Raw genomic sequence first — 144,179 nt, 5'->3', positions numbered from 1 at the left:
AGACATTAGAATTGCTACACTTGCTTTCTTTATTTCTAGTGGCCTTGTTTCTTCTGTATTGGAACTTTAGCATCTGGAGTTGGTTTGCTGAGTAGGAGGGTGGTCTGGGGGCTGAGGTTCCAGGGACCCCTTTCCTGTCATCACTGCGAGCTAGACAGATGATGCATTTCTATTAGCTTGATGTAATTTTGTCCATCCTTTACCACAAGGCCATATCCATCTTTGGCAGTGAAGTGAATTTCTTTCATGCAATAACTAGATAGGTCCTAATTTCTAGTCCAATCCACTTGTCTGTGTCTTTTGATTTGGAAACTGAGGCCATTAGCATTCGGTTATTATTGAAAGGTGTGTTTCAATAGTTGCCATCTTGCTCTTGGTGTAGCGCTTGGCATTTCCCTAACAGTTTTGTTTACTTACTGCTCTTTTTGGTTTATTCTTTTCTGTGCCCTTATGTGCTCATCTCTTTCTTCCATATGTAGTATTGCTTTGAGTATTTTCAGAAGGGCTTGCTTGGTAGCCATAACATCTTTTAGTTTGTGTTTATCGTGGGAAATCTGTCTTACTCCTTCATTCATGAGGGACAGCTTCACTGGATATAGTAATCTAGGATGAAAGTTATTTTCACAACTTCAAGTACAGCATCTTATGCTTCCTTGGTCCCTAGTTTTTAACCAGAGACCTGCTGTTTTTATGACTTGGTGTCTCTTTCTTGCTGTTTTCCATCTATTTTCTTTATTCTGAATATTTAGTGTTTCAACTATAATATACCTGAGGAAATTCTTTTCTGTTTGCCATTCAAAATGGAAGACCATTTCTTTCACTGGTTTTGGAATTTTTTCTGCTAGTATTTTATCAAATATTTTTTATTATTTAGGATGAAATTCTCACTTTTACATGGCATTTATGGTTTATAGATTTGATCTTTTAGAGATGTCCATCTCATATATTCTGCTTCTCTTCTTACTAATTTATCTTTGTCATTGTCTGAATGGTTCTATTTCATCCACCATCCTTCCAGCCCTTATATTCAGCTCTCCAGTTGATCTACTCTGTTGGTGAGGCTTTCTACTATCTTTCCCCCACGTACTAAATTTTTATTTATAGTATTTCAGGTTGAATAGCTTTCTCTCTAGTGTTTCCATTTCTTTACTGAATTCCATTTTGATATCTTGTATTGACTTCATGTTTCATGGGGCTGTTTGTTATATTATCCTTGAACTAATTTAGGAGTTTACTCATACCCTCTTTGACTTCCTTGAACATATACTAACAATCATTCTTTGAGATTTAATCTAATTCATTCTCACTGGAGGCCATTACTGCGGTATTAATTTCTTTGAGATTTAATCTAATTCATTCTCACTGGAGGCCATTACTGCAGTATTAATTTTTAAAAGAGTTATAGTGTCTTGGTTTTTTATATTTCTTTGTTTCCTATTGAGGTTCATGCGTCTGGGATTGGTTCACTTGTTTTATTTTTTAGTCACTTGTATTAGTTTAGTGTGCCTTCAGCATGCAAGTAGGACAACGTAGTAGGTCTGAGGTGTTGTTTTTGTTTACTGAACTAGATATAGCCCTGAGGGCCGACCCTCAGTGCATGCATTTAGGGCGTCAGGCATGATGCCTAGGTCTACACTGGGAGTCGGAAACTATCTACAGAAGCGACCAAAGCCTGTGGATAGGCCCACTATCAAAATACAGCAACAGTCAATTAAAAAACAATTCCCTTTGACACCATAGTTTTAGGAAGTCAAGAAATGTGAATAGTACAGTGTTTTCATTTTTTTTCTTTTTGTCTTGAGATAAGGTCTCACTATGTAGACCAGGCTAGCCTTGAACTCACAGAGATCTGCCTGCCTCTGCCTCCTGAGTGCTGGGATTAGAGAAGTGTGCTAACATGGCAAGTGACAGTATTGTTTACTAAGAGAGTTACTAAGAGTTTGAATAGAAAGAAAATAAGCAGCTAAGATTAGAGATTCGTACTAGGACGATAGAGAAAAAACAGGAGGCAATGGAGACAGGGAGCAAACTGAGGTAGCACTGGCTGAGTGAAGAGTGAAAAAGAACCCAGTTCCCTGGTGGCTAAAACAAGGAACCCTCAAACTCCAGGCAAGGCTGGGTTCTTTGGGAAAGCCTATGAAAAGGACAAAGAAATAACAAAGAGAGAGAAGGGGAACGGAATGGTCCAAAGCTGACACACTAAACCGACATTAGGTATTAAATAAGAGACATAGAGAAGAGAAGGAAGGGAGCCAGGTGCAGAGCCTAAAGGTGGGTGCTGCTTTCAATCTTGCCTGTAGGGCAGTGGTTCTCAACCTTCCTGATGCTATGACCCTTTAATACAGTTCCTCATGGGGATCATGCTGATCCCCAACCATAAAATTATTTCGCTGCTACTTCATAACTGTAATTTCACTACTACTATGAATTTTAATGTAAATATCTGATATGCAACTCCCAAAGGGGTTGTGACCCTCATATTGAGAACCACTGTTCTAGGCATTCTTTCCAGAGCTCCCAGATGCTTGGTATGTACCAGGCATTTCTTAACAGACTGGTGGCAGGTGGTAGGTATGCATCTAGATGGCCTTTTCTTTTTTCTGGTCAGATTGCAAAGTGGAGGCCTTCCTGAAGTTCGGATGTGTCTGGGGAAGACTGGGTCTGTGTTCCACTCCACACTGTGGCTCAGATTGTTTTCCTTGCTGAATATTTCAGTTCTGACTCAGGTTTTTTTTTTTTTTTTTTTAAATTGTGCCTACTAGAGGTAGAGGTAGGCAGCCCAGGTTCTAGAGTGAAGTCCCATGATGCTTGCTCTCATCTTTTTCCTGTGGTGGCCAAGCAGCTGGTTTGCCTGTTCAGGTATCAAGAAGAAACATTTTCTTGGTGCTTCCTTTTCTGTGCGCCTGCTGTGCATGTCTTTTGTCTCTCACATCTCCCTCTCACACCGCTTTCTAAAATGTTGGTTACTGAAAGTACGGTGCAGATTGTTTTTTGGAAGCTCTCCATCCTCAGTGGCTCCAGCCCTCTGCAGTTGCATGCCCTCTCACTCTTAAAACAGGCTACTCTTTCTGGAAAGGACTGAACTGGGACTTCCTCTCCTTCTGTTCTCCTTTGCAGTTTCCTGTTTTACTTTGTTACTGAAACTAGAGGTTGCTGCCACCCCCCTCTTACAATGGCTCTTCTCCAGCGATCTTCAGTTTATTCTCTGTGGCTTTGTGCCACCCACCGTCTCCTGAAAATACAAATGCCTCCTTAAAGTGTATGAAAATATATCTAATGAATATTCTCAGTGGCCAATAACCTCAACATCATCAGGAATAGAAAACATAAATAGATGCTGGTATATTCAAACACTTCACAATGATGAAAGTCATTGGGCTACAACCATAAACGTTAATGTGAATGAGTTTCATAAAAATAATGTCAAGCCCCCAAAGCAAATTTCACATGGTATAAATGCATGCTGTCGTCTATGAAGAGATGGACTGGTCAAAATGAAACCTTATAGTGTACAGGAATATGACAATACTACTAAAATTATAACTAAAAGCAAGAAAATGATAAACCAAAACATTAAATGGTGAATTACCCAGTGGGGATGGACTGAATGAAGAGGAAGTACAGTAAGGTGTGAGGTCTCTGAAGGGACAGGTGATGGTCATCTTTTAAGTTAAATGCAGGAAGCTTGAGGTTTTTTTCTATTAACGTATGAGTTCATTTAACTCATAAATATGTGTATACATGTGTATATATCACATGTATCTACAAGAGGAATGAAATAACTAACTGACAGTATACTGCAACTGGTTATTCAGGACTTAGATTAAGGTCCCGGAGTCAGAATTAACATAAGCAGTCATTAACAACAATGTAGTTTGCAAGACAGTGTTCAGTGCCCCCAAAGTGACTCTATGCTGGCATAGACACCAATGTCCGTGGTACATGTGGACAATTTAGACTCTCGTTCTTGGGTGCATGGAGACCAGATGCAGAAAGACTTGCTTGCAAAGCCTTTGAGCTACACTTACCAAGAATGCTGAAGGAAGACATTCAAAGAGTAATTTTTTGACTGCTCCATTAATTGTCCCAGTCCCTCTAGTTCCCAGTTTCATGTTCCCAAACCACTGGCTGCCTTCCCACATTGGTAGAGTGCATTTTTAGGAGAAATAGTCTAAAATAGCTTCACATTCTCAGCCCCTTTTTACTTCCTCTTCTAGTTCAACATTTCCACGTTTGGTTCCTCTTCTCCGTCTTCTCTTTACTGGTTGGTATCTTACACTTTACACAGTCAACAGTTTCTTCTTCCTGTTATCATGTGTTATGAGTGTTAAGTTGAATTTTTTTATATCATTGGATATTAGGGTGAAGCTTCTAATCAGCTTTCTGATGCTGTAAAATGTACTGGAGGTAATACACTTGGGATGAGAAAAGTTTCTTTCTGGCTCACAGTCCTGGAGGTCCCAGTCTATGGTTGTTTAACTCATTGTTTTTGGACATGTATGGTGAAGCTGTGGGTCAGGTGGAAACACACGATAGAGGAAAAACAACGTAACTCACGGCCAAGAGCAAAAGAGAGGAGAAGACCATGGCTCTACAATCACCTGAAGGACACTCCACTCCATCCAAACTATTGCAGCTCTAAATCACCTCAGAGCAGTGCTCAGGATGATCAGAAATTTAAAGACAAAAGTACTCATTAGAAAAAGACCCACTGACCCTCAGTGTTGGCAGTTTCCAGGTAGATCTACACAGAGAGCCTAAACTGATCCTGGTAACATCTGCCTGCCCAGGGGCACTGGACCTCTCCAGCTCTGCAGACTGTTTCCTTTTACATATTTACTGTTGGTGATTGTTCTGCCAAGGCTACACCAGCCAAGGCTGCATTCACTTCCACAAAGCTTCTGAACTTATTAATGCACATCCCATGCTTAGTCATGAGGAGAGGAGGTAGCATTCTGAAGTGAAAAGGATTAATAGGTATCAAGGATTCATGGTACATTTTCTAAGTGTGATAGAGTTGCCCTGCAGCAGGGGTACTTTAAGGCACTTAGAGTGTACATGATCATGTCTAGATGTGTAGAAAAATGACTAAGTAGTTTTTACATCAAATTTGGCCAGTCACGGGAAGTGACCTGATAAATCAGGAAGCAATGACCTTCACTTCCACTTAGGTGACAGCAATTGTTGAGAAGGAGTGGGGCTTCATCCTCACAACCACCTGCCCCTCAGTGCATTTAAACCACCACGTTCTGCTTTAATTTTTAGATTAAATACAGTGTACAAAGAATTTAGGTCATTATAGACAAAAGTGATAAAATATTTAGGGCTGGTGTGGTGGCTTAGTGGTAAAGACACCTGCTAACAAGCCTGATGACCTGAGTTCGATAACTGGAACTCACGTGGTACAAGGAGGTTGCAAGTTGCTCTTTGACCTGCACATAGGTCTCCTCCACACCAAACAAACAAACAAACAAACAAACAAATAAATAAATTAAAGCAGCTAGTGGTGGTGGCACACACCTTTAATTCAGTATTTGGGAGGCAGAGGCAGGTGGATCTCTGGTCTACAGCCTGGTCTACAGAGTGAGCTCCTGGTCAGCCAAGGCTGTTACACAGAGAAACCCTGTCTCGAAAAACAAACAAAACAAAACAAAACAAAATAACAACAACAACAAAATCCCAAGCTCTAACCAAACCAAAGAACCCTGAAGATATTTATTATCATTAGTGTATGAGCAGTGATTGGTCAGAATGAGTCATCCAATCAGAACAGGTGCCTTCTTGGTTCACATCTGCAAATACCATCTCTTTGAAAATTATGAGCAATAAATCCAAGAAATTAAGAATATCAACATTTTAGGGTTGGAAGTAGATATAGCTTAATGGTAGAGCGTGTGCTTAGCTGGGGTTCATCTTCAGCACACAAAAGGAAAAAGGAAAAAGAATATCAATATTTTGTGAGCTGTAATTTGAGTGTCTTCTGCATACCTGAAAGAAGAAAAGAGATTGGGTAAGCAAAAGTGGGACTGCCTCATTAAGTGAGTTGTCAATGAAGTTACCAAGAGTTTCTGACTAAGTAGAAGGTGCCTGAGGCAATGCCAAACATAGACTCGGTTTAGGTGGTTAAATGTATTATCTCATACACACACACACACACACACACACACACACACACACACACACAATTTCTTCATTGCTGGCATGAATCAAGGTAAAAACTTTGGTTCTGGGAGACAAGGAATTGAACAGCAAAGAAGAAAACAACTGGAAGGGCCTGAGAAAGGAGGAGACCAAGAGCGGATTCAGAGAAAGAGAGGGCCTAAGACCGGAAAGATGAGGAGTACAGAAGGAAGGGAGAGCAGCTAAAAACATGTTTGTTTCCTTCCTTCCTTCCTTCCTTCCTTCCTTCCTTCCTTCCTTCCTTCCTTCCTTCCTTCCTTCCTTCCTTCCTTCGTCCCTCCCTCCCTCTCTCCCTTCCTCCCTGTCTCTGTCTCTGTCTCTGTCTCTGTCTCTGTCTCTGTCTCTCTCTCTCATTACAAAGGAATACTGGGTTAGAAGGAAAACAAGCAAAGAAATGGGTTGCTGCCAATTGAATTCACCGAAGCGACTGAACAGAGGTGAGGGAAATGGAATGGAGTGGGAACGGACATCATAAGATGCGTTCCTTATACTTCCTCTCTCCACAGGGAGGCAGATTCTGAAGCAGTACAGAGCTGAATCAAGGGAGAGTTGTATCAAAGTTGCCAGAATAGAGACCAGGCAAGAAATGGGTTAATCTCAGAAAAATATTCAGAGGCTACGGTCACATGAGGGGTATGGAATGGGTAAGGTGTTTAGAATACACAGAAACAGAATTCTGCCATGGGCAAGAGGCTCCTTACGTACAATCTCCAGAATCGAGATGAAACGCAAGACACAGCTGCAGAGCCAGGATGGGAAAGCACCCAGTGTGAGAGAAACAGAGGATCTGATGCTGGAGCACATTCTGCTAATGTGTCCTTCCTGGAGAGTCAATCATACTTCAGGCTATAGTGAGTTTATGGGGGACTTTTCAACACTAAAATGGGATTAAAAAATAGTTGTTCAAGTATAAATGAATACCATCATTATGGAAAACATTTTGGAGATGCCTAATGAAAAAAACAAAACAAAACAAAACAGAGCTACTAAGTGATTCAGCATGCAATGTTGGGTGCATGCAATGGAAATAAAGCTGATGAAGATGTAGCTGCAGTTTGCTCTTATTTCCGTCGTATTTACAATACCAATACATGAAATCAGGTGTCCATAGAGAGTTTTTTGGGATACTTTTCAGCCCTAAAAAGAATGAAATCCTGTCGTTTGCAGTTCCATGAGTGGAGCTCGGGAGCATCATGTTAAGTGAGATAAGTCAGGCAAGCTTCTTCCTTCCCCTCCCGACCCGAGTTCAAAACAAAGGCCTTGCAGACTTTTTCTCCCACCGGCAGCCCTGCTGTCAATGGACTGGCCCGACAAGTTCAAGGTCTGATCAGCACATGTTACACAGCAGCTGTGGGACAGTCAGCCATCCCACCTTTTTCAAACTGACCTCAAATTAGGGGAGGAAGAGTCTTTAGACTTTAAATACCCTCAAGAAGAAGCTGGGAGTCAGCAGAGTCCCCAGTCTGCTGTGTTGAGGGTCTTTCTCTCGTGTGTGTGTGTGTGTGTGTGTGTGTGTGTGTGTGTGTGTGTGTTTTCTTATCCCTTATAAAAGCTTTTTCCAATACCAAAATGTCAGCCCTGCAAACATACATACAAATACCCTTACATAGAGGTAGATACCCTTACAGAGCAGGTTATACTTTATGTGTCTGGGAATACATCTATAGCAACAATAACGTATCTATGTAATAACAATTTATGAAAAAAGAGGTTTTGAATTTGGAGGAGAACAAGTAGGGATATAAGAGAGGGCTCGAAGGGAGGAAAGGAAAGGGGGAAATGATGTAATTATATCATAAGCTCAAAAATAAAAGAAAAATTTAAAAGACTGTCTTCATTTACAGAAAAAAATAAGAAGAAAAGGAAGTCAGGTACAGGAAGACAAATAACATGCTTTCTTTCATTTGTGGCAGTTCTAAAGGTTATCTCATGGAAGTAGAGAGTAGAGACATGATCCTAATAGGCTGGAGAGGATAGTAGAAGAACAGAGAGGTTAGATGAAAGGATATCAAACACAGTTAAATGGAAACGGTTTTAGTGAACCATGGAATGGTAGGGTGACTATAGTCTATAACAGTTCGTTACACAGAAATGATGTTTGAATAGATGAAAAAGCTAATGATCATTTTATATTGTATAGGTATGTCAAATGATCCTTCTCTATCCCTTAAATACATACAAACATCATAAAAAGACCTTAGCATGGTGACTCGTGCCTATACTTCCAGCACTTGGGAAACCAAAGATACATGATCACCATGAGCTTGAGGCTAGCCTGGGCTACATAGTGAGTTCCAGGTCACCAAGTGTTCTGTCTAGAGAACTGTCCATATGTTGGTTGTTCCAAATTAATGTTACGTACTAAACAAAAGTAAGAGAACAAACACAAGTATCAGACAGAAAGCATCATCAAATTGGGCACCTACAACATCCAGCAGAAGCTGGCTGGGGAAGGAAACCTTGTTGAATGGTAATGCTGGAATTCCCAAGTGAGAAAGTCCTAGGCAGAGTTCTGTCTGTAGAATAGCTTCCGGCTTCTCATTCCCCCTCTAAAGCACTTGTCTATCACTGGAGAAACAATAGTAACCTCTGTTGGAGATGGTTTATCTTCCGCTGTTCTGAATGTTTTTAGTACCCACCTTAGCTGTTCACTGTATTCACTTCTCCCCATTAAGAGAACCAGAGAGCCAGTATGACCCAGGTCAGTTTTGGAGGACATTTAAAATAAGAATGCTGAGGTTTTTTGTTTGTTTGTTTGTTTGTTTGTTTGTTTGTCTTTTGAGACAGGGTTTCTCTGTGTAGCTTTTGTGCCTGTCCTGGAACTCACTCTGTAGCCCAGGCTGGCCTTGAACTCACAGAGATCCACCTGCCTCTGCCTCCCGAGTGCTGGGATTAAAGGCATGTGCCACCATTTGTAGCAGGAATCTTAAAAGTTCTTATTAATAAAATCAAACCTGAGCCAGGTATTGGGGTGAACTGGAAGATCAGAGAGACAGAACAAGCCACAGCTATCTCACCTTGCCAATTCCTCAGCTGATCCTGTTTCCTCAGACTGGAAGCCTCTGAGTCCTCATCCAGAATGAATCTCAGGTGAACTGTGTTGCTCCAAAGCTTGAAAGCTTAACCAGCCAAATGCCTAACCAGCCTAATGCCTAACCAGCCTAATGCCTAACCAGCCTAATGCTTCTAGTTTCTGGTCTTCAATGACTTATAAACCTTTCTGCTTTCTACCACCACTCCCTGGGATTAAAGGCTGCTTTCTGGGATTAAAGGTGTGAGTCACCATACCTGGCTGTTTCCAATGCGGCCTTGAACTCACAGAGATCCAGAGGGATTTCTGTCTCTGGAATGCTAGGATTAAAGGCGTGTGCTAACATTTTCTAGCCTAAGTATCTTGCGGCTTTTCTGTTCTCTGACCCCAGATAAGTTTATTAAGGTACACAATATTTTGGGGAACACAATACCACCACATTGCCTGGCGAATGTCTTCGACAAGGTAGCTTATCTTCTCAGAGTTAGCTCTCAACAGGCGCCAACAGCACTTGACACTTTACCAATATAATTTATATTACAATGGGTTACAGAGTGGGACCCTGTCTCAAAAAACCTGGCATAGTAATAAAAGTGATTAATATTCTCTGCCTATGCAAATGTAGAATTAAACTATTTATTAATTTGGTTAGGAATTTCAAAAGTTACACTGTAAGAGTCTTATGACCAAAACAGTACATTAAAGAAGAATCTGTGAAATTTGGTAGAGTTCTTTTCAGGACTCACACCCCATTGAACTCACATCTTATAGAAAAATGGGTTGTGTTTATGATTCAGGCTGCCATAAGACTGCAGCATAAGCTGATGGAGCAAGCTTTAAGTCAGACCAATAGGGTGTGTCGGGAGCAGCTGTGTTCCTGTAATTGTGAGATTTACAGGAAGAATTGGTGAGTGTCCTCAGAAGCCTTGGATACGAAAGGAAGTAGCTCAAGCCTTCTGGAAACATTTACAAGTGCTTCTGTGGAGGAGTTTTATGAATTTTTGCCTCATGAATCCTCTGAGAAATAATTCTCATGGACAAGCCTGTCTGTCAGGAGCTCAGCAAAATATAGAATGAGAGGGGTGCTTATGATTTCTCCAATTTTCCATACTGATTGGGGGGACATTAGTTATCATTTCTTTTTGTCTGTCTTTGGAGCATTTCCTGCTCCATGGCACAAATTAGCTCATCATATATTTAAGAAACTTGTCATTAGCAAAAGTCTTCTTAAGCGATAGAATTGATCATTGCTTCCACCTTGTTTTAATTTTTTGTCTTTTATTGAGGCAGGACCTAGCTGTGTAGTACAGGCTGGCCTTGAGCTGATGCTCCTGCCTGGGCTTCTACAGTGCTAGGATTATGGGTGTGCATCACCAGGTTCTTTGGAGAGGGGCTCTTTGAAACAGAAAGTGAATACAAGGAAGACTGGAATAATTCTCATTGTGAGACCCTTTCTCCACAACCACCTTGCTGAAGGACACATGGCACTTACTCTCTTAAAGCTCTTAACTTGATCTTGTTGCCAATTACTTGACAAGTTCTCGTATTCTTTTCCATATCCACCATCCTAAACACAGACCCCAGATATTCTCTCAACCAGGTCTCTACTTCCCGAGAGTTATTTGCACAGAACAGAGCTTTATGAAGAGTTAGGACACTCCCCTCCTCTCCCTAAACCACAACACTATGTCTCAGAGAAAACAATGATAGCTTGCTTTAATTTTCCCCTAAAAAGAAATGCTCCCCCTTTTTAACCAGTTACACATATCTCCATCTGTGGGACTCATCTGTAGGATTCTAACAGTTATTTCTTACCCACAAAACATTCCCTTAGGGACTCTCTGTTTCCGCCCTAAGTATACCCCTTGCTAAAGCTTGGAGAAATCAGAACTGTAGGCTCACTCCACATAGGAAACCACTAAATCAAATTTTCTCAGAAGAGCATAAAATATTTATGCTAAATATGCTTTCATCAAATGAGAAAAATGCAAATTTATGTCTACATAAAATAAACATTACCAAATTACATTTATGTATCCAATTTAGTCTTCAATCAGTTCTGACACATTTTGATTGAGTTACATATCCTGGATCTAGCCATCTGTATTGAACGTGCACAGACTAATTTCCTTATCATTATTACCTAAGCAATAGAATATGATAACTATTTATTCCTCTATTTACATTGTATTAGGTGGCATGAATATCCTAGAAGGGATTTAAATTACACAGAATTTGCATAATCCATATACAAGTACTCCAGCATGTTATGTGAAACTTGACCATCTGTGTTTCAGTCGCTGGGGTTCCTGTAATCAATACTCTGAAGGTACTTAGGAACAACCATACATGAAGAAAACCTGTCCCCACACAGATAGGCAGTTGACAAAAGGCAGGAGGATTGTAGTAGCTCACTCTTTCCTTCCTTTCTCCCTCCCTTCTCTACTTCTTTCTTCTCTTCCTTCTTTTCTCCCTCCCTCCCTCCCTTCTATTTCCTTCCAACCCTTTCTTCTCTCTCTCTCTCTCTCTCTCTCCCTCTCTCTCTGTCTTTTTCAAAGACTTGTTATATAGCTTGGGCTCTCCATTGTTTTTCCACACATCAACATGTTAAGACCTGGAGACAACATCTTAGCGTAACTAACAAAGCTTGCTAGGTTCCTTGCTGTACATCTCAGCTAGAATACAAAGCTCACAGTAAGTGCTCGATGAACGTCTGCTGGATGGATGAAGGATAGATGCTGTAGAACTGCTACCTGGAAACTTGCTGTTTCACATCTCGCTCTTTGTGGTTCAACTTTGTGCTCTGAGCTTCACCAGTGAGGTGGAGTAGAGCCAGTCCATTCATCTTAAACATCATAGTACTGTTCTCCACACATACGTCAAAATGTTCTTAACCATTCTTGACTGTATACATTTTAGTTGTTCTTATTTCTTCCAAGTTAGAAACAATCATGCTGCAAATAACTTTATACCAATTTCTATACATCTACATGGGAGATTTATTGAGAGTGTGTACTTAGAAGTAGACATTCTGAGTTACAACATATGTACATTTCCAACTAGAAGTCATAGTCTAAGATGACCCTATGACCTCAACACCTTGTTTTGTTTCTGAGAAAAAGCCATGAATGTCATCCCTTTCATATTGTTTTTTTTTTAATTTTTTTAAAAAATTTATTTATTTATTATGTACACAGTGTTCTGCCTACATGCATGCTTGCAGGCCAGAAGAGGGCACCAGATCTCATTACGGATGGTTGTGAGCCACCATGTAGTTGCTGGGAATTGAACTCAGGACCTCTGGAAGAACAGCCAGTGCTCTTAACCTCTGAGCCACCTCTCCAGCCCCCCTTTCATATTGTTATATGGTACAAGTGAAGGGGTTCTGAAGATGTAATTATGGTCCATCATACTACTCCTTTGCATATGTTTGGGCTTCATTTGAGAATAATTCTGCAGATCCACAGAATCTCAAGTCCCTTATGTAAAGTGATATAGCTTTTAGCTATAGCCTATATACATTTTCTATTTACTCATTTATCATTCAGCTATTTTTGAGATAGAGTACTCCTATATAGCTGAAACTTACTTCAAACTCATGACCCTCTTGTTTCTTCCTATAAGTGTTGAGATTATGGGTGTACACCCACACACCTGACTCTTATTATTTAAAATAATATCTAGACCACTTATAATGCCTAATCTCATAAAAATGCTGTGTAAATAGTTATTATTGTATCATTTAAGACATAACAACAGGACAACAATCTTCATGTTCAGTAGAGATGCATTTTCCCCCTGTATATTTCCACATTTGGTTGAATCTGTGGATGCAGAGCTCAGGAAAGAAAAGGCTGGCTGCATACTCTAAGAGATTACTGTGGTGGTCCTAATTTACTCAGGTGGATTCTTGGGAAGCTAGTCTAGAATTGAGAGTGGAAGCAGTAAACCCACACTCCTGGCTGTCTCCAAGAAGCAAACACCCCCTCCCCCCACTCCATGTTCTGATCATCTGTGAGAGCAACACCTGTGAGAGAGCCAGAGCTTTGGTTTCTCGTGAGTACAACGATTTAAATTGTGCCAACTATGCCAAGCTTGGAAGAGGACTTGACCCCCCCCACCCAGATTTGACTGACCTAGATAAAACCCCTTGACTTCAGCCTTTTGAGCATCAGCTGAGCCAAGGAAGCAGATAAGAAATGAAGTCTATTACTTAAAAAGTCACTGAGCTTGTGATTTGTTCTCTAAAGTGGTTCTATTGGTTTACACTCCTGAAGGCAGGAAACAGGGGATGCTGTTTTCAGACCTCGTAGATTTTATGAGCAGCTGTGAAGTTGCATGAGCCGATGCATGTAATTTGCATTTCCCCAGTTTTTAGTGTGTGACTCCCATATGTGCTTCTCATGTTTGCTGGTGCTTTTGGTCTCGTTTATTTGTAGGCATTCTTTATTTTTGTCCTGTCAGTGATATGTACATGTACGTATCCTAATTTCAATCTGGAATGTCCTCCTCCACAGAATCACATGTGAGCACTTGGTCCCAGCATGTGGCACTATTTTAAAGGCTGCGGAGCCGGGCGGTGGTGGCGCACGCCTTTAATCCCAGCACTTGGGAGGCAGAGCCAAGCAGATCTCTGTGAGTTCAAGGCCAGCCTGGGCTACCAAGTGAGTTCTAGGAAAGGCACAAAGCTACACAGAGAAACCCTGTCTCGAAAAACCAAAAAAAAAAAAAAAAAAAAAAAAAAAAAAAAGGCTGTGGAGACTTTAGCAGGTGGGACATTTGGGAGGGACTTCAGAGATTATACCTTGCCCCTGGTTCGGCTCTCTCTGTTTTGTAGTTGACACCATGTGAAGATGCTTCCATCACATGCTCTTACCACCACAGACAGAGCCAATCCGCATGCCTTCCCTCTCAGGATGGACTGAAATCCCTCTAAAACCATGGGTCAAAGCAGACACTTCCTCCTCGTCTGTCAGATACTTTGGTATTTTGCTTTAGCAATGTGTTATAAAACTAATTTGTAAGGTAATAGAATCTATTTTGGTATATCGTAATATAGTATTGTATTTGGTTCTTATTACCCTTCAGTGTTCTCTCCTGGCTCTCCTCATAGATGTTGATTTCTTCCATCTCACTCCAAATAGTCCCTCCCCTTCTGCCTTGGTGTGTCATATATCCCATCACTCCCTCTCATCCTCCCATTTAGAGCTTTTCCCACCCTTCAGTTGCCTTGTTTTTACTTTCATGTGACACACACACACACACACACACACACACACACACACACACACACACACAAATCTAGATTCTACATATGAGAGACGATATTTGCCTTTTTGAGTCTGGCTTATTTCACTTACTATAAAGATTTTCAGTTCTACTCACTTTCCTGCAAAAATCATGATGCCATTATTTACAGCTGATTAAAATTCCATTGTGTACATAGCTGCGTTTTCTTTCTTTATTCATCTGTTGAATGACCTCTAGGATGGTTCCACAACTTGCCTATAGTTAACAGTGCCACAATAACATGAATGAGTGGTGACTCTGTAATATGTTGGCTTAGATTCTTTTGGATATATTCCCCCCAATTCTACATATATACAATTTATGTATTATTTATATAATAAACAGGATAGTATTATATTATTAATAATTATATGATTACCATATAATTATTACATAAATTTTATATATAATTCTTACTTCTCTGAGACTTTCATATATGAGTGCTATATTTGAATCATTCCATTCTCCCCACTTGACTGCTTTTACGATTCCCTCACTCTCAATTTCATGACCTTTTTTATAATTATTGTCACACGCACACACATAGGTGTATGTGTGGGTATGTACATGCATATGCATGTATACAATCTACTGAGTCCATTTAGTGTTACTGAAGTTGCCAGTTCCATGCTGTATATGTTTTTAGAAATCCCCATACTTATTTTTATAGTGGCTACCCCAGTTCTAGGTCATTAATTAGATGTATATTTGGCAGAGATTCTCTCCTATTCTGTAGGCTGCCTCTTCATTAAGTTGTTTCCTTTGCTGTGCAGAAGATCCTTAATTTTATGCAATCTTTTTTGTCTACTGTCAGGATTACATTTTGTGCTTTCCAAGTTCCTTTTCCAAAGTCCTTGCCTGTGTCTATATCTTAATGTGTTTTGCTTACATTTTCCTCGGTCAGTAGGTTTCAGGGTTACATTAAAGCCTTTGATTCATTGTGAATGTGTTTTGGTTAGGGTAAAAGATGCAGACATAGATTCATTCTTTACCCATTTTCCTGGTACCATTTGTTGGAAAGGCTGTCTTTTATCCAATATGTATTTTTCACACCTTCTTCAAAGATCAGGCGGCTGCAGCTGTGTGAGTTTATTACTTGGTCTTTTGTTCCTTCCTGCTGATCTGCATGTCTGTTTTGTACCAGTATCATGCTGTTTTGTTTCTGTGGTTCTGCCATATAATTTGGCCTCAGGCATTGTCATGTTTCTAGCATTGTTCTTTCTGCTTAGGATTGCTTTAGCTATCCAGGGTCATTTGTGCTTCCATACAAACTCTAGGATTTTTTTTTTAACTAGTTTTGTAAAGAATGTCATTGGAATTTTGATGGGTATTCAGCTGAATCTATAGATCAGTTTCATCAATGTTGTTATTTCCACAGTATACATTTAAGTTATACATTGATAACTCATTTTTTATCATTGAACACTATTCCATTATTAAATGGACGTATCATAGTTCATCTATTTGCTATGTTGCTTCTGAGTTTTAACAACTATAGTTAAATATTCTACCACTGTCTTTGTGTGGGATTTTCTATAACTAAGTTTCAATTTGTTTGTAATAAATATCCAGGAATATGGTTATTTGAACATGTAGTATGACTACATTTAACTTTGGAAGACTATTGACTGTGTCAATTTGCAACCTGCCCTGGCCCCCCAGCCTAGTATATCTTTTTATACCCTTTTAGTAAGTGTGTGGTCATCTGCTGACCTACAAATCAATTTCTTCTTTTCAAGCATTTATGTGTGGTATATATACATGCGTATATACATGCTTGCTTGTGTGTGCAAGTGTATATACATGCTGCATATGGAGGCCTGAAGCTAATGTCAGGGATCCTTCTCCATAGTTGTTCTACATTATTCTCTTGAGACAGGGTCTCTCAGTCAAACCCAGAGTTTGGTAATATGGCTAGTCTCACTAGCCAGCTTGCTCCAGGGATCCCTTGTCTCTGCTTTCTGAGGCTGGAAATACAGCCCATCTGTCATTTGCATGAGTTCTGGGGATCTGAACTCCAGTCCTCTTGTTTCCATGGCAAATGCAACCACTGAACCATCTCTCCTGGTATCTCTTCACCAAATTTTAATGAGAATTCTTAGTAAATACTTATGTGTGCTAATCTTTCAGAAATGTCATACCAGAAGACATAATGGTGTATGCTTGTACCTGTGTGTATAGTCACTACATAACAGTACCAGCAGCAGTTATAAGCTCATATAGATAAATTATACTGCTGATACAAGTGACATCATCAGTAATGGTAATATTATATGCTTTTCTGAAATGATGAAAAATTTGAACCAGTCTTTAATTCCCAGTAAGTATATCCAAGTGTTTTATTTTAATACATATCCAGAGAGACAGCATAGCGGACGTTTGTGAGGAGGGCAGCATGCAATACAGACTATTTAGAACTCCCACTGTCCTCTTTAAGTACCATAATCTAATCGTAGCTGGATGTGGTATGATGTTAGAATATCTGCCCTTCCTTGAAAACTTGCAAAAGAAGGGTTTTAGCATTTGGCTAGATACTTCTACATCTTCTGGATGTTCCCAGGGACAGCTGGGATATAAAGAGCATCTCTCCTTGAAGTCTCTACCTCATATATGCTGCCAAGGTATTAACTGCTGTATAAGTCTCCTGGCATAAGGCTGGATTGGCTTCAACTCCCTGGGCCTCGTCCCTAAGATTCCTGTTAACCACAAGGAGCCCCCTTGCTCTACGATGAGGAAGGGGTAAGCATCTTTGGAGGAAGAATAGAGTGAACTTCTATACACCTATAATGTGTATAGGAGATCTTGTAATGGAGATTTTGAGGGTGGAATAATTTACATTTTTCTAAGTTTCTAAGGCCATCTTTACTCCCAAATTAATGATAGATAGGGTTCCTCTTCAGATATTAACATATTCAATAAATTCAGTCATGTTATCAATAAATACTTTATATAGGAATCATACAGTGGTGGTTTGAAAGAAAATGGCCCCCAAAGGGAACAGCACTATTAGTAGGTGTGGCTTATTGAAGTAGGTGTGGCTTTGTTGGAGGAAGAGTGTCACTAGGGGGTGGGCTTTGAGGTCTCAAATGCTCAAGCCAGTTCACTTCCTGTTGCCTGTGGATCCTGATGCAGAACTCTCAGCTCCTTCTGCAGCACTATGTCTGCCTGCACTCAACCGTGGTGATATCTCCATGGTAATAATGGACTAAACCTCTGAAACTGTAAGCCAGGCAAAATTAAATGTTTTCCTTTGTAAGAGTGGTCATGGCATCTCTTTGCAGCAATAGAAACCCTAACAAGAAACATACCAACTTTTTAATTTTTTTTTTTTTTTTTTTTTTTTGGGTTTTTCGAGACAGGGTTTCTCTGTGTAGCTTTGCGCCTTTCCTGGGACTCACTTGGTAGCCCAGGCTGGCCTCGAACTCACAGAGATCCACCTGGCTCTGCCTCCCGAGTGCTGGGATTAAAGGCGTGCGCCACCACCGCCCGGCCAACTTTTTAATTTTAATTTATGAATATGTGTATATATGTCCTGTCCTACACACACACACACACACACACACACACACAAAACTTCCACTGCCTCCATAATTACCATAATTACATATTCTTGTATTCTTGGGGAAAGGAAGGTGATGGGCCAAGCTTCACACCCAGTTGTTAAAACAATACAGCCAAGCATTGACTAAGCATCTACATGCACTTCCGAATTAGCTCTGTGTTCACGTGGGAGATGAACATGCTATTTTATTTTTGATTTTTCAGCTGTGTACTGAGAATGATCCAGCTGGCTTGGGCCAAGAGATTTGCATTATCCTCCAATCCTCCAGCTATTACTGAAAATCTCCTGAATGCACCAAAGGAGTCTGTGAGTCCTGAGTCTTCCTGAACTGTGAGAACTGCAGAACTTCTTGTTTCAGTGATTTGTAAAGAAACTGGCAGTTGTGTCTCTGAGTAACCGGCTGAATGCTGACTTCATCAAGTGCACAGAAATGGCATCTTATTCACATTCAAATAAGCAACTCAGTTTCATAGGGATTCTTCTAAGTTGTGATATTTTTGATATCTTCTAAAAAAGTTCCTTGCTCAAAAACGGCTGTATCCTTTTCAAAAGAGATTCATTTTATTGCATATTTTTAAATGGTTTTTAAGAGAGTCACACACATTGCTAAGCTCAGGTAGTGGGTACAGAATCTTAAAATCTGCACACCTCTACTTTCACATTTTACCCTTGAGAAAGTGAACGCATTGTGTGACGCCTGAGCAACCATTAGTATCACCATCTGTTGCTACAGATGTCGTCAATAGCTTTGTGCTTTTGGTGTCTTGAGTTTGAAAAACATTTTTCTTCTAAGCCCCCATTTCTTTGAAAAGACCTGAGTCTTCTGTGGTAATACACCAAGAGGGAAAATTTCTATTTAAAGTTTGTCTATTAAGCAATTTTTAAAGTAGAAGAAGAATACGCCTATCATATTCAGACATGATGCAAATAGGCTGAAATGGAAAGATGACATACATCAACTGTACAGATACTTTATAATATTAGGATACAATTTAGATGGGAACTAAGAAATATGAAATATATTAATCCACCCTTCAAAATCTAGAAGTTGGAATATCATTTCCTTGATGTTTACACATCCTTCTCTGAAAGCCTGACTGTCCCCATAACCCTAAATGGACTCTGCTCCTCTCTCTGGGGCACTGACCCTTGCCCACAGTAGATTAGAATAAAAATGGTCATTTGAGTATCATAGTGAGTCTCTCAGATTCTCTTGGGATATCTGAGGTTATAATATAGGGACCGAGGGAAATTTGTTTCATGCTGTGGAGAAATACATTTCTGTGAGATGATGTCAAGAGTAATAGTGATTTTTGTGATGATAGCTATTGCAAAACAGAAGGGCTAGAACTTGGAACCTCAGAGAGGAGATGGATGTGGAGTAGATCCCCATTCATCAGTGTGAAGGGACAGAGTTACAACAGAGGAGCTGGAGGGATAAACTGGGGCTTATCTACAGAGGTAGCTCAAGGACAAATTAAGGATTTGCACAAGTGAGGCATCCCCAGAACCCTCCAGACCAGCCTGCCTGGGAAGGCGCAAGGAAGTCTGCAGTGCCTTCAGCAACTGTATAAGAGGGTTGGAAGCCCAGACCTTGGCACTTCCCTTTCTTCTGGGCGATACTCTGATTTCTTCGCCGTGTTTATTGACTGTGTATACTCCGCATATATACTCCTCATCATTTCTCCTTCACTTGCCCAACTTCTGGCTTTTTCCACACTGAGGAAGTCAGAGCCAACTGAGATTTGTCAGAGCTGTATCACTTTTATTTATTTGAATCTGCCCAGGTTTTATGAAAGCTATGCCTTTAAGAAGTCCTAGTGGCCAATGTTTTTGTGAATTAATGCTTTTAAATATTCAGGAAACAGATCATCATGATGCCTTTAAAAATATGCCAGTGCATAGAGAAACCTTTTTTTAAAAAAACGAAATCAACATGCAAATTTTGACAAAAATAGCACAGAAAGAAAATTATAGGTTACTTTAATATGTGGAGATCTATGCAGAAATTCTAAGTGACAAGGCAAATGAGAACTGAGCAATGAACTAAAAGTACTGAAAAGCAGTGAGGTTTACGGCAGCATTTTAAGAAAGGCTCGGTATTAGGGGTGTTATTAACATGACCCACCACATTTATAAGTCAAAAGGTAAAGCAATATGATCACACTGATAGAGACAGAAGAGGCATTCCTTAAAAATATTCTTGAGTTGCAAGAAACCATAATTAAATAAGAATAAGTAAATACTCCTTTAGTGTAATAGAAGTACATTTCTCAGGCCAGCCTGGTCTACAGAGTGAATCCCAGGACACCTAGGGCTACACAGGGACTCAAAAAACAAACAGCTGATATCTTATATTACTACATTTAGTTATGAAATATAATGAGAAGACTAGGTCTTGTGATCATAAAGATATTTGAAGACATTCCTAGGGAAAGATTGAAGAGAAGATAAACAAGGGCAGGGTGTACTCTACTTGGGAAGGGAGGGTTAACATCACTAGATGACAGGAACTTCCAACTGTTCCAATCTTATTCGACCACCCTTATGTGTGTATTCCACTGGTCACTAAAATGCTGCTACACAGCCCTTCTCTGTGTAAGCACACAACACACATATTCATATCTAAATATTTCACATTTTTTCCCAATGTGTTTCACTGTATGCTTAGTCACAAATACACAGAACTCACGTAGAATGAAATATATTTATATATGGACATTCTCACCAAGTTTTTCTACATCTCTATATTCAGAGAAGCACAAAATACACTTGTGAAGTAGGAAAGACTCCAGTGTGACACACTCAAGTGTCTTCACAGAGGTTATTACTAGAAGAGGGGTGTGAAGGGGCTTCCAGTTTGATCCTTATCCTTTCTATAGTGAATTTATACATTTTTTTTGTTTTAGAAAAACAAACTTGGAGGTGAAATAAGTAATATAGTATATTAAAGACTATAAAAGGTAAAATAAGATGAAAATATTTCCAGATTTTAAGTTTAAATGATGTTTTATTTATTCTTTGAAATTTTCAGCCATTGATATGATGCATTTTGGTGATATCCATTTACCACCGTCTCCCTCCAACTGCTCCTAGTACCCCTTACCCTGTCTCCCTTGTGCCTTCCAGCCATCTCTCTTTTGTTTATTAATAATCCCCTGATTTCAATTAGTGCTGCCCATGCATGGGTGTGGGCCCCCCACTGGGGTATGGGCAACCTGTCAGCAGCCACATCCTCAAAGGCGAGTCACTTCTCCCCTCTCAGCAACCACCAACAGCCAACAGTTCCTCCACTCAGCGTGAGATTTTAGGGGCCCCTCCTCCAATACTGGAATTTTTAACTAGTTTGATCTTGTGCAGTTATGGTGTGGGTAACCACAGCTGAGGCTGTCACGAAGGTGCCACATCATCACAGGTTAATCCATTGATGAGTCCATACTGAATGGGCTCTCAGGAGCTGGGCTGGCTACAGGAAGTAGGTTGCTGACGGTGTATCATTGCAGGATATGTCTGGTCTGTGGTCCCTTACTGTATCTCTCCTCTTCCTGTCTCCTTCTACAGTATATATATTTTCTAATTTATATTATTTGGTGTTTTATAGTAACTATGTGTTCTAGTTTACACTATGCTGCTGTACTAAAACACTATGACTAAAAGCAACCAGGAAGAAAGAATATATGCCATCTTACAACTCCACGTCACAATCCATCACTGAAGGAAGTCAGGGCAGGAACTCCAGGCAGGAACCAGGAGGCAGGAGCTGAAGTAAGAACCGTGAAGGAATGCTGCTTACTGGCTCCTTCCCCTGGTCTGCTCAGCTACTTTCTTATAAGGCCCAGGCCCACCTGCCCAGGGATGGGTGGGCTGGACCCTCCCATTTTGATAAATAACCAAGAAAATGACCCACAGATTTGTCCACAGCCCAAGATAAATTCTTCAATTGGGATTTCTTCCCAGGTATGTTTAGGTTTGTGTCAAGTTGGCAAAAAATTAACCAATACAATTAACTCTTTGTAACTTGAACACAAACACATCTTTATTAAACCATAACCTTTCCTTTCTTATCTCAGTATAAAATGTAGTATAACTTTAAATGTGCTCCATTCTTTGAAAAATTCAAACATTTTAGAAGTCCAAGTTCTCTTTAGAAATACAGTCTCTTAACTGTAGGCTCCTGTAAATTCCAAAAATATCTCACACGCTTCCTATTCCCAGAGAGAAGTATTAGAGCACAGTTACAATCAAATTAAAGCACACACTCATCATGCCATGTCAATCAAAGCCCAGTGTGTGGGACACTCATGAACGTCTACATTTCAAAGGGCTTGGACAGCTCTATTTCTCTGCTCTGCTGCCTGCAATACGAACAGCTTGCTTGTCTGGTGGGCTCAGGTTGGTTTCACCCTACACCTGCTGCTGGCCTTCAAGGTCATCTCAGGGTCATGTCTGGCATCTACAGCACACTGGTGTCACTGCAGCTGAGGCTTTGTCCTCACCATGGCCTCGTCTACCCTCTTCAGGGACTTGGACACTGCCACACGATGCCTCCGCTTCTCTCCATGACCGTTCAGTCTCGGAGTTTCTATTGCAGTGGAGGCTATACCTCCACCATTGGACTGTCTTTTGACCTCCCTTCAGGGAGACACCAGCACACACTTCCAACACCTTATGGTACCAAGCAGAGCAAAAGTTGCTATTTCACGCTTGACCACTGGAGGGTAATATGTCGCTTTAAACTTAGAGTACCGAGAAGTCAGGCCATTTAAGTAACCACTGTGACTCAGAACACACTTTCTCTTGACTTAAATGTGCTCAGATCCACCTGGTGCTTGTGAAAGGAAATGGAAGGCTGCAATTATATAAGAATAATAGATAAATGGAAAAAGAAAAAAAGATTTTCCTTTCTAAGAACCACAATAGAGAATTATAGATGAAAGATAAGAAAATGGCAAGAATCCCAAATAATGTCTTTCTGTGTGTCCTTAGTAATCGAGATGAAAATACTTTACTGATGCTGAGGAAAGATCACTGAAACTGCTGGTTAGATCTCCAGATCCCCAAATAAACATGTTGCTGTTCTCCATATTTCCTTCTGTTTGGGAGGTTCAGAAGAAATGAAACCAAGGATCACAGAGTATAATGTTCCTCAGATAGGATGTACCTGAAATAGGTAAGTGAACACTGGAGAGAAAGAATTCAAGTGTAAACGCTGCCCGAGATAAATGGGGGAAACATAAATTGCTTAGGAAGACACTGGAATGGCCCGACACTGCCATTGTAATGAGCAGAAGCTAGAGTGGCGTCTGTGAACACCCGTTCCCAGTGCAGGCTCCCTGAGGTCGTTGTGTTGGTAATGGTTTCCAAACATGAGCAAAATGCTGCAATGGGCCAGCCACCACAATGACAATGACAAAGATATCAGGTGGCTTCATCTCAGGCAGTGAGTGTGTAGAGAGCTATAGCGTTATAGTGTGATTATGGGTGAGAAGGATTGAGAAAGAAGCCTACATGTTTAGACATTCATTTCAGTGCTGGTTTCATGTGTTTCTGTCAAATTTCTACTGGTTAGAGGCTAAGCACTCTTGAGCTTTCTACCCACTGTCACACATGTACTAAGGGAAGGGGACGTCACGGGGAAGAGCTGAGTGGTCAAAGCCCAATTCTACAAATGTAGTTCATCTCCCCTTTCTTTTAGTTCTGAGAAAATGTACTCCAAGTGAAGCCTCAATACATGATGCGTTGGTGTCATGAGGGAGGTCTGGAGGGTATAATTAAATTGTACTTGAAATGTTTAAAACTCTGTTTAGAAACTTTCTATGGGAAAAAGGAGCATTTTCTTAAAGTCATATCTTAGAAAAAAAGTAGTGAGGTGACTTGAAATTTTCTGGTAGGAATTTGAAAATATGTCTTGCTGGCTGGTCTGTGTCAACCTGACCCAAGCTAGAGTCATCAGTGAGGAGGAAGCCTTAATTGAGAAAATGCCTCCATAATCAGGCTGTAGGCAAGCCTGTAGGGCATTTTCTTGATTAGTGATTGATGTTGGGGGCCGGCCAAGTTCATTGTGGGTGGGGTCACCCCTCTGGTAGTGTTCTTGGGTTCTATAAGAAATCAGTCTGAGCAAGCTCTGGGGAGCAAGCCAGTAAGCAGGAGCTCTCCCTGGCCTTTACATCAGTTCTTGTCTCCAGGTTCTCACTTTGTTGAGTTCCTGTCCTGACATCCCTCAGTAATGGAATTATGGATGTGGAAACATAAGCCAAATTATTTTCTCCACAACTTGCTTTCAGTCACGATGTTTTCAAACTAACACAGCTGCCTGTTACTTACTTGAGAGAGGTTGAAAGTAGAATAATTATTAGAGCATGGGGCAGGAAGTAGAGAAGTCTGAAAGTTTGACTCATGATACTAAGTCATAGGTAGATAAGAGTAAGAAGCTCTAATGTGATATTACACAGTGGAATAACTATAGAAAGCAGGCTGAGCAAGCCATGTGGAGCAAGCCAGTAAGCAGCACCCCTCCGTGGCCTCTGCATCAGCTCCTGCCTCTAGGTTCCTGCCCTGTTTGAGTTCCTGTCCTGACTTCCCACAGTGATGGACAAAGATGTGGAAGTGTGAGCCAAATAAACCCTTTCCTCCTCAATTTGCTTTGATCATGGTGTTTGATCACAGTGATGGTAACCGTAACTAACACAGATGTCATATAATTTTTGGCATGAGAGTAAGATTGATATGCAAATTTAGATTCTGGAAGCCTCAAATTCATAATAAAATCATTAGAATGCTTTAGTAAAATCTCAAATATTTGAGGGTTGCTTCCTATGGGTTAATGCTCTAAGTCTCTTGGTTTCACTGTTAGGCACAGTCTTGATAAGAGTTTGGGACAGTTGACTGTTTCCAGTCGACATATACTGGAGAGCTTCTGTGTGCTGTGGGGTCCATCTGTGACAGCTAATCTTTATTTCTTACTTGATTGGATTTAGAAGCACCTGGGAGAGAAGTAAATATACTTTTGTAAGTGTCTCCAGGAGGTTTCCAAGAAAGACTGTTTGCTAAGGGGCAGCACCGACTCAGAGGCAGGAGACCCCAAGGTGATAAAAAGGGCAAAAGGAAGACAATGGGTACAGGGAATTCCCCTCTCTTCTTCCTGCCCATATTGATGTCGGCTTCTCAGCCCTAGCATGGACAGCCCACCATGAAGTACCCCTGAATCAATGAGCCAAGTAAACCTGTTCTTCCCTTAAGTCAGGTAGCTTTTCACAGTGGTGGGAGGTCTGGTCCAAAGTCCAATGCAGATTTGGCAGAGCTGCAAGTCAAAACTTCCAGGGCAGGGAGGGATGAAGAAGAGGGCAGGAAGAAGGTTAGAAGGGAAATGGCTCACCACTGCTCACTGCCCATAGCTTTGCATGTTGGTGAAGCAAATAGGCCTGTTCGCTGCTACCTAAAGACACAGAAATCTGGGAAGAATTCTAAGTACGTGGCTTCGAGGAGTTTGTTGGAGAATCTTACCGAGCTTAGAAGGGCTTGGAGCAGGCCCTGTGAGTTCTCTTTTGTCTTTTTATGTTTTGAGAAAGATGCTTCTCATTCACTGCTGAACACCTAGAGCTTTAGAGTCATGCCTTTTCTGTTCTTGTTCCTACTGTGCCAGTGTAGAATTTGATGGAATATGGTACACCAATAAAGACAATGGGTATTGCTGGCCATGGTTAGGAATATGTGTTGACAAGACAGCAAGTAGAGGGGAAAATCAAGTGAATATTATTATTTTTTTTCTTTCGTGGTGCTGAGGATTGAGAAGTTATTTCAGAATCCACTAAAATTCAGATTGTCTTGAGGTGATTTTAGTAAATAAGAGAAACTATTTTGAGCAAAGTGATACATGTTTTAGAATTTAAAAAGAAATGCTTTCTGATGAAAAGGTTGAAAACTTGGGAGAATGCTTGAAAATATGTGCCACTTGTGTTTGTTAAAAAATACTCCGGATCTCTCAAGCAGTAACTGTAAGGAGAGGAAATGTAGGGGGATGGCCATGGGATTAAATGTCCAGGCATTTCCTAGGTGAAGGAGAATTGCAGGCACAGGGCTGTGACTTCCATTAGGAGATTTCAGCCAGGCATTTCTACCACAGAGGGTTCTTTACAGCCAGGTTCCTTTTTCATGATTTTGAGCCTAAACTAGAAACAAATGTGGTCCTTACTTTCATCCTAAATTTTTGACAGGTTCTCAAATATGTCTTGTGAACGTATTCATTGCCTATATAAAAGATGGAATATATTGTAATCCAGTTAGGAGCAAATTAAGCTTCCTTTAATCTAGAATGAGAAATGGCAATATTGGTTGGATACTTCAGTTTACTGAGTTTCTGTACAGGCAATATTTCCATAAGTATTGACATGTGCCATAAAGTACAATAAAATTCACCATCCTTAATGTTTTATGTTTAATATGTAGATTAAAGATAGCTTTACCTTTACTGGATATTTCATAAACATTCAAAGATCTGCTGATCCAAAGACTATCATTATTACTAATAATGCATAGCATCAAATCAAACTTCTGTTCCTTGTCAGGTTTTGAATGATTCTATCCTATGTAATTACAGTTGGTTGACATTGGCCGGTTACTCTTATTTCTTTCAAGTATCCATAAAATATTTCTTTGGTCAGGTTCAGTGTAGGCATATGATATAGACAGAGCATAGTTGCTGATTTCAAGGAGCTCACAGACTAGGGTGGGAAATAACTGAGTAAATTAAGGAATTGTTCCTATGTTTAGGATAAGTCCAACTGTCCATGCCCACTCAGCCAAGAAACCAGTGGTTCCCTGAAGGAATGGCTGGAAGGGAAGTGGTAGGCTGCTTAGGACAAATAGGAAGATGTGGGGCTGGAATAATAGGAAAGAACTAGAATGCCAGAGGGTGTATGGGCAAACACGGCCTTTGGGCTTCATACTGGAGAAGTGAACATTTGAAGGATAAGTGTAAAAAACTTGCTAAGAGTGTGGAAGATGTACAGGAAGGGGGTGCAGACCAGGGGATTGGCTTTTGGTGACATCATCATCTCTGATGGCTAAGAAGGGAGCGGTGAGAAACTTATTTTAAGAACTACATACAGATTTAGTTCTGCTATGTTTGAATAATCTCTTAGAGCAGTGGTTCTCAACCTTCCTAATGCTGTGACCATTTAAGACAGTTCCTCATGTTGTGGTGACCCCCAACCATAAAACTGTTTTTGTTGCTACTGCAAATATCTGATATGCAGGATATCTGATATATGACCCCAGTGATAGGATCATTTGGGGGTCATGGTCCACAGGTTGAGAACCACTCTCTTAGAAGCAATCAGATGTAAAAAATCACCCAAAAGCAAATATTGAGCCCTTTTAAGGTATAGTCTATTATTCAGATTATTATGTAGAAAATCTGCCTCTCAAGTGCTAGGATTAAATACATATGCTGCCATGCCTGGCTTCCCTCTTCTTATAATAAAGCCACTAATAGTATCTGGAGACCTGCCTTCAACTAGGTCTAATTACCTTCCAAAGACCGTGAGTCCAAATAACAGCAGCGTATGATGTTAAGGACTGTTTCCACCTTGAATTCTGGAATCACACCAAGAGCCAGAACCTAAGGACACCGAGGTGGAGGTGCACACAGCACAGCTTCCTGGGTGTGGTCCTGGAGACCAGAAGTGCATGCTGTCCCTGGGATTACCCAAACTTTCTCCCTGATCTTCAAATTCAGTGCCTGGCAAGACGGTGGAACACAGTAAGTCTGCTGAGTCAATCAGGAGACTCCCCCTTTTAAAAATCCTGCTGCTGTTGCCAGTGCCTTTCTCTCACAGATGCTTGTTTCTAATGGGATATTTAAGCACATCACTTTCCAACATTGATGTACCAAGCATAAAATACACAGACACTTAATACTTAGCTAAAAAATACTCATTAGATGTTTACCATATGTCAGGTTCTTTGTGCTCAGAGTTAGAGCAAGAAAAAAACAACAAAAGTCTCTGATGTCAATTATATTCCAGTGAACATTAAGATTGAAATAGAACATTTTATAGATTATATCTACACATATATAAAGCTTTAAACTTACATATAAGATGAAAATTTTATGCAAATGCGTACATATGTATATATACATATACACACATAGAAATTTGTGTTCCATGTGACTTATTACTACATAGTCACAAAATTAATCACTTTAGCCCTTCATTCCACAGGTCAACCATTGAGTGTTCCAATAGACTTGAATAAACAGTTAGTCAGCTGAGAGGACAGGAAGATTTGAATCAGCCAACCAAACAGCCACAGAAGTCTGCAGTATAAGTTCTGTGCTCACCAGTGAACTGCTGTGAAAGAGGGCTATTGGGGAATCCCCCCTTGAACTAACCCTTTCTGACATGGGCCTCACCAAATGCAGGACAGCCCTGCTACAAAGAGTTGAGACTGAGTCTTTGTTGTCCAAGTAATACTATGCTCTGTGCCTTTGTGTTAATGTTTTTCAGTTAACAGGTATGGAGCTCAAAAACATTAGGGCTCATTACTGTACACCATCATATCATGCCTACTACTTCCTAAATTCTTTTCTAAATTTTTTTTTTTAGGTTCTTGTACAAATTGATGGGTTTCATAATGGAATCTTAATACCTGAATTCTTTTATTACCATATTCATATGATGTTATCATATTATATATTCTATAACGTAATTATCTCTAGTGAGGATATCTCTGAGTAGTGGTTGTTAAGATTTTTGTTTGAGTCAAAGAAGTAAAAGAAAGTCTCTTTCCCTACAGAAAACTACAACCAGTCAAAATGCAGAGTTGTAGAACCTAGTCCCAATGGATAGGTCTGCAAAACAATCCCTCATCTGAGATTCAGGGAACACTTGGAGGAGGGCAGAAAGATTGCAAGAGCCTGAGGGCCGGAGTTTGCTGTGAGACTGTGTCTCCTGGTGCTGTGAGAAGCTCACCAACATGGCTGCCTAAGTATGAGCTGAACAAGGACAACAACAGCACACTTGCAAAATGGATGGAGACATCCCATGAGGTCTCAACTCTACACAAAGAACTACAAGCAGGTGAGGAGTGCTGAGACCAGGAGAGATAGTCTTCTCCAAGTTGGTTGTCTAGTACCAAATGGTCAGTGCTGAAAACATATGTACAAGTAACATTATATGGACTGAACAGGTTATATTTAGAAATACATGTGTGTACACATATATATGTGTAATAACAATGGAAAAAGAGGCCATGAATTTGAAAGAGAGCAAAGAGAGGTATATGGAAAGGTTTGGAGGGAAGAGAGGGAAGGAGGAAATGTTGTAATTATATTATAATCTCAAAAATTAAATAAAATAATAAAGATCTCTCACCAAATTGCTGTGTTTGAACAGATTAGTGTAGATTTTCACTAGTTGTATCCTGTGTTTTATGTTTTTTCCACTTCTGGATCTGTTACTCGGTTTTCTTAGAAGATGCTACCCTCCCTCCAACCATGATGATCAGCACCTCAGATCTTAGAAGGGAGAGAGATGGTTTGGCAGAGTTAAAGGTTGAGGTGATTTGCACGAATGGCCTTGGAATGCAGAGAATCCAACTTGGGCCCTTTTTCTGCTCAGACTCTACTGTTGACATGTTCAGGCCCTTACTTCATTTCCCTCACTTTTTGTTGGTTTTACTGCTTCATTATTGCTTTAACAGTAATGCTCATCTTACTCTTCATAGTTTCAACTTCAATGACTGATTTTTTTTTTTTTTTTTTTTTTTTTTTACAATCCACATTGAGATTACAGCATTGAGCTCCCAGCTCTGGCGATGGGTCTTGTACTGCTCAGCAGACATTGAGCTGGTCTCCTCTCTCACAAAGCTCACATTTATGAAATCCGGCAAATATACCTAAGGCAAAGACTGGCTTCGGTATAGGTTTACCTCTCTGAATTTCTTCCTTCACTAAGTTCCCAGTTCGAGTTTTTCTTCATTGATGGTTAAGACATTTTAAATTCAGCTTTAGCTATTTTCAGGTGGAAAGTCATTGAGGATGTAACCCTTCATATTACAGGTGCAGTTCCATGATAACTTTATTTTTTAACCTACAGTTTCTTTTTGTCCTTGGAATTCTATAGTTTCCTTGAATTTTCTCTTGTGCTCGCTCTCTCTCTCTCTCTCTCTTTCTCTCTCTCTCTCTCTCTCTCTCTCTCTCTCTCTCTCTCTCTCTCTCTCTCTCTCTTTCTCTCTCTGGTTTTTCAAGACAGGGTTTCCCTGTGTAGCTTTGCACCTTTCCTGGAACTCACTCTGTAGCCCAGGCTGGCCTCAAACTCACAGAGATCCGCCTGCCTCTGCCTCCCAAGTGCTGGGATTAAAGACATGTGCCACCACCACACGGCTGTTTTCTATCTCTTTACTGTTTTGTATTCTTACAGATTTCCTGTTTTATTATATCTACTCATCCATGTTTAAATGTCAGCAGTACTAATTATTTGATATTTATAAATGCAATGCAGTCATTTCTGTCGGGTACACTGACTTCTGAAGTTACTCTGGTAACACTGGAGTTTGTGTGTTCCTTTCTATTCCTGATTTATCTGCTTCCTGGGTCCTCACTCCATTGGTTTACAATAGGCTTTTCTGGGCTTTGGGTTTGGTTGGCTGCATGGTTCTCCTCTCTGTTTGCCTGCTTTGTTCATACACACTTGTAATGATTGCATTAAGGAAGTAGCGAGCATGGCTTCCCTTTGTGTTTGAGTATAAATGTTTTCTCAAGAGTGTTCTCTTAGCTGGGAGGCTGAGAATGTGTCCTGCAGGTGGGATGCATCTGTCTGCAGTTGGACGTGTCCAACGGCAGGCCTCTTTGTAGTGGACACAAAGAGGTACTTTCACCACAACAAGTGATGACAGCTCTACACAGGTGATAATATGTTCGATGCCATTAAAGTCCATGCTATCATTTTTTTTTGCCTGGACCCAAACTGCTTTTAGCAGTTTTAATAACTGCTCTAGCAAGTAACATACATGCAGTGAATGGGAAAGGTCACCTGCAGAGCTGCCACTCAGTTAATTACCCTGACTACTGACCCTGTCTCACTTCTCTTTATACTGCCAAGTTGGAATATAAAACACAGTGAGAGTTTTTCCTAAGATATTGGCTCCTTCCTTCGCTACAGATTCTCCCTGGCCACTTCTAAACTGATGCTTTCTCCACACTATTCCTCTTCTTTTCTACTTTCAGAAACATAAATCTGGTGTATTGTCAATTCTGCCTCCTGTTCTTAAGACTATTGGGAATGAACATCTCATCTTTTTCTCTACTTCCTGTGAAATCTGGATATGGTACAGGAAGTACATGTGTTCAGTCCACTAGTTACACTAACACTTAAGTAAATGTTTCTTTTCTGTTTTAGAAAATGAATGGTATTATATTTCTGCTGTGTTCTTCATATCTTCCTTTCATTTGATAGATGTCTGTGATTGATGGCTAAATCTGTATTCATAGGCTATGGGGGTGGGAGTGGGGCAGGACAGAATGGAGGATGAAAAGGCCTTCTCCAGGGATCCAAGGTGCTGAGCGCAGTGGAATCATGGGACCAAGACATTGTGATGCCTTCTTGGACCACTGTGATAGCCTTCCTTGGGTATGACTTTACTCTAGACCCTTCCCAGGAATGACCATGCATTATAAACAGTGATCCTTTTAATGTACAAATCAATTTCTCATGCATTTTGCTTTCTTTCAGAATAAAGTTCTTACTGGGGAGAAGGCTGAGTGAGTAAAGCACTTGCTCTGTAAGCATGAGTATGCGAGTGTCATCTCCAGCTCCCATTTGAAGCTGAGTGTGGTGGTGAATTTCTTTAACCCTGTGCTAGAGGCCAAAGGCAGGCTGATCCTGGAATTGTTAACAAGCTGTGCAGTTGATCAATGAGCTCCCGGTTAGTGAGAGACCATGCCTGAAATTAAGGTATATAGAAAGGGGTAGACATCCTACATAGACCTCTGGAATCCACACACATGCACTGTGGAGTGCACAAGAACACACACACACACACACACACACACACACACACACACACACACACACACACAGGCCAGGATCTGCATGTTGTGGTGCTTAACTCCCTCTTTAGTTCCACTTTGGTGCAAGTTCTCCAGTTCTCATCTCTGGGAGACCAGACCTTGCACTGGATGTTGGTTACATCAGGGGCAAGACAAGCAGAGACCCACAAACCCTCAAACATTCCCAATAGCTTCTGTCTTCCAAATGTCAGTTACAGATGCACTGTCTTTCTTGGACAGTGCTGCTTTCCTTCTACTTGGACTAAATTTTCTCACCTTTTTTTTCTTTTAATCTCAGCACATTAGTTAGTTTTCCAGGAAAATGTTTTTATCCTAAGTTTTCACATGTCAACCTCTGTAAGGTTGAAACTTTACATTTTCTTGTATTATTATTTTCTTTCATTTATGTATTCTTTATTCCTCATGATAGTATGAATTTTGCCTCTTTATACTTCTTATAATGATATAATGGTTTTAGGGCTAGATATCATGAACACTAAATAAATATTTGTTGGCTAGATAAGTTATTGAGGAATGACATTGCCTGTGGATAGAGGAGTGACGTGTGTGTGTGTGTGTGTGTGTGTGTGTGTGTGTGTGTGTGTGTGTATTAAGTAACCAATGGCACCCACTGGAATGCCTACCAAGCTTAGAAGCTCATGAGCTCTCTCCCTTTTCCTGACATTTGTCCCTGATCTATAGAGGTTGCCCTGAAAAATGTATCATCTTGAGCACATCACCTGGAGCAGCTCATTCCAAATGCAAATCAGTTAGATTCAAAGCTCACTCCCTTAGATTCTTCAGAGTAAGAACAAGAGACCGAGCTTAGGAAGTGGAGCTGAGCCCAGCTATCAATGGCAGAACTCCAGAGAAAACAAGTATCAGCTCTGTGACTGTGACTACTGAAGCAGGTACTGGCCCTTTTCAAGTCCTGAGTTCCTAAGTGTCTTTGCATACTGTGAACTTTCTCTGATGTTTCTTTGCCTCTTTGCATACTGTGAACTTTCTCTGATGTTTCTTTGCCTAAACTAGTTCCAATTGTGTTTCATTGATTGCAGCCAGAGAGCCTTATTATTAACGTAGCATTGTTACCATAATGCTTCAAAGCAAAAATGTGGGCCATGACTAAGATGAGAGGCAGTTTCAACAGAGATAGAGTGATGGAACTGAAGGAGTAGAACTGATGTTGGTAGAAGCAGATGCCATCTGGGGCAGGACTCACTGTGGTTTTGTCTGAAATGGAAACACATGGTTCCTAATATGTGGAAGGGGAAGCTACAAGTCATTCCTGTGTATACAAATCCATTACCTACAGAAAGGTTTACATGCATGAAAAGAATTTCACTGGTTTTCTACTCTTGAAGCTCAGTAAACTAAAGAAGACCCTCACTCCCTTTATTAAATATGGCAGAACATTCTTACAGCACTGATGTCTACTGGGTCTCCAAAACTACTTGTTCTTTATCATGTTTATATGAAAACAATTTCTGTGAGAGCAAAGCTTCCTAAGACAGACATTTTGGTGTTTCAGTCTTCACATCTCAAGGGTGAAGCCTTCAAGTGTCAAGTAAAGTGCTGTAGAAATTATCTCATAAGAATAGCCTGAGACCTCTTTCTAGTACCAGGAAATTCACACAGCAACTCCCAGCCTAATGGATGTGTTCCTATCATCAACCCATGGACTACTTCCATGCCTCATCAGTAATTGAGGACAAGAATTATTTAGGATTGGTTTTTTTTTTTAAAACATTGCCTGTTCATTAAGGATCCTCATTTAGCCTTTTGTTAAGACCACAGCACTTCATCTAGAGACTGGAGGCTGGGCTGAATGATCCTCTGGGTGGTGAGCTGTGCATGCTCCTGGAGCCCTATGTCTTTCTAATGCTCACAGGACACCCCGCCCCCCCAAAGCCATTTTCTCTTTTGTAATCTTGGAAGGCATTCATCAAGACCCAGCCTTGAGAGTGCTTCCACTGGGCATCCACAAAGCTGTGGCAATCATTCCAACATTCTGTATATATCCATTTACTTCTGAACTCACCTGCTATGTTGTGAGTTCTTCAAATCTGAGATTACAGTAGTTCATCTTCATCTCCTACACAGAATACAAGGCAAATATTCAATATTTTCTGTTACTCATTTTGACTCTTCCAGTAGCTAGGCAGACATCCTGGAAGGAAAAGCAGAGCTGTTTAGATAGCTGTATATATATATCGTATAACTTACGTAGTATATATCTTATATGCATTATGTATTCTATAGTTTATACAGTTCCTATGCTCTTTAACATGGTAAATTTATATAAATAAATATGTGCATTTATATACATGTGTAAGCTATAAATATACATAGCACATACATTTTATCTATTGCATTAAGAACCATTAAGTTTACCCCATACCTGGAGCAACTATGTGCTACTTATACTCATAGAGGAATAACAACCAACACATTTTACATTCTCTTCCCCTTCTCTTTCTACTTTTCCTTTGTTTGAGCACAGGGAGACAAGATCATCATGGCTCCTGTTTCAAATAGAATCTGAAACGGTTTATGTTCCCTAGCTTGCTCTGAGTGAAGGACTGGGAGAGCGGAGGACTGGGAGAGCGGAGGACTGGGAGAGCTGACTCCTATGTCTGTCTGTTCATGAGGTAAACGGAGGCAGAATGAAATTCCCACTCCGCAGCTGCCTTTCATCCCCGGATGTGGACATGCAGCCTTGCTGATTCCATTCCTGTGTGCTGAGCCTTCCAGAGCTCATGGGAGTCACCTCTGCCGCCAAGGCAGCTGCAATGGTCTGTGTCAACCTGGGGTCTTCTGTCTCAGGTGGCCTTGGCTCATGGGCTAATAGGTGATTATCTAGCCTGTCCCCTATGGGGCCCTGACTAAACAGACTCCAATAAAGTCCTTATAAATGAGTCCACCAGAAAAAAACCTGCCCCAACGTACACAGCCCCATAGCTTTTTTGTTGTTGTTTTTTTTTGTTGGAAGTACATGGATCTAATTGATGTTTTATATAAATTAAAACAAGACAAAACAAAACCAATCCCTTAGTTTATATGAGGAGCTACTCAGGGTAGCAAATAGTCACCCTCAGTGAATGGCTGACCTGGTTATCTGGCCAGCAGTTTACTAGGAGGCAATTCTAATGCTATAGGAAGGAAAGACAGAGGGGTGGGCAGAGGCTGGCCACTAGCAGCTCTGTGAGAGATACCATTAACAATTGTACAGATGAAGAAAAGACACTCCTAACCAATGACAGGACAAAAAGAAGGATAAGATATTATCATGCAGCAGACAATTCTGCTGTTAATCTAGGAAGTATTGAAAAGGGACCTCAGAATTTCCTTGTAGCTGCTTTGGATTCAGAGAGAGGCTAAGACAGAGAGAAGAAGGAAACAGGCCAGAGCTTTGCGGCTTCTTCAGCCCCTCGATGCCATTACCATACACCTTATGCTGCAATCAATGGGTTGAGGTGCTTTGTGCACTGAATTTACTCATAGACAAAGTAGTCTCTCAGAATAAACTACCACAGGCAGACAGAAGCAGAGACAACCATTCAGTGTCAGAATTTAATTCCCACTCATGTCAAGGTGTAGATAGTCCATTCTTGATCGACACTTTACCTGATGTTCCTTCCACGTCTTCAAAAAAGTGAACCTTGCAACTTTAATAAGCACTCATACAAAAGAACATCTTTCTTCCCACCGTGGCTGCTAAGTAATAATTGGAGCCATCTGTTCTGTCCTGACCATAAACCACACAGCCCAGCCAGCTGTGGAGAGGCTGACTGAAGGATGGCTTCTCCCGCAAGAGTACATCTACACGGTAAAGAGGAAATATAAACCTCATGCAACAATTTAAATGAGGTTTATGATAAAATCACCCTATTCTTTACTGCTGTAATCATTTACCGTCCTAAACCAGGACTATAAGGAAACAGAGAGGACAAAAGATTTTACTGACAAGATTTTCTTTTGACTAAAGCCCGAATTGAAGGAAAACATGGGATTCTGTTCTCTCTCCCTCCAGACAAGTTTGTACGTGTGTTAGCCAACTTTTGGTCACCATTACAAGATGTCCACGATAAACATTAGGAGGAGGAGACATTTATTTTGGTTTCAGAAGTTTCTGTGAGGACCCCTGGACTTTGTTGTTTGGGGCCCGTGGTAGCACATTACGTTAAAGCAGGAGGTAGTGAGCAGGCCTTAGTCACCATACAGAAAGAGACAAGAAGGAGTTTAGATTCCAGTATCTGCTTCCAGGGCACAGCCTAATAGCTTAACTGCCTCCTCCTGGATCCCATCCATTAGAGTTGGAAACTCAGCCTTTGACATATGGGCCTTTGGGAAGCATTCAAGTTCTAAACTATGGTAGCATAATTGAATTGTTGTGGGATTTACAGTTACTGTGTTTAAATCAATTTAAATTAACTTGAAAACTAATTCCTTGCCAACTGTAATAAGCATTTAAATTCATTTCCACAGCTAGAAGCCTCAGTTCTTACACTTCAATTAGGGTCACAAGCATTTTCTCCCTCAAAAGCACAGAGTTCCATGTAGAAAAGTGGTTGTCGGGCCCTGGAGTGTAAGTTTGTGCTTTTCAGTACATATAACAGGAGCTAAGAGTGAGCTTGGGCCAGATCTGCCCTTCCGTTCAGCACTTCCTATGGTCTTTTGGAGTTTGTTTTTTATTTTTCAGAATTGCATGCACGATTATTTTTTCAGAATTGACACAGTTACCTCCTTAAAACCCCCACAAATATCTCCCAACACGTCCCCCTTCTGAGTACATGTCTTTTTTTTTTTTTTAACTACAACAGCTGGATGGTGGTGGCACATGCTTTTAATCCCAGCACTCGGGAGGCAGAGGCAGGTGGATTTCTGTGAATTGAGTTCCAGGACAGCCATGGCTACACAGAAAAGCTCTGTCTTGAAAAACAAAACAAGAAGAAATAAGTATAACCCACCAAGTTCAATTTGTGATGCCCCTATTTTTTCGAGTGTGGGGGGGGGTCACTGGAAATGTGAATCCTATCAGTGGTTACAGATTCAAAAACCGACAATTCTCTCTCCTCTGAAGACGTCAGCCTGGGTCAGAAAAGCTTCCTTTTGCAGTGAGCAGCAGGGAACAGAGAGATACATACATAACTGGTCCAAGTGATGAGAGTCAGAGGTGGAGTGTTCAGCCCTAAACAAGACATCTGTATCACCAACGCTCCACCAAGGCTCATGGAAGATCGGGGAAGAAGAAGTGTGTAAGAGCCAGAGGATGGGGAGGAGGGCTGTGAAATGCTGTCTCCTGGACATGGTATGGCTGCCATACTTAAAACCTCACCTCAGCCAGGGTTACCTGTGTGGGTCTTGCGCAAGACTGAACCAGTCAAAGGTCTCCCACAGATGGGGTAGATGGTCTCCAGGCTCACTCCTTACTGAGTAGTCATTTAGATTTTTTTTTTTTTAGGTCTTGAAGTTCTTTGCTGCTTTGAGAAGAGTCACTCTTTACACGGTGTGTCTCCAGTTGTATTGGATTGGGCTGCTGTAAAAATCCAGCATACATTGGGCGGCTTACAAACAACAGGAATCTCTTTCTCACCCTTCGGGAGGCTGGTGGTTGAAATCAGGGTGCTGTGTGGCCTGGCCCTGGGGAGGATGCTTTGCTGAGCTTCACACCACTGAATTCTCATCCTGTCTACATTTGATAGAGGACTGAGAAATCCCTCTGGAAGCTCCTTTTCTCTTTTTGTAAGAACGTCAATTTCCATTTCATGAAGGCTTCATTTCTCATGACTGGATGCCTCTCAGAAGGCCTCTCTCCAGGTTTTATCACACTGGGTGGTGACGGGTTTCTGCTTCCACGATACGGGAGACACACGGTTTTGCTTGCACCAATAGTTATGTTCCCTTGTATGAGTAGAAGCCAGTAAACATTAAGCAAGCCACCATATTAGTGACTCCAGTGAGGGAAAGGCACACAATTCCATATAATTTTGCTCTGAATGTTGTCTGCCCGGGGGAAGGATGCATGTGGGGAAGGGATTCCAAACAAGCATTAAGTAACCGTTCCAACTAAACTGATGTATGTGCAATTTATTTACTCATTCATAAAGTATTTGATCATATTCACACCCCACTGTCCTCTCTTATCTCCTTTCCACTCCCACTGAACTCAACCCCTTCTTCTTCCCAGCAAACCCCTCTCTAATTTTCATATGTGTGTATATTTTTAATTAGAGTTGCTTGTATGAGCATGAGTGGCAGGGATTTACTGGGCCAGGACAACTTACCAGTGGCTACACCCTTGGGAAATATGACTCTCCCTCCTCCAGCAAACATTAGTGGCTTATATCTACTCAGGTAGGGGTGAATCTCATGAGCTCCTTCCACATCTGTGATGGGTTATTGACAGGCTCCACCTTGTGCAGATCTTTCTTATGCAGGGGAACACAGCTGGGTACAATGGCCATGTCATGCCCAGGAGACAATGTTTGACTGTATTCCTCCCATATTCTGGTTTTTACAGTATTTCTATACTCTCTGCTGTGAGTGCTCTCATCCCTGAGCCTTAGGGGAGATGAATAAATGTCATATTTAGGTGTAAGTACAGAACAGTCACTTATTCTCATTACTTTGACCAGTTATGAGCTGTACATTCACTACTGTTCACTGTACATTTAAGCTTCTCTGCCCAAGGCTGAGAGCAGCACTAATCAATGGGTATGGACATAAATATTTAGATGTCATCTTAACATATCTGTTAAGCAAAGCATCAGTGGTAGGTTCTATCTAGGACCTGTGAGCTTCCCACCCATGGCTTTTGATCAGGACTATAGTGATAGACAGCTATTTTCCTCCAGTGGAGAGGACCTCCAACCCAATCAGAAAGTGTTTGGTCACACTCATAATGGTCACGCTGCTACGGAAGTGAGCACATCTTGTTTGTCAGGTCAGTATTATTGCACTCTTTTTGTTGTGGTTTTTGAGACAGGTTCTTGCTATGCATCCCAGAATAGCTTCAAGATTTATTATCCTCTTATCTCAGTTTCCCAAGGACCACCACATCTGCTTAACTTCTGGCTTCTTGCTTCTTTTCTCCTCAGCTCTGGGGCTTGTCTCCCACTCACCATTATGACCAAGACTTCTGTCTTCATCCTGCTTAGAACCATGAGTCCTCTACGGCTTCCTGTAAGAGGGAGGCCTTGCACCTAGACCTGGTCCTTCCGTGCAGCAGCACAAAATGAAATGAGATTCATGTAAGATGAACAGGCACTTTGTTTCAGGCCTTGGGCATTTTTCTCATTTGAATATTCATTATCACCTTGAGCGTCAAATGCTATTTTTGTTCTTGTTTGACAGACGAGAGAACTGAATTTGGAGAGCGTGAGAGATCTACTCAGTTAATAAATGGCAGAGCAAGTTTCAAGCAAGCCAGGCTGGCTCCAGCTGCAGAGCCGTCAGCCAGCTCATGAGAGGAATGGAAACCTGGGCCCGCAGTTCTGACTTCCTTTGGCAGGAGCTTTTACTTTCCAAGCCTGGGCAAATCCAGTCCCTCCCATAACATACACTATAGTTGTGTGTACTGGGCTATGCAAGTTTCTGGGAAGGAAGTTAATAGGACTCGGTTCCCTAACAGGCATCCAGGACGAGAGGAGGAACCCTGGGCTTTCAGAATTAACATCTGTAATTTCTTGTTTCATCATCATTTCTGAGCAGTTTATTCAAATGCTGGTTGGTTAACATGGTTGTTTGAATCCCTTTACTGCCAGACATGAAGGCAGGCACTTGTAATTCTACCTCTCTGGAGACTGAGGCGGGAGGGTCACAAGTTCAAAGCCAGCTTGGGATGCATAGTGGAGGCCCTGTCTCAAGCAAAACAAAACAAAACAAAACAAAACAAAACAAAACAAAACAAAAATGATCCCCTTTATTGTTATACATAGGGGAAAAAAAAACCTCAGGCAGGAGGCATCTTTAAAAACCTCATACACACTGGGATAATATTGTTTTCACCATGAAAGCAAATACTCTTAGTCACTTAGTTTTAGAATACTCACACACCCATAGGATGTGCATGTTTGGTAGTGTGCCCATCCACCAGAAGAACAGAATGTTTCACAGGGCATCAGTTCTCAACCTGTGGGTCAAGACCCCTTTGGGAGGTCAAACCATCCTTTCACAGGGGTCACATATCAGATATCCTGCATATCAAATATTTACATTATGATTGATTATAACAGTAGCAAGATTACAGCTATGAAGTAGCAACAAAATAGTTTTATGGTTTGGGGTCACCACAACATGAGGAGCTGTATTAAGGGCCGCGGCATTAGGAAGGTTGAGCCACTGACCTAGGGTGAAGAGGTCTACTCAAGGACAGCTTTGGTGCTTTTGCTTCAGTTTCAGCCCCATCCCTGCCCACTGCTGCGGCTTCCACAGGGAATCTGGACAGCAGGAATCAAGAAAAGCAGTTACAAATGTCATTTCAAGTCACAGCTTTCTTTGCATCATCAAAGGCAGATGCGAAGGCAGGTGTGCTTTCTGAAGGCATGGTTTGGAACTTTTCCCACATAGCGGAGAGTTGCTGTCTAATGTGTGGATCTGTTTGGATCAAGGACAAAGGCTTTGCAACAGGAAGTAGAAGGAGAATTGCTGCTCTCTTCACGGGCTCCCGTGAAGCACCTGCAGCCCTGAAATTTCCTCTCTTCCACAATCAACAAAAGTTAAAAGAGACTACTCACAGGTGTGGCTAGATCCCAGGGTCTCACCCATCTATCAAGAACTGATTTCGAAGGTACTTGTTTCTTGAAAACATGAAAAATGTTAGGTCCTGGTAACTTTAAATGACTCCCTGAGAGGAGGGGATAAAAATATCATTACTTTACATTTCTGAATTGAACCAGAGATAACTGCTGAGTATCATTTCAGGAAAATGCATATATCCAGGTACGAGAAGTCCAGTGCCAAGAGGTGCCTGGAATAGGTACGCATTTGAAAAGGAAAATATTTCCGTTACTGTTAGTTCTACTTCAGTTTTCATGAGACGAAGTCTTGTGATGCTCCTTCCTCAGCCTCCGACATGCTAGGCTTGGAGGCATGGGCTGTCATCCTCACCCCGAGGATGTGATTGATAGATCGTTAGCTTCAGTGACATACAGATCTCACCACAGTCCACACTCTATCAGTTTAAATAGCTTTTCTTAAAGGCTAGCCTGGAGGTCATTAAGTAGCCCAGACTTATTTCTAACTTGTAACTCCCTTGTTTGGCTTCCTGAATAGTGGGGTTACAGATGTCTGCCACTGTGACCAGCTAAATTTGTAGTCTTTTTCTTTTCTTAAAGCTTTTTATTATGATTTTTTATTTTCTTTTGAAATATACTCCAATGTTCCTGTGGTTACGTTTCTCCATTAAATATTTCTTTTGAATTTGGGCTTGTTGACAATTTCACATATGGATAGGGTGCATTCTGATTTCTACAAACCCCCATTCTGCCACCCCCCCTCCCGTTCTTATTATTCCCTTTGTAGCAAGTCCCTGACCCACAGCTGTGGGCTTGTTTTGTTTTTGAGACACACTGAGTTTAATCAGGAGTGTGTGGGTTGTGACTACCCATTAAAGCCTGGTGAACTCCTCAGTGTATACACAGCTAATGATGACTGCTCCTATCCAGAATTGATCAGCACCCAATTCAGGGAGAGGTAGGGCCCCACAAGTGCCTCCCTGATCCATGACCGACTTGGTAGGCCCAGCCTTGTGTAGGCTCATTACAGGCAGCCACAGCTGCTATGAGGTCATGACTTTCATTGGGTGGGCCATGCCCAGAAGACAGCATCTCACAGCCCTTCTCCCTATTTTCTGGCTTACATCCTTTCTGCTCCCTCTTATATGATGACCCCTGAGCCTTAGCAGGGTGGTATAAATGTTCCTTTAGGCTTGTACAGCCACTCATCCCTGAATTCCCACTGTTCATTGCAAAGAGGCTTCTCTACCTGTAGGAGCAACATTTACTTGTGGATATAAACAGAAATATTTAAAAGACAGCTTGGAGTGGGCAGTGGTGATGCACACCTTTAAACTTAGCACTCAGGAAGCAGAGGCAGATGGATCTCTGTGAGTTCAAGGCCAGCCTGGTCTACAGAGTGAGTTCTGCCACAGCCAGAGCTGTTACACAGAGAACTCTGTCTCGAAAAACCAAAACCAAACCAACTAACTATCCAACCAAACAACAACCCCCACTCCCCGCAAAAAAAATTAGCTTGGCACCATGATAATTTAGCTAAACAACAGTAGTAACTTCACCCCTAGGGCTTAAGGCCTCCTCAGCCATAGGCTTTTGATTGGGTTTATAGTACCATGCTTGAATCCCTCCACAGATCAAGTCCCAAACCCAATCAGAGAACAGGTAGTTATCCATATAACATTTGTACCACTATTGCCGCAATTGGCACATCTTCCTTGGCAGATTGGTATTGTAGTTCAAAAGTGGGTAAGACAGTTAATGCCTTTTGTCCCCCAGCAACCTGTATGGCACCTTTCGACACTATGAAAGCTAGCCAGCAGGGAGGAAACTTCCAACTCAGTTTCAGCTTGATTTCTCTATAGTTTGGTGGGCAACCAAGAGGAGTGGAAAGCTCCTGTATTATTTGGGGGCTCTTAGGGCACTCCTGACCAACAACTCACGAGGAGATATTTCTTGCCTGGTGCTGGGAGTTTAGTTTAATAACTCTCATATTTCAGGATTTCATCAGATGTCTCCCTTCTGACTGACACTGTGACTTGTGTTTTTAAGAGGCTTACAAAGCAGTAAGTTCCTATATGGCTTTTTTGGACATCTTTAGTTTTAGTTAACTCTTTCCTCCTTCCTTGTCTCCCATATCTCCTGCTTAAATGTTCCACCCTCAAAATTCCCTTCCTCTGTTTTGCTGTTATCTATGTTCTGCTGTTCCTCTTCCCTTGAGACACCCCACACTCAATGGCCCCTTTCTAGCTTTCCGACTCCTATAGTTATTTCAAATTAAACACATACATCTAAGCATTTGAAGCTGAGATCCACATATGAGAAAGAACATGCAGCATGTGTCTTTCTGAGTCCAAGTTAACTCTCTAAGTATAATTTTTCCTGGTTTCATTCACTTACCTGCAAATTTTGTTTTTTCTTTACAGTTAAATAAAATTCCATTGTGTATATGTGCTACATTTTCATTTATCTGTTCATCACTTGGTGGATACTAAGGCCAATTCCATTTCTCAGCTATTTCAAATTGACACCAATGAATATCAGTGAGCATGTATCTTTGGGTCATTTGGTGGATCTATTTTTAGCTTTGTGAGGAACTTCTGCACTGGTTTCCATTACCTCTATCAGTTTACACTCCCACCAACAGTGAATAAGGGTTACTGTTTACCCACATATCCCTGCCAGCATTTGTTGATATTTGATTTCTCAGTGATAGCCATTCTGAGGGTAAGGTAGAATTACAAAGTAATTTTAATTTATGATTTTCTTGATGGCTAATGATATTGAAAACTTGTAAAAAAAAAATCCAGTTGTGTTTTTCTTTCAGAGAATTCTCTGTTCAGATCTATGGCCCACTTTTTGTGGTGTTTGTTTTCTTGATGTATTTCTTTATGTATTCTTGGTATTAATCCTCAGTTGGAGGTATAGCTAGTAAAGCTATCTTTTTTATCTCATTTTGTGGGCTTTCTCTTTATCTATTGATGAGTTCCTTTGTTGTACATAAGAGTTTTAGTTTTATAAGTTTCCATTTGTTGTTAGTTGGTCTTATTTCCTGAACTGCTGGAATCTTAATAGAAATTCTTTGCCTTTGAATTTAGTGTCCTCTTGTTGGATTGATCCCTTGATCAATAGGAAGTGACTATCTTTATCTCTTATGAGTAGTTTTGCTTTGAAGTCTACTTTTTAGATATGAGAATAGCAACACTTGTTTGCTTTCTGGCTCCATTTGCTTTGGATACCTTTGTCCATCCTTTACCCAAAGGTAGCATCTATCTTTGATGGTGAAGCTTGTTTCTTGGAAGGAAGAAAATGATGGATCCTGTTTTCTGGTCCAGTGATAATCTGTGTCTTTTGCTTGGGGAGTTGAGACCACTGATGATATTTAAAGATATTATAGAAAAATGTATGTTTATTCCTATCATTTGTTGATTTTCTAGTGTCCATTTTCTTGGTCTCTCTTTGCTTAGCCTCTGAGTTAACATTGTTTATTTTCTCCCTGTGGTCTCTTCTATATGCTATCCTTCTCTTCAGTTTGAAATATTCTATCCAGTGTCTTCTATAGGTTTGGCTTGGTAATCATTTATTCCTTTAGATTGTGTTTATCTGGGAATGTTTTTCTTTCTATTTCAATTATGACTGATAGTTCTGCTGGATATAGTAATCTGTGTTGATCCTTCACAACAAAAAGCCATCACTCCTGCTTTTCTGGCTTCATCAAATGTTATTCTAATAAGACCTTCTTTATATCAGACTCAATCCTCTCTTGCAGCTTCAAACATTTCTTTGTTCTGACTATTATATGGCATGGGGAATTTCTCCCCTGATCTTGTCTATTTGGTGTTTTGTATGCTTGTGTACTTGAATAGGCATCTCTTTCTTTAGATTTAGGTAATTTTCCATGATTTTAGTGAAAATATTTTCTGTGTCTTTGACCAGGATTTATTTTCCTTGTTCTATGTCCATATTTGTAGGTTTTTTCCACAGTGTTTCAAAGATCCTACATGTTCTGTTTGTGTGATTTTGATTTATTGTTTTATTAGACTGACTGATCCAATTCCTCTATCTTTCTTTAAGCCCAGATAGTTCATTTTCCACTTCATCCTGTCCACTGGTGGAGTTTTTCACTGAACTTTTTATCTCAAGTTTTATTCTGGTTTGTATTTTCTTTAGTATTTCAATCTCTTTATTGAAATTTATACCCTGAACTGTCATCTTGTTTAATATGTTTTCTTAATCTTCATCCTGGCCTTTTTTCATGTTCTTTTTTTGAGTTCCTTGGGCATATGTAGATGCTCTTCTAAATTCATTGTCTTCAATGTCCTTCCAGTTGCTTTCACTGGTGATCATTACTATGGGATAAAAGATTCTGGAGGAGATGTATTGTCTTGTGTTTTTTTTTTTATTTTGTTGTGTTTTTATTAGAGGACCTGGGCAGAGTTAAGTTGTTGGTCATATGATCTGGCCCACCTTCGTGGAGTGGGCATTTGGTTCGCTGCTTACTGTTATGCTGGTTTGACAAGTTTTGTATCAGCAAATGCCTGAAGTTCAGTCTTAGGGCCACTCAGTGCTGATTTGTGAGTCGGGCAGAAGAGACATTTGTAGCTTAGCTAAGGAAAACTGTAGCTTCTGGCCTCACCAGCAGGTACTCTAGAGACCAAGCAGGCTCTCCTTGCAATTCCTCAGAGACTGAGGTTAGAGTGCTGAAGAGTAGAGGTAGAGGGCTCCCAGTGGGGCATTCAGGTACTCAGCAAGGGTCCTCAGATGCTGGCACTGTGGTCTCAGAGGGAGGAAGGTCTGAGAGGTTCCCATGGAGGAAGCAAGGCAGTGGCACTGGTCCTTACTGGAGCAGCATTAGGATCCCAGCATTGGGAAGTGAACATCACTTATGGAGGGAGCAAGGGGCTCAGTGCAGGCCCTCAGATGTTGATGTTAGGTTCAGAATTAAGGGGAGGAGAGGGATACCTAAGGGGAGTGAATGTTTCCACATAGATACCCTGACAACAGAGATAGTATGCAGGAGGTGTGAGGTATGGGGGCCTTTAACCTGACAGGCACTTGAGGGAAGTTCAAGTGGGCACAGAGCAGAATAAATGTGTGTTGGAAGTGAGAGGTCTGGGACCTCTTATCTGTCTAGGCTGAATGGACACAGACCTAAATTTGTATGTTGAGCCATGTCTCAACGATCTTCTTCTGTAGCTAATTTTTCTCCTGTTCTGCCCAGCCCCATGGACCCTGCAGCTGCTTATAAAATAATCACTTAGAAACTTATATTAATTAAAACTGCTTGGCCATTAGCTCAGACCTACCACTGACTCGCGCTTACATTTAAACTCAGCCTATTTCTGTTAATCTATATGTTGCCATGTGTTCCATGGATTTACCTGTGTGCCTTTACATGCTGCTCCCTGGTCGGCGGACTGGCATCTGCTGACTCAGTCTTCCACTTTGCAGAATTCTCCTCTCTGCTTATCCTGCCTATACTTTCTGCCTGGCTGTTGGCCAATCAGCATTTTATTTATCAACCAATCAGAGCAACACATTCACAGCATACAGAACATCCCACAGCATTCTTCCTAGGACCCCATTCTCTTAGTCCTCAATTATGGAAGCTCAGGGACATTAGCGGACTTAGTCAAGATTATACCAAACAATCAGGGAAAGATGCTCAAAATACGGATGGAGTGACAGCTCACTGTAGGATACCACAGGAGAGGATGGGGGATTCTGCTTGAGCTCTATGTGTTTTAGATAAGGATGAGTAGGAAGGATCTATAGGATAGGTAGGCAATCTACATGAGTAGGTAGAAGAGAATGTGAAGCATGATTTCCGGATTGGACTTGTTAGGTGGATGTCTGCTGAATACCACTAACCAAGAGTCAGCAGTGGAGGAGCTCAGTGGAGTTTATTTAAGGAGGCGACAAGGGGTGACTTACAGAATTCACATAAAATTAACAGTGGTACAACACAATCAAGATTCATTGACTGCTTATTGAATGCTGTATTAGTCACTTTTCTCGTTCTGACAGAGTGTTCGACAAATGCAATTAAGGAAGGGAGGCTATGGTGGAAAGGGACACAGTCCTGGTTGCAGGGAGAGAACAGCAGTGGGTTCTGAGAGAAGCAGCTGGTCATACTGCATCTGTAGTCAGGACACAGAGAGAGATGAATATTAGTGCTCAGCTCTCTCTTTCCTTTATGGTTTTCATTCAGTCCAGGGCCCCTGCCCATGGCATGATATCACCCACATTTAGGGTGGTCCTTCCATCTTCAGCTAAGCGTCTATGATAACACCCTCACAGGCACACCTCAAGGTGAATCCAGTCAAGCTGATGATGAAGGTTAGTCAGCACACATACCAAGGGCCATCCTCAGTGTGGTACATCAATTTAATCAACACAAAACCTTATGAAGAAAGTAGCTGGTGTAAAACTGGGGACAAAATCAAGGGGTCTTGGTGATATTCTTGGGGTACCCCAGAGGGTCAGTGATGAGATTCTAACTTGATCCTGGATAATCCTGCTGCAGAACCTTTATTTCTCCTGAGACACTTTCCCTCATATCAAAAAAGAGTGGGAAACTCTTCCTGGGCACAGAGAATAATGGCAGGATTTTGTGTCCCTTCTATGTGAGAGTCCTTATCTTTCACACATTCATCAAAACATAATTTGGTGTTGGGGAGAAAGCAGTGTAGAGAAATAAAATTAAATAAGATTTGAGTTCTAAAACAGTAAAGGTTGAAGGCTACATGGGATTTTGTTATTTTGTTTCTCTCATTTTTTCTACTTATGTGAAATTTTTCATAATAAAAATGTGTTTAGTTGATTATTTCTGTTTGAAGGAGAAACCAGAGTTTGTGCAATAGTACCCTCCAGATGTGGCAGGAGAGGGTGATAGCAGAAATAAGACCCCCAAACAAGAAAGTCATTAAAAATTATCTCCACCACATGGCAGAGAGCAAAATGATCACACACAGCCTGGATATGTCCACATTTACACATTTATTTGGGTTTAGAGAGAAAACACAGGTAAAATACTTTGATCATACACAAGTTTATATTTGGTAGGAAGAACAGGTTGCCACATGTCTGTATATTTTTTATTTTTATTTTTATTCTGTCTTTAGTAATGGAGGGGTGCTGGGGAAATGTTGACAATTTTCAGAAACACCATTTGGTAACAAGATCTTGGCACACAAAACTAATACACAGTGTTTGCATTTAGCACTTGGAAACAGAAAAGCACGTGCAAGATGATACCTGGTTTGATGGTCTTTGATTTTTTTCCTGCTACTATATTTACACCTGTGCTTCCTTTGTCCATGTTCTGAGGAGCAGCACCTCCTCCGAGTCCCCACAGAGTCAGCACCTGCAGCATCAGCAGCTTGTGACACTCCATAATCAGTTTCTCTAGCCTCAGAGATGAACCAGTGTTCACTTTGCATTTTGTGTGCGATCACACAATTCTCAAAGAGATTTCCTAGGGTGGGGCTTAGCTGAGGTTATGCTCTCTATAAGAGCTGATGCAGAGGGCACACAGCTTGGGACAGGGTGAGAGTGTGAGGGAGCAGAGAGGTGAGGACAGGAGCCGTTGCAAGCGTAGTTCTCAGAGTCTCAAAGTTCAACGTTCAATACAGCTACCACATAGAAGAGGACACACTGATAATTGTGCAAGCTTTTACAGCAACACAGGTTGATTTGCAACACCACGCAATTCAATATAAAGTGCACAACCCCAATCTGAGGTGACAAGACAGTACTTACAATGTACTAAAGGCAACACACACACACACACACACACACACACACACACACACACGATTTTTTCTTTTCTTAAATCCTGTGACAGTACATGAACTCTATACCATTTAGAGATCTCAGATAAACACACACTGCACTTTTTTCAAGTATTTAAATAATAAATGAAATATTGCTGTGTAAATAAAAATGACCATATCAATTCTGATTAAAGCTAAAACCAATGCTTTTAAATGAAAAAAAAAAAAAAGGTCACAGATAGACTTTTGGCACTGGGAATTTGGACCAATGTTCAACACAATCTCCCTCCATTATTCTTTCTTCCCATCTTCCCTCCCCCTCTCTCAAGTGAATGACAGATCTAATTAAGTATTGGGACCTATGAAGTTTGCATTTGCCTCCTTCTCTAGGATACAGTGGGAAGAGATTTCCACATCTGAGCAAGGCCCCTAGAAAATTTGAGGGAGAATCCGTAGAAGAAGGGGATAGGAGATTTCATTCCAGTAAAAAGCATTTTGCTGGAATCTCATACGTGGACACAAGCTCTTTTTCAAGCGTGCTGTCTCATCAAACTAGAAGCTAGCTTGTGCTACCAAGCCTGCCTCCCAAGGGCTAAGCTTTCTGTCTGTTAGGACACTAGGCCCTACTGCTTTCTCTAAGTGGGACAGTGGGTTTGATAAATGAGTGTCTCTTCCCGTGAAATGAGATCTTTGGGCCTGAGGCTCAAGATGGATGGACAGCTGCTGGTTTACTCTCTGCAGCCAGTTTCTAGAAAGGAAAGGCATGCTTGCCCACTAGAGAGTACCTAAAATGGGAGGCTATTCTTTCATGCAACCCCGCTTCACAGGGAGTTTTCTTTTCACTGCTCCGGGGAATCCATTGGCTTTCTAGACAGCAAGGGCCTAAAGCCACATTCATACCGAGGACCAGTACGTTTGCACACAGCCTGATCAAATAAGGTCTGGGTCAAAGTCATGAAGATTTGTGATAGTTAAGGACATGGCCTTCTTTCTTTGTTCCTGGAGTCTTTCTGAATTTTGAAATGCCCATCAATATGGAGTGGGAGAATGCGTCTGGACCTGTACCTACCATTTGAGTGTAAAAGGCTGTAGTTCTACCAGCACACAGGTCTGTTCCTACATGACTCTAAAGTTATCATGGGAGCTGTGGATAGCTCTCCATACAGTTGACAGGGAAAGAAACTTACTTTTAAAATATTATTTTGAGTTTTCGTGATCTCTGCATATTCTGGTCACTATGGATCTTGATGGGAGGCAGATAAAAGATCTTAGGCTATCTTGAAAGGCATGAACAAGAAACTAATTTCAGGAAAGGAAAATAGCCATATGGGATATTAATTTGTTACTGAGGATCTGGAGGTAGGGATTCTAGCAGGAGAGACTAGAGTGTAGGGTAAAGAAGGAATTTGAATAAGAGAGTATACATGATGCAGATGACCCTTCCCTCAGAAAGCAGCAGAATGGCATTTGGGACGAAGTCATTATTGTCACACAGAGGTCTCCTATGGCTGGGTTTAACATTCTGAGTTCATCACTCAGGAATGTGTGCTACACCCCTCCTTGCTAGGGCTGATTAGGTTTTATTTTTAGTTTTTTTTCTTCTAATTAATCCAAATGATCTAATAAAAGAATATGGTTTGAAAGGACACTTCAAGAACTAATATCAACCTTTTGTTCAAAGCGGGCTACACATGAAAGCAGAACAGAATACTTGCCCGGATCTGGGACCAAGCAGGGCTTATAAAGTGGGTCTTCCAGGGTCAATTCATGTAAAGTCTAAACAGGAAGAGAGTTTTAATTGTTGATCTCATCAATTGTTTTTAGAAGTTTCTTTTTTTGTGTGTCTGTTTGTTTTGGAATACTATCTTTAGGGAGGTGATAAGCCATAATACATTCTAAAGTAAGTTATTATACTTTTAAATAATTTTGTGGGTTTCTATGTTAAAATTACCTTGATAAAGTGTTTTATTGTGCCTCCATGAAAAGTAAGAGAGAAAGAAAAAAAGTAAAGAAATAAATCTGGCTTAGGTTTCATATCTGCCCCTGCAGTTTGTATAACACATATAAAATAAAATCTATATGTTACAAAATAGGATTTCTTTTAATATATATATATTTTTTCTTTTTGTAAAATTATATGTATTTAAATACATTTGAAGTGTTGCTCTAGGTAAATTAGAAATTTTTTTCTAATACTATGAAAAAGGCAAGAGTTTTTATTGTCAGCGTACATTTTTCTATTTACTTTGTCCTTTTCACGGCACCCCAGAGAACCTTTTATGATTCAAGGGTGATTTGGCACTATTCAGTACTACTGCTCTGAAGTGAAAATAAAGGTGTATTGGCATACTATATTTAAAGGGAAGTATTTATATCAACTTTATGCTTTCTCTTACTGATTAGAACATAGCCTGTTGTCACTAATTATTACAGAAGTATTCTAAACTTAAGAAAGGACTTTTAAAAGGAGTGATGTTTCTCTTTTTGTTTGTTTGTTTGTTTTGATTTTTTAAACTGTACTCTACTGTGACACCACAATATAGAAATAGTTTTACTTCGGAACAACTACAAATACATTTACACGGTTTGTGACAACTTAACTGTCTACCTAGAGAATTCCAACAGTTTGATGAGTGAGGTGATTACAAATCCTGTCCCAGGCGTTCTATTTCTTCGATGAGGAAGTCAATGTCTTGGTGAGTTGCTGCAGGGTTTGAGATGACCATGCGGAAGAAGTTGACCTTGTCTCCCAGGGGTTGGTAGCTGACCATTGTGGTCCCGTACTCCATCATTCTGGCTTTAATCACTGGCGCCACCTGTAGGAGAGACCATATCAGTGCAATGGTTTTCTTTCTGGGCCCTCCCTTAGGTTAGAAACCCCAGGGCAAGCGAAGATTTTGGATTTAACTAAACAGGAACACAGTTTTCATGAGATCAGAAAATTGAAAAAAAAAAAAGCTCAAAAACATTAAAAACCCTAAATATGATAAGAGTAACGCACAGTAGGCTAGCAGGCACTCGCCACCTTGATTGCTGAGTTAGTGTTTGGAGGAATGGAAAGAATCTGGTCCTGACCTAGGGCTAAATGGTTTAACAGAACTAGACTGGAGGCAGCTTCACCCCAGACAATATGAAGGGACTGTAAAGAAAGCATTATTCATAGAATTGCCATGAGGGATAAGCCTTAGTGTCAAGCGATGGATAAAAGCAGCAGACCTCTGAGGGGCTAGAGAGATGGCTCAGTGGGGGGAGCGCACTTGCTGGAACACATGAGGACCTGTGTTCTCCCAGCCCCCATCTAACAAAACCAGGAGTGGTTGCATATGCCTGTAACACTGATGCTGTTGGGGGAGGAGATAGGCTGGTCCTGTAGTTCACTGGCCAGCCAGCCTAGCTGAAATGGTAAGCTTCAAGTTCAGCAAGAGACCATGTATCAAGAGAACATGGCTGAGAGCAATAGAGGAAGACACTCAGCACCCTCCTCTGGCCTCCCCAGGAGGGCAACCCCTCACTAACACACACACACACACACACACACACACACACACACACACACACACACACACGAAAAATAAGATATCATACTTCTGACAACCTTCCTGTAATCCCAAACTTTTCTAGTTTCTTTAATTCTCTTTTTAAATTGCTTCCACTTATAAGAATTTTTTTTGGAAAAAGCCTTTAATGATATGAAGAATTATCTGGGAGTAAAAAGCTGAATCCACAAGACTTCCTATACAGAAGACTATTTCAGACAAGATCACAGTATTTATGTTAGACTGTTCATTGCAGCAGCTTCATGGGTTCTCTTTACTGTTTCAAATTGAGTTCACGCTCCCTAGCTCAGCACAAAGACCTTTTGTCATCAGCTCCAAGGATTCATCTTCAACTGCTCACCAAAATGAATCTACAGCTCTGACAAGAGCAATTTATTAAATATCCCTTGAACCATTTACATTGTCATCATTTCACGCCTATCATCAGTCTTACTGTGGCACGCTCTCCCAGTCCACCTCCTACAGAGTACTCTGCAGGATTCCCCCACAGTGCTACAAGTGCTACAAACCCCTTCCTGCCCATCTTCATCTTTCTCCTTCTGAGATGTACCTACATGGTCCTCACCCATCGAGTCTAACAATATCCTAATTTCTTAATTGACCTTTCACTGATAAACACATACATTTTTCTCGTTCTACCTCATCTGTAAGCTGCTGGAAGCTAGGCACAGTACCTTTTCATTCCTTTGTTCCCTAGCACAGCGCAGGGAAGTGTAGTGGGCTTTCTGAGTTCTAACTGATATGGCAGTAGTATGGGAGGAATAGCTAAGATAAGACATACCTTCCAGGTCCATCTACTCAGATGCATGATCTGTCCACATGCATTTGCCACTGGAATTTGTAAACATAGCATCTGATCTTTGATGTTCATAACAAAGATACAGCCAGAAATGCGGAGTCAGACATGACTTCAACTTATGTGGGATGTAGATGGTCAGAAATTCAGTTGAAAATGGGGACCATCCCTTACATCACCAGCAGGCCTCTTTGTAATTAAAATATATACTTGTTTCCTCCTAATGGGGATGGTATTCATGAAATAACATACAGTTTTCATGGAAATATATTTTTACTATATGTTATAAATCTTTTGTGTTTTAAATCTTAGAAATGCATGAATGAAATGGGGAAATAGAACAGTCATCAAAGAGCCACTTGGTGATGTTAAAATCTTACCAAAAAAAGTCTCATTACAGACCTTTATAAAGTCACCTCAAGTATGAGGCCAAATTGTTTCTTTACCAATTTGCTATTAAATCCATTTGTTGGCCTTTTGAAAATCATCAATTAGTGGAGGACAATAAAAGCTGATAAAAGAAATGCAGATAATGATCAAGAATTGCCTGGCATGGTAGAGCACACCTTTAATCCCAGCATTTGGGAGGCAGAGGCAGACAGATCTCTGTGAGTTCAAGGCCAGCCAGGGCTACCCAGTAAACCCCTGTCTCGAAATAACAGCAACACAACAAAAGAATAATTAGAAAAAGGCTAGGGTGTAGCTCAGAGGTGGGACAGTTGCCAGGCATGCATGAACTTCCATCCTTAGAATAGCAACAGCAGAAAAGCTGATGGTGAAGATGAGAGAGGAACCAGAAGCAGGAGAGGTGGGGCACAGAGCAGCCTGTCTGGGCAGCCGGAAATGCACCTACCAGATCCTCATCTTGACAACCTCACGACGGGGTGAATGCTTGTATTAGTAATAACCACTTGTGTTATCTAGATCTTTGTTCTCTGTCAGTGAGCCTTGGGAAAGGCTCATTTACCACTAAGTTTGGTCAATGTTCCCTTTCTTATGTATGAAAGTATGTGAAAAGTACTTACTGTAGACTGAACATTATATCCCCTCAGATTTCTATGTTGTGATCCTAATCCCCAATTAGGAGATGGGGTTCTTGGGAGGCTTTGCCTTATTAATTAGTGACTAGTTATTAATTAGTTATTAATTATTAATTAATTATTAATTATAAGGCTCTGTCAGAGAGGTCTTTTTCTTTTTTTCTGCCAGAAGAGGGGATAGTGAAAACAGGCTATTGATGGACCAGGAAGTAGGACCTCAGCAGATATGGAATTGCCTGGCTTCTTGATCTCAGATATCCCAGCCCCCAGAACTGTGGGAAATCAATTCCTGTTGTCCATAAGCCACCTAACCTGTATAGTTCATTATATTGCAAACTCCCGAATCTCAGTACTTTAGCTCAAAAATTGACTTTCAGGTGGGTTTTTGGCCTTATCTTGTCCAGAATTTAACTTTATTCTCTCTCCTACATGCAGGTGCACACATGGGAATATGCACACACATATATATTAGCATACCCGTGTGAACATGTACCCTCATATACAACACACGCTGACAAATAAAAAAAGAGTCTACCACATGTGAGTTTCATTCTGCTGAAGAATGTGGTGCTGGATTGCTAAAGGGCAGATGTTAATATCTAAAAACTTTCCTGAGGGTTTTTCATCTACAGGAATTTTACTCTTCCCTTTACATCGAAGGAATGAATTGTTCCAGAAGGTCAGTAAGATAAAGTGAGATTCTTAGCAGTGGGGAGTACATGTCTGCCTAACCTGGCTGTGTCTTCAGCCTCCTCTAGTCACTGAAAAAAAAATGCCTAGAGCAGCTCACCTTCTGAAGTTCAAGTATATACGACCACCCCTAGTTTCCCATTCCTATAGCACTGTGATGCTATATACCAAAAAACATGCTTCACCCATGTGTAGATGTTGGGAGCAGGTAGAGATCAAAGGTAAAAACAGTACTTCCTGACCAAAGAAGACTTTGAAGCTTCTGGAGTCAGACTTATATTTTCTCCCTGTCCTTCAATAAAATGGGACAGCAACAGTGCTTGGCCACATCAACTCACACCTGATGCTATGTGACTTTAAGTGACCTAAAATCTGATAAATGTTGAGCCTGGGGCTACAATGAACACTGTAAATGGTAGCTGTTAATATTATTGCTCCTTCCCCTGGGTAGCCTTGACCTTGGTATCTCAAGAGGCCCTGCAGGAGCTTTTTTTTTTTCACCATTTCTGATACTTGAAGTCTATTTTGTACTTGTAACCGAGCATCTGTTTCCCTTCAAAACCCCCGAACCTTCGAGGACTGTTCTTGGTGCTTTCTGAATGTCAGCGGAGATTAACACCCAATCAATTATTTTAAGACATCATAAACTCTCTCTCTAGAAATGGAATTGTGAAAAGTCAGGAAACACAGACTTTGCACATCCTGGCTCTGTGGGAGCCCACAGAGGGGATGGGTCCAGGTACCAGCTGGTATTCCCCACAAAGATGTTGCACGTGATAAAGAAGACACATCTATCGAAGGACCCCTCAGCATCTACCTTGGAGAGGCGGCTCATTCTCTCTTCATTGTCTTCCAGAACACGCAGACTGGGAGGCACGAACCAGAAACACACATTTGTGTGCTGAGGCTGCAAGGAAGAAAATTCAGACCCGGTTCAGAATCCCAAGGACGGTTCAGATGTGCCTATTCTTCAGGTTGAGAAGATAACCCCTGCATTTAAATGAGCAATTGCCCTGGGAGTGTCTCAATTTCACACTCTCTAGAATTATTTGTGAGTCTGATCTTTATTCCAGCTCCAAGGAAACATCCCACCATCTATTGCTTCCCCTTGCAATGGTCCCACTTAGCTAGACAGCACATTACTGATGTCAGAAAATGCCAGGGGTAAAGAGTGGGACTGAAGACACGTGTGGGGACTATTGAACTGGGAGTACATACCTTCCCATCAAACACCATTTCATAGCCTTCCCGGTTTTTTATGATATTGTATAAATACTCTGCCAGCTCCAAACACTTATCAATATGTGCTTCAAACCCAGTAGTCCCCTATGAAAGAGAAGAAGCAAAAACATTAGGCAGACCAGGCATGTGGGTAGCTCTCAGCTGGAATTGGGGGAAGGACATGAGTACTCTGGAGACTGCTGGTCATCCTGCCCTTTCCAGCTCCACCACGCTGAGACTCCTCCTGGAGGCTCCTCTGCTGACTGCTCCCTTTTAATCTCCCTCCAGGTGCATTTGTTCCTTTTCATTACTAGGGCCCACAGCTGACTCCTTTTGTTCCCAGGGCTTAATTCCCCAGGCAATTATTTTGATTACTCAAGGGGAAAATTTGCCTCTGCAGCTCATAGATGCAATCATGGAAGTCATTAATAACAGAAGGGCTGGGCTAGTCTTTTCCTGTAGACAAGAAGCTTTTGTCAGGGGACCCCCCACATGCCTGCTTGGCCCCCACTAGTGTTGCAAATTATCCATCCTCAAACTCCCTAATATGCCTCAGTAAGAATAAACAGGCACTCACTGAATGTCAGTTGATCAAACAAATGAGTCTTAGGAAGCTTGTCATTCCGCCTAGCTTTTTGGTATTGTCTTTTGTGATGATGCATGACTCATATGTCAGCTGAGTGAATATGCCATTGAAGTCTTTTACTCCTCAGCTCTGGAAACCTTGGGTCTGGACTTACGAAACACAGTATAATAGCTTTGGACTGGAGCTATTTAACCAATGTCTGGGCACACTAGAGAACTGATTTCCAAAATGCCTTTCCTCCTTTAGTACCTGTATTTGGTAAGTGCAAATGGAAGTCTCAGAAAAGCAGTTAATGCACTTGGAACTCGTATGCCACCTAAGCCAGCATGGGAACCAAAGGAAGCAACTGTAACTATAATGGAGATAAGATGGGTATGTTTTCCCCTTTTATACAGGGCCTTATCATCCCCCAAAGGGAAGACCCAGCCCAGCCCATGTAAAGCATGTTTCAGGTCCTAATGCCAGGGGGGAAATGAAAGAAACATCAGGTATGGATCAAACAGCATGAGTAGGTCAACCCCTGAGATGAAGGTGAAGGGGCAAGCTTTCCCAGCCTCGAAACAAAAGACCTCAGAGAGAGGGGAGAAAGGGAAGGTCAACAGCGCTACTTAAGAGCTTTTTCCGATTTGTTACACAAAGCTTTCAAATGTCTGGACGGCCAAGTGGAGAAATTTTCCATTTGGCTTTCAACTTAAAGCTTTGTTTTTTTTCCCAAGATGAAATGATAAGAGTTATCAAAATAATAAATGTAGTCACTCAACCTAGACCAGAAGCAAGGATAATTATCCCTTCTGAAGCTCCCTAGCCATACCTGTCACAGGAGTCAGCCTTTTCTGAAGCTCCCTAGCCATACCTGTCACAGGAGTCAACCTTTCCCTGTAAGAACAACCATCAAAATGTGGCTGTGATGATTACATGGTTGTGAGACAAGACCCTACTCTGAAGATGGGCTGATCTCAAACTCCCACCAGTCCTCTTGCCTTAGTGTACTGAGTGTATGGTGATCTTCTTTTCATGTAAATCAAGAGTCTAGTCAAAATTAAACTAAGTAGGTAACAAAGCAAAGTCAAAAAGTCATCCTAAAGATATGAAGTTGGAATGTGAACTTGGGTTTTGAGGGGTGGAATGGATAAGAAAGTGTGGAACGACAAGTGTGACTAGAATGCATTACGTAACATGCATGAAATTGTCAACGAATAAACTAATAAAAACATAATCTCTGACCCTTGCAGCCTCCTTATATTTAACATGTCTGTCTCCAGAAGGCTAAGAAGAGGCCCGGCTGTACTGTACCAACAGCTACAGAAATTACATTGCTGGTAGGTGAAGGATCATCTCTAGGTAAATTTTGAGGTACACAGAACCCCACACAAAGGAGGGGGCACTTTTAGAGTCTTAAAAAGTGTTTTCTCATTGGGAGTTATCCCTTGAAGTGTCCAAAATAAGTGATCATGGTAGGCATTTTTTATTCTGGTTTCTTTCTAAAAGCACATTCATCTACCCAGGCGATCGATCAGTCATCAAGATGGATCATCAATCAAGATGGAGAGGAGGGCACAAAATAGACCAGATAGCAATGAGGATGACAATGGTAAGAGGTGCCTCTTGAAAAATCAGGGTGCTCTGCCAGATGCATCAAAATGGGTTTTTGAGTTGAGAGCTTTAGAAACAACTGTACTTGAGAGGAGACAAAGGATGGGTTTAATTGTGCTCTTGCCCACAGAGAATGTGGGTACGCAGATACAGGATCAAAGAGAGTTCCCCTGCGTAATTTTCCACCTAGCAATCACTTTTTACAGCCTTTATCATATAGACTTTCTTTTCTTTAGCTGCCATTCAGCTGGTCTATGCTCACCTTTGCTCTCCACATGAGCCATAATTTAAAGACATCCACATGGCGTCCACACTGCAAGGCCTTATCTCCGGTGTCATAGGACAGGTCATAGTGCTTATCTTGCTGAAAGAGGTAGGAAGCATGCATCTGGTTGCAGCTCTGCATCAGTCCCTACAAAAGCAAAGAGAAAGTTCAGGAGAAAACTCCCCTCACTCTCTTTAGCATTGCATTGTGGCGGCAACTGTTAAGAAAGAAAAACCATAGCCCCAAATGTTATTGTATCTCATGGAAGAAGGAAACAGTAAGAATTAAATAGAAAAACTACTGGACAAGACTCTCCAGGCAAGCATCATAGGCTGATTCTGTGGGACGAAGGCTCAGGGTGGATAATGCTACCAGAGGTTAACAGAGACACTCTTACACTTTGGTTTTCCTCTTAAGAAATGACATTTATAAAACTACATAGATAAATAAAATTCACAACATGGTGTTCATTTTCTAGGAGGTCATCTTAATCTAGTTTTATTGTAATTCAGATGTTTCAGAAACCCAACACTTGGGAAGCTGAGGTAGGAGGATTGCTGAGAGTTTGAGGTCACCTTGGTCTACATAGCGAGTTCCAGGCCAGCGAGGACTCTTTACCAAGATCACCCTTTCAAAGGGGAAGACAGAGAAAGAGAAAAAGGAAAGAGAGGCAGAGGCTTCAGAAACGTTAAATTCTTTGGTTTTTAATATTTATTTCGTGTGTGTGGGCACTTTGCCTGCATGTATGTCTACCATGTGTCTGTAGTGCCCAAAGGGGACAGAAAAGGGTATTATATCCCTTGGAACTGGAGGTACAGATGATTGTCAGCTGCCTCTGAAAGATTATACAGTGCTCTTAACCTTTGAGCCACCTCTCCAATCCCAACTTTCTGGTTCTGAAAATACCATTACTGTGGTTCTTCTAGAACTTTCACTCCTCTGTAATTATTAGAGTTTGAGCTATTCGATAGCTCATTGCTCTTATTTTTATAAATTGGAATGTAAAAGAAAAAAAAATCCAAAGGTACCACAATTATGAGTTGAACCTAAAGGAGCAGACTTTCCCATCTCCTCTTCTCCTCCCAAGGGTCGGGCTTGGAGGATGTGTTTTCACCTTCAGTTGCTCATGGTAGTTGCAAAGGAGATTTTCCTACCAGTGACCACGAATTTGCCCAAGCACCATAACCCTAATATAGACATAGGCAGCGAAGCGATTGTTCAAGAGAACGGTGAATGACTCACGCTCTGACTACAATAGCATTGCCAGTCTCCTCCTGGAAACCCCACCACGATTCAATTGATCGCATCCATGGGAGGCTTCTGACTCCCTGTCAGATGCTGTGATTTTATAAAGGCTCTGGCATTTGGTTTTCTTTCTCTTGTGACTCATGATAAGAGAAGAAAAGACCAAATGTGATCACTGAGCTGAAGCAGAAGTGAGAACCTTTTAAAAAAGTTATCCAAACTAAAACGCAGAGTAATGTAGACAATAGAACTGACTCCACCTTTAGCGTGGGCTTCATATTACATGGACTCCACAGTTATCTTTGAAAATAAGAAAAGATAAATATGATGTGTGAACATGAGAGCAGGATGAAGACACTGAATTTGAAAAAGAAAGCCCCCTTACAGATTAATAAGAATTACAGCAGGCTGTTCTATTTTGTTTCATGGCCAGTTTTTTCCCTGGCGTTGAAAGCCCACAGAAAGGTGTCAGCCATACTAAAGAAAAGACCTTCAGAGTATGGGGTGGTGGGCGGGTCAGACCAGCTCCTACTGAAATGGAAAGATTAGTTTGTAGTCCACGATTTTCATGACCGCCACTCCGACAGACCAGGCTTGCCATGTCCACAGAAGCAAACAGTGAGCTAGGTTCTTACACACAAGCCTTTCGTGAGCTAGTGTCCTGGTTCTGAGCAAGGAAACAGTCATAGACCATGGTGTTCCAAACTAGTCTAAAAGCATGAGTGGGTGCTGCACAGAATGGAAGTCTCAGGTTTAAATAGACTTAGCGACCTATATATTTATATGTCTTGATAATTATAATGTATAACAGAGTATTATAAGGCTTCAGCAATCCCTTGGAATGCTAGGATTTGTTCTAAACTCTCATCAATATATCTCACGCTTTTTAAAACTGTTTTTTATTTTTCTTTTACCACAGAATTTCCATTGCAATTTTGTGTGGTGTCATTATTCATTGTATTCCAAAAGAGGCGAGGGGGGGGGGTAGGGGGAGGGGGAAGGATGTGGGCCAGAACATCATATGCTCTTGGATTTAAGAGGATCTTAGAGTTAAATTAACCTACTTCTTTCTTTTCTTTGATTTATTTTTCTTTTTAATTCTGCCTATCAGTGTATGTGCTGGTTAGTTTTTTGTGGACTAGAGAAAAGCTGGAGTCATCTACCCGAGAAGGAGGAATCTCAGCTGAGAAGGGGACTCCATCAGAATGGCCTGTGGGCAAGTCTGTGGGTCATTTTCTTTATTAATGACTGATGTGGGAGGACCCAGCCCACTGTGGGAGGTGCCACCCTGGTCAGGTGGTTCTAGGTTGTATAAAAAAGTAAACGTAGCCATGTAGAGCACTTCCCACAGAGTGCTGGGCCCTTCCATATCAATCATGAATTGTAAATGTTTATAAAGAGTTCCTTACTGTTGGAAGTCTCACTTGATGGGGTCCCAAATTATATATGGGACCAAGAGAACTGAAAACACTGCAGGTGGACCTAACCAGTGGAGAGTGGAGATACTAACTTTTTTGGTGCTGAATTTATACTTCTTTTGTCTCAGTTGTTGTGGTTTTGTTGAACGGCATTTTGATTTGCTTTTATTGACCCTGTATAGTACATTGAAGTTCCATGTCCTTTTCACAAGTCTTAGCAATAAGTGAAAGGAGCCTGTCTCCTCAAGCTCAAGAGTAGCGTGCTGTTTCAGCCTCCCGTGGATGCGGTCTTTCCTTGCTATGACCCCATTCTTTTCTTCCCCTTTGGGACCAGAGTGTTTTCTCTGTGCCATTGTGGATCTTTTGGTTTTCAGTGGCTCACAGTTAGCAGACAGCTTTGAGTCTCTGAAGAGACTTTGGGATAATGTTGAAAGGGTGATTTCTGAACTGCCTGCACTTTGCATTATGAGATAGCCACGAGTGTATGGAGGCCAGGGAGAGAATGCTACGGTTTGAGTGGGAAATGTCCCTTCACAGGCACATGTTTGAACCTTGGTTCCCCAGAGGGTAGTGCTGTTTTGGGAGACTGCGCAAACTTTAGGAAGAAGCGGCTCACTGGGGTAAGCTTAAAAGGTATAGCCTACCCCACATCCAGCCTATTCATCTGGGTTCTGCAGAGACTGGAGGAGGTGAGATAGCCCAGCCGCATGCCCTGCTGTGGCCTGGGGCTGTGCCTTCCTCATCAGGATGGTTTCACACTGTGAGCCAAAATAAGCCCTCTCTCCCTTAAATTGCCTCCTATCAAGCGTTTGGTCCTAGCGATGAGAAAGGAAAGGAATTAGCACCAGTCCTCTTTCCGAGGAGACTGTCCTAGTCGGTCAAACACAGCCTGCACTCTGATTCCAACACCTCCCAGCTTCCTCCCGTCTGAAGCGGAAGCACATAGGAGCTTCCCTGTCCCAAACTGTCATGGGAATGGGTCAGGTGCCCAGCCACAAGGCTCTGTCCTGGGTAGCATCAAGTTGTCAGTCAGCAGATCTTTCCTGTGCGGGCATCTATTTGGATCCAGGTTGGCCTTTTATCATCTGACTTACATTTCTCATTTTGGCTTGCTGTGACAGAATGCAAGCCACTACCAAACATCTGCCTGGGACATAAATAACAAAGGTTTATTCCTTGTTTTTGAGCAGTACAGCTGAGGCGTACATGGGCTTGGGTAATGATGAGAAAGTGAGTGTTTCTGTGAAAGCCAGTCCCAAGGGATAATTTAAAAAGTGTTCCTCGAATTTTGTAGGGCAGTTTGTCTTCAAATTGTGTCCAGGTTTTAATTTATTTGATATAGACACAAAAAACATGGTGCTTAAATGTATAGTTATTAAGAAGGATGAAAGAAGTAAGAATGCCCTTTGACCCAGAAGTCCCTCTTAAAGAGATGAATAATCAGAAAAGCGATAAAGATACATGTTTAAGGACTTTGTCAAGCAACTAGGTATCATGTGATAGAGCATTAAAAGACCATTAAAATAAAAATTTGAAAAATCGTGTTCACCCTAGAATGTTAAATATAGAATGTGGTATATGAGATACAAAGTAGCAGTTTTATTTTGAATGTGTAAAAATCTATTTATATATAATATACACATTCCTAGAAAATTGTGGGAGTATATATTTAAAGACAGTAATGATATTATCTCCAAATAACAGAATTTTGGGTGAGTTTAAATTTATCTGTATTTTCTAAAATAAGTGAAATATTGTTAAAAAACAAAGTTCAATATTTAAAAATGGCTTTAGACATGATACTAAAATCCAGTACCGTGATTTTAACATGATGAAATTTAATTGGGGTGAACTGAAGTTCCTTAGTTTAGTTTTGTTTTCATTTGCTTGTTTCTGGGCCGGGTCTGGCTCTGCAGCCTAGGCTGGGCTTGACCAACAGCAATCCTGCTTGGGCTTCCGTAGTTCTAGGATGACAAATGTAAACCACACACTTGGCTCTTTGCTTAGTTCTTGAGGCCTTATGACTGCACCCTGGCACGTGAAGGGAGATGCAGAGGCCAACAGCGAGACTCTAGCTCAGACTTTGCGTATCTAAGTACCTTGAATGAAAGTGGGCATTGCTTATTCTCCTTGTGGTTAACACATATATGAGGATTAAATTTAAATTCTGAATACAACATTCAATTTTAAATTTAACTATGAGACATATATATATATATATATATATATATATATATATATATCCATGCATATGTATCTAAATCTGAACACTAACTTTAATTCTTTATCATGTATATACTTCCTATGGTCAAAACTTAATTTTTCTTATGGCAAAATCTACTCCTTCTTCTCATATTTCCAGAAACAAACTATGAATTTAATGTTCTGAGAAAGGGACATAGAAGCTCTCTATTGGGGAGATAGGGGGGTTCAAGCTGAGGAAAGGTGTTTGCAGAAAACATGCAAATGAATTCAAGGTCTCAGTTCTAAAGGCTGAGAGGCAAGCCTGCCTTCCCCTCTAGGCATCAGGTCCTTCCTGTGCAAACAAGAGCTCAGAAGAGCTCTCTGTGGGAAACAACATGAACACCTGGACCTAAGCGGAGACCATGGACTGCATGAGAACAGGTAGATCCCACCACGGACTGGCCCCAAAGTCAGGGAAAGCGTACCTCTTCTCTAACCAGGAGAGCTGAGCACTGCAAAGGGACACCCATCATCTTGTGTGGATTCCATGTCACAGAGTTGGCCCTAAAAAAAAACAAACCAAAACAAAACAAAACCATATTAGAGGGTAGCACCGCCCATCACACTCAGATTACTGAGGTTCTACACCTGGTGCCAGAGCCTCCAGGTTGTTGTCCTCATACTCCAGGATGACACTCGGTCTACAGAAGTGCAGCCTTCCATTGCTCACAGAGATGGAGGTGGTGAGCATGCTCCCATGTGCTTTCCTTTCCCTCACCTCCAATGAATGCATATGTTTGCCTGTGTGGTGGTCTCAGAGCCCTTAGGGTGACTTAGGGGATCACTGAATTCAGGGTCCTTCCTTTAGCCACTGTTGACCAGAGCACTGGGCAGATGGAAGGGTCATCCTGGTGCTTCTATTGTCCCTGCTCTGACTGCCACAGTGGCCTGGATGAGGAGACATTACTGCATTGATCATCTGTCCTTTCCTTGATGGCCTTTGTCCTACTCGATTCATAAACGTACTTCTCACATGTGTCCTTCCTGGGGGGCCTCTAGTTACTCCCCTAAAGCCAGCTCCCCTCTCACCTCATGCTATCTGTGATGAGCACTATGGTCCATGCCACCTTTTCCTTCCTCTTCTGCTTTTCCTTTAGTTTCTCTTTGAAACAGGGTCTCACTACAAAGCCTATGATGATTCAAAGTTGTTATCCTCGTTTCTCAGCTCTAACCTGCCTTACAGCAGAGTTTCCAATAAATTTTGTCCTCATTCATACAAAACACCATGTTCTTTCAGTAACTGTGGCTCTAAGATGCACAGCTCAGGGACTTAAACTACATTAGGAGCATGGTTCATACTTCTTTAATAATAATAATAACTGTGATTATTATTATTATTATTTTGGTTTTTCGAGACACAGTTTCTTTGTGTAATATTCCTAGCTGTCCTGGAACTCACTCTGTAGACCAGGCTGGCCTTGAACTCACAGAGATCCACCTGCCTCTGCCTCCTGAGTGCTGGGATTAAAGGCTTGAGCCACCACTGCCCAGCAATAATTATTATTATTAGCTTAATCTGGATAGTCTTAACTTATTCTCCCTCATCCCTGGGCACTGGTATTATTTTACAGTTTTGTTTATAGTCTTTCCCTATAGCTCCAATTCCAAACTGCAGCACATGACTGGGGATGCCCCAGGGTGACCTCTGTGTTCAGCCTACACCCCTTCCCTTCCTTTGTGCATTTCCATTACACCAGATTAATTCTTGTTCTCTGAGTATTCTCTACTCTTGGGCCCGTCACACCATTGCCTCTTTCGTGGCTTCACTTTGCTCAATGTTATTTGTCCCTACATCCAGATTCTCAAGGTGTCTCTTCAGCCCCATTCAAGTTCCTTTGACTTCTCCCCTCCACTCCCACTGCACTGCTCCGGTCCCCGCCCATAGAAAGCAACCACTCCTGCCAAGAACTCCATATTCGTCAAGCAAGCTCAATGCTTGCCAAGATGCTGAAGGTCTTTGGGATGAGGGTCATAGTATGACGTTTGTGTAAAGAAAGCCACAAGAGGAAGGCAGGCAGTAGAACAGCCCATAGCAGCTATGTCCGAAGTGCCATAGCTTGCTGTTCCCCTCACCACTCAAGATGTGAGGGCTTTGGAAAGTAATGATGAATGACAGATGTCATCTGGCCAATCAGAGGACACTTACTATACCAGGAATCTTACTTAAGCCAATGAACAATCTTCAAGGGGGTCCATTTGGAAAGCACCCCTGGGACTTTTACATGTGGCAGATATTCCGCCAACTCCCTGGAGAGGACTTCTGTATTTCTACCACTTTCCTGCCCTACCTCCACACAGAGGGCCACAAAGACACCCTAGCCTCCACCCAGGCTGGCCTCAACTTTCTCCAAGGACTTTCCAAACCTCTCTGTCCTCCAGTTGGAATACTCTTCTTTCATGTCTGCCCCTCACTGGATGATGCCAAGCCCCAGTGCTGATGCTTGGCACCTTCTTCCTGGAATGATGAGATCTAGGAGGGACCATTTCTTCCTCCATCTCTCTTATCAGCATGCTTGCCTTGGCTCTCAAGTGGGGTTGAAGGCAGTTGATGATGCAGCTGTTTCACTGCAGCCCCCATGGAGCCCTTAAGTCCCCTGGAAGAGTGGACCGTTACAATGTCAGACATGCTCTGGAGGATCCGGGCTCCTAGTAGGCCTTCTCGGCTACACTGGCTCTGGGAAAGGCAGTGCCAGCAAGAAAATCATCTGAAGGATTTGGTTTGCTCCCCCAAGAGGATGCTGGATAGCGCTTTGTGGTTGTGCTGTGAGACTGTCTCTCAGGAATGCCCTGAAACCACAGAGGGGCAAGAATGGGCCATGGATTTCTTTTCCCCTTGGAGTGAGTCCTAAACTTTGGCTTGTGATGCTTGGAGAAAAGTTATTTCTCCAATGGAGTCACATTTCTTTCATAAAATTAAGCCCACACACATTGTGCTCCAACAATTTCCACGGGTTCTGTGACCTTATTCACCAAAGAGAGGGCACATCATGCTAAGGATGCTGTGAGATGGTTACCATCTGCTACATGTGCTCAGAGCATGGCATGGCAGTGCCCTTACTTCTGAGTATTCCATCCTTGGCTACTCCATTAGGTAAATTTAGTCAGAACCTGGTTTTGAGAATTGTAGCGACAAGAACACAGAGGACTCTGTGTTCCGAGATGAACACTCTGAGCTTTTCTCTCAAATAATAGTCTTCAGTACAAAAGCATGTGGGTGTTTATTTTTCCGAGGCTCCAGGTGAGTAATTTAGTGAGCTTTCAAGTGGCGGTGGTGGGGTGCTCCATGGTTTTCAGTGCTTGCCGAGTGAGGTGGCATTAATGGTAGTATAAAAGATGCTTACACTTTGTGTCAGAAACAGTCACAGAACGGAAGGTGCCGTGCGCTCACTGGCCACTTCTGAAAACCCAGGAGTTCAGTTCTGGGTAGGCGTGTGTGGTACTAGGTACATGGAAGCACACTTGCTCTCATCTCCCCCCACCCTGGGCCTTGTAGTCAGAACAAGGGCAGTGATGGTGACTTAACTTTGCTGGGCTGAGGCCAGGGCTCCCGGCAGCAGACTCAGGGACTGTCATCTCATGATGCGAGGCTTGGCTGCTCTGCCCCGACTCTTCCTTAGCCTTATTTCTGCTAATTCAAAAGACACTCTTGGCTCTATCTCCGACCTCCTCCTCCTTCCCCACTTCTACACTCATGGGTTCTGTCTGTGTGAGTCTAAGCCGCCTGGTCTCACACAGATAGATACTCTCTGGTCTGGCCTCTCTGCCCGTTGACAGATGCTCCCAAGCTCCTGAAACCTCTTCTCTGGTCCTGACATAGAACTTGTGCCAAGATGTCTAGGGTCAGAGCCATGGTGAAGCTTTTCCTGGACAGCATCTGGCTGCTTGGCAGGGCATGGTAGGCAGTTGTCAGCCTCTGATGAATTAAGGCTTTCTCTGTGGTCTGGAGTGGCAGAACTCTCCACTGTAGCTGACCTGCTGACCTGGTTCACTTGCTGTGCTGTGATGGGAGAACTGACTGCCCTTTGCATGTGGTGCAGAAGCACAGCCTGAGGCCATATTTTGTATTCTGTATTTCCCCCTTGGACCTCAATATGTTTTATGCTAATTAAACATTACTTCCTTTGTGCTTTGCAGCCTCTTTCAATGGTCTGCTGCTCCGGCCCCACATAAAACTTACTTTCTGCATCAATCAGGGCTGTCAGAAAAGGATTATTGTGGAATGAAGCCAGGAGAACGAAATCACTGGCATGTTTTACTTCAACTCAGCTGACTGTATCTGATCCCAAACATAACTTTTGGCATTACAAATGGTAAAGGGCAAAGTGTTTACCTGCTTTGAGAAACTATTCATTGCTTTCTTTAAAGCCATGGATGTTATTCTTATGGTAACATGAAAGCATAGCTCTCCTCCCTAGAAAAATGTGGACAGCCTGCAGGTTGTAAAATCATTCCAGGATGTCAGGAATGAATTCTAGAAATAAACCCTCAGTTTTGAAAGCCATTTGATGTGGGATTTGATGTTTTTTTTTCTTCTTTTGTTGTTACACATAGGCAAGGCTCACAAGTACAGGCAGACTGGGCTTGCTGGCATCCCAAGACTTCCTTAGAAGTGGTGTGCCATTTTCTTCTATGTAGCTGTTAACATTCTACATTACAGACTAGGAAATTATGCGTACCTCTCCACCCCGCTCAGTTTCCACTTGTGTTTCCGGGACATCAGTAATCCTCCACCCCAAGCTGCCTGAAATGGCAAAAACAGACCAGTAAGAATGTAGCACCTTTCTATGGCCTCGATTTCTAGTTTGGTGTCTTCCATATTAATGGGAATGTCATAGTATGAAAATGACCTTCACAGTTTCATGTAGATTAAGAGAGTGGAGCACCTTCTTTTAATAATGTGAAGTCTTTAAATTTCAAGGTGAGAAGTCTCAGACTCTATCTTACATTTACATATTACATGTTTATAATTATGGAGTCAAATTGGAGACACATCTTTTCAGTCTGCATGAGTGGGAGAAAGATGATCTCCCCAGCCCTTCTGTAGTTTTTAAGTTTTTCCTTTAGAAGGCCCATGCTCTCAGAACGAAAATGCCTATGGTTGCCACAGTTGGAGTAGATAAGATGGGCTGGGGAACCATTAAACAGGTTCCATGTTGAAAGCCAGAATGACCCAGGTCAATGCCACTTGCAGTTTTAGCTTACAGCAGCATAAGGAGTTTGTTCCTGAATGTGTAAAACATATCATTTCCTTTATGGAGAAAATATTGCAACAAAAAAAGATCAGCTGAACTAAACATTGTGCTGTTGGTGATGGTTTGTGGTTGGTTATTTATCACAAACATTTTATCTCACCATGGATCATTAGTGAGTACTTTGCAAATGGCAACTGATCTTAAAGTCACACCAAGTAACACACTCAATTTAAATCCCTTCAGTTTAGCCTTGTAAAAATGGACATATTTTCCATTATAAAATGGTGACAAAGTTTCTTTAAATTTTGGTGTCATTAGACTTTGGGTCAAAACATCTCAAATATAGTCCAGCTTTTTAGTTTACCAAATTAACATATTGGAAGTTTGGTAATCCATATTTCCTAGTAAGTTGTCAAGCCTGCTTTTTACCCTTTTTATCTAACTTGAAATTGAGTTTTATAATACTGTGGATTTTTGTTACAAACGTAAATCCAGATTATACCTATAAGGGAGATCTGCATATGTGTGACTGTGTGGGGGGGAGTGACTTTTACCCAGGGACATTATGGGTCAATAAATTGAGAACCAAGCTCAAGTACTGGGCATGTCAATAATTTTTCCATGTTAGGAACTTTAATGCATAATCAGTCTCAGGCTGTTTCTAATATTACACACTGTGTAAGTTCTGTGCCTGGGAAATCTTTAAAATCTGAGATTCCACCATTCTAAATATGAGAGAGAGAGGGAGGGAGGGAGAGAGGGAGAGAGGGAGAGAGAGAGAGAGAGGGAGAGAGAGAGAGAGAGAGAGAGAGAGAGAGAGAGAGAGAGAGAGAGAGAGAGAGAGAGAATGCAAATGGTATTCCATGAGTCTCATCTAAAAACCATGCAAAGGTATTTAATGGGTAGTCGCTGAGGGGTACTTACATCCACGTGCATCCAGATCTTATACTTTTTGCAAATGTCAGCAACGGCCAAGAGGGGATCAAAAGCCCCATACACAGTGGTTCCAGCTGTGGCGCTCACAAGGAAAGGAACAAATCCCTACAAAAACAAGAAAGTCTGGTTGTGTAAACAGGGGCTCTGGGTTTATTTACTCATTAAGTTTTTGAGACAAGGTCTTGCTGTGTAGCCCTGTTTCCCTTGAAACTCAGTGTGTAGACCGGTCTCAGTACGTGACAATCCTCCCAGCTCAGTCTCTTCAGTGCTGGCACTATGGGCATGGCCACCACAACTAGGACCCAAGGCTGCTTCCAGGGGCTGATTAAAAACACAGCAACTCTCCCCTACCACGTGCATTGTTTTTAACCGTCACAAGAGTCATCATCACTCTAGATTGGTTCAACCAATGACTCCTCCAAGATTCTGAGCTCTCCCCTAGGCTGCACCCGACGGCTGCCCTGTGACCGCAGCAGTTAGCAGCATTGGCTTTGCTGCACTGGAGGTTTTCAGTGGTGTCCCCCAAGCCATTTACATACTTCAGGTAGACTGGATGATCCTTCTTATTTTCTTTGCTTATTTTCTACTCTTTCTTCTTCACACCCAGCCGCCCAAACCTAACTCCTCCCTTACAATGGACCAGTGTGAAGAAGGATGGGGCAAAGAGGGATCCTGCCAGCCTTTGCCCCTATGTGGACTAGCTCAGGTGATTTATTTGGGGGTATTAGAGGGGAGGGTTCACATGGGGCTAAACATTCTCCAAGCCATGGCAATGTGAAAATTTATTTAAATAGTAGGATATGGCTATGAGAGGGTGGAAGAATGTCACAGATACGGTCAGCTCCATGCAGTCACTCCAGGCTGTCCTGGCCGTTCTGTTGGTTTATAGACCCTGAGGTTTCAGAGTTTGTCTTTAGGTGGCAGCAAAGGTTTAATCTTATGGTTTGTATTACTAGTCCCCTTTCTAATATAAGAAAGCTGCAGGAGAAAAAGAAAATATATGAAAATAAATGATTACTACTAAGCACATAGTAATATCCAGTGCTAAACCAGGCATTGTATCTTTTATTTACTAAAAGTTAAACAGAGAATTCTAAAAGCAATGTCTGACTTGCAAACCATCCAAGGGCATATTCTTTGATGGATATTGTTATTCTATTTTATATTTTGAGACATGATTTCCTATGTTCCAACATGACCTCCAACCCCACATGGAGCTGAGGATGACTTTGAACTTTTGACTTTTCTGTTTTGACCACACTTGGATGCTGGGGATCAACTCAGGGCTTTTTGCAAGCTAAACAAGCACTCTCCCATCTGAATCATATCCCTAACCTGTCTTGTCATTTCTAAAAGAGTTCTAAATTTGTGTCTTCAGAATCAGATGTATGGTTTAATATGGCTCTCTCCAAATTCCATGTGACAGTCATTCACATGCTGCATGAGCATGCCAGCCCTTAGCTGTGAGAAAGGTTGTTGCCTAGAACCAAATTCAGCCTGTCTCTGTATAGATGATCTATGCAGCAACTTAAACTTTTATAAAGCACATATATACACATACATACACATATACATATACATCATATACATATACTTGGAGACCAATATGGTCATTGCTTGAAAAATTTCATATTCTTGTTAAAGCTTGGAGACTGGAGTTTAGGTCCTGTTTTACAAGCAAAACCTAAATGACTTTTTCTTGGTTATAGATCAAAATACATATTGCTATGGGTCAGAGATCCTTACAAAAACTTACTTTCTGTTTGACTTCAAGGATTCTTCTTTCAAGATCAGATGGGATCATTTTCCCTCTGTAAGGCAAAAGGAATATATTAGATTTGTTTGGATTAGTTTTCTTTTCTGCCTTTACAGTGTAAGGAGCCTCAAGATGGTAGACTCCTACTCATATCATTAACTAGTGCTCAGTTAAGACAGTTCTTTGGCTGTCTCCAGGGACAGAAACAAATGCATTTATCTTCTAGTATGACATATGACTATTTCTTTTTCTTTTTTCTTTTTTTTTGAGACAGGGTTTCTCTGTGTAGCTTTGTGCCTTTCCTGGAACTCACTTGGAGACCAGGCTGGCCTCGAACTCACAGAGATCTGCCTGCCTCTGCCTCCCGCGTGCTGGGTGACATATGACTATTTCTTACCATTATTGGGAGACACCTGACCACACCGTGTTCTTGGTAAAATGGTCACACTGTCCCTCTACTTTGCCCATAGACTGCTAAAATGCATCATTTTAATTAATTTGAAACAGTTCTGTTTGGGAACAAGACATTTGACAATGAAAGAGAAGTTCAGGGGAAAAAATTTCAGTCCAAATCTTCACTTTAGAAAATAATTTTCAAACCAAATGGTGGATCTACAGTGTTTTTTATTTTGATGGAACACTAAGAAGAAAGAATCCATTCTGAGACATTTGGATGAAAATATGATTCCCCAAACCACCTATATACCCTCAAAGCCTGAAAGTATAAAGCAAATGGAAACCTGGAACTCAAATTTCAAACCCTCAGATAAACAGGCACACGAGGAAGAAACACCATATTCTTTCCAATAGATCTCTTTCCCAAAGGACAGAGCTGCCTCTTGGCTTACTATGATAATCAGTTAGATAGGAAGGCACTAGATGAAGAAGCATCATTGCATTCTGCCACTTTTGTTTCCCACAATAAAATTCAACCTTATGATAATTACGAGAAATTGTTTCTAGAACAAGTTATACGGTGCCAAATATTCATGGAAAATGATAGTATTTATAGTTATTAGGATTAAGCAAGTCAATAACTTAACAAATGCAAAAATATTTTTAAAGGCTTGGCATATGATACACACATAGCCATTGCTGAGATTATTGTAATGCAGTGTGATATTTATATTTTAAGATTCTGAAGAAAAACAAAGAACAAAGTAGTTGGAAGGAGCTGTGGGTGGTGAAATACTTTCTAAGGCTGGTAACTTTCCCCATTGGAATCATTAATATAAGTTTTATGAAGACACTTTTGAAAAAGTAAGGACAGAGCGTGTAATACAAAAATTGGGTGGGGATGCTACCGGCATTCAGTGAGCAGTGACTGGGACTAGGTCTGTCAGCCCATGTAGATCTAAACACACAGTGATCGCTGGCTGCCTCATCATCCCCTCTGGTGTCTTTCCAAAAATATGTGATTTTACTACAGGTGAATGAATGCTTTAACATTTCTTTAGTCTTTAAAATGATCTGAACATTCTGTAAAGGGTATGTCAGTTACATTTTCCTACCAATTTCATTACAGATTGGAAAAAAAAAAAAAGCTTGACCAAAGAGTTAGAATATACAGCAGACATTAAATCTCAAAGCTTTGAGAGCTGCTGACTTAGGTGGTTCTGCCTGAGCAAAGTGAGGCAATTACCCGGGCAACAGTAACAGAAAGGTTTCTGGGGATTGGGTTGTCAGGCTAGAATTTAGCAAAAGGCATTGCAGGTATACTGCTGTGAAGAGCATGTCCGCAAGGCCAGAGAATCCCATCTTCCGGACTCCTGTGAGACGGGGAAGTGAGGGAGGCAATGGGGCTGGGAACGAGCTCTCACAAGCACCTTACTTCCTATATTGTCCCATCTTTCAGAAAGTCCTGGGAATATCCTTTAAGATTCAAGCTTTCCTAGACCAGTCTTCCAAGACCTTTCCTAGGCCAGACTTTCTGTTCACAGCCCCCTTTGCCTGAGAAAGATTTGTACAATTCTGGATACATAGATATGGAATAGGTACACAAGTTAAACATTTACTGATAATAAATCAAAGAGATTCATTTTATCTTATTTGCATGTGTGTATGCACGTGTTTACATACTCATGTGTGTACAGGTGCACATGTGTACAGGTGCACATGTTTGTGCATATGCATGTCTGTGGAGGTCAGTTCTCAGGTTCCAGCCATCTTTTCTTTTGAGGTAGGGTCTTTCATTGGCCTGGAACTCATCAAGTAGGCTAGGCTGACTGGCCAGCAAGTCCCAGGCATTTGCCTGCCTCAGTCTCACCCTCAGGTCTAGCTTTTAAAACATGTATTCTGGGGGGTTGAACTCTTGACTTTGTGTCTGAAAGGCAAGTACTTTAGACTGAACTATCTACCTAGCCCAGAAACTTACATTAGTTTTTGGCATGCATATAGTTTTACCACTTGTTAAAGATGAAAGCAAACACGCATACCATTGAGATGCATGCGCCTGTTTAATTCACACAAAGAACTAAATCCTGGCTGAATATTTTATGCTGCAGGATGTAGATCATCTTCAGAGTTTTCCAGAGTTTACCGATGTGTTTATAATAGCAATTAAAAAAATTAATCATTCTAACATATAATCCAGAGATATACTAATCTGATACTTATATGATGAGGAAGGACAAAACTACTAAAATCTTTGTTTTCTATGATTGCGTCATTTGAGTTTCTACAGTAGCAGACAATTGTGTATCTACAGTAAAAGCGCTGCAATTCTTTGCATACAATAGCCTCAAATCTTAGCCAAGTTGTTGCGGGTGATGGTTGTTGGTGTTGTGTAGCATACAGTAGCCTTAAACCTTAACCAGGTTGTTGGTATTGTGTAACATGAAGGCATGCACCAAACCAAGTATTCTGGTTGCATATTCAGAACCAAGTCTGCAGTGAAATTGTAGAATACAACGTGAGTAGGCGCTGCCAGAAACATCTTGTCATCACTACACATTGGTTTTGAATTAATTTTTGCTCATTGCACAGTCATAAACCTCTTACTGTTGCCAGATTTTTCATGGCCCCCACAGTTTAGTGACCCACAGATGAGATTGTGACCCACCATTGATGAAGCTGTGTCCTGGATCATAGAATGTTCCACCCTGCTTTCAATGAGCTGTTCAAACTTCATAGGGAAGTTCAGCAATGTATTTCTCTCTTACAGTAAGTTTTAAGCACGTTAAAATTGCCATAGTATTTTGTAGGTAAGCATAGGACTTCAAAGAAAACCTTAGAAACTGGTTACACATCTCTTAAATTTCTCTAGTTTGCCTAAATTTGGGAAGTGTGGGGTGGATTAATAATCACTATCTGTTCATCAAATTACATCAGGATACTTCGTTACATAAAAACCATTCAGCTGTCACTGAGTAGTCAAGAGTTGGGGCACATTAGAACTGACCTTAAGGCTCGGCTCTAGTCTCACGTCATTTATCAGATGAGGAGGCTGAGAGGGGAAATGACCACCCGACACAGGGGCTGCTCAAAGAGTGTGGATTATAACTAAAAATAAACATAAAACTTCCAGAACAAACTTAAAGGGACCACACATTTAGTGAGGCTATTTGGAAAGGGTAGATTTTTTTTTAATTGTTTGAGAATTTTATACACACATTTAATGTGTTTTGATCAAATTCACCCTTCATTATCACCCTCCAACTTCTTCCTCTCCACCATCACTTTTCTCTCCCAACTTCATGTGCTCTTCTATTTTTTCTAACCCACCGAGTACACTTTGTGCTGTGTGTATATGAATGGGTGTGGGAATCTCCTGGGGGCATGGATGGATAGTCTTTCAGTGGCCACATCCCTGAAGAGAACTGAGGAAAGGTTGTAGTCTTTGATGATAACATACTGTTTTCGGAATCAGAGGTTTCGTCCAAACCTGTCTGGGAAACAGTGAATGCAGAATTCACTTCCTATTTTACTTCCATAGTGTAATCTGAGAATATTAATGTCTCACCAGACAGACAGTATGAGGCCGTGGACACAAAACCTTACATCATTTTTATTGATTTTTATTTTGTCTTGAGAACTTTCATATATGCCCACTGTATCTACGTCACTTCCACTTTCCCTCCCTCCTCGGACTCGTTTCCTGTACTCCCAAATTCAAGATCTTTTCTTTACACACACACACACACACACACACACACACACACACACACACACACACACCACACACACACACACACACACACACACACACACACACACACACAACCTGCTGAGCCCATTTAGTGTTGCTCATATGTTCATGTATCCCCCTCATCAAAGACGTTTCTTTTTGGAACGGACAGAACTATCACCAACATCTACAACTTGCTGAAATGCAGAGAGTAAGTGATGGTGGATACCCAACTCCAGCTGATAACACAACACCCAAGGTTCCAGGAAAGTCTCGGAAGAGGAGGCAGAAAGATTGTAAGGGTGGAAGCCCAGGATGCCGGTTGCTAGATAGTGTTCTCTAAACATGCCAGGGGAAATGCACCCATGAAATCTCAACAATATGGTTGCCTGAACAAAACTGGTGTAAAGACCTTTCCCTTTTGTGATCTTAGAATTCACTGGATTACTTTGGGATACCAATTAATGCGTAATATTTAGTATGCCTAAGAATCACTTAAGTACTACTTTAAAATGTGAATTCCTTGGCTTCAATCTTAGGGATGTTGACTCAGTAGGTCAGTACAGAGTTGAAGAACTAAGTTATTGAACAAATATTTATAAGCACTTACAAAGTTCAGATATCATGTTATGATCAGGTGTGCCAAGGTTACAAAACAGTTTATGCTCCAGGTCGTCTCCCATGCTAACATGGGAGAGAAACAATAGGTAGACACATACATAGAAAGATGCATTTCTACATGCACCCACATGATTATGATGCAGGTAGACCCAGGTTCACATGCAGAGAAACAATGCTTTAGAAATGTACATTCAGCCTGGGTAGCATTTTAATAAAGTGACTTTTCACATGATCCACGGTTCAGAGCCTTTATGGCTGTCAGGCAGCAAGCAGAAGGGACTCCAGATGTAGCACAGACACCCTCTGCCGGCCCATATGCTGTCGGGCGAGAGAACACTGGGTGACCACCAGCAGGCTTTTCTGAGGATTTGTAGCTGCCTGTCCTAGCCTTTCCAGATAAGCACCTCATAGTACATAAGAGGCTCTGTATGGTAACTTTGCATCCTCTACACCTAGCCTACCAGGATCTCCATAGGATAAATTTGCAGCTTTCCCATTTACTCATCTGGTAGCCTGTAACCTCACAGTAACCACTAGTGCCAACATAACATAGCTCTGAGTGTCAGTGTGGCGGAAGGTAATGACACCTGGGTGAGGGCTGTTGAACCAAGCCGAGGGTTTGGTATGATGATTTGATATTGAGCTTTTTGGTAAGTGGTAGTTTTAAAAAAGTCATACAAAGTTGCTTGCATAAAACCCCAGCAAGACACCAGTCAGTTAGAAAAGTCTTTGTGCTAAGACACTGTGGACTGTGGGCTGTGGTTCATCCCTGCGTATCCATGGGCCCAAAGGCAAGAGCTATCCTTCTACACAGAGCTCGTTAATAGAGAGGGTGTAGCTATACATGGAGCTCATTGATAGAGAGGATGTATTTCTATGCAGGCTTCTGCATGGTCATATAGAAGGTGCTGAGTTATTGACTGGCCTTGTTTATAATCCTTCAGAAATGGAAAAGTTCCTACCAGTTTTTCCTAAATTATTAGGAAATGGGAGTGGCTTTATTCAGAGCACTCACGTACAAAGAGAGGACTTGTGAAGCCATTACCAATGTTGCAGCGCCTCCGGCACCAATAACGAATGGCCAAGCTTAGAGGTCTTCACTACACTATGCTTTTTCATATGATCCCTGATGTCCCTGCAACAATGCAAGATCATTATCCCTGCTCACTCTGTGGATAAGGCAGAGGTAGTTGAAGATGGAGTAATTGGATACTGTCCCAGATTCAAGGCTAACTAGCTATATTAGAAGAGCTAAGTTTCTCCTTTTATCCATTTATAAAATAGTAGTTTTTGCCTTGTTAATTTTCTATAAGGCCCAAATGGAGTAGGAAGCATAAACACTATAAAATACAAAACACGAAACTGCCTAGCATATAACACCGTGTACTAAACATGCTTGGCTACTCTAAATAACACACGAGGTCAGGAGAAAGTAAAAATGGCTTTTGTAGAACATTAAAAATTAATGATGTAGCTGGGCATAGTGTCGAAATTCCTTAATCCCAACACTCAGGAGGCAGAAGCAGGTGGATCTCTGTGAGTTTGAAGCCAGCCTATGGTCTACATAGTGAGTTTCAGGACAACCTGAGCTGCATACATACATGGTGAGCTCCAGGTTCAGTGAGGGACCCTATCTCATGGAATCAAGTAAATATCAATTGAGAAAACCCAACTAAGTAAATATCAATAGAGGAAACCCAACATCATTTTCCTGCTTCTGTGTGTCTCCATGGTCACTCATACATGTGCACGGGCACTTGCACACACACACACACACACACACACACACACACACACACACATGCACAGAGGGAGGAAAGAAAAAATGTATAGAAAATTTGAAGAGAAGAACAATCTAATTACAAACATAAAAAGCAAAAATGAAAACAAAACAAAACAAACAATGCAAACAACCAAACAGACAAAACCAGAAATAGAAACAAGTGGGAAGAAAGTTCATCCAAGTAGTGGCCCCAGTACCAGGCTTGGGGTTTGGTTATGAATCTTAACAAGTCTACCATGGGTAATAATGGATTAACATTCATACAGAAAAGAATGGAATTTGCTGGTTATGTTAAACATGGATACATTTTATAGATAATGCTACAAAAATCTCCAAGAAATCAGGACCTCTTTGAAAATAAACAAGTATGTTAGAGATTCACCAGAACCAAATGGAGGTCATTATGGGTGTGTAAAGGTGGGAACTGTTAGGAAATCTCAGTGTATGTCATCTCAGCAATAGATCAAAATGAGGAAATCACAGTGGGACCCCAACTCATGTATGAAAGACGGGTTTTTTTTCCCTCTGAGAGAGGGCTTCATTATGTTGCCTCCAGATACTTCTGCCTCAGTTTCCCAAGTTCTGGTATTAAAAGCATGTACTAGCACACCTAGATATGAAAGGCATTTTAACAATCAACAACATCTATTCTAGAGGAGGAAGAAGGGAAGAGGTGGGGAGAAGAGGAGGAAAAGGAGGATAAGATAGGAGGTAATGAAAGAGAGAAGAGAAAAAGAAGAAATTCCTAGTAATTTAAGAAAACTAGGGCACTTCTTTGACACAATTAAAATCATCTACTTCAAAGCAAATATCAGTATTACACCAAAACGTAGTACCCTAGATACTTGTCCACTAATATTAAGAACAATAACACCCTTAAATTTTTTCCTGTGAACATTCTTCTTTAGGTAATAGGAAGTCCAAGCATTAACAAGTGAAGAGATTGAATCAGCAATCAAAAATTTACCACCATCCCCCGCCCCCAGAACCCACTGGCACTACTAGTGCATTTCATTAAATGTTTAAATAGGGATTACTAACAATCTCTACCATGTTCAGCATAAGGGATGGATATTATTCCAAACTCTTTCTGCAGGGCCAGAATTACCTTGATATGAAAATAAGGAAAAGACACCGCAAGGAAAGGAACACACAGGATAAGAACAGATGCAAGAATCTTCAAGGCAAGACCAGTAAAAGCCACACAACAGTATTTCAAAAGGATCCAACACCATGGCCAAACGTGATTTATCCTGGAGATACATGGTGTGTCAACACCAGCAAATCAAAAAGCACAATATGCCATATCAACAGAATGAAAGACAAAAACACGACCATCTCCATAGTTGCAGAAACAGCATTTGACAAGATCAACATCCTCATACAATAAAAACTCCCAATCAATTAGGTGTAGAAAAAATGTATGGAAACACAGTTGAGACCACATACAAAAAGTCCACAGTTAGCACATCATACTCAGTACTGAAAAATTGGAAGCTTAAGATAAAGAAATAAGACAAGGATGACATGTCTTGTTACTCCTAGTAAACATAGCATTGTAAGTCTTAACCAGGGACAGCAGGCAAGGAAAGGAAGTAAAACACAACCAGTCCTGACAGGAAATAGTTAAGTTTTCTGCTTTCAGATGGCATGATTATATGTAGAGAAAACTCTAATGACTCTACCACAAAGTTGTTTTGAAGTAATAATTGAATTCAGTGATGTTGTAGGACACCAAATCCACACAGAAAAAAAAATCAGTGGCATCCTATATGCCAGCAATGATCTATCCAAAGGAGAAAATAAGAAAATGATTAATTTCAATTGAAAAAAAAAATCTTAACCAAGGATCTAACAGATCTAGACACCCCCAACTGAAAATGAATCAACAAATGTGGTACACACGTATAAAATGGGGTATTATTTACCCCTGAAAAGGAAGAAATTCAAAGGTATAAACATGGACAAACCTTGAGGACATTATGCCAAGACTTCTTGATCTTGACAAAAAGTCATTGTGTAATCATGCTTTTATGAGTGGGGACCAAAAATGGTCAAATTCATAGAGAATATGTAATGAACGGTGGTTGGCAGGCATGGGGAAGAGGGTGATAAGCAGGGATTGTCTGATGGGCATAGTTTCAGTTTTGATTACCATAGTTTTACAATGTGAGTGTGTGATGCCACTGAAATGTACCACAATGCAGTTAGGAGGGTGCTATGCATTTGATGATAATACTGACTGGAGAGAGAGGAAGTAGTTATCTTAACTGGTGAAAGTTAGTGGTTCTCTTCTGAGGCTGAGTCCTGACTCTTCAATGACCAGCCATGTGACCTTGGACATAGCATCTGTGGATGTGTTATAATCTAAATGAGAAAGGAGACCTCGCCATGCTGTTTGAAGTTGTTGCTTGGGTGGCAACAAATCATAACACACTGTGCCAGTAGGATACATGTGAGGCATTTTACCCCTTTGTTTTTCTAATTAGGTGAATTAATTAGATCATTATGGACAGCAGGAGGACCGTGTCTACATGCAATAAGCAATGAGTCTTGGCTGTTACTCTCTTATAACTTCCTCATATAGGATATCACAAGTGTCCCTGAGTTCTCTCCATAGAAACTCAGAGGAAATAGGATGCTTGCGCTTCCTAAATCTGCTCTCTAATAGCTGGTTCAGTGTCTCTTGTATAGTCTGTCTTGTTACTGTGCCCTCAGCTGCTCCCCCAGGGCCTGAAGGAGGTCATAAGCTTTCTCATTTGTAGCACTGGCCACAATTCAGTTAATTTAACAAAAGAGTTTAATGATTCCAGATTACTTACACTTTCAGTTGTTTTGGTGAATTGTACAAAATGTGGTACTTTACCAAGCACAGGCAGCTATAATCTCAAAAGCGAGGGGAGTGTTTTTAAAACAGCAAAATTGTGTACAAAACACTAATAGTTAATTTGTGTTCTAACATTAGTCAGAGTAGCTTAATAGAACTCTTGTCACCTGAACTGGATGCAGCCAGTGACCACTGTCCAACCAGGCATCCTGTGTCTCTGTCAGGTTTATCCCCTGTACAGTCACAGCAAATTACTAGCAATTGAGATAATGGAAAGGAAAGTCTGAAGGGAAGAGACAAAAGAGGTGGAGAAATGGAAGAGAGGGGAGAGAGTGAGTGGGAGAGGGTAATGGAGAGAATTAATTTCTGAAAGTACCCATGAGTCCATTTGGGTGATAGAGCAAGAAAAAGAATAAAGAGACACAAAGACACAGAAAGAGCTGCTCCCCCTCCCCCCCTAAAATGCAGGAATCGACAAATAAGAAAGGATGGGGTTAGGAAATGACCGTCTTGCAACCATCCGAACAATTCAGAGAAGAATTAAAATGGATGCTGAACTAACTGGAGGCTGAATGCTGCAGGACATACAACATCCTCAAGACATAGATCCACTGAAAAGATAGTATCACCATTTCATAATATTTATAGTTGATATTATTAATAATGAGCCCAACCTCTTGCTGAGATGCCCAGGAAAGACATGCTTCCCTGGAAATCCTGCCCCAGACACATCACTTGAATCATGAGAAAAATCAGACAATCCAAATAAATCAGCCCTTCAGAAACACGGTCAGGTATTCTCAAGCACACCTGCAATCCCAGCAGCACTTGGGAGCCTGAGGCAGGAAGGGCAGCCTGGTCATCATAGTGAGATAGAAATAAAAGAAATGAAAACAGAGAAGGAAACAAATCATCTCATGAAAGGCAAAAGGCTCCGGATGAAAGAGAGTGAAGAGCTGTTTAATCACAGTGCTGGGTGGTGGTGGTGGGGGCGGGGGTACAGCCAGCCCAGCCTAACCAGTGAGTTCCCAGCCAATGAGAGACCTGTCTCAAAAACAGGTGAACAGTACCTGAGGGAAACAACACAAGAGGTTGTCCTCTGGCTCCAACATGCATGTGTGCGCACATCCGCACACACTTTAAAGGTAATTTTAAAATAAAAAAATAAATTATTGTGGACATTAAGGAGTATTTCTGAGCTCTACTTGCTAGTTGATTTTAATCATTATATATTGTTTTCAAATCAGATTATAACAACTTTGAGAAAAGAGATAGTCATTGACAGTTAAAGTTTCTAAAGTGACTATTACTTTACACAATAACTGTTCAAAAATTTACATATATACATTACATACATACATTACATTTATTAGCTAAAAATTGACAAGAAACAATAATGCTCAAATCATCTTGGACTTAACACCCCCCTCCTGTTTTTGACCTATCAGTATTACCAGACACACAAAACCAAAGACTGTTGTGGATTCCACTCTCCTCCTGGCATCGGCCTTTCTAGGCTCACCTTTCAGGACTAGCTTGTGCTATTTTCCACACCTACCAGTCACTGTCAATCCCACAAACTGCCTCTCCCACCACCTCTCCCCTGAACCAGCTCCAACAGTCTAAGCAGCTCCCTCCTTCTAACTATAGCAGTATCAATGGGCAGCTAGTCACTCACACTTCCCGAGTGGCAGAGTCGACACTGTTGACAAGTTTCTGCCTCTAGAAACTCTCCTGGCCCTTGCATCCCCCCTTCCTGTCCTCCTCTGGCTCTTCTTTCTTGGCTGTTTCTCTCCTGGGTTCCTTTTTAAGCTTCATTTGTCTCCAAGCTCACCTGTCCAACCACCATCTGTTACTCTCCCATGATGTCTTAAACTCGACATCTCTACATCTCCACAACTCCTCCTCTTAGCCAGAGTGCCTCACCTCAGAGGATAGCACTGAACCTCCTGAGCCGAGGAGCCAGAGTCTGGCATCCATCCTCAACTCCCCTCTCAACCTGGACAATGCTCCTGCACTCCATCTCCACACAGTCCTTCCACTGTGGACCAGCCCCTGTTCACATTACTACTACAGCCACCAACTTCCAGCCTCTAACCCACGTGCCCTCTGCATTTAAGATGATCCTGCAAACAGAGCTATAATGCTGCTTCTCTGCTTAGGACACCTCAGGGACATTCTGTGATTTCAACTGAAAGTCAGTTTAACATGGCTCACAAGCCCTTTCCTGACAAGGACATTGTGACTACATCCTTCTAGACCTTATTGTTTTGTGACCTGTGTTTGGGATGTGCTCTGGTTCCTACCTGGAACAGTCTTTCCCATCCTCCTCATCCATCTGATGCCTGCCACCCTTTGCTCTACAGATAGAATTAGGTGAGCATGGACCAATGTGTGCCTCCCCTGTTGTAGTATTTCCCTTCCTCATCAATTGCTGCTGGTTTCATGACATCTGTACCATCTGTAGCCACAGCCATCGTGCAGTCAAGAGGCCCATGTTGATCGTATGTGAATTCCGTACCCTTCCAAATTATCATCCATATAACACACATTTCTTTCTTTTCCTCTAACTAAATCTTTAAGAATTATCTGTTTTCTTCAGTGCATTTATTTAACTCTGAAAAAGTCCTCAGTTCTATCCACAGATATTTCCCCCTAAATATTAATGTACTTTTCTGTCCTTAAAATACACAAACATGACACTTATTTGGATTCCACTAATTAAAAAAATCTGTGACTATTCAAGATGAGATTATACCAACTTTGAAAAAAAGAATAGACCCAATGACACATGAATAAAAATTCAGTAACCCTATCGCTGAGAATATTAAAAATTTTACCAGAAATATAACTCTTAAGTTTGAGTTTGTGAGTTAAAGGATTTAATTTATGCTTTACTCTTTTGATTGTAGTTTGTTTTTATGCATAAAAATAATTTTCAGTTATGGTAATGTCCATTAAGATACAAGTGATGAGTTGAAAGTTTATATTGTCATATCTTACTCTACTTTTATTTGAATATATGTGGTAGTTTGAAAGAAAATGGCCCCACGGACTCATAGGGAGTGGCACTATTAGGAGGTGTGGCCTTGTTGGAGGAAGTGTGTTGTGGGGGGCGGGCTTTGAGGTCTCAGAAGCTCAAGCAAGGCCCAGTGTCACTCATTTTTCCTGCTGCCATTTCGTCCAGATGTAGAACTCTCAGCTCCTTCTCCACAACCATGTCTGCCTGCTTCCCACCATGACAATAATGGACTAAACCTCTGAAACTGTAAGCCAGCCCCAATTAAATGTCTTCCTTTATGAGAGTTGCTATGTCATGGTATCTCCTCACAACAATAGAAACCCTAACTAAGAGAGTATATATAAACTTAGAAGGGTTTTTGATTTTTAACTCAAGAGAACACAGTCCAGTCAAATGAAAACTTAAATATGTGGCATTTCTCCTTTATGGTTTCAACTAAGGACTGAGTTTCACTCTAAAAACACCACCAAAGTCAGTCCCTATGAGTGCCAAAGGAGGATAGCTGTGGGGATCTTCCTCCACATGTGGCTGTGTGTCTGTCCTTCTGAAGCAGCACTCTGATTTCCTTTACTAGAACAGTCCTCTCCAATTGTGAACATTTTACAGAAAAATAAGAGCAAGTTTATCATCCCAGCCACCATTAGACTAACTTGGAAAGAACAGATACAGGGAATGAGATAAAGAAACTGAGGCACAAGGAGGCACTTGCCCAGTATTTTCTTTCATGTGCAAATGCTATGTTTTAATTTTTATGCTGTGGAAGGGTATGAGTATAGGTCATAAACTGAAAAACAGAATGGAAAGGAAGTCTTGAGTGGGAAGGGGACAGAAGTAAATACATGTGACATGAAGGCAGAGGGGACCACTCAGAGCCAGAGAAGAGTAGGAGGAGAGCTGAGGGGGTCTGGAGCCGGATGATTAATACAAAGTATGCAGCAAAATGCCATAACAAGACCCATTAATTTCTGTCCTAATTAGGGAGGGAGGGAGGAAGAGGGGAAGGTGGCAGGCCAACAGAGTTTAGAGAGCTGGTCCAGGTTTCCATTTGGGAATCCTGGATGAGCTCACAAAGCACACCAGAGCCTCCCTTTGCCACCCCTCAGTGGTTTTCTAAACTGGAGTTCTGCCTGTCCAAGGCCGCCTCCTTGGCTTCTGACCACAACACTTTGATTTCACTGAAGTCATTAGATCTGGGACCGCATTCTTAAACGTATACTAAAAGATTACCCTAATTATCAAGGCAACATTAACGACTTTGCATAGTTACTTTTTCTCAGCCTACTCTGACATGATGCTGCTGAGACAGTGTGTTAGTGACGGCTTTGATTAGCACTCTGGCGCTGTGCACTCCTTTCTAAAAGACATCCATTATGATTTAAGTCAGCATTGCATGGAGGAGTCCCAGACACGGGGTGCTCACTAAAGAACAGAAAAATGGCGTCTAGTAATAATATCAGAAACAGATGCACACTGGCAGATATATATTTGTGCTAATCTCATTCAGGATACGTTTTTTTGGGGGGGGATTTTGTATTTGTATTTGCGGGCATCATTTCTTTCTTCTTTTTTTCCAGATAAAGAAACTGAAGCACAGAGAAGCTCTTGGCTGACCTAGCACTTGAGCTGAGACTTGGAGTCAAAGAGTCAAGCTCCATTGCCAGCTCTGTGGATTTACTATAGTGCTTTCTGATATTACATGTTACGGTGTATGTGTGCTTCAGTAACATGGAAAAATATTTACATTATCATATCTAGTTAGAAAAAGAAAACGTGATCACAAATAGATAAAGAGAAGGGGAATAATAAAAGGAAAATAGAAAGAAAGAAAGAGAGAAAGAAAGAAGAAAGGAGAGAGAGAGAGAGAGAGAGAGAGAGAGAGAGAGAGAGAGAGAGAGCCAACTTAAATACTTAGAAAAGAAACTCCCACAGTTTAGATACTAATTGGCCCACAGTATTTGTAAAGATTTTTAGGTGGAAAAAATTCCGTATTATTTTCCTCATTTAATAAAGCAATCAAGTACTGCTTTTGGTGGTAAGATTATAATGTATCCTTTTAGAATTTTGTGCTGTTTCCTATGTCCCCCGCCCTGAGTTTTTCTCTACGTTTTCCTCCTTACTTCCCACTTCACAATCCCCCGCCCCCCCAGGCTTTCTTTATCCACGTAATGTTTCTTATCCGTTTTCCTAAAGAGACAGGGAATCTGTTTGCTCCTTTTTCATGTTGTCCCCCTTCCCCCACCTCCCCGGCCTGCTTTCCTTCCACAAGGCTCATGAGCAGAAGGAGAAAAGGCTCCAGGTCCCCACTGTGTGATGGCTCCTCGCCCTCAGTGCTTCCGAGGGGACAGACGTGAGGAAGGGCACCTCGCAGTGAAGCCTTTTCAGGAAAAACCGCACATCACTATTCAGTTGTTGTGGGATATCTGTACACTGTGTGAAGATATAGTGCTGTGATTGGTGTAATAAAGAGCTCAATGACCAATAGCTAGGCAGGGGGTATAGATGGGACTTCCAGGCAGAGAGAGGAAGTAGAGGCACAGGGGAGATGCCAACAAGATGTGGAGGGAGTCGGACACACAGAATGAAAGAAAGGTAAAAAGCCACATGGTAAAATGTAGATGAATAGAAATGGGTTAATTTAAGTTATAAGAGTTAGTTAGGAACAAGCCTAAGCTATAAGGCTGAGCTTTCATAATTAATAAAAAAATCTCCATGTCATTGTTTGGGAGCTGGCTGGCAGTACGGGTAAAGACTCGTTACATTCAGTCTCTCAAATGGCTTCTAAAATAGTTGAAATTTAAAAAAAAATTAACTTCAAAATTAAGGATGACTGGCCTGTTAGTGATTTTGCATCTTTCTGGAGTTCCTTCCCAGCATTCCCCTCTCCCTGTGCTTTTCTCTGCTTCTTGCTAGCTAATGACACCCTTTGGGGCCTTTGTGCTGGCAGACCTGTCCGTGGTCCCTTCTGAATCTTGTCCTCCTTCTGTTCTTGCTCTGTCTTCTTTCAGGCTTACCCTTCCCTTCTGAGCATGACACTGTCTCTGATTAATCCCCTGTTATGTGGCTGGACCCTTGCTGTGCGTGTCCCACTCAAGGCCACTTCCACAGTTACACCTGGTTTTCAGTGGAGCAGGAACAGCGATACTGATGCCTTAATGTGTGGAGCCAAGAGCTCCCCACACTTTCGCGGGTCACCTGCCTTCCCCCTGGGATTCCATGTTGGGACATCTGTTAACTAGGCTGGTGACTAAGTAGGCCAGAGGGCCAGGTCTGCCTGGGTGATCTTTTGTAATTCTGGGTTTCTTATTTAGATTAGCTGCATATTCATAAAAACTTTTTAGCTCCACATATTCTATTGCTTTCTGTTTAGAAATACATTCCCCCTTAGCAATTCATTCTAGCAATGCAATAAAGAAAACAAATAGGAAGCTGATGCTTCTTTTCTGCCCGTTACTCCTCAAATCTTAGCTCTTACGCACCTCACAATAAGGAATACGAGACAGGTCCTCTATCGAGATGTGTTTGCATGCCTGCAAGCCTTTATCACCTCCTGTCTGTCTTCTTGCTGGAGCCCCTTTCCTAGCCCCCCCTTGCTTCCTGAAGGGTGGTTTCAGCTGCTTCGTGTTTGGAGAAAAGCGTTTTCAGGTTGCCTTATTTGTTGATCTATCCAGGTCAGAGATAGGTTCAGCTCTCTCCCACTCAAAGGAAAAATAGCGCATACATTTCTCTCCTCTCTCTGTCTGTCTGTCTGTCTCTCTCTGCCTCATTTGTTTAAAATGAGGTCTTTATGTGTAGCCCAATTGCCTGGAAGCTGAACCCTCCTGAGTGAGGGGGTTACAGCCAAGCACTACTGTGGCTGCCCCTCCCCCATTGTAAAAACAAGGTGTTCACTGCAAATAAACAAAATCAGGCAGTAAATGAAGTGACTATCATTAATCTCACCACTTACAGGTCAATGCAGCTGTCGATCCGGGATCGTCCTTTGGGTTTTTAGACCTTTCCACATCCACGCGGACAAACATATTTGCCACGAATTTGTTTCTCCCTTCTCTGATCGGGCTCACTCCTTGTGCCTCATAATACGTTCCATCCTACTTTCTCTGTGGCTGGACCTGAGGTATTATTCTGTCTTCTGCAATTGTCCCTAACTTTTCCTCCACCCATCTAACACTCCCTCAACTAGAAAACTCCAGCTTCTTCCCACCTGCTTCAATGAGTTTCACATACCCCAGCAACACACACAGTATACCCTACACTGAAACTCCAACCATGTAACAGTCACCTTCTAATCTACGGCATCTTCCCATGTACGTCCTCTGCTGTCAGAGTACTGAGAAGATGCTCTCTGAGCCTAGTGACATGGAGGGCAGTCAGAGCACAGCTGTCTAATAAACACCTTTGGACTGATAAATGGCTCACTGACCTATTTTATTTTAATTTAGTGAGAGTTCTTACTCAATCCTTTAAAGACTGGGTCTGATTTTTCATGACTTCCAGATTTATCAGTCAATGGAACTTTACATCGATAGACGAAAGATGATTTTCACTGCTCTCCCCACAGTAGTATCGTACCTATTTTCTAGAAAGCTGTGAATTCTGGGTGCCAATTAAGACAGACTTTCCCCAAGAGGATCCTTTGGTTGCTGCCCAAAGCTGTTGATGGGGCATCATTTACTTCAGCAAGTTTACATAATCCATGCTGCTAAGTGCTGCCTCAGCATCAATCACTACTTCAATCGCCCGTTGCTAATGCGCTCAGGTGATAAATGTCCCTCTACACCGGCTACTGAGGACAGTTTTGATTGATTTAACAAAGGTTCCAATTTATCCAGGAGTTGTGAAAGGCTCCATGGTTTCAAGGAACAACATCTGGAGACTCCAAGCAAGTCTGTACTCCAAAGAAACAGTGTGTGGCCATGTCTCAGATTGAAGCAGGATTGCTGCCCAAAGTCATCACCTCTTTCAGACAAAGAGGGACCTGTGGGGCGGGGGGGGGGGGGGTTAAATTGTTAACTGACAGGGTTGCAGATTCACCACTCACCTCTCATCACATTTAATCAGAATCACGCTGTCTGTCCCGATTCCTAAGGCTGCAGCTCCCTTCTTGAGAGAGAAGTGACTCTGTTAAAAAAAAAAAAATAACACTTTTATAATTAGTTCTTTATGAAGCCAAGATGATGTTCCTCTTGACTTTCCTCCTTTCTTTTCCTTTTGCTCCTCCAGTGCCCGGGCTTCTCACAGGATAAACCTACTCACCCAAATGCCCGGGCTTCTCACAGGATAAACCCACTCACCCACACTGAGTTTTTGTTTGTTTTCATGATATATGTGGTTTTCAAATTTAATTAATTTATTTCTATGTGTGTGGGTGTTTTGCCTGCCTGAATGTCTGTGTACCATGTGGGTATCTGGTGCCCACAAAGGCCAGAAAAGGGCACTGGATCCCCAGTGACTGGAGTTACAGACATTTGTGAGCTGCGATGTGGGTGAATCGAACCAGGGTCCTCCAGAAGAGCAGCCAGTGCTCTTAACTTCTCAGCTATCTGTCTAGCTCTCCTATTATATGTTTTAAAATGCACTATTATATTAATTCTTTGAGAATTTCATATATGTATACAATGTGTTTTGATCATATTTCCTTCCACTCCTCCCCTTGAGTCTTCCCATATCCACCCCACACCCCCTTCCACTCCTTCCAACATCATGCCTTCTTTTTTTCATTACAACCACTGAGTCTAGTTTGTGTTACCCACATACTCATGGGGTGGAGCCACTCACTGGAGCATGGCCCACCTACCAGGGGACCACAGCCTTGAAGGAAACTCACTCTTCCTTCCACAGCAGCCATCATTCTCTAGATCCTCACCTAGGTAAGGTGTTTCTGAGTCCCTCCACACTCTATTGTAGAATATAGACTGTTTTTTTTTTTTCTTGCACAGGTCTTGTGTAGTCAACTACAGCTGCTGGGAGTTCATGAGTGCAGTGGTCCTGTCATCTCCAGAAGACATATTTCCATCTGTTTCTCCCTGACCTCTGTCTTTTATAATCTTTCCACACCCTCTTCCATGATAGGCCCCAATCCTTGTGGGAGCGGTGTGATACAGATGTACCATTTGTGGCTGAGCACTACTCAGATACCTAATCTCTGTACTTCGACTAGTTCTCAGTTTCTGTGTTAATGACTATTCCCTGAACAAAGAAACTTCCCTGATGGGGTCTGAGAGCTACAATACTCTATGGGTATGGATATAGAAGTTTGGAGGGCAATACGATACTGATCAACTTAGCAAGATAATAAATAGTGGTAGGTCTACCTCTGTGGCTGATGAGCTCCCCAGCCATGGATTCTTGGTCAGATGTTAGGCATACATTTCTTCCTGTAGAGCATGCTTGAAACCCAATTGGAAACCAGAGGTTTACCTCCATAACAATCATGCCACTGTTTCATCCACGGATATGTCTTGCTATATTGGTTGTTATTATAGTTTTAAGGGTTGGGTAATCACCCACGGTATTAAAATATTATGGTGAAACACATAATTGTGCAATTTAAATACCACGTTAACTATCTCTGAGAAATAAACATTTCTGTGTTCTTAACTGTTTTCACATCATTGTGCAACAATTACCACCATCTATTCCATAGAACTCCTTCATTGTATAAAACCAAAACTCTTCACTAAACATTCTCTCTTTCCTCACCCCTGACAACCACCATCCTGTTCTTGGTCTCTGTCAATTGGACTATTTTAGGCATAGCACTCACTACATTGTGGACACTTTGGCTGCTTCTACCTTTGGGCTATTGTGGATAGTTCTGCTAGAAACACAAGTGTACAGATACTTCCTTAAGATGCTGTCTTTAATTGATTGAGGTACATAGCTAAAGGCAAAATTACTGGACCATATGGTTAATAGAATTTTAACTTTTGAGAAACTGCCATACTACTGTCTACAACTACTGTGTTATTTTTACATACCTACCAACAGCACACAGAGGTTGCCGTTTCTCCACATCCTCACCAATGTTTATGATTTCTGTTTGTTTTGGAGACAGACTCTCCCATTGTCCAGGCTATCACTGACTCTCTGGTGTCAAGTGATTCTATTGCCTCAGCCCCCTGAAGCTGACTGTGTTCTTCTGGCTCTTGACAGTCTTCCTAACAGATGTGATGGGAATACCTTGTGGTTTTGATGTGTGCTCTCTAAGGAATGATCTAGACTCTTCTTATGTGCTTCTTTGGTGAAATGTCTATTCCAGTCTTTTGGTTATTTTTGAATAGGATTGTTTTAGTTATTGTTGTTATATTTGTTGAATTCATCTGGGTTTCTCGAGGAAAGAAAAATATATTGAAAACTGTAACTGGATGTGAGGTCCCAGCAAAGCAATCCCCCCCTCCCTGTGTGTGTGTGTGTGTGTGTGTGTGTGTGTGTGTGTGTATGTGTGTGTGTGTGTGTATGTGTGTGTATGTGTGCCTGTGTGTGTGTGTGTGTGTGTGTGTGTGTGTGTATGAATGTGTGTGTGAGAGACAGAGTGTATGAGGACATGTGCATAGTTCAGCATGTACATGGAGGTCCAAGGACAACCATGGATATCAGTCCTCACTTTCCACCTTGAGACAGGGTCTCAATTAGCCAGGCTAATTCTGGCCCCCTAGCTTTGGACACTTCTCCCATGTTTACATCTTCCATCTCCCAGAACAGATACACTAAGATTACAGACATTGTGCTACTGCATCTGGTTTTTATATGGGTTCTGGGGCTTAGTCCCCTGGTTGCCATGATTGTATGATTTACCCACTGAGCCATCCCCCAGCCCTGAACTAACTTTTCACAAACACTTAGCAACTGCCTCCAGTAATAATACACTGTATGACTCTCAAACTCACATTTTGCCCTTCAAAGCTTGCCTTCCTTCTGATTTTTTTAAAATCAGCATACAAAGTAATGAGTTTCATTATGGCATTTTCATACCCATTTTGTTTTCCTTGATCCATCTCTTCTAGTCCTCTCCCCTATCCTCTGTCCTCCTCTGGCTGGGTCCCTCCCTTCCTCCACTGGTCCCCTTCTGCTTTCACATAACATGTGTTCTATCACACACACACATCCCCCCCTCCCCCCCGCACACACACATCTTAAGTTTTCTTTCTCCTCTTGTGCTCATTGTCTAACTTCAAGAAACTATACATAATTTTTCACAAATTTAGTAACATATGCATTCAAGTAGGAAGAGAAATTGGTCCTAAGTCCAGCACTCTTCCTCTGGTGCTCTAGGAGGTGTTAAGTGTCTGGGGCCAGGCAGGTGGGTCAAGCTGACAGCCTGCTGCCCACTTTGTGCTTTTGCTTTTTGCTTGGAATCTGGGTCTTGATGGCTGTAATCACCTTGGCATTTGGAGAGCTGGGGAAGGGTAACGTAGGCCCAGCTGTACTGCATCTGCCCATCAGCCTCTTACGATTAACTACAGATCATTAAGCTGTCCAAAAGGAGATCAGCTCCCTCAATTTACATCTCCAAAGGGCTGCTGAATGGAATTTTAAATCATGGTTCTAAATAGGCGTGTTCTTCTCAAGTGCCCAGTCTCCACTCGTCTGAAATTTTAAGTATGCAGTGCATGAACTTGTAACATGCATATTTTTAGGGAAACTGTCTGATAGAGCAGGAAATCACATTTGTAGCAGCAAACAAATAACATCAACCAATAAAGGGCACAAGCCAAAGGGGTGAGTTTTAAAAGCTCGGTGTAGCTAGAAGTAATGAGAAGGGGCCATTATCTTCATTTTACAACCACAGAGTGACAAAGTGGATATCTGTTACTAAGATACCTGGGAGCTAGAAGAAAGAGCTCAGTTGGGACAGGGATCTTAAGGGTGTGTGGCACCTGTCCCCCTTCATCCTTTCAATCACAAACCAATGTTCTCCTTTGTATTTGGCAGAGAATATGGAACCCAGAGCAGACGTTCAGAGGAAAGTAGTGCCTAGTCTCCAGCTGTCCTGGCTGAAAAAGCACAAATACCTCAAATTGTGCCCCCCAGAGAATGTGCTCTGAAGCTCCGATCGGCAGACTGGCAAATTGCGGCTAAGTAAGAGATCTGATGCACCTGCCCATGAGAGGCGCATTCTCATCTGATCTTTAGTGGGAAAGAACAGGGATCTGTAATTGGGGAGTAATTACAAAGGATAATTGATTGTTGTAAAAACGCCACAGATTTAAGGAAGCCCACATGCCCCAATAGAGAGCTTAAAGATGGAGAACAAAGGTGATATGAGGCATGAAAAAAGAAAATTAGGCACCAAGCACTATTTATATTTCCAGGAAAGGGAGCAGAGGCATATAGCTAAGTGGTATTCACAAATAATAAGGCATCTATGGGGAGGAAGGAAATTGAGGGTCATTTAATAAGGAAGAAGCAGCAGAGACAAGTTGAATGACATGCCTTTCTATGTATGAGAAACATATGACAATCATTTTTAATCCTTGGTCTCTTATAATGGAACCACTTGTGGATGAACCAGAGGAGAACAGCATCTAAAAACCAATCTCCTTCCTGGATGCTGAGGATTCTGGGGAAAGGGCGTCCAGGGAGAACTAAGAGGATGCTTGCCAAGAACATACAGGTGGTCTTCATGTAGGAATAGCTGTCCCAATAGGGGGCTGAAAAGGATATTTCTATTCTGGGTGGCTTCAGAAAGCAAAATTATGAACAAATTTGGAAGCCTCAAGGATTAAAATTTGTCTCCCAATAATGAAGATTAGTATACTATTCTACTGTTCATCAATGGGCACATTCCTCTTTTGTCTTCTGACTTGGAAAATGTAATAAAACTTTGACAGAGCTTAGTACTTGTAAAGGACTAAGTCATATTGCCATTCATGGGTAACATATTAAAAACCCATTTGATTTTTATTTTAAACTAAGCCAAAATTCTAGTTTGATGGAAAGTTTTGTTTTTGTATTTTTAATATTGAAACATTGAAAACTTCTAGAGGAAAATACTTTGAGATATAGATACAGGCAACACTTTCTGAGCCACATTAGCATAGAAAGCATCCCCAAAACTGATAAATGGGACTTCATGAAATTAAAAGCTTCTGCACAGCAGAAGAAACTATCAACATAGTGAACTGACAGCCTGTAGGGTGGAAGAAAATGTTTGTCAACTCTACTTCACATAAGAGGTTAATATCTAGCATATAGAAAGAATGGCAAAAATTAAACATCACAAACTCCCAACTTCCAAGCAACAAATGGGCCAATACTATGAACAGATAGTTCAGATTCAAAAAAATAAATGCAAATGGCAAATAAATATTTTTTAAATGTTTGCAACCTCTTTAGCCATCAGAGAAATGCAAGTTCAAACTACTTTGGGATTTGAACTCACCTCAGTTAGAATGACTATAGTCAAGAAAAGAAACGACAATACTGGCATACACCTCACGAGGGTATGTGGGGAAGGAGGAACCACTATACATTGCTTCTAGGAGTGTAAACTAGTGTAACAACCATGGCAATCAGTGTAGTGACTCCTCAGAAAACTACAAATAGAGTTGTCACATGACCCAGCTATACCATTCCTGGGCAGATACCCAAAGGACACTGCAGAGATTCGTGCACATCTATGTCCATTGCTGCTCTTTTTACAGTAGCCAGGAAATGGAATCTGCCTAGATGTCTATCAAGTGATGGACAGATAGTGGTCCATACACACAATAGATTTGTTTTGAAGTATAATGAAAAATGAAATTATGAAAATTCCAGGAAAATGGATGGAAATGGAAAACATTAAGTGAGGTTAACCAGGCTCAGAATGACAAACCATTGTCTCTCGTGTGCAGATCCTAGCCTCTAAGTGTTAAATATCACATATCTGAGTGAGAGTAAGTAGGAATCCTAGTCTGGATAAAAGGAGGGCACAGCACAAGTTGAAGGGAATACAATACACGGGGCAAAAGAGCACAACAGGAAAAGTGGGAGCAGGGAGATGCGGGAAAGACTCTGTGTGTGTGTGTGTGTGTGTGTGTGTGTGTGTGTGTGTGTGTGTATCAACCAAAATGAAAGTCCCATATGGAAACCTGTTATATCATAAGCTAATTTTAAAAATAAAAATATTTTAAAATAAATTATATTGGCAATTTAGAGATAGTTTACATGATTCAGCTTGCACTGAAAATATGTTTTGAAAATTAAACAAACTTTCTAGTTTTGAGTGGTATGCAATTATCCAGTAGGAATCAATGAGAAGCCAGGCGTGGGGACACACAGTAATCCCAGCATTAAAGAGATTGAGGTAGGAAGATGGCTTAGTATTTCAGAAGATATATCACATTGAGTTCCAGACTGGCCTGGAGAAATAAGGAACGAGGCAGGTGGAAAGGATTATCCTCTGTGAAAATGGGAATGTCCACTGGAAGAGGATCCAATTTTAATCCTTCCATCCATCTTTATGGCTGCAGTTTGTGGTATGGGCTCCTTCAATCTTTTAGTGTGTATGCATGTGTGTGTGCAATATTCCAGTGTGTGTGTGTGTGTTTGTGTGTGTGTGCGCGTGCGCGCGCGCAAGCACATGGTTAACACTGAGTGTCTTCAATCACTCTCCATGTTATTTTTGAGGCAGGGTCTCTCACAGAACCTAGAGCTTACTGATTGGTAAGCTCGCTGCTCTGGCCAATAAGCCTTAGACACTTTTCCTCCCTCTGCTTCTCCAGCACTGGGATTATGAATGCACATGACCATGCCTGGCTTTTGTTACATGGGTTCTGGGGGATTAAAACCAGGTGCTCATGTTTGTACAGCAAACAGTGCTGACTGTGCCATCTCCCAGCCTGTGCTCCTTCACTTCCAGTAGGGACAAGTTTCACCCTCTTTTGGTGATGGTAGGAGAACAAGTGGGATGACAGGCAGCCCTGAGACAAACCAGCTCCTAGAGTCTGGAGTCTCGGCTTGCTGACTTCTCTCCTTCTGTTAGAATTTAGATGGGAAGTCTGGAAAGCCCCTGCAATTCTTCCAAGCCACGGCTAGTCACATGCAAATATTTCACTATTTTTCAGTGTATCACAGCCTTTCCTAGTCTTGGAGAAAACAAAGATGATTTAGACAGCCCTCAGTACCCAGCCATCTCTTCCACTCCCCACACCCCTCCCACTCTCTAGTTCAGTGGTTTGGCCATTCTGGTTGTCAGTGAGCTTGCTAAAATTACTTTCAGTCATGGCATTTGCTTACTGACCCATCTTCCAGGGCTTCAGTACTCACTATTAAATTGTCTTTCTGGTGATTATATGTATCCATCCCTCATTCCATGTGGGTCTCTGTATCAGCTCTACAGTAAGACCTTTTATGCCTACTCTGTGACATAGCCCACTACTGCCATATGAAATTATAGAGTGATAACTGGTTCACTGTCTGTTTCCTAACGGAACAAAGGAACTGTATGAGGACAGACTTTGCACATGGTTGATAAATATTTGTTGACATTGTTGGCCATATGCTCAGAGAGTAAAACCAGGAAAATGTCCACTATTTATTGTTTAGGCTATCTGGCCAGAAATGCTAGTGTTGAGATGTGAGTTTGGTGGCTAGCCAGATCATGGAGGACTAAATGGGCAAGGTCCATTCTGAAAGCAAATTCAGAGTTTTTTTCTGGTTACTCACCCCAGAAGGCTTGGGATGGAATCCTTCCCAAGCATGGGGCAGCCACCAGCTCTTCTACCCTGACCATTTGCTTGGTGGAAGAGAAGCAACCCATAGACTTCAAATGAGGAAAGAGAAACGACATGGCGATTTGGGAATCTCAGCTCCTAAGCCTTCAGACTTTCCATCAAATGCCCTACTTCCTAGCCTTGAGAACCACCAGTTATCTTTGGGCTGGATGGGTTTTGATGGGTACCCCTCTCAGATTTTTGTACGTGGGGATTTCCAACAATTAGATCTGGAAGTCAAATCTATGAATGAACTAGAATCTGCCTCTTTGACATTCCTCAGGGGGTTAATTCCCTTACTCCTCAGTGACCCACAATACCAACAGAATTTCCCTTATCCTCCTATATATGACTCCCATTGGTTTACCTTCACTGAGGGGCAATAGAACCGCCTCTAGACAGGGCTGGTGTGAGAACTGGAGATATTACATGAAGTACTTATGGACCACCCGGATGGACCTCAGTAGGTTTTTACAAAGCATAGTCCTTCTTATTCTTACATAACTCCTCCCCAAGTGTGACGACATCCTGATGTCTCTCTAGTTACCTCAAGTGGAACTTTGAAATCTTTAAGTAAAATGAATGACTTCGTTTACTTGATTTCTTAAAACAAATACATGTGACGTGGAGTTATAAGAAAATCTGACAGTGATAACCACAGCAACAGAGTAATAGCTAACCCCCTCCAGCACTGTGAATCCTCGGGCATCGCTCTGTTACTAGAAGTGAGGAGGCATGCATGTTACAAAGAAGGAGTGTTCCCCAGACATGTGCTCATCAAACCTTTCTCTCTGCTGCATCCATCTCCTCTTTGTCCCTTGGTGCCAAGGGACACCAAGGGGTAGCTGGCTACAGCAGCGATGGTGGCTGTCAGCTCTGGAGTGTCACTAGGGTCAGGTCGTTAGGCTCTACCCTTCCCATGTGTTTACTAGCTTACTTCCTCTTCTCAACAGCTACGCAGGTAGCTGTTCACTTTACAGAGGAAGAGGAAATGGAGTAACTCACCTGAATTAGTGCCTATGAGGCGGTCAAGCAGACCTTGCACCATTTCCAGTTAATTTCAAAGCTCATGGGCTTTATGTACTAACCTGAAGATAAATACCCCTACCCAGGCACTTCTAACCTGGCCTTCCACCCAACATGGGATGCAGTCTCATGAGTTTTAAGAAGACAACGACGACGATTTTCCACCAGACTCGTCCCATGACAACATATGCTCCTTAAGGTCAGACGTGTTGGATCATTGCTACTATCCCCCTCAAGTATGGCTCAGAGCAGCCCAGGAGAGAAGGAAGGGGGGAGGGAGGGGAAGGGAGGAGACAGGAGAGACAATGAGAGAAGGGAAGGAGAGGGAGGGGAAGGAAGGGAAGGTGAAGTGTAGTGAGGGAAGGGATGAGAAAGTAAGGTGACAGGAAGGGGAAGGGGAGGGAAGGAGAGGGGAGGGAACAAGAGGGAAGAGGAAGGAAGAAGTAAAAAATCTGCAGCTCAGGGGCTGTGCCCCCACTGTCCCATTCCCTTATTATCACTGCCATAAAATACCTCTAGGAGAGGTAGTGTGTGGATATAGTCACTCACACCTAGGCAAGGCCCTTAAGTTCTTTGCCAGAAGTAAGCGTGAGGAGATAGCAACTTGAGAGTAGACTGGAAATGAGGTATAAACGCAGAGGCAGATCAGGGCACTGACGCTGAACTGGCTTCGGATCATATTTTCTTATTCTCCCTCTGTCAGACTAAGTTTGTGCCTGGTGTGTGCCATTGCATTACATGAGAGTTGCCTTTTTCCATACTGCATGGGACATTTTTTTTTAAATAAACTTTTTGTATTTTTGTTGTTGTTACTTAAGGAGAACTACTTTGGGAATTGACTCCCTCCAGAATGTCATATATAAAACATGCAAACTGTTTTCTAGCGTAGTTGGAGAATTACTTCCCTACTTCCCATGAGAGGTCTGAGCTGATGTCCAATGACCCATTCTAGAAGACATGGATACATGCAGTCCTTGATCTGTGAAAAGTGGAGTGAATACGTCCTGGTGATTTGTCTAAAAGATCCTTCTTTCTCTTACAATTGTGAAGGATGTTTTTCCTCAATGACATTGTGCTGTTTTGTGGAAGCTATTTCTGGAAGAGCTTGTGTCACATGAAGAAAAAAGAGAGATGTGAAATACATCTCTAAGTATGGGATTTTGAGGGTTCAGAGTGACAGATGAGATTTGAGCTAGGATTTAAATCATTGCTATATCAGCTTTTAAGAACTTATCGAGAACTCATTAGATTACTTTTTGTTAAGCTTTTCTTATATGGAAGGCTTGGGGGAGGTGATGATTCAGCAGAGGATGAGTGTGGAATGAATGGCAGTGTGGCCCTTCTAGTGTCCTGATCTTGTGATGTTAAATATTGCAGGAAAGTCATCTTGGAACTGGTTGCTCATGTCCTCAGTACTATCTCTGTTGCTACTCAGTGACTCATTCATTTCTAAAGCGGTTTGTTTAATTTGGTCCCATCAAAGTTTTGCAAGAAGGCAGCTCATTTGAACAGAGAGAAATATGTAGCAGCTTGTCCTCCTTATCAGCTAGATGAAGTTCTGCTCTGCACTGTGTCTAGATGAAGTTCCTGTCTACCCTGTCTCTAGATGAAGTTCTAGTCTGCACTCTGTCTAGATGAAGTTCTAGTTTGCACTATCTCCAGATGAAGTTCCAGTCTTCACTGTGTCTAAATGAAGTTCTAGTCTGCACTGTGTCTAGATGAAGTTATAGTCTTCACTATGTCTAGATGAAGTTCTATTCTGCACTGTCTCTAGATGAAGTTCCAGTCTGCACTGTCTCTAGATGAAGTTCCAGTCTTCACTGTCTCTAGATGAAGTTCTAGTCTGCACTCTGTCTAGATGAAGTTCTAGTCTGCACTCTGTCTAGATGAAGTTCTAGTCTGCACTCTGTCTAGATGAAGTTCTAGTCTGCACTCTGTCTAGATGAAGTTCTAGTCTTTACTGTGTCTAGATGAAGTTCTAGTCTTCACTGTGTCTAGATGAAGTTCTATTCTGCACTTTCTCTAGATGAAGTTCCAGTCTGCACTGTCTCTAGATGAAGTTCCAGTCTTCACTGGTTATTTAGGAAACAAAGAGTGACCACCCACCCTGAATGTGTGAAGTTTCCAGTTGGAAGTGATGGGCTATGGAGTCACTACACATCGTTTTCATTCCCATGGCTGTACTGGAGGGTTTTGTGTCAAATTGACACAAGTTAGAGTCACTGGAGAGGAGGGAGCCTCAATTGAGAAAACACCTCTAAAAGACCAGTCCATTGGCAAGCTTATAGAAAGTTTTATTAATTAGTGATTAACTAGGGAGACCCCATTCCATTGTGTGTGGTGCCATCCCTGGGCTGGTGGTCCTGGGTTCTATAAGAAAGCAGGCTGAGCAAGGCATGAGGAGCAAGCCAGTAAGCAGTGCCCGTCCATGGCCTCTGCATCATCTCCTGCTTCCAGGTTCCATCCATGTTTGAGTTCCTGTTCTAACTTCCTTCAGTGATAAACAGTGATGTGGAAGTGTAAACCAAATAAGCGCCTTGCTCCCCAACTTGCTGTTGGTCGTGGGGTTTCATTACAGCAATAGTAACCCAAGCTAGGACAATGGCTCTAACTAACCATGCCAGATGACAAAGTCAGCACCCAGAATAAAATAACAATAACTTAGGAAATATTAGCACTAGGATAACCAGATGAGGAAAGTAACACCTGAGACAAGATACTACAAGTAAACTCAGAGCCCCCAGCTACAGGATGGCCTTCAGCCTCCCAGCCCAGTAGTTGAAAGAGCAGTGCTGGATCATGGAGGAACTGGGACTGTAGATCTGATTGTGCCATGCCAGCTGGGTAATCCAGGACAAAGCATCTCTGCAGCTCAGTTTCCCCTCTATAAAGTAGGATAGGTGTTTTACAAAGTTACCTGCATACAGTTTCCTGTGCTCCAGGCACAGGGTTTTCTGAGGTTCTCATCTAGTCCTGTAAGTACTGGGCTGGGAAAACCTCTCAAAGAACAAGAAGAAAGACACTGTAAATGCTGCCCTCCCCTTCCCTTCCCAGACCAGCCCGGGAGCTCCTTCTTCTTCCTTATGGGAAAAACCCACCTCAAGGACTGACTGAGTTTAGACCAGAGAAAAGGCCATGTAGGAAAGACTCGATGCTTTTCTCTCTTCAATCTTTTTGGAGCTATTTCGGGAGCTGGCACAAACAAAATGGTTGTGAAGTCTGAAAATACACAGGAAATGTGTAGCCTTGCCCTGAAGTCAAGAGGAGCTACAGGAAATGATGAATCAGACCCAAAGGAACTAGAGATGGGAATCAGGTGAGCTCTCTGTCTGAAGCTTCAAGAGCAGGACTCACTTGTAAGTGCCTGTCTGTGTCTAAAATGGTCTGGGTGAATGGTGCAAGTAGATTCTGCAGCACTTTTTTCTAAACATCCTTCTAGCCTGGCCTAGGAGACAAGAGTGGTTTATTCCAGGCATAGGCAGGGATTAATAACTTAGCATCATCTTCTAATTAAGAAAAAAGCTCATGGCAGAAATTTGATCATGGAAACTACAAAACATTAATTTTACAACACCTGTATAACTCATTGAACAAGGAGAAGTTGAGCTAGTGCCTACATAGAGCCTTCACCCCTATGTCCTATCATCTTTGGTAAGGAAGGTACTCTGCATGCTACCCAAAGAAAAATGTAAAAACCAGCTCAGCCACAAACACTTTGATCTACAATGTTATAGATCTGTAAGATTTACTAGAGCAGTGGGGGCATAATGCTGTTGGAGAAACCAACCAATGTCTGCTATGACTTAAGGTCCGTTCTACAAGATGGAACTCATACCCATCACTGCTGAGTGACCAAGGACCTGAGACTGGATAGACCAAGAACCTAGAGTAAAACCAAATAGTACTGTTCTAAAAAATAAAAAGAGTAGCAAGTTAATGACTACTAATTACATGCTTCTATACTCATAAATCAGTGTCTTGCTCAGCCATCATCAGAGAAGCTTCCCCTTGCAGCAGATGGGAACAAACACAGAGACTCATAGCCAGACATTATGAAGTCAGTTAGAGACCCTGGAATACTCAGCCCAAAATGGAATGTCTCCATCAAATCCCTCCCTTCATGGTTCAGGGAACCACATGGAAGATGAGGTGGAAAAAGTATAAGAGCTAGAGGGGATGGAAGACACCAAAAACATCAAACCAAACCAAAACAAAAAAACTAAGGCTCTCTAAATCAACATGAACAAAGGTCATATGAACTCACAGAGACTGAGGCAGCATGCACAAAACCTGCATAGGTCTGCACCAGGTCCTCTGTGTGTTTTACCATCCTATAAGGTTGTGAAAATCAAATAAGTTTATTCTCATTATTTATTGAAGTATTTTTAGACTGTCAAAGAGTTATCAGACATATCATACATTAAAAAAAAATAATTCATGTGTCAAAATGGAAAGTCTACAGCCGGAGTCAATTGGTATTCTAGGTAAGGTTCATAATCAAATTGTAATTTTTAATTATGTGCATTGAGATATAAACAGCTGAATTGCCTTTCTTTCTCTTAGAAGTGAAGGAATGGACTTAAAGTTTATAATACAAAGAATAGAAAGTTTAGCAAAAGTAGTCTCAGAGCATATGATCTGAGCTTTCTAGAATAGGCTGAGTCAACTTTTGTCAAATGTGAAGTTCAAAAGCTTATGCTGAAGGTAGAGACACCTGACAGATAGCACAGGGAAGTTTGCTCCTGGCCAACTTTAGATAGCCCAGGAAAAGGATGCCTAACCTGAAAACATCTGGGCAGTTTGAAGCTGAGCATACAGAAATATTTATCTATTTAGGGATCTGGATCTACTTCAGGGAAACAGGGAGAAGGAACGTTATACTTGATTATCCATAGAGAAGCTAAACTGAAATAAAAGTTATCTCTTGATGTTGGTCAAATCACGAGGCCCGGGTCAGCAGGGGTTGGCCCGGCTACATTGTGTAAACCGCTGCAGTATGGCTCCCTTGCCGCTTTGCACTGCCGGGTGAGAGAGAAAAGGAAAGCTGGTTCTCTGATAGGTTAAAGCTGTTTGCTACGTGAACAGATTGAAACATTGTTTTCTTGCCCGCATGGTAGTAGAAAGGGTAGTGTGCACTCTTTGAAAAGCTCAGGAGGAGCCTGAAGTTCTACGCCATGATATCTAACAAGGAAGACCAGAGTTCTTAGCCTTCATCTAGCTAGCACCCAGTGGTAGGCAGGAGCCAGTGCATGGCCAAAATATGACCTGAAGATCATACAGGAGAGACCCCTATGCCATTTCTTTATGGTACTTGTGATGCTTAATCTTCATTGCAGGTCTGACTCGATTTAGAATGACCGAGGAGGGGCACAGCATTTCGAGGTATGTCCATGAGATGAGATTGTTTCCAGAGAGGATCAATTGAGGGGAGTAAGACCTATCCTGAAGTGGGGAGCACTAACCCATGGACTGGAGGTGGGGACAGAGTAATGGCAGGGAAGAAAGAGCTTGCCCAGTCTCTGCGTCCTGGCCCCATCACGGTGTAAACTGCTCTGCCCCACCATGCCTTCTCATCACAATGGACTGAATTGTCTGAAACCCTCCCCTGAACTGGCTTGTGCCGAAACATAACTAATACTAAATCAAATACTAAATCAAGACAGCCAGCTTAGAGTTAAGTGGCTAAAGGTACAAGGGTGAATCTATCTAATCACAAAAACTGCAGTTTTAATCAGAAAGAGTTCATCAACAGGGCTTCGCAGAGTGTGGATTATATAAAGCGCTGCATCCATGATTCAGAAGAGCTGGAAGTCACGCTGCCTTTTCTCTTGCTCCTGTCTCTCAACACACAATATTAGAGCGACATGAAGGACGGGAGATGAAATTAAATATAGTCTGCTTTGGGGGTGGAGAGATGGCTCAGTGGTTGGAGAGCCAGGTACTGTTTTTGCAGAGTACTAGAGTTCAGTTCCTATCCATGCTGGGTGGCTCACAACTGCCTATAACTCCAGTTCCAGAGAGGCCTTTGGCCTCCATGGGGACCTGCATACATATGTACATACTACCACACACACAGAGATACACATAACTAAAAATAAATCTTTAAAATAAAAGGTATAAATTCTGCTTTATCTTTAAGGTTTCCATGCATTTCAGAGACAAGGAAGATATCCAACTGGACAGCTCAGTCAAACTCAACTCTCCCTTCATTCTTTGAAGAAGTGTCTCCAGGAAAGAGACCATCTGGAGAAAAAGCACTTCCGGGTGTAATTCATTCAACTGGGCTCATCAATGCAATCATACGCTGGAAAGAACGTAAACACATACATGCTCTGATGTGAAGGCGATGAGCCTGGGCACTGCAGCCATTCCTTTCTCCTTGACTTCCGGAAACATCTTATAGCGGGCAATAAGCATGGCATACATGTTGGAGATGGCGCCACCTAAAAGGCACGAAAACAGTTACTTTTTCTATTCTCCATCAACATTTCTCATGCAAGCAGCATTCTTTGTTTCCATAGACCTAGAACAGTTTCTTTAAGTTTGTGGGTCACAGCCCCATATGGGATCATGTAACTGAATGTGGTGGGGAGGCGGGGTCAAAAAATTGGCAACAGTAAAAAGTTTCAGAATATATGACAACCACAGATCAGTTCAAAATGAAACACATAATGAGTCCGAGTTGTTTCGGGCAGTGCTTGTCCACATTATGTCACACAATGTCACTGTAACTTTGTTTCTAAACACACATAATGTTCACTTGACCTTTTGCATCATGCCACATAGTACCAATGAACACTGACTGAGACGTCTTGGCTCAGAGATGTATGTTATGAATAGCAGCGCTTTTACTGTACATGCAAGACATTTTGCTCTTGCAGAAATTTAATAGCTTAGTTACGGAAAACAAACTTAATATTTCTCTCTCATTGTTCCTTAGCTGGTACATAACAGTGTACATGGATTGTGTTGTGTTAGGATGTTTGATTTTCAAAGTTGCTGTTTAAATTGGTGAAATGAGTTTCATAAGTAACTAATGAATGAAAACTGGTTTGGGACTAGGACAGAATTTTTAACAATTTCTGAAATGTCCCTAAATATACTTCTGCCATTTTATATTGTGTATTGATGCAATGTGGCACTGGCTATTATAAAATCAAAATAAGGAGTAACTCTTAAAAATGGTGATGCCTTTACATAGTGCAGTATCAAGGATCTAGCCAAGGCTTAATTCATTTTGTAAAACATTGAAACATATATGTCTCATTATTATGCAAATTTGATTGTCCTTAAAAAGTGGTAAAATGTTATCCATAACAAAGAATTACTTTAAAATAATTGTTTATGATTTATTATCAGTGAATGTTTTATTTGTATGTTTATTTTATATGTCTAGAAACCCAGGTAGATTAAAAACTTCCCAGGTGAAAAGGGATCCTGAGTGGGAAAAGTTGAAGAAACCTTGACCTATAACTTCCAGGGAAAATCCTATAGCTTTCCTTTGAACCAAATCCTCAGACTCAAAGATACAGCTAACAGGGTTCAGAGCAGCATTGGACCTAACTACAGCAAGAAAGGCACCTTAAATGCCAGGCATGATGACACACACACTCAAGGCCAGCCTTATCTCATAGTGAGTTCCAGAACAGCCAGGACTACAAGCAGACCCTGTCAAAAAAGTGGGTGGTGGGGGTAGAAAAAGAAAAGCACCTCAAGGAGGAATTTTAATTTATTTAGCTCTTGCTGGGGAGGTCTTTAAATGGTTTTATTATGTAGCACATGCTTGCTTTGAACTCATGATCCTCCTGTCTCAGCCTCCCAAATGCTGGAATTCATGTATGCACCACTTTGTCCATCTTGAAGAGACTTTTGAAAAAAGACTTTTTTTCTTCCTTTTCTCTCTAGTTTGTGAGCATAACCAGTCAGCATTAGGCCTGTCAAATCCTGGTACTGTGATGGTGGTAAATAGCTATTCTTCCCATTCCCAGCAATGCTTTATGCTTGAATTGAGACAAATAAACTACCATTAATGCTGCAGCTGCTAATGGTTCTTACAGAATACAGGATAAGCATCCACGCTCATCTCACCATTCTCTGTTTACTCTTCTGAACAGGTCTTTTCTTTCAAAGATATCCCTGAGATACAATTGCATTCATTAATGCAATGCTGTTTGATGATGTCAGCTTCACATGGAATTACATTTCCTGTATTTTCCCAAGACTGTCAAGAACTTCCTACGATAAAGTTTTACTCTACTCTGTAAGGAGCATCTCATGTGACAAGCAATGAAACTTTCTGCAGGACTGTTGAGAAGCTTAGGAATTTTACTATCCAGGAAATATGAATGCACGTGAATATGCTGGCACGGAGAACATAAGACCAGAAGGTAGAGTGAAAGTGTCATCTCTCTGGCCCACTTCAAGGAAGAAACTCTTGGGACTATTTCATGGATAGTTTGATTAGTCTGTTCTTCTAGTGACTAAGGAGTAGGCAGGCAGGCCCTACCAGGTTGAAGGGTCCACGAGTCCCAAGCTCTGATACAGGCAGGCCACTTGGTACAAAGCAGTCACTAACCAGACCTTGACATCTCTACAGTGAGAATGCAGCAGTTACTACCTTGTTGGACCCTAGAGATCCAGGACAGAATAAAACAGGTCAAATATATTCAGATCAGATGCCCAGTTGAAAGACAGACGGTGTATGATGCTGGACTCAAAGCAAAGCGTTTGAGGACGTTTCGCTCTAGCTATAATTTCTCAGTCTTAGCACTAACTGACATTTTGAGCTACAGAATTTTTTAAGGGCAGGTTGTTTTCGGCAATGTAGGATGTTTGGCCCCATCCATGGTTTCCAGTTGCAAGCAGCATTTTCTTTCAAGTCATGACAACTCAAAATATCCACAGATATTCCAAATGGTTCTTTGGGGAGGGCAACATGGGCTCCCTCGTTAAGAACTGTGGCTCTTGTTACATTTCCCAGTCTGAGGATGGAGGGGGTGGGGAGAAGAGGACAAAAGGAAGGGGAATGTACACAAAGAAAGTGCCTTTCAAGTGTAATTATTCTAGAAGCTTCCAGCCCTGACCTCCTGCTTCTCATTTTGCACCTCAGTCATCCTCCAGCCAAAGGCTTTGCAGCCCTTGATGATGATGAAGAAACTTGTGCAATACCACATGAGGATGAGGATGGATGCCTGAATCCTACAACCTATAATGATTATGTCAGGAAAAGATCTGTGACTAAGCCAGGCCTTTTCTCCCTTTGAGAGAGATCATTTATGACCCGCCAAAGAGTAGAGTACTCTTCAACTCTCAGGTGTAGATAACATCACAGATACAGAATTCTGGGAGTCATAAGGGAATTTCCAGGAAGCACCAAGTCTCTGGATACTAGTGGTGGGGTTGAACAGAACTGAACAACAGTCAAAACAAGTTGAGCATTTTGTCCAAATCAAAGACCCAACTCTTGAGATTTAGTTCCAGAATCACAGGCACCTCGGTTGTGCCTATGATACTACTATCCCCACTCTTATCACTTGAATCATTCAACACTCTAGCCCAGGAGCAAGACTAGATAGACTCTATGTAGTAAAACATCTACCAGGAAATAAGGGTGCTATGAGCCATCATTTTTCTTGTAGGAAGTTGAGGAGAAACAGGGCCCCATTGCTTTTTGTTGCTGTCCCCTCTGACTTTGGGATATTTATATTACAATATAACACTACATCTATGGCTTTCACACCAAGGTGAGAACATATGCGTCTTTAGGCTCAAAGGAAGACACTACATAGACTCCACCTGATAATTTGCCGGCATCCACCAGGCCATACAGAACCTAGCAGAGCCATCAATGAGGAATTTTTTTCTTGGGGTGTATGTTTTCTGGGGCATGCAGTTTCCAAGACAAGCTAGATAATTAGGCATGCGCCTTATCTAGACAAGTCAAAATTTCAGAGTCAACACATTCCCACTTCTAGGAACCAATAAAACAGAAACCAGGTTGTTTGTCTTTGGCATATCTCAGGGACAGCTCAGCCCCACAATCAACCTTATAAGAGAATGAATAAGACAGAAATGATGTTGACATCATAACCCTTGTAATCCTACCTAGTTCTCCATGAAAATATATCTTTAAGCATCGGTTTCCAACAATAAAGACCAAGCCACAAACTTAGCATCAAAAGAATCTAAGTTCTAAATTGCCTAGAAAATGAAGGAATCCATCATGACTAGTGTTCAATGAGTAGGTTTTTTTTTCAAAGCAAATTGTCTGTTCCATTTAACTAACACCTTTTCCTTTAGCATCTGAGAAGACATGCTATGCACTTAAAAACATAAGATAACAGTTGAGAGATGGTTGGACAAACATCTGTAAGTCTTATCCTTGAGGCTACTGTTGCTTGGCTGTTGTTTCATCTTCACACTTCTTTCTTCTCTCACTTCTCACCTGCCTCTGCAGGTTTGCTTAAGAGGGATCAGAATCTGGCCAGGCTGTACGAGGTGTGGCTGTGGCCTTTCCTGTGGCTTCCTCTCACTGATGAGGTTCTGCTCTGACACTAGGCTTCTTTTGCATGGGTCAGTGACTTCCTCCATCGCCCTTCTAACTGCTCTTTCATCTATGAGTCAAGTCAAGGTCACAGTCATGAGCTAAGGGCACAGCATTTTGTTTCAGGTTGATTCTATGGGCTTGGAGAGGTGTAAATAATGGAGCTTTGGATGCGGTGGCTGGTATAAAAGGCAAAATGGAAAAGATTGGATAAAGAGCCGGAAGGAAAAATACCTCAGCGAAATCACCACACTCTTTTAGCTCTAAGGAATCATCTCCCATGCACTGTTTGCCCCCCTTGAAATTAGTCTAAATCCACTTTGCTGCTCACTATTCCAGAGACTAGAGAAGGGAACGGGTTCTACTGAGGAAACACGCTTTGATACACACTGTCACACCCTGGGTGTCGTATTAAATGACTCTTTTCATTTCACTAGTTCCGGGAAATGCAGCAAGGATGAATTTCCTTATTAGCAATTGTTATTCTTTTGTCCAGCACTATCCATACATCTCATATGTAGGGTTATGGTAGAAGTATAGAGTGAATATCATGTCTGATTATACTCTGTTGAGCACAAATAACTGATTTTTAAGCATTAGTAAGCTTGAAGGCATTTTCAATGGACTCAGCCACACTTATTATTTTGATAAGCACATAGCCTAGGTACCTTAATCATAAACCCAAAATAGATGTCTGATTTTCTTAAGTTTATAACACAGCATATCAGAAGAACAAAACAGAGAAAAATTGAAATATATATACCAGGAGAAAATATTCCATCTCCAGAGCCCCCTGGCCATCCAATGATCTCTCTCATTTTCTTTAGTGTGACGTATTCTAACAGCACAAATACAGGAGCAATCTCATAGGTGAACCTGAAATGTATAAATGACCATATTTTATGTATGTAGCTCAAGTAAAGTTATTGGCAATCATAACATCACAGAATTTCTCCATTTTTTAAACTTACATTTATCGATGCAAGGATTATAACATTAAATATATAATTATTTGTAAAAGGATTTCCAAAACATTGCTCATTTTTATGTTGCCATAAAGCCAGGATCTTCAATTATTGTCATAATGTGCAAGGGTAGTTTATCATATTGAATATAGAACACGACATAATGGGACTATGCAAAAATGCAACATTGGGCTTTATTCTTTTCGTATAACATATTATTTTAAATCAAAATGTTAAAAAGTCTCTTTTATATTTTAACATTTTGCATAGTTTGATAAAATCAAGGACATATAAAGGCATTAAAAAAATAAGCCAGAGTGAGAACACATGATACAAAGAGATTTACACAAAAGAGGTTTTTGTGTAATCAGCTACTCACATGTTAGTGTTTGCTGTTGATGTCAGCCAGTCTGCTGCTAACCCAACCATATCCAATCCAGTAGACAGCTGATTAAAATATCGGGGATGCCCTGAATCAAAGAGAATTAGGATTTCAACCAGTGAAAATAAATGTTTCCCCAATACGTTTTTTTTTTTTATGTAGCTAAAGGATCTTGAAAGACTCTTCAGTTACAAGAGATGAATATTCAGAAATCTAATATGCAAATGTACCTGTGAGCATAAGACACATGATCACATGCACATGTGCACACACACTCAAGCAACGCTTCTTCCCACCAGAGGCTACTTAGAGTTTAGTATTTCCCAAGACACACTCTAAAGATCATCTCTCAAATAGGCCATTTAAAAATAATATGTGCTTTGCAATATGGAGACTAGATCACTTCACACTATACTTCCAATATTATTGCAAACTAAAATGTTATGGTATCCCGAATCATTCCTCTCATTTGCATTGTTACTGCTAACAGTCCTTTTGTTGAGCTGTTTCGAGAATCAGTCATACCATGACATCCTTCAGGCATGCCAGCTTTCATAATAATATCAGTGACAAATGACTGATGATTACAAAGACAGGGCAAAAATGAGAAACTAGGACACTCTGCCGAGTGATTTGCCCTGGATTCAAAGGTGAGGAATGTCTAGAGATGGCACAGACAAAGCTAATTCTGGACAGTTTTTTTTTCCTGTCTGAATTGTGATTACGATCAACAAAGCCACCTCTCAGTTGAGACCTAGAGCAGAGATGAACACAGATCTCTGAAGAATATAATCAATGGCTAGATTGGCCCATTAAAAGGATTATCTAATAAACTTCTAGATTTCTCTAAAATTCTGTAAATGGATTGACATCCATATACCCTCTGAGGCTATTATTTAAAAAATGCAATTATAAATATCTCATCAGGAGTCTGTTTTCTCACCTTGTCCCATAGAAGCCTATCAATAAATCCATGTTTTGTTTAGCAACAGAAATTTGGGAAGAAGCAAAATTATGGAAATAGCATCTGATTAAAAAAAAGGTATCTGTCACTTGCTAGACATCTGGTGTCTGTGATGTGAGTCTCACATCCTAAGCATGGGCGAAACAAGATAAAGACGGCACTGGAAAAAGCATATTGCTTATCTCAGGGACTGAAAGGCTCTCTTATCAGCCCTGGGCATGTGGCTAGAGAGTTTGACAATGGGGATGGATAGGCACGGGAAGGAGCACATTTTAGAGGGACTGATATTTCTTGCCTCCGCCCCTTTTTTCTCTTCTGCAGGCCCTTTGACTCTGACCTCATCAGTTTACTCATTCAGAAAAGGTATAAAGTCCCTCAGCTGCTGCAGATGCTGTTGCAAGACGCCACCCCCTTCTCTCTGCCTCATTGACTCTCCATTTCATTGCAGCCCGAAGGTGACATCACAGCCTACTTCTCCCTCCAGAGGGCCCTCCACTCTGCTGTCCCTAAATCATTTTTTGAGTGAGGAAATCAATTCGGATTTACAGCTTATATACATTTTTAGATGAACCTACCTATTACCACACAGGATTTAACCCTGTGGAAATTCTAGCATGGTAGCCTCCGCATAAAACCGAGAGGAATTGTAAGGTGTGTGCAGGAACTCTGGACATCAGAACTCCAGTACACTCTGATTGAACAAATACCCTGGGTAAACTAAACACAAGTTTGATGCTTCTGTTACTGGATTTCCTTCTCTCCGTATAGTTCTTGGCCTTGGTCTGCAATTTTGTCGGACTTCCTCGTGCATCACAGCTTGCATTCACTGATAATGATGTGAAACTACAGAGGGAGATAGTCTGACAGGTCAGAACAGCATGTCCTTTGGGGTTCTGGCAAAAATATTCCCCTAATTACATTTGTTCTGCTCCTGTGGCCCCTACACGCTGCCTCCAAGGGATTCCCACTGCATCCATCCAGGGCTGTCTGAAGGTGTGAGAAGCTGCCTCTGAATCTGACAGCAGTTCCAGTAGCACTGGGAATCCTACTGCCCCTGGCTCATATGGTACGAACACACCGAGAGGGCCACGCTCTGCTTCAAGCACAGGAAGGCTCCTGCACAGATTAGCAAATGAGTCTCAACAGGATCTGCAAAAGCTAGTACCTGGCAAACGAGAGCTGATGCTCACAGTCAGTTGGAGAGGAGCCAAAAGTCCTCTGAAACTGCTTTTTGTGAACTGACAACCTGCAGAAGGGTGCTCCTCCTACACTGGCTTCTGTTTCTTTTGTCTGAGTGTTCTCTTAACAATGGAAGACTACATTAACATTACCCTGCTTCTCCTGGCCACCACAGCTAAAGGGAACAATCCCTGCAGGCGCTATTCTAGAATCCTAACCATCCAAGGAAGTTACTAGTTCTAGCATTTCTCTACAAGTAATATGAACAAGACACAGACACCTCATTTAAAAGTCTTCCTCACTGCCCTGCAATCCTTTCTAAAGTTGGAGGCCAAATGGGAATCAGGCTAATGACTGTTATCAGGGATCAGGTGACATTTTATAAAATGACCTCCCAAGGATCACAAGAATACTGGATGGTGACAGGGAGGGTGACTGTTTTGATAGACTATGTAGTACCAGTTGACAAACAGGACACTAACAGCATAATAAGCCATAAACTTGACAGTTGAGGACAAAAGCTGCCTGCTGATGATTTTTTGCAGTGCTATTTGGGGATGTATGGACAGAAGACTAAATATGGCATGAGTAATATAGAGATATCCATCTTAATCATCAGATTTTTAATCTTCACTTTAAATAAAATGCACTGCAGCAACACTTGACTAAGAGTTTTACAAAAAAGATATAGCAAAAATCTAAGAATTTCATTGATCCATTTACTCCTCCTTGACAGTAATAGAGCACTGATATACAGAACTATTACTTCCATTGACTGGCAATTCTCATTATCTTAACTCTAAATTGCATTTCAAAGACTACCAGCTTTTAAGAATGAAGATGTAAAAAAAAATGCATTCTTTTTTATTTGTGAGCAATATAAATAACAGGTAGCAATCCACCAATTTGCCATTAGTGTACTTAAATGTCAAATATGGGGGATGGGTCAAGCCGAAAAGAAGAGTTCAAAGCTTGCTCAAGGTTGCATGGATGGATACATGAAAAGCAGGTGGAAGCAAAGTATCACTTCATGCCCGGCATGAGTATCCCCGGGGGTTTTTCAGGAGCACTAGTGGATGATATTTAATAAACCTCCAAAAATTATAATCCACAGAAATCAACAAGTTACCTCATTTCCCTGCACATCTATTTCCAAGTCTACAGCCTTCCAAAGTGGACAATAATTATACAATAAATCAGTTTCCCTAGGCTCCTATGTAAACCTTTCTCCCTCTGATAATATAAAGAATGTTTGGTGGGGGGAGGCTAAACTGTTTTTGTAGCAAACGTTCTTAAAATGTTTGTTATTTGTTATACTAATAAATCACCCACAAAATGGTAGCATAAAATACGGCGTTTACATGACTAATACTTCTTTAATATTTCACATTTATTAGTTGCCAGTATATCTTTTAAATTCTACAAATCACTGTAGATCCTTCAGTCTTCCCTCCTCCACCTCAGAAAGGCAGTCATATTTACCACTTTTAATCTGTTTCTCTGTGTATCAAAATGATTAGAGACAATGAAAAAAAAAAAAAAGCATGACACTCAGGACCTGGGTGGAAGAAAGCTTCGGAGGCACTCAAAAGGATGTTGCACCTGGAATTACAACATCATTTTATCCTGTTTTAAAGGATGCTATGAGAATCCAATGAGCATAATACACATGTTTAAAAACGGACCCTTAAAAATGTCAGATATTCTTATCCACATACACAATTGTTGCGAAGGAGACAAATCCTTATGTAACACCGTAACACCGCTGGACTGCTAAGCTAGTCTATACTGTGGTGTGTGTGTGTGTGTGTGTATGTGTGTGTGTGTGTGTGTGTGTGTGTGTGTGTGTCTGTGTCTGAGCACGCACTTCTTTCAAAACAGGAGAAAAACTGGAATTCAAATCTAAAGTTTAGTCACTTGAAACAACGCCACAACATTCTCCCTCCAGCCTGAAGACTGTATAAGTTGGTTCGTTGGGATTTCTGATCAGTCCTGTGCCAAGGAAATTGCCAGCAGCACTGGATCACATCTTTAGTCTTTATAGCTCTCTTTTCCACATTTCCCTTTCTTTCTCCATTTTGGGTCGCTTCTACTGGCCCCTGCTGACAAATGGTTGCTTCTACAACCTCTGGTTAATCTCCTGCCAATCCTCAGATTTACACCACAACGACGACTCTGACATTATTAACAAGGTTAATCATTATAATGATTATTTTTAGATGAATGTAACTTTGCAGTTTTGAAAATAACACGACCCAACAGAAACAGAAACGATTTTATAGAAAAAAATGAAAATTGCAAAACAAAAAAAGCTTTATTATTGCTGGTTGCACAATACCTGTTTTAATTGCATATTTTAGAGTTGTTTGGCAATGCGTCAAAATTTCCTCCAAATTTTGTGGTTGGTCTGCTAATTCCCAATTATACTCTTGAAGAAGCTCGTTGGGGTAGTGGAAATCAATCACTTTAGTTGATCTATCAAAACTTTTCACCACATACTGAAGCAAAATGTTCATAACATCTTGCAGGAATGCCAGAGTGGGCCTCTCTCCATCACATGCTGGCAGCAGGTCTGAAGAACGGAACGGAAAGGACACTTTAGATTTCGTTACGCAAAGACCCAGGCAATCACGGATCACTTTCTCTTTGAGTTGGATTTATTAGCACTCTAATCGCTGAGGCAAGGGGAGGGGGGGGGTCCCTGGGAGCTGGAGGCCAGATCTGGTCTAAGGGCTAGAAGACCTGGTTTCAAACAAAAACCACAGGATCTGGAAACACAAGCGGACAAAACCTCCTTCCGGAATTAAAATTTGCATTTTTATACGTAAACATAGCATGTTGCTTGGTTTATTCCTTTTCAGAAATAATGTCTCAGCTTGACTATTTCACAGGCATGAAATATTTGTCCTAAATGTTCTGAGTAAATAATTTTAATTGTCAAGACTCCATGTCGGGAATGTTTGAGAAATGCCTTTGGGCAAACCAGGAAAAGAGGATCATGCGAAGTCATGATCTCTGACTTCTGAAGGCCAGATGTTGTCAAAGTTGGAGTGTGTGGGTGTGTGTGAGCGCGCTCCAGCGCTGTTTGGGAGACTGGGAATCATGCAAGCGGAGGTAAAATTGAGCACCCAGGGCTCACGTAAACAGAACCATTTCTCGGTGAAATCACGGTTACAAATCACTCTGGATCCAATCGAACGCCTAAAAATCCTTGCAATTCCGAACTATCTGGGAAGACATCTGGAAATTTGCCCTACCCAGAGGTTGGGGCAGCGCAGAGAAGCCAACATCGGCGCACGCCACGGCGGCTGCCACCTCCAATTCTCAAGCCTGCGCTGGCTCGGGGCGCTGTGGCCGGCGACTCCGACTGGGAAATGTTAGGGCCCGGTTCTGAGCGCGCTCCAGCCCGCAGACCCCACGCCCTTCCAATTCCGTGGAAGATTCTCAGAAGGCCCGCCCCCACCATTCCCCCTTGGAGACTGGGGGTCAGGCGTCGGAGGGGAGGAGCGCGGACCTGGCCAGCAGGCACCTTTACCTGTTGCGTGCAGAAACGCGTAGTTGACATCCGCTTTGGGGCAGCTGCAGGGTTTTTGGTCGCAGGTGCAGGCGACCTTCCGGGTGGCGGCCCGCGGGGCCACGCTCCCGCCGTTCTCCGCTGGCTTCTCAGAGTCTCCATAGAGCAGAGCTGGACAAGGACACGGAGCGCGGGGCCTGGGTCAGCGGGCGACAGTCCTGGCTCCCCCATCCCCGCCTATCCGCAGCCCAGGACTCGGCCCTGCTCAGGCTGCGGGCTTGGTGACAAGGCTTCCACTAGCCACTAGCCCCCGACCTTGCCCGCCCTTCCCCCCCAGCGCGCCACCACTCACCGCACAGCTTGTTTCCGATGCCGCCGGTGAACTTTTGAGCTACCTGGCACCAAGCTCTCGCTGCAATCGCCAGGCAAAGGGGACAGCGAAGCGGAAAGAGAACAGACGGGCGAGTGAAATTTCGTTCCAAGTGAACGAGGTCTTCAAATCGGGCGTCTGGGAACCCGGCGCCAACCCCGCCAGCGGCCGCGGGCGACTCTGCTTTCAGCAGGTGGGGGAGCCCGAGGGAACCTGAGTCCAGGGCTAGCCCTCGCTTCACCGTGTCCGAGGAAGAAGCCCACACCACGGCCCTTCGCACTTGTTCGCTAGATGCTCAGGTTTCCAGACCCTCCCTGCGGCGCCAGAGCTTCCTTTCCCAGACCCCAGGCTGTCGGTTTCGGCGCGCTTGCCTTCCCAACCCCAAACACTCTCCCTTTCTCATTTCGTCTTTCTTTGCCCCACGGCTTCCCTGCCCGGGGTCTAGAGGTCCCAAAGCAAAGCCCCGGTCCTTGAAGTCTGTGGACTCTTGCAGATGCTGCGGTCTTCCAGGAGCCTATGCTTACGGGAAGGGGCCGAGATACCCTGAGCCTCTTCCCAGGGTACAAAAGGCTGTGGAGGTTTGGGGTTCTCACACAGTTACGGACTTAACCCAGGGAGCAGGGCGAAGCGCCCAAATAAGTTTCCTGTTGCAGATGTCAAAGCTTTGCTCATCTGCGTAGCCCTGCAAACCCCAAGCCACCCACAAAGCTCTCCCGCTTCAGGTCCCGATCGTCCTACCTGTACCCGGGTTCTCAGGATCCCCGGAGCCATCTTCAGATCCGAAGGACCAAAAGCCAGAGCCGGGAGAGGCCATGGGTTCTGCAAGACTGGCGCCAGTCGCCTTCCGAGTGGCTGCGGGAGAGCTGCCTTCGGCTGGACCTTGCACGCGCGTGCGTGCGTGTGTGAGTGTGTGTGTGTGTGTGTGTGTGTGTGTGTGTGTGTGGCAGGAGGAGGGCAGCGTGCGGGGACTGGCGCGTCCGCGCGACGAGGGTGGGTGTCACACAGGGACAGGAAACGTGCTGTCTGCGTGTGCCAGTGCCCGTGCGTGTGTTCGAGTCAGGGCATAGGGACGCGGCTGTTGCTGTTCGCCGAGGTTAAATGGGGAAGTCGCCAGGATCTTCGCAGTCTGGAGACTGGAAAAGTGGAAAGCGCCCAAGAGATTTTTAGGGAGAGGGAGCTTGGTGGGGAGATGAGGGAGTGACGGAGGGGAAATGAAGGCGTTGGATCGTGAGGTGTGAGGCTGTGCGTTCTAGCGCGAGTCAGATGCGGGGGAGGGAGGCGTGACGGCGCACGGCTGACCCAGCCACAGGCGCTCCCCACCCGCTCCTGCCTGGACGCGCTGTCCAGGGTGCTACCGCGGCCCACTGCACGCTGGCCCTGGTCACCCGGAGACCAGGGAGACCTTGGGACGCTGGAAGGGTGACCGAGACCGGTTTTATGCGTGCATCGATTGGCTCATTGTTTGAGGGCTGGCTCTGGCTGCGGCCAAGCAAAAGCGGTTCTTGCGCCCGCCTGCCTTCCTCCAAACCCGCGTCGAGGTCGCTGTGACCTCAAGAGCCCAAGCCACCTGGCCGCAATCAGGCCCAACTTCAGGGCGTGGGGAAGGTACCAAGGGGGGTGGGGGGAGAGATGAGCCGCCTACACGCCCACGGACTCATTTCATCTCCTCAGCAGAGCCTAACATCTGCCTGCTGAGCTGAGCCAGCCTGGGGGGCACACGGTTCTTGCGCAGTCACGCGCTGGGTCCCCGGACCCACTGTTCAGATTTTTGACTGACGGCTGAAGAGAAAGACCGCTGATTGAAGCAATTAAAATCCACGCTGGAGTCTATCACTGAGGACCTCGGGCTGGGAAAAATTAAATAAATAAAACGAACAGAAACTTCTTGAAAAGGAGCAGGGGAGAGCTGACACAGCCCACAGGATTGATGGTTGATGGGGGAGGGGACCCGGTTGCGGGGTGACCTTGGCCTATAGAGGCGTGAAACGGCCCACTGCTTATGCGTGACTCAAGAACGCGGGTGCGTAGGAGGGATGCAGGGGGTTTCCAAGTAAGCAAACTAGACTTTTTAAATCTCAGGAGAAAATGCATCCCCTCTTTTCAGGGGGATTCAAACCAATGACCTCTCTTTCCCAAAAGGAATCCTGCAGGTAGGGAGTGCCTAGGAACATAAAATTGGCAACTTCCAGGCCCAGGGAGAAGTAGTTCTGCTTTTTCTAATAAGGAATGAAACAATCCTTTTTTGTTTTCTTTTCCCTAAAGGTTCTTAAACAGGGAAGGCAACTTGAGGATTTGGGACCCTTGGACTTTGTTCTTGCTTATGCTCTAACTATAGCTCCCGGCTGGTTTACAGGGAGCTCAAGAAGGACTGGCAGGAAAGTGTTGGTTTAAGCCATTCCCAATAGCCTTGTCTGGGCGCCCCGAGCTAGTGTCAGCCAGAGCAGGCACCCTGGAGCCTTCAGTCTTGGCGACCAGGGTGACTTATTTTGTTAGGGATCCGGAGACCTCGCGGCTGTGCAGATGCCCACGTCTTGAATCTCTAAGTGCATTCTCTCCACAAAGCGTTATCTTCTTCCCATGTGCCCGAATCCAGGGGCCCCGGAGGAGCTAGCTAGTGGATGCCCACCGAGGCTGCAGGATCCAGGGTTGCAGCTGGCACTGTTGGGGTGCTGCCCCAGGCCTGTCTCTAAGCTTGCTCTGGCAAGAAGCAGGAGCATGGTCAGGGAAGGCTGTAATCTTGACCCTAGGCCTCAGCTTGGTCAGTCTTTAGGGCACTCCAGGCCTGATCGCTTCAGCTGGCAGAGCCGACAGCTCCTGGAATGCAGGGATCTTGGCTCCAACGTCTGCTGGGCGTGCTTGCTCCAGCAAACCTTGCCGATATGACTCGGAGAGCCCGGGCTCTTTGTTTAAATCCATACCAAATCCTGCAAATAATTTGCTTCAAGCCAGCTGGCAGGGGTTGAAGCTTTCTTACTATGGATGAGTGGTCTGAAATAAAAAGGTTCATAAACACACACACACACACACACACACACACACACACACACACACACACACAGAGAGAGAGAGCAAGCATGCACGCACCTTCCAAGGAAGAAATGGATGAAAACAAGAGGAAGGTAGAATCTCAACATCTGGATTTAACTTCTTCAAAAACTGTGACTTAAACCGGCGCCGTTTAAATGCAACTGAAGCTCGCAGCCCTTAGTATTTTTAAATTAAATGGTGGTATTTAATTTAAGACAAAATTTTTTTTTGCCACTCCCCACTTCAGATGCAGGTGGGATTGGGTTTGTCTTTTAAAAACCCATCCCTTCCTAGACAGCAATTTGCTTTGTAAATTTTTTCATCCCCCCCAAGAGCCCATCCCCCCCCCCTTTTGCTCTGGTTGGTGATAACAAAAGAGCACAGGGAGGTAATAATTACAGCCATTAGTTCACAAAGGAGGCAGCGCAGACTGGGACGGGAAGGCTGCTACCGGGGAGGAAAGCTTTCCAAGGCTTCCCCTTTAATGCAGGGAGACCCAAACCAAAATCTCCAGCATAGCCCTGTACAGGAAGGTGTCCCGGGACGACCCATTTCTTGTCCACAGTGCACCCAGAAATCCCCGTGGCAGGTGGGGTCGAAGAAGGATATTTGGTACAAGTGCTTAAATGTTGAGGGACCGAGAAAGTATAGATGGAAAGAAAAAGGGATGAAAACAACCACAACATTGCAATCTTCCACCAAGAGCTGGCTATTTGCTTTTCCAGTCTTACTTAACCTGGAGTGCAGGGGCTGGGATGGAGCTGTTTGTCGCCTCCCTATCCAGAAATTAATATGCTTTTGCAGATACTCTTGTGAGGACTCCAGTATTCAGGAGCCTCTGGAAGCCAGGATTGAAGGATGGGTCCCGTAGGCAGCGGAGCAGGGCTCCTCCCTTCAGTACCTGCTCCAGGTGGGGCGCTGGAGCCTCAAGAAGCTTAGCCAGCTCAGGGCACCCTACTCCTGCTTCCCCCATATCGGGCCCCGAGCCCTGCCGTTCAGATTTCTTGTGCCAGGTACAGGTCCTGCTGATCGATTCACGGGTCGGCGCAGTTAGGGTGACTCCTCTGTCCTGTCTGTTTGTCTGGCCCCAAACTGGAGTGGCGCTAACTAGGGAAGGAGCAGGGAGGAGAGCGCACTTGAATTTGGGGCTTGGCCCTGTCACTGCAGGAGGCCTCTTCTCAGCTGGATCCTATTTGTAAGACTTCTAGCTGCTTAAGTCGGTGCCTGGGGAGCTTTAGCGGCAAATTCTGCAAAGACCACCACAACACAAATGTTATCAGCTCCCTCTGGTTTGGGTTTTGGGCAGCAGGAGCCAAACCCTGACCTAACCTGATCAGAACTTATTTGCTCATTCAGTCCTGCCTGGAACCCTGCCTACACCTTCTTTACCCACTCTACGTGGTGTAGACCTGGAAGGTGTCTTGCATGGAAGGGTTAACCTAGAGGGTTTTTTATTTGTTTGTTTTAATAAGCTACACTCGAGTGGTAAGGAAACTCCTGCCTCCCACCCACTGACCTTTTGCTTACTTGTATGTGGCCCACTTCCCAGGGGAGGCTACCTCAAATCTGTAGAGTAAGAGACCTTTCTATCTGACAGTCCCCAGTGCGAGGACCAGTGCCAGCGTGGGCTAGCCGGGAAGGCTGTGTGAGTGTGGGTTTGGAGGTTCGTCCATGACGAAGTAGACTATGCTTTAGAGTACCTGGTGCTGGGGATTTGCTGATGAAGACAGAAGTCATCCCGGCTCCTGCCACCACCAGCCCAGCCATGCACCAGAGACAGAGGCCCCCAAGGCACAAGGCAGACAAGCCCTTATCAAACACACACTTCCCAGGATGCTTACTTTATTTAGCAATATTATTAATCAAGAGAGGAGAAAACTCCTTCCCACTGCCATCTCACCTTTGTTCTGACATACCCAACCAAGAGCGACTGTCGTTTGGTCCTGAGAAAGTCTTTTCAAGAAAGAAGAAATCTCTTAAATCATTTCAAAACGAGCAAAGGGACTGGTGACCGCTCAGGCAGAGTGAGTACCCTGAGTCACAAACAGCAGAATACAGTGGTACATTAGGGCCATGGGGGCGGCGGGCAGGTGGGAGAAGTCTGGGGGTCCAGTATCTGGAACTCCCCAAAGGAGTTCAGATTCTCTTGGGTCAGGGCCTCGAGGTGGCCCTAGTATTTGAGAGGGAACAGAGCTGGCAGGCCATCAGCGGCTCCAGTGCCTGAGGGTTCTGAGGGTTCGGGTGGGTGCCAGAGGGTGCCCGTTGCTGCTGCTGCTGCTTTGGTCCTTCTGGTGTCTCGGGGTCCAGCACTTCCTAAAGCTCTGTAGCTGCTACAACTGCTGCACCAGGCGCTGGCGCTGGGAGGTTTTGCGCAGGAGCCTTCTGTAGTCGTAAGGGTTGGCGGAGATCTCCTCGCTCCCCTTGGCAGTCCAGCACCTGCAAGTCAGACCGGGTTCTCACGGTCAATGGCAACTGCCCCTGGCGGTATTTCCACCTACCCTCTCAGGGCTGGGCGCCCCTCTTCCTTCAGCTATCCACCAAACACAGACATTTAAGAAAGGTACGATCAAAATGTCAGGCTAAATGACCCAACGTAGCTAGCTGTAAAAAACGGTCTGCAGTTTTGCAGAGTTGAAATGAGTAGCTTTTGTGTTCGGAAGAGAACCAAGCACTTGAAAATAGAGATCACAAAGGCTGGCTTTGTTTGGAACAATAACTCACAGCTAATAAAGAAATACTTATTTCAGTGCCTTATTTTGTTTTTTTAAAAGACTTCTGTCAAACAGGAAGATTCAAGGTGTATAAATAGATGCCCACCTTCTGGATTTTTTTGTTTGTTTGTTTTCTTTCTTTTCTTTCTTTTTTTTTTTTTGAGACAGGGTTTCTCTGTGTAGCCCTGGCTATCCTGGAACTCACTCTATAGACCAGGCTGGCTTCAAACTCAGAGATCTGTCTGCCTCTGCCTCCTAAGTGCTAGGATTAAAGGCCTGAACCACCACTGTGGCACTCACCTCTGGGCTTTTAAACAGCTCAAATGTTTCTTTTAAACACTGCCTCGATCTGAATAATCACTCTAGTAGGGTCTCAGGTACTGCTTGCTCTGTTGACTTTACAAAGCTTCATTTTTTAAAAAAAATTTATTTATTTATTTATTTATTTTTTTGGAGACAAGGTTTCTCTACTTAGCCCAGGCTATCCTGTACCTTGCATTGTAGACCAGGCTGGCCTCAAACTCAGAGATCTGCCTGCCTTTGCCTCCTCAGTGCTGAGATTAAAGATGTGGGCCACCATTGCCGGCAGGCTTCTATGTTTTTAATGAAACTGCTTTCCTGGACCCACTGTAGGGACTCCAGTCAATGTGTACTCTTAGTTTCTTCCTTTCTTTTTCAGAATAGGAAAAAAGAACACAAATAACTCATTGGGTACTCCAAGAGACCCTAAATAGCAAAAGCAGTCTTGAACAAAAAGAACAAAGCTGGTGATATCACATTATTTGGTTAAAAAAACTCTCTCTCTCTCTCTCTCTCTCTCTCTCTCTCTCTCTCTCTCTCTCTCTCTCAACCCAGCATGAAAACTGGCATAGAAACAGACACATAGGCCAAGGAAATGGAACAGAGGGCTCAAAAGTAAATAGATTCATTTATAGTCCATTGGGTTTGAGTAAGATGCCAGGAGCTTATAGCAGGGAAAGGACAATGTCTTCAATAATCAATTTTGGGAAACTGGATATTCACACACAAAAGAATGGTATCAGAGACTTACTTCACAGCATACACAGAAAGTTCACTCAAGAAGATTAAAGACTTGAACTACCACCTAAGACAGCAAATCTGCTGAAATAAATATAGAGGAAAATATCTACAACTCTGGTTTGGACAAAGGATTTTTGGATATCACCACCAAATCACAGGCTGTGACAAGAGTAACCACAAACACAGACAGATTAGATTATACAAAACAAAACAAAAAACAAACAAACAAAAAAACTAGGCAAAGAGGATTAAAAATATAGCAAAGAAAAGAATCAAAACAGTGAAGAGACAACTTGATAAAGAGTAGTAAATATTTGTAAGTGATACAACTGATACAGGGGACAATGTCTAAAATCTACAAGGAACCCAAATAATTCAACAAGAACATGTGAAATGGTTAGAAAATGGGCAAAGGACACTTCAAAAGAAGGCACACAAACAACCAAAATGTACATGCAAAAAATGTTCAATGCAAGACTGACTGTCACCTTCTAGGAACAAAGGATGCTGGTACCAATACAGTACCACTCTGACTGGAAATAAGAAAGAAGCAGGTTCCCAGCTGTATGACAACAAGACTGGTCTGCTTAAAGCAACACAGTCATTAGACAGGGTTAGGAAATCTCCGTTTTCAGCAACATTAATAGATTGCTAAATTTTTAAAAGAGTGAAAATTTGAAATCATTTTGTTAGGTTAGAGGGATGAGTCAGTGGGTAAAAATGTTCACTGTGCAAGCCTAATGTCCTGTGTTCAGATCTCTGAAACTTGTAAAAAGCTAGACATAGTGGTGGGTATTTGTAATCCTAGGACTCCTACAGTACTATGGGAGGTAGAGCTGGGAGAATTGCTCTAAGGCCTGGAGTATATAGTGTAGCAGTAAGAAGCAAGAGGCCTTGCTTAAAAACAAAGGCAAAGGTAGAATGCAAAAACCAACTTGCAAATGTTGTCTTCTGGCTTTCACATGCTGTGGTACATACATATGATGCACACACACAAAATTTAAAAAAAAAAATCACATGCTAAGGGAAGTAGCTAGAACAAACGGGTCACACATATATTTCCATTTATATGAAATGTTCTGAATAACTACAGGAAGCAAATTGATTAGTGGTTTGCTGTGAGATATCTTTCTGTATGCTATGAATATGTGTGCCTCCCATTGGATAATAAATAAAGCTGTTTTGGCCTATGGCAAGAAAGCTTACAGCCAGGCAGGAAATCCAAGCAGAGATACCCAGAGAAGAAGAGTGGAGTCGAGAGAGAGAGAGAGAGAGAGAGAGAGAGAGAGAGAGAGAGAGAGAGAGAGAGACGCCAGCTGCAGACAAAGGAGCAACAAGATGCCAGCAGACTGGTAATGCCAAGGCCACATGGCAACATATAGATTAATAAGAATGGGTTAATTTGAGATTAAAGAGCTAGCTAGCAAGAAGCTGAAGCCATAGGCCATACAGTTTGTAATTAATATAAGCCTCTGAGTGATTATTTTATAAGTGGCTGTGGGACCGTAGGGGTGGGAGTGGTGGTGGGACTGAGAAACATCTGGCTACAGTGGTTGCCAGGGAATAGGAGTGGAAGGGTGACGATGTTGGTAGGTATTGGGTTGGTAGGTATTAAACCCACTGAATTGGACATTTTAAAATGGCCAAGTGAATTCTGTTGTATAACTTTTATCTTAAAATAAAAAAAAATGACCAACATTATTAATCACCAAGGAAATACAATTTTAAAATCACAACGAAACATGATCTCACACTGTGTAGGATGCCTGTTATCAAAATGTAAATGCTGATGAGTGTTGGTGAGGATGTAAAGAAAAGGGAACCCTTGTACAGTGTTGGGAGAATGTAATGGTACAACCATCATAGAGGACAGTGAGTATATTCTTCAAAACCATGAAGGTCTTAGTATTTAGCAACTATTCTTAATGAGATCCCTAAATCTCACTACAAGGTATATCACCAAAGGAAATGAAGTGAATATTTTGAGAGATACCTGTAGTCTAATGCTGGTTGCAGTGTTAGTCACAACACCCAAATTAGGCAATCAAGCCATGTGTCCATCAATGGATGCATGAATAAACATGTGATTGTTACACACCATGAGGTATTATTCAGTCTTAAGAAGTTATGGGAATATGGATAAACCTGGAGGACATTATGTTAAGGGAAATGTCAGTGAAGTTCTGCAAGACCTCACTCATGTGTGAAGCCTAAAAATGTCAAACTCATAGAAAAGTGCTCATCAGGGCTTTGAGACAGGGGGTTGGGGACATACTGATTAAAGAATATTAAATTTCAGTTGGTATGAATAAATTTAAGAGATCTATTTAGTGATGATAATTCATAGCAATACATTGATTATTTGAAATTGGCTTTGAGCTAGACTTTTAAGGCTATGCAAATTTTAATCAGTTCAATTTAGCTATTCCACAGCATATGTGTATTTCAAAAACATTCTTTTCCATACCACAAATGTACATAATTTTAATTTATCAATTTAATTTTTGAAATTTATCAATTTATTAAATTTAATTTGTCAATTAAAAAAATCCATGAAGTATTATGTTTATTATTACTGGTGCACCCTTCCCCAGGCCTACATAAACCTTACTGGGCAATGTCATCAGCAGTTGGTGTATATATATTTGTAGTTACAGATGTGCTCATGCCCACATAAAGATACTCTTTCTGAGTTAATACAATTGGGCATATAATTTTTCTGAATTAATACAATTGGGCAACAAATTTCGCTAATTGTTCCAACATGTAATCAAGAGCTATTCTCCTTTTGCATTTGCTTTCTGTTTTAAACCAGACTCTTACTGAAGTTTAGTTATACTGTTGCTGAGTTTAGAAAAAATCCTCCTCTCTTAGAGTTACCTTGCTCATCATTGGCATGTGAATATCATTTCCCTCAAGATCGTTTGATATAGAGACCACACATTTGTCACCCTAATACTCACTATTTCATTAAGTCTCCAGCATCGTGTTTTGCATAAAGTGACAATATTAAACAGTGGTTAAAGTCATTGAATCTAAGTTTACAAAATCCTGTGTTCAAATTTTCTGACCCCATCAATTACTATGTGGGTGACTACAGTCACTAATATCTGGAGACTTAGCCTCCACGCTTATAAATGAGGGCAGTAATAGTAACTGTCTTACCAGTTCAATGAGATAACAGCATAATGCCTAGAACAAAGTAAGCACTCAACCTGTGGATCTAAATACACATCTGTGGATGTTGCTGGGAAGCAGACGGTATTTCCGGGATATAATGCCTTCCCAGTAGGCATGGATCTGTCAGTTGGTGGAAGAGAAAGAATATACTAGAGACGGAGTAGAGTTAGCTGTTACAATAGGAAGCAGACAAACCAGTGCAAAGCAGCTGAGCAGAGTGTGGAAAACCCTAAGTTGGAGAACCCTCACTCCATTTGTGACCACAGACACATCATTTCATCTCTCAGGCCCCTGGTGTTCTATGCTCCCACAAAGAACTCTGTGCTTCTGCTAGAGTCCCACCAAGTGTGATCAGGTTATAGGTTTTAGTTCCAAGATGGAAGAATGCATCTTCTTTTTGGAGACAAGGGTTTAGAGATCATGGTGCAGGCAGATTTTGAAAAAGCAAATGAAGGGAGATAATAACAGCCATTTGCATTAGCAGAAATCCTCTTCTATGAACATAATATGCTAAGAAGTTTGTTATTTCATTTAATCTCTATAACAAGATAGTGAGGCAGGAATTTTGAAGATTGTTCTGTGGGTATAAAATCAGTGGCTTAAAAAGCTCAGAAAACACAAAGCTCAATCAGGGTCCAAACTCGAGACATTTGGACTCCCAGACTTCTTCTCTCTAACCATCATTGCACACTGTGAAAGAGAAGGGTGAGGGGGTCTGGGTACCCTAGGCAACAGGATGTTTGCCAAGGATTTCCAATCATCTCCCATTTGCCTGCTAATGCTCCTATTTCTCATGCAACATGTTTTTTTTTAAATTCTATTATGCACCCCTAGTCTCAGAACTTCACAATGAATTTTGGAGGAAAGAGGAATATTATTCCCAAAGTTGTATTTAAGCTGCAATATAAATTATTTAATGTCACAAAATTAGTGATAAAATGAAAAAAATCATACCCAAGACACCTATTTTTTCCATGAATCTTTTTTTCAAACTTATTTTTGGTTTGTTATCCCTGATTCTGAAAATTAGAAACATGATTAAATTGGAATTTTTGAATTTCCATTCAAAGTTTATCATTGAACATTATACAGACTGTATGTTATTACCTTTCATTAATCTCAGTGCATTGATCCTGGAGTTCCTTCTGTGGTCTCCATTCTCTTACATTAGAGCTATGTTCCTTTGGTCCAGAATGAGTGGGCAAAAGTTCCTTATAATAGAAATCTTCCAAACCTAGTAATTTTCCTTGACTGCAGATGAACATATAAACACACTACACAATCAGTCTAATTTCTACCCACTCGTTTTACAGGCTAAGAGTTTTCTTATTAGTATTTACTGTAACCTAAGAGCATCATAAACATGCCCACATATATGGGTGAAACCCTGAAATGTAGAAAACAGCACATCCTGTTAATTGAAAGCATTCCCCATCTCTTACCTTGAATAGAACATTAGCTGCTGGGCTGGCTTTTCTTGCTTTTGTCGGGCTTGTTTTAACATGAACTGGTAGTTTCTAGAACTGCCAGTGACAATGGTGTCCAGTTTGGCCAGTCTACATTCATATTCACACCAGGCTCATGGATAACTGTCATGAAAACTGGCCTTGGTTGAGTGAATATGAAGCATTTTCATCCATAACCTTAACTGACTGCTGTTATAGGTACCATCAAGCGATAAATAGGGAACTCCGCTTATGTTCAATATAAGCACCCCTTAGTATTCCTAGCATTGTCTGAAAGTTATCTGACACGATAATAAGATTAAAATGTCAAAATATTGAAGTATTGAAAGACTGCACTATTACAGGGAAAGGAATCATGTGAAGTGTACCCACCACACCTACCAAAACTGCAGCCCTTGCCATCCTAACAACCCACAAAAAGTATAAAATGTGACATTTAATATGTATCAAAGAATCATAAAACAAAAAGGAAAAGAAAGTTTGTGGATACTGAAGTGTTCTGATTGCTTAATTACCATTATTAAATGGGCGGAGAAAAGCAGTCTATCCCAATGATGTAATTCATCCAAATCATATTTGAGTACTTAGTGAATGCTTTATATAGTTCTGGCTCAGTATATTTAATTTATAAGTTTCATGTAGTCTTTACATTTAGTATATATGTGTTTTAAGATCATGCTATTTTCCAAATATAAGTGATTGGTAATAAAATTTGAACATAAAGATTTATAGTTTTAATTGAACAAAATGATGCTGTAATTTAAGAAAGATAATTACCTGTCTTTTCTTGGTCTCCGTTTTTCTTCTTGGATTGACTTCTAATGGGAATAGAAGAATTGAAAATATATATTATATAGTAATACGCAATCATTATGTATAATATTTATTATCTCAATGATGTATGAAAAAGAAGGAGAACCAGGATAAGTGATTACTAGCTTATAAAACTATGTCATATAACACATACTATGTGCTTCTGTTTAGATGGGATTTTACCACAGTCAGCTAGGGATTTCTTAGGATTTGGGTCAAGAATGGAATGTGGGAATGACTGATAATGAGTAGAGTTTCATTATGGAGTGATAGAAATCTTGTAGAATTGACTGTGGTGATGGTTTTACTAAAAGCTGTTTTTGTTGTATTCTAACTGGGCGACTTATATGACATGTGACATATCCCAACACATTATGAATGTATGCACCTACATTTGGACTTCTCTGTATACGCATCCATGTAGATTATGCAACAAACATTAGGTAGTTTGCTATTTGTGTTTGGAGCTGGAAAAGTGATCTAAGCCAGAGACAATGGTTCTCAACTCAGCAGTGACTGAGGTCACAACAGCTGATGAAATTTTTCTAAGGAACTTAAAGGTGAAGAGGTTGTAAGTTTGAATTCTGGGCAAGACCATGAGGGAGAGAAGCATAGTGCAGAAACATGGTGAATTCACCATAGAGAAGAGGAGACTAGAATTGGCCCAGCTAACTGGGAAGTCTGATGTGAGCTTCATTTTTTGCCTGTGGCGTGTCAATCTTGTTTCCAATGAACTCTCAGATTCTCTGGGTTTTCATGATCATGGAGAAGTCTTGCTCCTCTCTGTGGCAGTACAGAATGTAGATTGAATAAGTATTACAAGTGGAGAGACCATTGGGGTCAAAGGGACCCATTGGGATGGGAAGACTTGCAGGCTGAGGGGATGCTGCTCGCTGTGGGAGTGTAAGCAATTTGCTATGGCGAGTTGACATTGGACAGAAGCTCTGTGTCCAGTGAAGAAGACATTGGAATCTGGACTTCTTGCTGATGGAGTTACTGAGCCAACTGAAGGAAGAACATAATCGAATTTACAGGTGTAGGTTGGGGGAAGGTAAGATTTGAAGCCTAAAACAGTCTGACTAAGAAATGGTGATGGTCAGAATTGGGGATACTCTATGTGGTTGGAGACGGAGGAAGGAATGGCAGCTAGAAGGCTTAATGTAGAACTGGCACAGGTGTCAGGTATAAAAGGGAGGGCAAGACCCAGGACAGCCACTAAGTTCTTGATTTTGGAAACCAAGGTGATGGCAGCCGCATGCTTGGAGAACAGGAACATGAAGGGAAGGGAAGCCTAGTAGAGACCATACACACTGCCAACTGAGTGGATCCAGGAGTTCTCAATAAAGTTAATGGCCCTGATATGAAGGGTAAGATGTTCACCTGTGTCTCATGATTCTGACCAGAAATATGAACATAAAGTTAAGGGCTGGTTCTAGGATCAGCTATCACAATGGTTATAAATACATCTCATTATTGGCCAGGAATTTGCAGGAGCTTAACAAAGGTTCACTTCTCTCTTTCTACTTGCAGAACAACATACTCATTTCAGTGAATGTCTCTGTCTGGAAGGCTTTCCCATGATGGATTTCCCTTTCTACATTGGTGTTTGTATGTAAGCTCAGACAAGTGGCTACCAGAAAAAGTTCCTGGGAGAACACAGTAGGTCCAAAGCTACAAGAGAGGCCAGGACCATGAGGAAAAGGGCTAGAAGAAAACAAGGGGGCCATTTAATGGGCTATTTGTTAAACGGAATTCAAGGAGGGCCTTTGTGTTGCAAGGCCTTCTTCTGGAGCAGCCTAAGGCAGCCACACTCTCCACTGGTCCTCAGTTTGATTGTAAGAACGAGCCACTTACGTGGAGTAGATAGTAGTATGTAGAGTCTTCAGGGTTATTTAATGTTTTGGGTTTCCGGGGTCGTCTTGGAGGTCTCAATATTTCTGGCTCTTCTTTAGCGACACCTATAAGAAAGGTGACCATAAATAAGTTCTAAATTCCAGAAACTATGTTTTTCCTTTGGATGAATGAGAACTTCTATGAATGTAAACTGTATTTGTTCTTCACTCATATTATATTTCTAGTCATGTGTTCTCCTCCAGTTGTCTGATGGTCTAGGACTTTGAGAGAAAAAGAAGAGGAAAAAAAAAGAGCAAGAAGAGTTTGGTAATGTGGGATAGGGACGCAAGTCATAGAGGAGATAAGGCCAGGACTATTCTTATAACATACAGGTTGAATCTACTTATCTCATTTTTACCTGAATGGCAAGAAATACAAAATAAGGTATCAAGTTATTATGTATATTCTTAGTAATTTTAAGAAACACTTTAAAGTTGTCTGTGATGAAATTTTAGCTTGACTTCAATGCCATCTGGAGTCTGGATTGATGTATTAGAACAACACTGTTGTGACAGAAATAAATTGAAGCTGGCAAAGAATCCTATTAATTGCTGTGCAAGCGAGGAACGAAAAAGATCCTGAGGATAAAGGAATTCTTGGCCCTGCATCCATCCAATTGTCTCTATTCAATCTGAGTATTATTACAGATTCCACTGAACATGGATATTGGGGTTGGGCAGGCACAAAGGAGGAAGGAAACAGGGGAGAAAGCCAGCAGAAGAAAAACAACAAATTTTGTTTGGAAAATGTCACAATGAAGCCTAATTCTTGCATAAGATCCAGCCAGCCCAATCCTAGCTTGGCTGGGAGAAGGGCTTGTGAAGTCCCAGCTCTTGTCTGTGAAGCTATTAGCCATTGATGGCTGTTGGGGGAGGAAGTTTTCTTCAGGGATGAGGCCCCTCAGATGCTATCCATGTTCCAGTACCGCAACCCATACAATACAAGGACTCAGTGGGTATTTAAATAAAGAGAGCAAATGGAGCTGGTTGGGAGGGAAAAGTGGTAGGGGAGTAGAGGGAGAATTAGAGGGAGAAAGTGGGAGGGCGAACATGACCAAAATATGTTATGTGCACATATGAACATTAAATAAAATGTTTTACTATTATTTAAATTTTTACGTATTTACTTTATGCATATGAATGCTTTGTCTGTGCACCACATGACTGCCTAGTGCCGGTGGAGGCCAGAAGAGGGTGCTGGGTGCTTTGAAACTGATTCCTTGGAACTGGGGTTAAATGGTGGAGAGCCACTAAGTGGATGGTAGGAATCAAACTTGGGTCCTCTGTAAGAGCAGCTAGTGCTCTTAACCACTGAGCCATTTTTCCAGCCCCATAAATAAAGTATTATTTTAAAGAACAAAATGCCTTCTAGAAGGTCAAGGGTGCCCTTTACAGACAGACTGTAGGCCCTTTCCACAGGCCCTATTAGCTCTGATCCCTGTGCCCTAGAGTGTCACCGTCATGCCTTGGGACCCAAGGACCGTATTTCTGGGACTCCCTTCCCTGCTTTTTCCTGAGTTCCCAGAACTTCAGGGAACATATACTAAATACTCAGTGAAGGTTTTCTGGTTGGGAGTGGAGCAACAGCTCAGCAGTTAATAAGAGAGCTTCCCGCTCTTCCAGGGGACCAGAGTTTGGCTACTAGTACCCACAGGAGGCACCTCACAACCTCCTGTAACTCCAGCTTCATGGGAATCTGACCACTTCTTCTGGCTTCAATTAGCATCTGCACACATGTGTGTAAATACACACACACACACACACACACACACACACACACACACACACACGGGGAAAACTGCATTGACAAACCAAGAACAGAGGTCTCAGAGGAATCCTACTGATGTGATACTGCGATCTCAGTTTCTAAAGAGCCTCTAGAATGCAAGGCAACAGTTACGCTGCTTAAGCCCCGTGGTCTGTGGTTTGTTACCGCAGCCCCAGAAAATGAATATAGAACTCAAGCCTGTATTTGTTGCTACTGCTTTCTCTCTCTCTCCCTCCCTTTCCTTCTCCCTCTCTCCACCCCAACCTCTCTCTCTCTCTCTCTCTCTCTCTCTCTCTCTCTCTCTCTCTCTCTCTGTAGGTTTGTAGGCGTGAAGTCAACAATTGATTGTTCACCACTTATTTATTGAGCCAGGGTTTCTTGACGAACTAGGAGTTTGACAATTACTGCTAGTCTATTGTAGCTGGAGAAATTCTCTCCAGCTCCCGCCACCAAGTCCCGCCAGTCCCAGAGCCCACTTATAAAATAAACACACAAACTCTTACATATTTAAACTGCTTGGCCATTAGCTTAGGCCTGTCATTGTCTAGCTCTTACTCTTATATTTAGCCCATTTCTATTAATCTTTACTTTGCCTCATGGCTCATGGCTTACTGGTACCTTACATCTTCCTTGTCCTGGCGGCGGCTCCAGCCAGTCTCTCCCCTCCCTTCCTGTTCCCTCAATTCTCTTCTCTGTTAGTCCCGCCTATACTTCCTGTCTGGCTATTGGCCAATCAGAGTTTATTTACATATAGCGATATCCACAGCAGTCTATATAGCCAGCTTGCCCCTGGGATCTCCTGCCTCTGTTTCCCTAGTGCTTTTCTAGTGGTCACCATGCTTGCCTGGATTTTGTGTGGGCTCTGAGGATCCAAACTCTGGTCCCTGTGCTTGCAGAAGAAGCACTTTATCCCCTGAGCGGTCACTCAACTCTTGATGTCTAGGGCCTTTGTCTATGAGAGTTTTTATATAATGGGCATGGAGAGCTGTGGGTGATAGGGAAGCTTATTCAAGTTTTGAAATCCCTTTGACAGACCTCTGACTTTGCCCAGGTGGGCAGCATGGGGCAGGAGTGTGGAGCTGTCAGGTTTGTGTCCACATTAGCTGACAGGCATTGGGCTGTGTGGATAGTAGATGCTCACTAGAGTTTTATTAACTGGGTCACTGACTTGTCATCATACATAAAAGCAAATATCCAATGCTCCAAAGATAAATGTAAATAAGACAACCAATGAAACTCTGGGAAGAAAATCCAGGTGAATTCATAAAGTACTTAGGGCTATAAATACCTTAATCAATTCAGGAGTCAGAAAGCATAAATATTTGTTCATCTTAAATAGCTAAGGAGTTGAGATGTGAGTAGGTCAAGGATATAAGACTTGCCTAGTGCATTTGAGGCCCTGGGTTCAACCCCAAGCATCATATAAAAAAAGACAAAAAGCTTTTGTGTGGCAATAAAAATCAAAAGGCACAAGGCAAACTTGGAAAGCTGGATTTTGCAACCCCACTGACAAAGAATGGGTTGTTGATGTAAACACAGAGTGCTGACAAAGGCCTACAAAGTACAGACCAGCAGGAAAATGGACGACAAAAGATACCCATGAGAAGATCAAGATGAGCAAATTAATAAAGTAAATCAGCATCAAAGGCAGCTCGACAAGGGGCATGCTGCAACAGTGATCCTTTTTACCACAGACAGATGAGCAAAGTTACAGAGAAACGTAACCCTTATGGGCAGGATGTCAGAACAAGTACATGTTTACAGACCGCTGAAGTAAATGCCGATTGTTACAGACTTTTAGGAAAGTAGACCCACAATAAAAAACAAAATAAAACAAAACAAAAACCTTTCCTCTCAATAATCCTATTACCTCTGAAATCTATCCCATACAGTTACAAATCTAGTAAACAAAAATAACTTTGAAGATGTTCACTCCAATATTTTTCAGAGTGGCAAAACTTGAGATAAAGCAAGTAAGAACACATACATGTGTTTGCAAAGCATAGGAAAGAATATGTGTTTTGTAATAAGGGTTCCTAAGAGGGGAACGAAGTGGGTTAGATGCAGGGAAGGAAGCAGGACAAAAAAGAAAAAGAAAAGGTAAGCCAAGAACACATTTATAAAAACGTTTATAAATACTCATGCGGGTGTGAATGTATCATAGCCCTAACAAAGTACAAATACTCTGAATTGAATTTTCAGAATTTCCAAGTACTTCTATGTTTTATAGAATTCATATTAGCTCAGTTTTCAGCTTCTTTTTTTTTCACCAGGACATCTAAAACGGGGTAGTATTAAGGAGCAGTTGTCCCTTGTGAGGTGGACAGCTGGGGGGAGGAAAAACGGTTGATGGGTCTGATTGCTCTGCTGAATTTCCTGGGACTGCTTTGTTTTCTGGTTTCTGCGAGCTTTCTTTTTCCACGAGTCTATCAGCACACAAGAGAGGCACAAGTTTATTCTGTGCCCTGATGTCCTTCTTTATTGCATTCCTTTGGGGGGAACACAAGCCTTGTCAACTAGTCACCCTGTCCCCATAATTACAAGAATGACACAAACATTTATAATCACAAACTTTCCACAGTGTATCAGTGTTGGCACTAGCAAAATTAGGTTTGTGGCTATTTCATGTGATCTGAATGATAAATGCTAGCTCGCAAAGGTTACAGCCAGGAGGTAAGGCATTTATTCATATTGTAGTGCTGGTAATAATTTCCTTAAGTGTTTTGATTTATCAGAAATGTACCTTTTGGATAATGAATTAACAAGTATTTCAATATTTTACATCAAGAAGAAAGAAGACAAATTTAAAATGCATTGCTAGCATTTGCTTTAGAAAGTTGAAGTTTGGGTTTTTTCCCCTCATTTTAGTGATAATTACACTATTTTACTTAAGTATTCACACAATGTGATTTGCATGAGTGTCAAGTGCCTAAATCAGGTGTCAACAGTTGCTCAGTAAGCTACTCTAACAATTCTCTTAAGAAACCATTTTTTTTTTCTTCAGTTTTTGTAAATTTCCATTTCCTCTTGACAGGCTGTGACCTTCAAGAAATATAATGACCTACTGAATTCCTAAGGACTTCTCCTTAGGAACTTTAAAAACAGACTCACCCAGGACTGGTGGCCACTTGCATTTTCCCCATTCAGCTCATCCATCCTCTGGCCAGACTAGGAAACCTAGAGATCTGAATCTAGGTCCTGAGTGTGCAGCTAAGTTCCAGAGTTCTCCTGTTGGCCTGGCCTAACCTCCTTCCTTTCTCTCTGGGAGATCTGCTCACTTCTCACTGGACCTGGTTTGATCTTTTGCTTTTCCCATGGATACTCTTAGCTGACAGGAGGAACAGGGTTAAGGTTAGGGGCTTGCCTTGGCTGAGTGTCCTTAGCAGCATGGGTGGGGCATATTTCAGTCTTCTGATCTCAACAAGAAGGCTCCTCCCTCCATCTGAGCTGCACAACCCAAGGCTTTGGACACCAGTAATGGCTTATAGCCACTACTATGCTACCATGGACTTACAGTGTTTATGAAATCTCTGCTTTGGGAACTTGTTACTAACACACAGAGCCTTGAGGATGTTTAGGCCTCCACCTGGCCCTCCTATCATTTTTTTTCTTAAGTTTTTTTTTTTTTTCATGTGTTGGAAGGTATTCTGCATGCTGTGGGAGAATGAGATAGGCAATCATCAATATGACTCAGATACAAACTCTGTGGCCTCCAACAGTGACCTGCCTACAACATATACTGTGGCAATAATGGCACAAATGATACGGTGGGGCTTGGATACTCTTCTATCTCATAGAGTGGGGCTTAGAATCCATACCTAAAACTGCTAAAGTGGCCATGAACCAGAGAATAGATAGGTCATAGGCTTAGGGGAAAACCTACTACCATTATTCTGCTAAAGGAACACAGCAATAAAATAACTCCTAATGACATGTTGCTATACCCACTGATGGGTGCTTGACTCAGTTCTCATTAGAGAAGCCTCTTCTTGTAGTAGATGGGAATTAACATAAAGATCCACAACTGGATAGTGTGCAGAGAGTGACTTTGGAGCACTCAGTCCTTAATGGAATATCTTCATCAAGTTCTCCCCCTCAAGGTTAAGTGATCTATGCATAAAAGGCGGCAGAAAGATTGAAAGAGCCAAAGGTGGTGGATGGCTCCAAGGAAACAGTGTCTTCCAGAAACAACAGGACTGATGCTCTGTAAAACACAGATGGAGTTGGAGATTCTTCTCAAAGAGGTGAACTACACTAATACTTTTCAAAAGCCATTACTCTTTGTTAGAACATGTCCAACCACCTGGTACCTGGAAGGGATATCAAGCTAGCTTTGGTATATTTGGAGATGAGACACTATTGGGCAGGGTGCAGAAGCTCTGTTCCAGGTTGTAATGGTGTCGGACAGGTTCTTCATTTTACCCAGCACTGAAGGCAGCAAAGGTGGACTGTGTCTGCTTGGCTCCGATGAGGACTTTGCTCTCATTCAATCAACCACTGAACCTTTCTAGAACTCTTGGCAATGAACTGCCTCTCCTTGGGGAAGAGTGAGCTGTTTTATTTACAGAATTACAATTCCCATTCTGCAGCAATAGTTCATCCTGTAGTTGGATTAGCCAGCAGATTGCTATGGTTATTCTTTGATGAATGCATTTTAAGAGGCACTAATATTCCATGGATGGCATGTCATTACTTATTTTTTTCTTTATGTCCAACTTTGTTTCTTACAATGTACACACATTTTTCTCTTTTTAAGCTCTGATCATTTCCTTGGCTATTTCCTCATAAGTTGTTTTACTGGAGCAATTATATAAACAATTTCTTTTCCTTCCTGCTTGCCTGCCTTTCTTTTTCTGTCTTCTTCTTCCTCTATATTGCCATGTCATTTTTTTCAAAATATTGAGTATAATTTGGCAAGAATACGTGAGTACATTCTCATCACTGTTCAACTTTTCCCCATACTTGTAATTTTGATAAGGTCAAAACAGCCGCATGTTTTAATTTATACTCTTTATTCCCGGATGTCACACGTGTTCATTCACCAACCATGTAACCATGTATGCAAACAAATTGATGTCTTGAGTCTACTTTCCACTGTGAGCATTCCTGGCTTTCCTAATTTGTATGAACACTTTCTCTGTCCCACACACTGACCTGCATATTTATTTTAAATACTCTCACTGGTTTATTTTCAGCTCTTCAATCATCAATGATTCTTTTGAATCCCTAGAAGGTCTGTGTAGCCTAAATCTTTCATCATTTTCCTCTTGCTCCTTTAATTTCCATGCTTTGTCTTTTTCTGAGCAGGGACTGTGGAGTACTCAGGCCACAGACGTTAGTCTCTGTATTTCTCAACTATAAAAGAATAACAGCTCTGGAAAAGGTTTGGATAGTCAGCGAAGAGTAAGAATCTACCGAATTTTCTCTCTCTGAAATCAGAAACAGTTTTAAACACTATCACCCGTGTCTTGTTGGCTTGCAATATATCTTTTAATAAATATTAGGTTGATTTTAGGCTTACTCAGTTTAGGCCTACTCATTATTGTATGATTGATTTTTATAATAGAAGCATATGTGTTCAGTGATGACATTGTTTTAGATTTTGCTGATCACGTTTTTTTTTTTTTTCTGTCTGAAATTTATGAATGATCTTTAGGAATATTAAAGTTCTAGGGGCAGTGATTTTGAATGTAATGATTTATTTTATTTTCCACTGTTATTGAAAATAGATTCTTTTTTTCCATAAAGTATCTCCTGTTTATAGTTTCCCTTCCCTTTACTCCTCCTAATTCCTCCCCATCTCCTCTCCCATTCAGATCTGCTTCATTTCTGTCTCTCATTAGAAAAGAATAGGCTTCTAAGAGACAGTAACCAAATGTGACAAAATTAAAAAAAAATTACACCAGAGTTAGACAAGGCAAACCAACAGAGGGAAAAGACTCCCAAGAGAAGGCACAAAAATCAGAGACCCACTCAATCACACAGAGGACCCGCTGCAGACCCGTGGAGGCCCTGTGTTTGCTGCTTCGGTCTCTGGGAGTTCATATGAGAGATTTGCTCAGTTGTTTTAGAGGGCCTTGTTTTCCTGATGTCCTCCATCTTCTCTTGCTCTTACTCTTTATCCAGCTCCTCTTCTGTGGGATTCCTTGGGCTCTGAGGGGAGGGATTTGATGGAGACATCCATTTAGAGATGTGTGGTTCAGTCTTTCTTTCTCTGCGTAATGTCTGACTGTGGGTCTCTGGTTCCCGCCGGCTGGAGAAGGAAGCTTGAGTACAATATTTTAAATTCTTGCAATTTCAGAGTATCTCACCTTGCAATCTTGAAGCTCAACACATCATTCCATCACACATCTATTCTTTATTGTCTCTTGGTGGTTTCCTTGTAAACTTCATTTCAAGATATTAATTCCCACTATTATTTCCAACCAGTTATTTTTCCATTGTAATATTTTATGAGAAAGAATAACTATGATATCTATCAATCTATGTATCATCTATTCATCTATCTGTCTGTCTATTTATCTGCCTGCCTATTTGTCTATCTACCTATCTATCACCTATCATCATCTATCTCTTACGTCATTTGTATATCCATACTTAACTTTGTTGCTGATGCAAATTATTGTTTAGACCCATTCTTTGCATTGTTAAGGCCAGACTCACATTGTTTTGTAATTCTTTCACCATCTTACCCACCGCTTTCATGATTATGCCCCTCAGAAACATCTCCACTTTCAAACTATATAAGAGTAAACTGTTGCTTTTTTTAATTTAATTTTAATCCTGCTCTTTAATGGAATGATTTTCATTGTTTTATAGTTAATTATGTTGTTGGTATTTAGTTTAGGAAATGTACACATTGCTAAAGAATATCCTCCAGTTTTTAGTTTACTGAGTTTTGCATTTTATCAATACTGCATACTGGATTTTATTAAAACTGGCTTTGGTATTTATCAAGATGGCTTTTTCTTCTGACCTTTTGATATAGCATTATATCCATATGTATTATTTGGACAGTCTTTCCTACATGCTGTTGCATTCCACTGGCAAGTACTGTTTTTAGGAATTTACCTTTAAATTCATAACTGAGATTGGCTGATACAGCTTTTAACAAAACATTGCCTTGAGAGCTTTTGTTCTAAGATGTATAGGCTTCCTAAAATAGATGTTATTTTATTTTTTACATTTTTTCAAACATAACAAGCACTGTGGATATTACCTGTTCTTTTAACATCTAAAGGCATTTGCCTAAATATGTTCTTAGAAACTTTTTTTGGAAATAATTCTTTGATGGAATTACCACTGCAATGTTTATCTTTGGAAAGCATATTACATTAAGTAATTACTTTAGAAAAATTAATTCCCTTTTCAGAAGGCAGATATTTCAGTATCTTCATAGTATAGTTGGTACAATCTTATTCTTATTGCTATGTATTTGTAGGTTAAAAATAATCAGGCCTTTTTTCTTTTATTTTTTAGTAGCATGACCTTAGCTTCATTTATATAACTGTATTTCTGTCTTGTAGCCCCTCCCCAAATGCCATCGTGTTCGAACTCCACAAGAGCTGATTCAATTTATTGGGTGAGCCTCCATGATGTAATGGTCTCAGGGAATGCCTTTACAGACAAATCTAGAGGTGGGGTTCACTGTATCTAGTTGAGTTGGCAATCAAGATCAACTATGACACCTGATTATTCTAAATTTGGGCTTTGTTGACAGTTTATAACCAATAATCATTTAAATTATACTGAATGGTAACTATTAAAAGAAATTTAAAGCATTGTATTTATAAAAATAAAAACAAAAGTAACATGTCAACATTTATTTTAAAGCAGTTTGCCTTACTTTCATGACGTAAAGAATGGATTTCTGACATGTTAACTAAATCCATCCCAACAAAATACTTACAACTGAAAGCTTGAGAAGGAAACAAAATTTTTGCAGCCCAATTATTTTTTCATATCGCATAGATTTTAACTCCTCAAGACTCCAGAGGACATGCAATTAACATGGAAGCAGAAAAGCAATTAACAACGTGTTTCCAACTGCCCATTAAGTTTTTGATACAGATACATGCACAAAGGCCAACAATGCTAGCAGCATGGGAACTGAACAGTTCCTTGGCGTGTTTGGACACTGTATTACTCATTTATACAAGATCGATTCCAACAGAGATTACATAACTACCCTTAATACAACAACATTGTAAGTAAGGCAAATTCATATACAATGTTTTTATTATTTTATACCAGTAGAGAAAAAGGCCTTTAAAAGATCTAGCGTGCTTTTAGACATTGTAATTAGTCATCATGGGCTAGTTCCTAAACTCCTCAAAAGAATAATCAGGCCAGACCAGCTTTCTTTTTTATCATATGATATTCTGAAGTAAAGAAACAAATAGTGAACGGCTTTTTGCCAAACCCTCCTGCCCCCGCCAGTGTGTCCCTCCCCAGTGGAGGTGACTATGGCAAACTGAGTCCTCTGGAAGCCCTGAGCCCCTTCTCCCTCCCTTAAAGTGTTCCCGAAGGTGTTTTGTCATGTGACCAGAAAAGTAACTAACACAGCAAGGCTATTTTATGAATGACATAAAACTTTCAAAATAAGTAAAAAAAAAAAAAAAAAAAAAAAAAAAAAATTGCTATTCCCCCCCCCCCCCACATGCACTTTGAAGACAATATTAAAGCTTTTTTCTTTCATCAGCTGTATGTGTGCAGAGCAAAGGCCGGCTGTGACTTGGAATGCACTCACAATACCATGCTAATGAAATAGAATAGCATCCTTATTTGTTTACCGTGCACCACCCAAACTTGCAGCCTGCTGGATTAGTCAGCGTTTCTTTGTAAGAGAAGAAAGGGAGCTTCTGTCTATGGTACCAGGGTTATTATCCCACAATCGGTCTTTGTTTCCTCCCCTTTACAATGGTCAACACAAATTGCCAGGTTTTTCCTTAGAGGTACAGGGTGTGCCAGGAAGAGCATGGCAGGAGTGGCCCGTTGAGTCTGTGCTCACAGGGGTTCATAGCACATCAGCCAGCTGCCTGAATCTTCTCTCCACAGTTGAAGGAAGGCTCCCACACAACCATGTTTTCCTTAGCTAAACTGTGTATGTGAATAGCTGTTCTGCTTAACTAAGAATATCTGTATCAGGTCTTCTTCTCTGACCAGAGGAGCTTAGAAGCAAACAATACATAAGGAAATCAGCAAGGATCTAAGGAGTGGTTTGTTTTGAAAAAAGCAAATTTGCAAAGCCTTATTCCTCTGGACATTATGCTTTGTTATGCTTATTGTGTTTAGAGGAAATGAAACAATGTTCTAGCTGATTAATAAACAGATATTGAATGTCTACTGTGTGGTGAATAAATGGGCATACAGTGTGTGAACTGATCCTGGGTGGGAAAGGGTTGGGGGTAAGTAAATGTAGACTGTGGTCCTGATAATCCATTTCTGCCATGCATACTCAAATGCCTTTGGGAAGTATGTGATGCCAATAAGGTGTGTGAAGATACCTGGGGGAAAGTCACCAGAATGGAAAAGATAAGAATGGATAGTTGGACTTCTGGGTTTAAATGTGGTCACATGATAAGCATATGCTGATCTATAAGGGCAATTAGCATCTACAATTTAGGATGGGGTTTGCCTAGCTTAAGGCTTAAGATAAAACTGACCCAGGTTCCGTGCAGAGAGTCCACCATGCTCAAACAACACCTGGCCCAGCTTGCTACTTTAAGCTTTTTCAATTAAACTTCACAATAAATGTTTTTCTTTTTGAAAAAAAAAAAAACCTCAGATATTTAAAACTTATGAAACCTGAGCTCAGTGTGTGGCTCATATCTGTAATTCCAGAACTCAAGAGGCTAAGGAAAGAGGAGGAATGCTACAAGTTCAAGACCAACCCAAGCTGCACAGTGAGTTCTGGGCTAGTCTGGGCTGCACAATGAGTTCTGGGTTGTTCTGGGCTGTCTCAAAAACCAAAACCCAAATGTAAGAATGAAGATGACACTAATAAATCCCAGGAAGAAATCTCTCTGATATGGCCCAGTGATGATCTGCACCCTCTCTCCATCCATGCCTTTTCTAATATTCAAAGAGCATCTGAGGGATTTAAGAAGCAGCTGCCCTAAGTGGGAAGGTCCACAGGTTTCTATACTTCTCTGCACACTGGAGCTCTGAGCAATGTCCTGCAGGGTCCTCTTTGCCATGTCCATCAGGTTCTGGACTCCCTGGTTTGCTCCGTTTCTCCGGCTTCTGCTCTATGCTGTTTCCTCATCCTGCACTGTTTATGTCCGGGCTTCTCTCACTTCTTTCTTCCCCTCTTGCTCTTAAAAATTCCACCGTAAAAGGGGGAGCCTGCTTGGAAGAGGTTAGGTCACCGTGGTTCTCCCTTGAGGGGGATATTGGGTTGCAGGACTCTTCCTCTCTCCAGCTTCTTGGACTGCCATGAAGTAGGCAGCCTTTCCCACCATAGTCCCCCACCTTCTCCCTTGTCCGTTGTATCCCCACTTCCTGCACCACCCTGTTTAGTCTCTGGATTCAGGAACTATGTGGCCATCTGTGCTCATGAACTATGACTCTTTTATATAGCATGCCCCAAAGTCACACTATATTGCTGTTCTTCATGGAATCCTTCCCATCAGGGCAACGCCCAACTGATCATGTCAGAACCCTTGACTCAATTTTTTTTCTCATACAATCAAGCACCCCAATCCTCTGTGATCTACCAATGAATATAGATAGAAAATGTACTTTTAGCTTTCTTGCTAACCATGTATGGTTCTTTCCGTGCTATCAAATCCTATTCACATCAGACAAAATGAATTATCTTCAAAAAATAAAGTTGTTTACATAGGACAAAATTATATTTTTACTGTTGCAATAAATTCAGATATACAATACTTAACTTCCTTTTTTGCTAAACTGGACTTACTTCCTACCTCTTAGTACTAATTTCTGTTTCCTAGTATTTTTAAAAGAATGTATGGAGGATGTGCACATACGTGTGATCACTTTCGGGGCCAGAAGTTGATGTTGGCTGTCTTCCTCTGCTGCCCTCCAGTGTAGTTACTGAGGTAGGGTCTCTTGATGAACCCAGAGCTCGCCAGTTTGGCCAGTTTAGCTAGCCACTTTGTACATCCTGTCTCTACTTTGTGAGTGCTGGTCTAACCAGGCTGCCACACTCACCAGGCTCTTTTATCCCTGTGCTGGTTCGGCAAGTGCTGTACTCACTGGGCCACTCCAACAAATCCTGCTTTCAATTGCCTTAATATCTGAAATTAGTGTCTTAATACTATCCCCTTTTGCTAACTGGAGCCACATCTACATTGGAGGTGAGGTGAAATGGGAGCAGCTTCCTTGCATTGATGTAGAGAGGCCGTTTACTCTGTGGTCAGTTATCAGCATCTGCTGGGCGACCATCTCATCTGTCTCTGATGGCTTGAAGGCATCTCCCAACATCACACTTTATTCCTGGGCTCTGCCCTGTGAAGTCATTTCAGATCCTGGTCTCTTGCCGATCTGGGCTCTCTCCCAGGCACTTTCTTAGTTACTATTGAGTGTGTAGGACTTTAAAGAGGTGGAGTGGAACTCATGTTCTCTACACGTGCAAGGGCAAAACCCTCAGGTGGCTTCAAGAAGTGCTTCTGGGTTACAGTCTTCTTCCTGATACATGCCAGCTCATGAAGAGACAATGGCAGGCTGAAGAATAAAGTGAGACCGGTGGCTTCTGCTTTCAGGCCTGCCCAACCTTCCCAAGAAAAACAAAGCAGAAAGCTGGCGACATATCAACAGTTCCATTCATCTCCAGGACTCTCCCACTTCTGTGTTTCCTTTTGTGCAGTGGATGGGAGTAGGAACTGCTGGCCTTTGCCTGGCTTTTCTGCATCCCCACACCATCTGCACCTTCAGCTGCCTCTGAAATCTAGAGTCAATCTGTCACTGCCCCTCACCCCCACCCCTCTATTGAGTCTCTCTGGCACAGGACATGGGCAGAAGCCAACCTAATAGGCTCTTGCTGAATTTTGTTCTTCTCACTGTAAGACATTCTGGTCAAAGCCAGGAAGCATGAGTGTAGCAGCACCCAAGGGCCACTCTATGCACAGCTGTGTCTGTCCAGCTTCACTACAAACAATATGGCATGGTAATTGATAGGAACTTGAAGATACTGCCACTTTCTTCCGGGTCAGGCCAAAGGCCACCGTCATTCAGAGAGTTTAGCAAGGAAAACAAAAGAAGCTACCTGAGGTCAGGTGACTTCCTGTTTTTGCTGAGAGCTACACATTACACAAATCAAAAGCAAAGGGCTTGAAAGTGAAAGGAAAGAAAAGATTTTTTTTTTTCAGAAGAATCCTGAAGAGTCAGCAGGTTCTAGAGGGGTGGGTAGTGCTCCTGAGGCTTTTAGTAGAAGCTTCCCAATCCCTTCTCCCTCCACCCAGCATTGGATAGGCCACAGAGAAGAGACTTCCTGGGACATGGGTGAGACCAGATCTCTGGTTTTCTGATCCTGCTTGCAGGACATGCTGCTGCCGCTGTGGAGACTGTAGCGGTCAGTAGGGGCCATGGGTGTCCTGATAATAATAACTCACGGACAAATAACTGGTGACTATGGGCTCTACCTGCTCCTTCAGAGACACAGAAAATCCCAGAGCCTTTGCACATTCCTGAAAGACTGGGATCTGATAATTCCAGAGATGGGGCGGAGTGTGACTGGAGATGATGCTGATGAGGATGTGGATATGAGAGAATCCTTACATAGTACTAATAGGAATGTAAACCAGTGCAGCTACTGTCTGTGGAAATCAGTATGGGGGTTTCCCAAAAATCTAAAAATAGATCTAACATATGGTCCAGATAGACCACTCCTGGGTGTTTACCAAAAGGACCCCAAGTCATCATTATCACAGAGATACCTCATATCAATATTTGTTACAGTGTTATCGGAACCAACTGAGGTGCCCAACAATAGAGAGATGGACACAGACAACATAACACACACAGTGCAATTGTTTTCAGCCATAAAAAGTGAAGTTGTAGCATTTGTGGGAAAATAGATGTGGGTGGAAATTACCATGTTAAGTGAATTAAGTCAGTCCCAGAAAGACATGTGTCTT

At 41.8% G+C, this 144,179-nt stretch overlaps 2 protein-coding genes across 2 annotated transcripts in view; both read right to left on the bottom strand.

The window, feature by feature from the left end:
* Positions 1–50,826: 50,826 nt before the first annotated feature.
* Positions 50,827–115,992, bottom strand: Gad2 (glutamate decarboxylase 2). The gene is made up of 16 exons (XM_059262461.1): positions 115,917–115,992; positions 115,161–115,220; positions 114,830–114,979; positions 113,633–113,866; positions 109,149–109,239; positions 108,568–108,680; positions 103,589–103,704; positions 88,579–88,658; positions 71,162–71,216; positions 69,394–69,510; positions 67,954–68,018; positions 63,703–63,781; positions 58,368–58,517; positions 55,924–56,031; positions 55,523–55,612; positions 50,827–51,438 (listed from the first exon to the last, which is right to left on the bottom strand). Exons 1-16 carry the CDS (start codon positions 115,990–115,992, stop codon positions 51,265–51,267), a joined length of 1,758 nt encoding a protein of 585 aa, XP_059118444.1. The 3' UTR covers positions 50,827–51,264.
* Positions 115,993–120,038: 4,046 nt separating this feature from the next.
* The window catches only part of Myo3a (myosin IIIA), a 141,585-nt gene continuing 117,444 nt past the window's right edge, over positions 120,039–144,179 (bottom strand). Inside the window, exons 23-26 of the mRNA XM_059263029.1 lie at positions 129,271–129,374; positions 127,381–127,421; positions 126,245–126,388; positions 120,039–120,641 (exon numbers count right to left, since the gene is read on the bottom strand). Of these exons, the coding sequence (XP_059119012.1) occupies positions 120,536–120,641; positions 126,245–126,388; positions 127,381–127,421; positions 129,271–129,374 (395 nt within the window). The 3' untranslated portion in view covers positions 120,039–120,535. The remainder of the gene's footprint in view (positions 120,642–126,244; positions 126,389–127,380; positions 127,422–129,270; positions 129,375–144,179) is intronic.

The sequence above is a fragment of the Peromyscus eremicus genome, chromosome 5, assembly GCF_949786415.1.
Source record: "Peromyscus eremicus chromosome 5, PerEre_H2_v1, whole genome shotgun sequence".
Classification (NCBI taxonomy): domain Eukaryota; kingdom Metazoa; phylum Chordata; class Mammalia; order Rodentia; family Cricetidae; genus Peromyscus; species Peromyscus eremicus.
The sequence above is the reverse complement of the archived record's forward strand: the minus strand, read 5'-3'. Positions and strand labels throughout refer to the sequence as shown.

Bases quoted from the DNA above. Each gene is read 5' to 3' on its own strand.
- Gad2 (XM_059262461.1), bottom strand. From the start codon at position 115,992: ATGGCCTCTCCCGGCTCTGGCTTTTGGTCCTTCGGATCTGAAGATGGC. The intron at 108,681-109,148 runs GTGAGTAGCTGA...TATACATTTCAG, and splicing joins TCAACAGCAAACACTAACAT to GTTCACCTATGAGATTGCTC. The intron at 51,439-55,522 runs GTAGATGCTGAG...TCTCTCCTACAG, and splicing joins GAATGAGCCGCCTCTCCAAG to GTGGCGCCAGTGATTAAAGC.